Source organism: Schistocerca piceifrons, chromosome 2 (genome assembly GCF_021461385.2).
Source record: "Schistocerca piceifrons isolate TAMUIC-IGC-003096 chromosome 2, iqSchPice1.1, whole genome shotgun sequence".
NCBI lineage: Eukaryota > Metazoa > Arthropoda > Insecta > Orthoptera > Acrididae > Schistocerca > Schistocerca piceifrons.
This window is the reverse complement of record NC_060139.1, coordinates 122,513,441-122,657,619: the sequence shown is the minus strand read 5'-3', so window position 1 is coordinate 122,657,619 and position 144,179 is coordinate 122,513,441. Positions and strand designations below refer to the sequence as shown.

Here is a 144,179-nt window from a genome sequence, read left to right as displayed (position 1 = left end):
CATAGATTTTTTTAGGCACAACGACAATGTCCACTCCCCAGCAATTATTACTATGCTCTAAATACCGTCCGAAAGCTGCTGATCAATGAAATCCTCCACAATCGGCTGCAAATACCTAGGTATTCTGTGTGGTTTACGGTAAACAGGTGCTTCATTCCTTGTTGGTATCCTATGTTGAACAAAATGTTAAACTTTTTAGTTCCTATGGATCCTACCACTGAACATTCCACCTCTGCATACGTATTCGTAGCATTGAAATTAAATGGGAGCTCCCTTAGGTGGGTCTTGGGCCCCCTCTGCCGTTTAACGCTTGTCCACCTCTCCTGTCTCCACTTCTCCATCCTCCCTGTTGCCAGTTTCCACCCCTTCCTTTATTCCTCGGTGACTGGGTACATTGCCTCTGCGCATGTCCCATACGACCACACTTAAAACATTTCACACCTGCTGCAAACGCTGTTTGTCTCTCGCGTACCCCTGTTGCCACACCTGTTTCCTGACATTGAATTGCCAGCTGAATGGCAGAATACAAATCTTTCGGATTCCCTTCACGCACTTTTCGTGACATATGCGCCACATCAAAAATACACCAAGTGCCCTTTGCTCGGCCTCCTGCAACAGAACACTATTCGCTTCATCGCTCTGACCCAACTCGTAAGTATACTCATTAATTTCCTTTATCCTGTCCGCAAATTTCTCCATCGTCTCCCCCTGTCTCTTTCGCTTTGTACTTAACCTCTCTTTAAAGTAACGAGTGCTATTCTGTTTTTTGTACCTTTGTAAAAGCCCTTCCTTTAACTGCTTAAACTGTCCTGCTTTCCTTAAGGCCTCAGAACACCTTCATATGTTTTTACTTCACCCATTAATCTAATCTTGACTATATGTAACAGCTGCTCATCAAACCAACCACTCATCGCAGCTGAATTCTCCAAGACCTCCTCAAACGAACGGACATCTTCAGATCCCTTGCCAGAAAACAGAATAATCAAACTTGCGGCAGCTGGATCAATCTCCTACACCCTAGGCAACAACGACTGATCAGATGCGGTTTCCGGCTCACTTCTAGATGATAATTCATTTCTCAACTGCGTATTGTCTGCTGTCAATTGTGCTACTTTTTCCAACAAAATCGGTACCGCTTCTGGTTCCGACACACCTCGCGTCCCTGACTCTCCCATTGTGTTGCTTTCGTTCCCAGTTGGTCCTGAAACAAAACATTTAAGTACAAGAATAACCCGACTCCCTACACCTCAGTATCATCATACTCGGTAACATCATACTCGGTAACATCATACTCAAACCAATACAAAAGTAATTAAATTAAATAAATGCCACGAAAAAAAGTCTTACTGCCCCAAATAAACTAACACTTATTCTGACAAAAAAAAAAAAATAATAATAATATGCCTACGCAAAACATCTAAAATGTGGCTCCTGACAGGCCATACTCAAAACACAAACAAGAAAGAAAACGTCCAATACTCAAGAGAAAACTGGTCAAAACTCACCACATCTTGTGAATGTAATGCGGGCAGTGGGCTCGAACGTCGTACTGGAGAGACGACGTCCGCTATTCTGATACCTTAATGTAGTTGCTGGTGCCAGGAGGTGCCATATTAAGACTCGTCCAAGCTTTCCAAGTGATTTATTGTTTCCAATTACAGTGCCCCCGTTCCTCTTGGTCTGCATCACTGGGGACGCCAGTTTGCTTGTCTGGGAAACGGCTTGGCTCGGAATGGCTGCCTCAGAAACCCATGCACGCACTGTGTGTCGGCCTTTTACACCATCAGAGTTGCAGTGTCGTCAGGATGCCGCCAGTTGACTCCGTGGTCAGCGTCCCTGCTGACTCAGCGCTTCTTGGTGTGAGCTGCAGGTGGCCAGCTGCGTCCTTCTCGCCGGCATGGCTGAGATTGCAGTATTAACAAATGCCCGCAATCCGGAGTCCGAATCTGCAGCCCTCGCCTTGGAATGCCTCCAGCGTGTGTCGGAAGCCTGGACGACTGCCCACGGTAGTGGCCCGCCACTGTCTGGTTACGGTCCCCGAGTCGGCCTCAGAGGGTCGTACCAGCGACCCGCCGTGGACTGGAAAGCTGGCGCCCCATCTGCTGCTTCGTGTACCTGGTGGTGTGACACACCCCGCTGTCCAGGAGAGCTTCCACACTTGAATGAATCTCATTAGAAACCCACACCTATTTATATGCGGCTGTGCACCTCTGTTTTGCCATACGCACCGCTTTGCGTCCCGTACTCGTAACACACTAGGTTGGCCAGTGGGCCCCTTCTGCCTGTGATTTGTGACATACAAAATCACTACGTATACTCTTTCAGCAATTTGACGGCCCTGTGGCCTCTATTCTACTTCACAACTGTTGGTATGTGTAACTCACTGCAATCCGGCCCGCACCTGGCTGTAACTTGTGTTCAGAATATTCCACAAAACTAACTTTACTATCCTAAACGGTGGTGCTTCTACAAGGTAGTGAGGCAGTTTGGGGTTCTGTGTGCCTGGAAGACACTTTTCCTCAGGTGGGTCTATGGTGCTCTTAATGATATATCGCTACAGTTGATAGTTTTGAAAAATGTTTGACTCACAGTCCTTCCGATACGCTCCAACATTAGTGTAAACAAATCTGTATTCTGCATCAGCTACTGCCATCAGAACTATAGACGAATCTCCTTTATAGTTGATATGCATCGAGTTGAGAGGGTGGACGATCCCTATATGTTTCCCATCAACGGCACCCAAGCAATTCGGGAAATTAGCGATAGTTTCAAATTTCTGGGCAACTGTTCCCATTTCTTCTTATCTGTGGCAGGAATGCATTCCAGACGTGGTACCATCCAGATTGTACAACAAATGTCTTTGACGATATTGCTTACATTCGAAATCCCAAGGAGATAAGTGTAATGCAAATTTGAGAAAGTGCAACCACTTGCCAGATACCTAAAACCGAAGAACAAAATCACTAGATTAAAATTAATTAAAATATTGTGACGCAAGATGTTACAAAAAAAACACGTACGAGAGGTAGACATGTCTTGTGATTAATAAAATATTTTCTTACAGGCAAATATGTTCTGAAATGAGTCACAAGAAGTATCACCGAAGCTGGCTTAACTACTGTGCGCCTATAAGATCTAGTGAACAACCCTGAAGTTTATTACAAAAAGTAAATAAATATTAAGAACGTATCTTTCACTTTACAACGGGTAAACACTGTTTTGAAACTTCCTGGAAAATTAAAACTGTATTTTTGTACGAAGTTCGTGATCATTGGCACAGATGGTGACGCGCAGACCAGCGGAACAAACAGGTAATTCAGTGTGGCCGGTGACGACGAAGTTCATATAGTAAAAGGCTGACTAGAAGCGACGTCCAGCATAGAGCAGAGCCTGTCACGAAGTGTGATAGTGCTGTCTAGAAAGTAATCCAAATCTAGAAAGGTAAATAGGCAATGTCGAGCTCCGAATAATTGTACGGCGCATAGACAATGGCTTCATAGACTAAATGGGAGCGCGGGTGACAAGCGGGCGACCGTGGTGTTAGTCAGACGTATCGCGTCAGTGGCCACGCCCACTTCACATGCGTGATGTCTACCATGGGGCAGCGCATAAGCTCGCTGGCTCAACAGCACAAGGATCTCCGACCACACGTCTCAGGCAGAACGGGGTATCTGAAATACTGTCAGATATAATATAATCAATGACAGATTATCTCTAAAAGTAAATATATGTAAAATAATATCTAGTATAGAGCGAAAGAATCTGATAGTATTCCGCTACAAGATTAGCGGTGAACATTTAGAGCATTCACGTTGTATAAATATTTAGAAATAATACTAAGAAGCGGTATAAAACGGGACGATCACGTAAAATCAGTATTAGGGAAAACGAATGCAACACTCATATCTTGTTGGAAGGGTTCTGGGAAAACGCGGTGCATCTATAAAGGAAACTGCATGCATAACGCTATTTTGGTCAGTTTGGCGTCCGTATCAAGTAGTCATGACTGAAGAAACCGAGACACGTGGCTGGGATCGTGAGGGAGCGGTGTAAGCCATAGGAAAGTATCCCAGAAATTCTTGGGGAACATGAATAGCAATCCTTGGAAGAAAAACGATGTAGTTCTCATGAACCTCCGTCAGATGAATTTATAGTATCTGTATCCGAAGAATACTGTGAAACCATTATGCCGCTCTCATCTATATTTGCGGTGTCGATAATGAGAAGAAGATAAGAGAGATTAGAGCGCTCGTTGTTGTGGTTCTGGTCTTCAGTACGAAATATGGTTTGCATCAGCTGACCACGCTAGTCTATTCTGTGCAAGTCTCCAGTCTCCGCCTACAATATTTACCTCCCACACCTCCCTCCATTACTAAATAACGATTCCTTGTGCTTCAGGATGCGTCCTATAAACAGAAACGTTCTTTTAGCCAAGTTGTGCCATAAATTTCTCTTCTCGCCGATTCGATTCAGGACCTCCTCATTAGTTATCCAATCTATCCACCTAATCTTATAAACAGATGGGCTTGGTCACTGACACAATAAAGTTACAGTTACACGCTCTAGCGTAGTCAAAGAAGTCTTTGTCTACTTGCATTACGGTTGTTTTGAGCTCTACGTTGCCTGTCTACATAAGTCAATTTGGGCTAGTCTCTGATCGTCCGAGTTTCACTTACGCACAAGGTTACTCCCCAGACAAATAACTTCAGAAAAGATTTCCTAACATTTAAATTTATATATGATGTTGACAATATTATCTTCCTCAGAAACTTTTATTGCTGTTGTCCTGCATTTTTATTCTATATCTGCCGTCATCAGTAATTTTGCTGCCCCAATAGCGAAACTAAAACTAATTTTGTAATAATATCATTTCCTGAGCTAATTCCCTAGTCATCGATTTATTTAATTCGACTACATTCTGTTACCCTTGTTTTACTTTTGTTGATATTCATCTCATAGCCTATTTTCAAGGCATTATTCTTTTTACTGAATTTACTGCCTTAGACAGTCACTTTTCCCACGGTCAGTACTCTAATTGGATAGGACAGAGAACCAGCAGTTGCAGGATTCCATCCCTATAAAATGCAGTCGTCATAGTACCCATAGGGAACACATGCTGCGATGTACACTGCTGGCCACCGTAAATGCAACACCAAGAAAGACAGGAGGTAGCACAACAAAATTTATTTTGTAGATAACATGTTGACGAAGTATCAAATGATCACGTTTACAGACGTCTGTGACACGTGGTTCCTGCCAGAATCAGTAGCCAGAGTAGCCGCCATTGTTGGAGATCACCGCTGCCACACGTCTAGGCATTGAGTCAAAGAGACGTTGGATGTGTTCCTGGGGTACAGCAGCCCAAGCAACTTTCACACGTTGCCAAAGATTATCTGGTGTGGCAGCTGGGGATGTAATCTGGGTCACTCGTTGAGCAACCATGGACCACATGTTTTCTATCGGCGAAAGATCCGGAGAGCGAGCCGGCCACGGAATCAATTCAATCTGGTTATTGACGAAGAACCTTTGGACAATGCGTGCCACGTGTGGTCGCGCATTATCCTGTTGAAATATGACTGTGGCCGAGCCCTGAAGGTAAGGAAGGACAACTGGCTCCAGCACCTCGGATATGTAGCGCCGGCTATTTAAAGTACCGGCAATGCGTACTAGAGGTGTGCGAGAATAATATCCAATACCGCCCCATACCATAATACCCGGTGCAAGACCAGTGTGGCGGTGCATAATGCAGCTGTCCAGCATCCTCTCTCCACGGTGTCTCCACACTCGAATCCGACCATCGTGGTGCTGCAGACAGAAGCGTGCCTCGTCAGTAAAGACAACGTCATTCCATTCTGCCGTCCACATCCGTCTGTCATCACACCATTGGCGACGGAGACGTCTGTGGTTCTGCGCCAATGGTAGACGAAGCAATGGATGTCTTGCGGACAGACCACTCTGCTGTAAACGGCGTCGAAAGGTACGCGCAGACACTGGATGATGCGTTACAGACGCAATGTGCTGTGCTATGATTCGGGATGTCACTGAGCGATCCGTCACTGCCATGCACACAATTTGCCTATCAGCACGTGCAGTGGTGCACCGAGGTGAATGCGATCGACCACGTCGGTCCGTCGTACCCTCCTGCATCCAACGGTCACATATCCGCATTACAGTTGTTTGGTTTCGTCCAACACGACTAGCGATTTCTCTGTATGATAATCCACAATCTCGGTAACCCACTATCCTTCCTCTGTCGAACTAGGATACTTGATCAAAAGATGTTCGCTGTTGTCTACGAGGCATAACTGATCGTCTTGTGAAACAACCACAAGGTAAACACACGTGCCGAACGTACAGTCGTCGAAATCGCCAAGCCTTAAATGGCGCTATGAGGTGGTGCCACAGGCACGCGTGATGTGCGTCTGCGCTGAAATTCTAATCAGTTGCATATCTCATCGCTGCAAACCCATGGTGTAAATTTCACTTGATTCGGATGCTCCCTTCAGGGTGTTGCATTTACGGTGGCCAGCAGTGTATATGATCCAAATGCGATGTTTCAAAAAATGGTTCAAATGGCTCTGAGCGCTATGGGACTTAACATCTGAGGTCATCAGTCCCCTAGAACGTAAACCTAACTAACCTAAGGATATCACACACATCCATGCCCGAGGCAGGATTCGAACCTGCGACCGTAGCGGTCACGCGCTTCCAGACTGAAGCGCCTAGAACCGCTCGGTCACACAGGCCGGCTATACTTTCTTGCAGCGAAATATGCTTTTAGACTTTGCTCTCAAATGAGTTATTTTCTATTCATTTGGTATTGCAACATGCCCTCTGCAGTTACATCTGCACTGCACGCATCTCTCCTAAGAGGGGTGATGCACCAACTCTTAAAACAGATATTAGGACCGTTAATTGGTCTAGGTTACAATTTACTTTTATTTAAGTAATGATGAAAGCATTTTAAATGTTACGTTGAGCTATGAAAGTTGGTTCAGTACATCATATTTCACTAAAAGTGAAATTTATGGGTAAAATTTCACGCAAAGTGGAATATTTCCAGGATTGAAAATCAAAGACATAATATGCTGTGTACTCTCGAGCTTCGTTTGTAAGGTAGTGGCAACTTTGAAGCTGTACAGCACGAATGATACACAGCAGTATGAGTAGACTTACTGATAAAGAAATGACCGATATGAACCTACGAGAGACCGTATCCCTCCTTGGTGATTACATGTTACAGCTTTGTCACTGTAGTAGAGTTATTTTCGAAGAGACATAGGTAATTGGGGTAACAATCCCAATTAATCATAACGAGCCACGGAAGACCACAGGTCCCTAATACCAAAATAATCAGAAAATATCTCGGAACAACCAGCGAAATGTTTTTGCTACGATTCGGCTTCACCCTGTATAGTGCTGATTACATGTGGACGTGCGTCATCCAATGTGCGCCGCTCGCATAGCTATGCATGTCCAACAGCTATACCGCAATGCAAAAACTAGTGCTGTCGCCTGTTCTGTCTAATAAATTTGTCACATAGTTAATTCTGTAACCGTAATGTAACTTCGATGTAATTTCTGTCATTGTACATTTTATTACTTTATTAATGCTGTCATATAATTAAATGTCAAAGAATTAATTCAAACGAACTAATTCAATAAGATTACTATAATTATAATGTAGTAAGAACTCTGGCTTAGGGAAGTTTGGTATTGCATAGAGGCAAAGAATACGTTGAAATTAAGGAGCATAGTCGCTGGGCGCGTAAGCACGGAGTCGGGCAGAAGTCAATCGGTGCAGAGGAGCTGCTAGCGGTAAGTGATCGCGGTGTAAGAAATAAAATGCAAGATTTTAATATGTGGCCAGACATATTATGAAGTTGTAAATGGGCACAGTACATTGTCATTAAAAGGAATTAATATTCAAGAAGAGTACTGTTGGCCCAAACTTATATGGAGCGACGTTAAAGAAGAGCCTTTTGGCATACATTTTCGACGAATAATGCCTTGCATCGCACCAGTAGCAACTCATCAATCTAAGTTCGGCCAGTTCCATTTTTAAATTGTACAAGGCTTGTCAGAGTAGTACTTTTTCTTAACTGAGTAACATAGTGTATAGTGCAGCAACTGTTACAGTGTAAATGAACTTTACATCAATCATTTACCTAAAAGACACCTATCCTGTCACCATTATTGACTCCGAGAATGCCACCAGTGAAAGAATTTTAAAATATTAAAAATGATGAACTTATTTAAATTCGGTAAGTAAGAAAAAAAGGACAATTTACAAAACTGAAAACTATGCAGAACTGTCACTTAACAGCCAGGGAACTTCGCTGCTTGGCAGAACAACTAGTAAAAGAGTAAAAGCGTAATTTAAAAGAATATTGACAAAATATTACTTCCGAATAAAACATTTCATGTATTTTGTGTGCAATCCAAACTCTGCTCACATCTGCAAATTACCTAACAGTGTAATGTAGAATTACTTACGCTTAGTTCAGTGAAACATTATGAACTTTCCAAAAATAGCTTACTGTAATACAAATCAACTTTTATGGTCATCTGAATTTCTAAAATCAGTAACAGTTGACATTACAGCCAGTAAGGCAACAAATTAACTTTTATTTGCATGTGTTCAGCAGAAATTATCCTGCTGGTTTTGTAACTGAATTTAATTCATGGTACTAACTGTGTCTATTTTTCTTACATCTGAGCTCGAGTCAGTGGCTTCGGTTCAGTTCTCGCCTGATTACAGTTCAATGATAAGTTCGTAACTACAGTTTACAAATAATTAATAATTATACAGCAAGTTCTGCTCACAAAGTGAGCAGGCGACCGTTCTTAAGTAATTTACTATCTAAAATCATACTACACTACTGGCCATTAAAATTGCTACACCACGAAGATGACGTGCTACAGACGCGAAATTTAACCGACAGGAAGAAGATGCTGTGATATGCAAATGATTAGCTTTTCAGAGCATTCACACAAGGTTGGCGCCGGTGGCGACACCTACAACGTGCTGACATGAGGAAAGTTTCCAACCGATTTCTCATACACAAACAGCAGAGACTGTTAGCAGAATATGGAATCGGTGGGTTCAGGAGGGTAATACGGAACGCCGTGCTGGATCCCAACGGCCTCGTATCACCAGCAGTCGAAATGACAGGCATCTTATCCGCATGGCTGTAGCGGATCGTGCAGCCACGTCTCGATCCCTGAGCCGGCCGAAGTGGCCGTGCGGTTAAATGCGCTGCAGTCTGGAACCGCAAGACCGCTACGGTCGCAGGTTCGAATCCTGCCTCGGGCATGGATGTTTGTGATGTCCTTAGGTTAGTTAGGTTTAACTAGTTCTAAGTTCTAGGGGACTAATGACCTCAGCAGTTGAGTCCCATAGTGCTCAGAGCCATTTGAACCCTCGATCCCTGAGTTAACAGATGGGGACGTTTGCAGGACAACAACCATCTGCACCAACAGTTCGACGGCGTTTGCAGCAGCATGGACTATCAGTTCGGAGACCATGGCTGCGGTTACCCTTGACGCTGCTTCACACACAGGAGCGCCTGCGATGGTGTACTCAACGACGAACCTGGGTGCACGAATGGCAAAACGTCATTTTTTCGGATGAATCCAGGTGTTTACAGCATCATGATGGTCGCATCCGTGTTTGGCGACATCGCGGTGAACGCACATTGAAAGCGTGTATTCGTCATCGCCATACTGGCGTTTCACCCGGCGTGATGGTATGGGGTGCCATTGGTTACACGTGTCGGTCACCTCTTGTTCGCATAGACGGCACTTTGAACAGTGGACGTTGCATTTTAGATGTGTTACGACCCGTGGCTCTACCCTTCATTCGATCCCTGCGAAACCCTACATTTCAGCAGGATAATGCACGACCGCATATTGCAGGCGCTGTACGGGCCTTTCTGGATACAGAAAATGTTCGATTGCTGCCCTGGCCAGCACATTCTCCCGATCTCGCACCAACTGAAAACGTCTGGTCAATGGTGGCCGAGCAAGTGGCTCGTCACAATACGCCAGTCACTACTCTTGATGAACTGTGGTAACGTGTTGAAGCTGCATGTTCAGCTGTACCTGTACACGCCATCCAAGCTCTGTTTGACCAATGCCCAGGCGTATCAAGGCCGTTTTTACGGCCAGAGGTGGTTGTTCTGGGTACTGATTTCTCAGGATCTATGCACCCAAATTGCGTGAAAATGTAATCAAATGTCAGTTCTAGTAGCGTTATTTGAAAGAATATTGACAAAATATTACTTCCGAATAAAACATTTCATGTGTATTGTGTGCAATCCAAACTCTGCTCACATTTGCAAATTACCTAACAGTATAGTGTAAAATTACTTATGCATCGTTAAGTGAAACATTATGAAGTTTCCAGAAATAACTTACTATAATACAAAACAACTTTTATAGTCATCTGAATTTCGAAAATCAGCAACAGTTGACATTACAGCCAGTAACGCAAAAATTAACTTTTATTTGCATGTGTTGAGTAGAAATTATCCTGCTGGTTTTGTAATTTACTTTTATTCATGGTACTAACCGTGTCTATTTTTCTTACATCTGAGCTCGAGTCAGTGCCTTCGGTTCAGTTCTCACCTGATTACAGTTCAATGATAAGTTCGTAACTACAGTTTACAAACAGTTAATAATTATACAGCAAGTTCTGCTCAGAATGTGAGCTGGCGACCGTTTTTAAGTAATTTACTATCTAAAATCATAAAGATTCAGTTTATTTACTCCAAATTTTGCTAGCTGTTTCTTACTTTTACCTTTTTGGCCAAAATTTCTTTCGATCGTTACCGCGCAAAAGCAGTAGTGCGGTAACGATTTCGGTTATAATTGTGTTTGCGCTTACCCGCCTGTCATTATTCTTCGGAAAGATGCTTTTCCCAAAGAACAGGGAATATTGGATGCACGTGTCATTTATAAGTCCTAATTAGCCGAAAGTGTAGGTCTGTTAGAATTCAAAATGGCTCTGAGCACTATACGACTTAACTTCTGAGGTCATCAGTCGCCTAGAACTTGGAACTAATTAAACCTAACTAACCTAAGGACATCACACACATCCATGCCCGAGGCAGGATTCGAACCTGCGACCGTAGCTGTCCCGCGGTTCCGGACTGAGCGCCTAGAACCGCTAGACCACCGCGGCCGCCTAGGTCTGTTATACCCCGCCTCTATGCAGAATAAGAAAAGTGAAAATCAACGCTGGTGTCTGCGTTAGATGTGGGTCAGGGGTTTGGGGGTGGAGGGTGAGGCAGCTCAGCTTCCTCCGCTTTTACTGTTCCACGCTCGACTGCCTCCTTCGACCGCAGATGCCGCGCTCTGCTGGCGCTCCGGAAGTTCCGGCTGTCACGACCGGGCCGCCCCATTGTTCTTCTGCACCAGACCGGTACTCGAAAACAAATGAAAGGGAAGTCAGTGGTGTCCTCGAAAGCTCACCCCGGTGAAGTCTTTCTTTGTTTCATCCTTGAAATATCTTGCACGAGTTCTCAGCAGCTACTTCTTTGTCAGAGTCACATCATTGGATAAATGAAAAAGTTATCTAGTTTGTATGCCAACTAGCTCTGCAGATGATGAAGAAATTGATGAAATGTATGATGAGATAAAAGAAATTATTCAGGTAGTGAAGGGAGATGAAAATTTAATAGTCATGGGTGACTGGAATTCGACAGTAGGAAAAGGAAGAGAAGGAAACGTAGTAGGTGAATATGGATTGGGGGCAAGAAATCAAAGAGGAAGCAGCCTGGTAGAATTTTGCACGGAGCATAACTTAATCATAGCTAACACTTGGTTCAAGAATCATGAAAGAAGGTTGTATACATGGAAGAACCCTGGAGATACTAAAAGTTATCAGATAGATTATATAATGGTAAGACAGAGATTTAGGAACCAGATTTTAAATTGTAAGACATTTCCAGGGGCAGATGTGGACTCTGACCACAATCTATTGGTTATGAACTGTAGATTGAAACTGAAGAAGCTGCAAAAAGGTGGGAATTTAAGGAGATGGGACCTGGATAAACTGAAAGAACCAGAGGTTGTACAGAGTTTCAGGGAGAGCATAAGGGAACAATTGACTGGAATGGGGGAAAGAAATACAGTAGAAGAAGAATGAATAGCTTTGAGGAATGAAATAGTGGAGGCACCAGAGGATCAAGTAGGTAAAAAGACGAGGGCTAGTAGAAATCCTTGGGTAACAGAAGAGATACTGAATTTAACTGATGATAGGAGAAAATACAGAAATGCAGCAAGTGAAGCAGGCAAAAAGGAATGCAAACGTCTCAAAAATGAGATCGACAGGAAGTGCAAAATGGCTAAGCAGGAATGGCTAGAGAACAAATGTAAGGATGTAGAGGCTTATCTCATGAGGGGTAAGATAGATACTGCCTACAGGAAAATTAAAGAAAAGAGAACCATTTGCATGAATATCAAGAGCTCAGATAGAAACCCAGTTCTAAGCAAAGAAGGGAAAGCAGAAATGTGGAAGGAGTATATAGAGGGTCTATACAGGGGCGATGTTCATTAGGACAATATTATGGAAATAGAACAGAATGTAGATGAAGATGAAATGGGAGATATGATACTGCGTGAAGAGTCTGACAGAGCACTGAAAGACCTAAGTCGAAACAAGGCCCCGGGAGTAGACAACATTCCATTAGAACTGCTGACAGCTTTGGGAGAGCCAGCCCTGACAAAACTGTACCATCCGGTGAACAAGATGTATGAGACAGGCGAAATACCCTCAGATTTCAACAAGCATATAATAATTCCAACCCCAAAGAAAGCAGGTGTTGACAGATGTGAAATTTACCGAACTATCAGTTTAATAAGTCACAGCTGCAAAATACTAACACGAATTCTTTACAGACGAATGGAAAAACTGGTAGAAGCCGACCTAGGGGAAGATCAGTTTGGATTCCGTAGAAATGTTGGGACACGTGAGGCAATACTGACCCTACGACTTACCTTAGAAGAAAGATTAAGGAAAGGCACACCCACATTTCTAGCATTTGTAGACTTAGAGAAAGCTTTTGACAATGTTGACTGGAATACTCTTTTTCAAATTCTGAAGGTGGCAGGTGTAAAATACAGGGAGCAAAAGGGTATTTACAATTTGTACAGAAACCAGATGGCAGTTATAAGAGTCGAGGGACATGAAAGGGAAGCAGTGGTTGGGAAGGGAGTGAGACGGGGTTGTAGCCTCTCCCCGATGCTATTCAATCTGTGTATTGAGCAAGCAGTAAAGGAAACGAAAGAAATGTTCGGAGAAGGTATTAAAATCCATGGAGAAGAAATAAAAACTTTGAGGTTCGCCGATGACATTGTAATTCTGTCAGAGACAGCAAAGGACTTGGAAGAACAGTTGAACGCAATGGACAACAGTCTTGAAAGGAGGGTATAAGATGAACATCAACAAAAGCAAAACGAGGATAATGGAATGTAGTTGAATTAAGTCGCATGGTGCTGCGGGAATTAGATTAGGAAATGAGACACTTAAAGTAGTAAAGGACTTTTGCTATTTGGGGAGCAAAATAACTGATGATGGTCGAAGTAGAGAGGATATAAAATGTAGACTGGCAATGGCAAGGAAAGCGTTTCTGAAGAAGAGAAATTTGTTAACATCGAGTATAGATTTAAGTGTCAGGAAGTCATTTCTGAAAGTATTTGTATGGAGTATAGCAATGTATGGAAGTGAAACATGGACGATAAATAGTTTAGACAAGAAGAGAATAGAAGCTTTCGAAATGTGGTGCTAAAGAAGAATGCTGAAGATTAGATGGGTAGATCACATAACTAATGAGGAGGTACTGAATAGAATTGGGGAGAAGAGGAGTTTGTGTCACAACTTGACTAGAAGAAGGGATCGGTTGGTAGGTCATGTTCTGAGGCATCAAGGGATCACCAATTTAGTTTTGGAGGGCAGCATGGAGGGTAAAAATCGTAGAGGGAGACCAAGAGATGAATACACTAAACAGATTTAGAAGGATGTAGGCTGCAGTAGGTACTGGGAGATGAAGAGGCTTGCACAGGATAGAGTAGCATGGAGAGCTGCATCAAACCAGTCTCAGGACTGAAGATCACAACAACAACATGTAGTTTCCAGCATGATATTTTCACTCTGCAGCGGAGTGTGCGCTGATATGAATCTTCCTGGCAGATTAAAACTGTGTGCCGGACCGAGACTCGAAGTCGGGACCTTTGCCTTTCGCGAGCAAGTACTCTACCAATTGAGCTACCCAAGCACAACTCACGCCCCGTCCTCACAGCTTTACTTCTGCCTAGGCTGTGGCTGAGCCATGTCTCCGCAATATCCTTTCTTTCAGGAGTGCTATTTCTGCAAGGTTCGCAGGAGAGCTTCTGTAAAGTTTGGAAGGTAGGAGAAGAAGTACTGGCAGAAGTAAAGCCGGGAGGACGGGGCGTGAGTTGTGCTTGTGTAGGTCAGTTGGTAGAGCACTTGCCCGCGAAGGACAAAGCTTCCCGAGTTCGAGTCTCGGTCCGGCACACAGTTTTAATCTGCCAGGAAGTTTCAACATGTAGTTTGTAAAATCACTGATGCTATTAAGAGTTTTATGATTTTCATTTCAAGCTGTAATCATTCCAACTTTGGTGGTGAGAGAAATTGTGATCACCAGTATGTCTACATCTACATCCATACTCCGCCGGAAGTTCCGGCTGTCACGGCCGGGTCGTGTGTGGCGGAGGGTACCTTGAGTACCTTTATAGGTTTTCCCTTCTGTTCCAGTCTCGTATTGTTCGTGGAAAGAAAGATTGTCGGTATGCCTCTGTGTGGGCTCCACTCTCTCTGATTTTATCCTCATGGTCTCTTCGCGAGATACACTTAGGAGGGAGCAATATACTGCTTGACTCCTCGGTGAAGGTATGTTCTCGAAACTTCAACAAAAGCCCGTACCGAGCTACTGAACGTCTCTCTTGCAGAGTCTTCCACTGGAGTTTATCCATCATCTCCGTAACGCTTTCGCTATTACTAAATGATCCTGCAACGAAGGGCGCTGCTCTCCGTTGCATCTTCTCTATCTCTTCTATCAACCCTGTCTGGTACGGATCCTACATCGGTGAGCAGTATTCAAGCAGTGGGCAAAGAAGTGTACTGTAACCTACTTCCTTTGTTTTCGGACTGCATTTCCTTAGGATTCTTCCAATGAATCTCAGTCTGGCATCTGCTTTACCGACAATTAAGTTTATATGATCATTACATTTTAAATCACTCCTAATGCCTTCTCCGAGATAATTTATGGAATTAACTGCTTCCACTTGCTGGCCTGCTATATTGTAGCTAAATGATAAGGGATCTTTCTTTCTGTGTATTCGCAGCACATTGCACTTGTCTACATTGAGATTCAATTGCCATTCCCTGCACCATGCGTCAATTCGTTGCAGATCCTCCTGCATTTTAGTACAATTTTCCATTGTTACAATCTCTCGATATACTGCAGCATCATCCGCAAAAAGCGTCAGTGAACTTCCGATGTTATCCACAAGGTCATTTATATATATTGTGAATAGCAACGGTGCCACAACACCCCCCTGCGGCACACACAAATCACTCTCACTTCGGAAGACTTCTCTACATTGAGAATGACATGCTGCGTTCTGTTATCTAGGAACTATTCAATCCAATCACACAATTGGTCTGATAGTCCATATGCTCTTACTTTGTTCATTAAACGACTGTGGGGAACTGTATCAAACGCCTTGCGGAAGTCAAGAAACTCGGCATCTACCTGGGAACCCGTGTCTATGGCCCTCTGAGTCTCGTGGACGAATAGCGCGAGCTGGGTTTCACACGATCGTCTTTTTCGAAACCCATGCTGATTCCTACAGAGTAGATTTCTAGTCTCCAGAAAAGTCGTTATACTCGAACATAATACGCGTTCCAAAATTCGACAACGGGAGTACGATGAAATACTCTTCGTGAATATCAAGTGTATTTGGTACTGAGTGAGGGATGTCCCAGATGACTCAACGTATCAAAACATACTCACTAATAGGCTTTGTTACACAAATGTTTTCTTCCTAATAAGTGCGAGAAAAAGCAGAAATTGGTACTAACGTCTTGTCTATGACTTGGGACTTAATATATGTGGCCATCAGTCCCCTAGAACTTAGAACTACTTAAATCTAACTAACCTAAGGACATCACACACATCCATGCCCGAGGCAGGATTCGAACCTGAGACCGTAGCGGTCACGCGGTTCCAGACTGAAGCGCCTAGAACCGCTCGGCCACATGTTGATGGCTCTAGGCGCTACAGTCTGGAACCGCGCGACCGCTACGGTCGCAGGTTCGAGTCCTGCCTCGGGCATGGATGTGTGTGGTGTCCTTAGGTTAGTTAGGTTTAAGTAGTTCTAAGTTCTAGGAGACTGATGGCCTCAGCAGTTAAGTCCTATAGTGCTCAGAACCTTTTTTTTTGTTGACGGCTCTGTCATTTCAAACATACCACAAGCTCGATTCGGAAAGGGAACTGGGCATGGCGTTTGCAAAGGGAAAAGCCAGGATATACGATAACCTTACTCATTTTACGGAAACCACGGTAACTCTAAATCTGGGCAGTCAGATGGTGTCTTTAACCCTAGTCCTCCCAATACAAATGCAGCGACTTAACCATTGCGCTAAGTGACTTCGGGCACATGTCTCACTCGGACTGAGTTTGTAGTTTTCACACTGCTATTCTCATATCTCGGGTACATTGCTTTAATCGCGTGAATTCTCTCTCACCGTGCGCGTGCTTCACCACTCAACATAGAGGGAGTTATTTTGCATTTCTTGAGACAAATAATTGTTCGAGGACCTAATTTGCGCCCAGTAAATACGAGGGGGACTTCAAGAAGTAACTGTCACATTATTATGGCAGGCCAAATATCTTTTACTGAATACTATACTACAGTTCAAAGTGACACAAACACGTGGCACTATATTTCAGCAGTCGTCACGACTCTGTAAACAACGGTCAGAACGTTCTCCCAGTCGTTCAGTTCCTCGACGACAGAAATCTCATCCTTAGAACCGTTGTGCGGACGCCCTCATCGTAGGAATATCTGAGATCGTTTCGAATCAGTTCTTCGATTGCCCGGATATTTCGGTCTGTCGTCAATGTCGATGGCCTTCTATCCCACTCAGCATCCCCCCAAATCAGTGCGGCCGTGGTCAAATTGTTGGCACCAATTCACTACAGCTGGATGCGACACTGCATTCGGTCCACGTACTGCCAGAATTTCGCAGTGAATCCGCATGCAATTATACAATTTGCCCACAAGATTGTATTGTTCCGCCTACTCCAACTCTGAAGTACGTTTGCAGCTGGCGCGCTCTCATTCACACATTGCGATGCAACTGTTATCCGTACAGCAGCAAAACTGAGTCTGCGCTAACATGCGCTCTCTTCTGTCAATGCACCACTCTTAACTGGGCAGCCATCTTAGCGCTGAAGGCACTGTGCTACCTACCCTCTGCAGTCCCTTGTACCAACGCTACTCATACAGTAACAAGAATTTAGTTTCACTTAGTGTCAGGTATTAATTTATCTGTTTGCGTTCATCGAATAAGGGAGATGATAGAAACGCAAATAGGAATGTAGATGAAGTTTCTGATGAATCGCTTTGAAACACCTTGTATTATATTCTCAACACAAAGAAAGGAGGCACACTGCAGTTCCTTTGTCACCCGTAGAAGCATAGCTGGTAGACAATGTTCCTGAAAAGTTAGCAATTTTGAGTACAGTAGTCGCCGCCAACCTGAGTAAAATGTTTGAGGTCACAATTCCTGCATTTACACGCCTTTATACACTGTAGAGCCAAAGAAACTGGTACACCTGCCTAATATCGCGCAGGGCCCCCGCGAGCACGCAGAAGTGCCGCAACACGACGTGGCATGGGCTCGACTACTGTCTGAAGTAGTGTTAGAAGGAATTGACACCATGAATCCTGCAGGGCTGCCCGTAAATCCGTAAGAGTACGAGGGGGTGGAGATCTCTTCTGACCAGAACGTTGCAAGGCATCCCAGATATGCTCAATAATGTTAATGTCTGGGGAGTTTGGTGGGCAGGGGAAGTGTTTAAACTCAGAAGTGTGTTCCTGGAACCACTCTGTAGCAATTCTGGACGTGTGGGGTGTCACATTGTCCTGCTGGAATTGCCCAAGTTCGTCGGAATGCACAATGGACATGAATGAATGCTGGTGATCAGATAGGATGCTTACGTACGTGTCACCTGTCAGAGTCGTATCTAGACGTATGTCCAACTGCACACGCATACACCGTTACAGAGCCTTCACCAGCTGGAACAGTCCCTTGTTGACATGTAGGGTCCATGGATTCATGAGCTTGTCTCAATACCCGTACACGCCCATCCGCTGGACACAGTTTGAAACAAGACTCGATTTTTTTCCAAGTCATCAACAGTCCAATGACGGTGTGACGGGCCCAGGCGAGGCGTAAGGCTTTGTGTCGTGCAGTCATCAAAGATACACGAGTAGGCCTTCGGCTCCGAAAGCCCATTCGATGATGTTTCGTTGAATGGTCCGCACGCTGACATTTATTGATGGCCCAGCATTGAAATCTGCAGCAATTTGCGGAAGGGTTGCATTTCTGTCATGCTGAGCGATTCTCTTCAGTCGTCGTTGGCCCCGTTCTTGAAAGATCTTTTCCGGCGGCAGCATTGTCGGATATTTGAAGATTTACCGGATTCCTGATATTCACGGTAGACTTGTGAAATGGTCCTACGGGAAAATCCCCACTTCATAGCTACCTCGGAGATGCTGTGTCTCATCGCTCGTGTGTCCACTATAACACCATGCTCACTTAAATCTTGATAACCTGCCATTGTTGCAGCAGTAATCCATCTAACCACTGCCCCAGACGCTTGTTGTCTTGTCTAGGCATTGCCAACCGCAGCCCCGCATTCAGCTTGTTTACGTATCTCTGTATTTGAATACAGTGTAATTCAGCTTTTGTGGCTTAGCTGCTTTTTACAACTTTTAACATCTCCAGGTTGTACAAAGAAAGTGTTGTTATCCGATGGTTTCGAATGTGTTTGCTTTCATTCACATTTACTGTCCTGGAAAGCAACTGTTAAACAATTAATATTTTAGGTTTCAAGTTTCGTGGGGAGACGGTTGTAGTCAATTGGTTGGTGTAAATGTGTTATGAAGTGTGGTCTCGCAGAGGCGATAGAATTACCAACGTGTCCTGCCGGAGATCTGGTGCTGATATGTTTGTGCATACCTGTTCCCCAGTCTCCCGTATCTATTCCCTCATCACGTGCTCGTTCTCAATTTTTTCCAAAACACATTTAAATCGCCAGTTGTTCATTCACCAGACAACGAGCTCACATTGTGTATCACTGCGCTGTATGATTTATGTGGTGTCGCTGTAATTTATGCAGGATCTCTGTACTGCTGTTCAGGGTATTACGTTGTTTTACTCCCGGTCAGTGACCTATGAACTTTTTCAGCGCAGAGCCTTAAATCCATCGACAGACAAGTTAATTATGGCTTGTTTGTCCGGAAGCTCAGCGAAGTTAACTCTACGCTTCCTCTTATATGCTTGAAAAACTAACTGTATCGCATCCTTCAACAGTTCTGTAATAATATGATGCCTACATCAAAGGCAATTTTTTATGGCGGCTAATTTTGTTAGCAGACTGTGAGTGAAAAGAACAGAAAGGTGAATATCATATCCACTTGGGTTAATATCTGTGTGGACAGCCACCGATATTCGAAGTGAGATGAAAAATTTCGACCAGGAAATCGAAAAGTAGAGGTGGAAGGCTATCATTCTGTAAACAGTATGAAATAGTACTAACGAAAACATAGTTCAAAATTTCTAAGTGAAGAGCATGTTGCTGGAAGGCACCAGGAGACAGTGTTAAATACCAAAACGGTTACATTCTAATGAAACAGAGATACAGACACCAAACAAAATCTAGTCATTCGTGCGCTGGTTTTGACATTGATAGTGACTGCACAATAGTTGTAGCCAATTAGATTTAAAAGCAACGAAGTATAATTGGCACTGCTTGGTATGTGTAAAGACTAAAGAATGAAGATACAGCAGAGAAATTTGGAGTGGAGGTGGACAAACTATCTCAAAGAACTGTAACTCGAAAGAAATAAGAATTTGTATCACTGAAGGAGCACAGAGTGTAATAGGGAACAGAAAACTGAAGTCAAGAAAACCGGGGATGACTCTAAAAATACTGATCCCGTTATAGAACGTAATAAGTTGTGAATAATAGAATCTGAACGACACATAATAATCAATATAATGTAAGAAAATAAATGTATGGAACAAATAAGTAGGACCAAGAAGAAAACGTAGCAAAAGGAAACACAGACAAGATGTACCAGAAAATTAGATCACTACAGTTCAAATATAGAACTCGTAGAAACATGGTTAAAAATAAAAATAGGCCATATTCTGTTTGAACTCGAAAAAATATATGGAAAGAGTCAACTGAATAGCAGTATCTTGAAACACATGTCAGAGAAGATTCGGATTACGTAAGCATACTGGAAAAAGTGGATATGAAATTGTAAGACTACCAATTACCAGGTCAGAATTCTACAATGCTTCATACAACTTGAACAACCACAATGGAAACAGATAACGTCTCTGCTGAGTCTTTAAAGACCGCTAGAGATAAGTCGAAAGAGCAACTGTACAAATTTGTCTCTGTTATGAAGATGAAATACTACGAATGAAATTACTAAATGGTAATAGATTTACCATACCTAAGCAGTACCAATTATTCCTCAAATTATAGAACGTTGTCATTAGTAAGCCATGTTTCAAAAACTCTACTCGATATAGTTAAGGAAAGACTAAAAACTAAAACTAACCAACATTTAGGAGAAGGCAGATTGGGATTTAGAAAAGGAAAAAGAACCAGGAAAGCAACTGTGCCACTACAATTGAGCTTAGGAAGAAGAACTCAGATGAACAGAGAAATCTATGACGCACTCATTGAGCTAAAGAAGATTTCTAATAGAGTAGACTGGAAGATACTGAGACTGGAAGATAATTTTTGGAAAACTGAATAAAATTGGAAAAGACTGGAAAGATTAAAGATTGATTCTCACTCTATACATACACCAAAGTACAGAAATAGATGCCAATGGCACTAAGCAAAAAGCTAATACAAGAAGAGGTATCCGACAGGACTGTCCCCTTTCTGCTGACTTATTTATTTAAAGAGGGCTCTATAAAACAACGAAAAACAGCAGCAAATGAAAGAAAATTACTGGTAAACAAACACATTGTATTCGATTTGCTAATGATACAGTAGCCTTAGAAGATTCTGAAAACGACATGTACTGTATGTGCTGGTTTCAGATAAAGTACTTATGATATTCATTCACATGTAGTTTTGATGCAAATTGAGAATTTCTAAAGACATGCAAAATGAAGCTTTTTAATCGTTATAATAACGCCAGTACAGCCTTGTGAAGTTTGCAGTGTAGCCTCCTACAAAAAGGTGTTTAATTTTATAATCTTTAGTACGGCTATCTGAATATTTCGGTGATATCATAACGTTGAAGCTTACATCTTTGTTTCAAATATCGATTTCATGGAACTTCAGCAACGAGAGATAAATCGATAGTTGTCTGCTTTTGCGAATTTCATGGCTTCGAGAGGTTATCTCAGTTACCACTTTTAGCACACCTGTGGAAATCTTGAAGTGTAAAAGCAGCAGCAAATAGTCTCAGGGTTTGTCACTGGTGTTCAAGTTGTGGGGGAGCACACCTGCTTCTTAGGCAAAAATACAATCTCAAAAAAGACAATCACCGGTTTAAAAAAATCTGGCTACTTAGAACGACAAAATTTGGAAGGAAAAACATAATATATGAATCAAACGTGGACCCAGAAGACCCTCAGCCTGCACTTCACATAAAACTTGGCATTATGAAAGGATTTGTGGTGACTTTTTCAAGTACGGGGCAAGTAATTTGCCATGACTACCAGAAGCTGAGACGAAAGAAGTGTGTCTTTAACAGCCCTGACAATATGAAACTAATGAAAGACTAAACGTTTGAAAAAATGAATGAATGTCGATTTTTTGTAAAATATTTACTAGCCAGGATCTCATTTAGGAAAACAGACAGCAGCACAGACAGCAGCACAATATATATCATCAGTCTTCTGACTGGTTTGATGCAGCCTGCTGCGAATTCCTCTCCTGTGCCAACTTTTCATCTCAGAATAGCACTTGCATCATACATCCTCAGTTATATGCTGGATGTATGTCCCTGATGTCTTAACACGTGTCCTATCATCCTATCCCTTCTCCTTGTCATTAATTTCCATATATTGTTTTATCGCCGATTCTGCTGAGAACCATCTCATTCCTTACCTTATCACTTCTAATTTTCAAAATTCGTTTGTAGCAGCCCAGCTCAAATGCTTCTGTTCTCTTCTCTTCCGGTTTTCCCACAATACATGTTTCACTACCGTACAGTGCTCTGCTCCAAATGTACATTTTCAGAAATTTCTTTCTCAGATTAACGCCTTAGTTTGATACTAGAATACTTCTCTTGGCCAGGAACGCCCTTTTTTCCTTAATTTTGTCTACTTCATGGTGCCCAATTCTGATGTTAATTTTCTCGCTGTTTTCATGTTTGCTACTTCTCATTCTTTCATCTTCCTTCGATTAAACTACATTGTGCACTCATGAAACTGTTCCTTCCATTGAACAGATCCGGTAATTCTTCTTCACTTTCACTGAGGATAGAAAAGTCATCAGCGAATCTTATCTTCTGTATCCTTTCACTTTACATTTTAATACCACTCTGGAACCTTTCTTTCATTTCCGTCATTACTTCCTCGATGTGGAGATTGAACAGTAAGGGCTAAAGACTACATCCCAGTCTTACACCCTTTTTAACCCGAGAATTTCGTTCTAGGTCTTCCAGTCTTATTGTTCCCTCTTGGTTCTTGTACGTATTGTATATTACCCGTCTTTCTCTATAGCTTACCTTCTTTTCCGATTGCAAAGGGGCTATGGCTATAAGAGAGCTTCTACATTTAAACAACTCACCACCAAATCAGAAAACAACGATTTCCGCAATTCTTGTGTATTCAAATAAGTCCTCAGCTCACAAAAACTGGTAATTAACAAAGATTTTCAGATAATATGTTCATACATGAGGCTTCATTGCTTGACCAAAGCCATAAGTTCGTACTTAACTCGAGATAGTATAGCATAGAGTCTGTGTGATAACATTCATTTTTATTTAGTGCTCGACCCATGTCGAGGCCCCTTTCTTCTTTCGAGCCCACAGCACCTCCAAAGCACGGCTGCAAAGCGCAAGTGACCCCTCTCTGGCCAGTCCAAATTGCATATCCGTCATCACTTTCTGTTCTGTGCCGGCATTTTTCTTTCTCGCATCTGCACATAAATTCTAACGAACCCGAGCACAGTAGATGCTCTTCACGCTACTACTGATTAAAGTCACGTTTTTCACCTGCAAATCTTTCATCTATTTAGTAAAAGGAAAGTGAGACGTGTTGCTGTAGTTCATAATAAGATGTACCACTACAGAAACCAGAAAGAAAATTATTGACGGAGTCACCATACCTACAGAACAAAGTAGAGAACGAATAAAAAGTAAAAAGGTAGGAAGCTAAGGGAGTGGGCAGGGAGTGGGGTGGAAGGAAGGATGGAAGCCAGCCAGCAGAGAAAGAAGTATGAAGAAACATGGAAATGAGAAGAAGAAACTGACCTAACAAAACATATGAGCCTATAGCCTAGATAAGTAGTTAAAAAGCTTACATGGAAATCATTTTTGTGTTTAAGAATTTTTTATTCATATGGACACGAATGCAGCAAAAAGCTCCAATCTGCAAGTATTTCATCAGTTAAGCAGAATATATAATGCAAAATTATTTAAAGTGAGTTTACCTGCCGGCCGGTGTGGCCGTGCGGTTCTAGGCGCTTCAGTCTGGAACCGCGTGACCGCTACGGTCGCAGGTTCAAATCTTGCCTCGGGCATGGATGTGTGTGATGTCCTTAGGTTAGTTAGGTTTAAGTAGTTCTAAGTTCTAGGGGACTGATGACCACAGATGTTAAGTCCCATAGTGCTCAGAGCCCTTTGAACCATTTTTGAGTTTACCTAGTTTATATTTCATATCGAAAAATTTTTTTGCGATAATTATTTCTTTATGAGAACAAACTGTTAACCAGAATTATTTACGGAGCAGTCTTTGGTACATAAAAAGCCAAAATACAATCTTTTCAAGAGAATATATAGTATAAATTACCTGTATGTTAATGTCATCTTGTTGAATCTTTGGGAGACATAGGGTACGATTAAAATTGCACTTTAAAGAAATCGTTACATGTCCCCTCTTCTTTGGTTATGCTGATTAAAATTAGAATATTTTATAAGCACTCAGTTCAATTAATTTCACAGTCATTATAAATTTATGACTAGAAAGTTTGGTCAGCCTTCGTTGTTGTTTATGTTGGACACTAAGTATTACGATCTATTTCACAGATGTAAGTTGTTTACTTTCAACCATACACTAAATTGTACGAACCTGTTTGTTAGGTTAAAGCTTCACTTGTTAACATATGATGTACTGCACTGTGTTTATATTTAATGGCATTATCTTTGCCTGCTTGACCTATTTTCGTCTGTTAGTTTGTTATTAACTTTCAATGTAAATAGGCCTACTTGTGTTTATAACCTTAGACTAACTTGTGAAATTGCACAGTCTCTAACGTTTTGTATTTCCTCGTTCAGGATAATCTAGAAAATGGTCAGCGATCGAAACTAGTAGCACTGTGCAAAATAAAAGGCACCTAAAAGTTTTTCCTTGCCTAAGTCCACGTGTGGTAATTTCTACCAACCGGCTGTCTGGTGCCTTAATAGAAATCTCGTTCTGTGGATTTGTTTCGATTCTTCCAGCGAATTAAAAATTTTTTAGCTCAACAAATTGAAAAGTAGTCTGCTTACTTATATTACAGCTATTTGTTCACTGCCCTGTAAAACATAGCACCAGCCACAATGCAGCCCCACTGTGAATGCTGTCCTCGAATACAGGACGAGTTAGTTGTTATTCGTAAGTAGCTGGAAATCGCCCTCACTGCTTTTAAACGATTGGCAGCTGCTGCGAATCGGTGTTTTGAAGAAGTCCAGGGAGTCATGTATGATTACCTGAGGTTCTGAAGATACCTTAAGTACTTCCCTCTCCTGTGGATCCTGTCTCCTCTGCAGGAAGTACCGGAGCTGCCGTTTCTCGTACACTTCATTGCGATTGGCGTAGATCTAGGCAACCTGTATGAGGTAGACAGGGACCAGGGAGGACTCAAGGTGCTATACCGGTCCCCCTAAACAACAAGTTCGAGGTGTTAACTTCCTCTCAAACTTAAACAGAGCCATTGAAACTCACTTCACCTGTTGGAAAACCTGCTTTGTCCTGTGCGTACTACGCAACAGAGACTGCTACCCAGATACCTGACAGCGTGTGAGTTGCACACAAGGTATATATAGTCCTAGCAGTTAACTGCCGGAGTTTGAAGCGCTCCTAAAAGGCAGTGAAACTCTCATAATATGAGGTATAGAAATGATAGGAAACTGAAATTGACAGCAGTGAGATTTTTGGGAAAAATTTAAGCATTTTTCTGAACGATAGGCTAATGTGAGTTGGTGATTGTGTATTTGTCGTAGTAGACAAGAAACTCAAATCCACAGAGACGGAAATTGAAGCTGAATGCGAGACTACCTGGGAAAGACTCAGTATCAAGGGTGGGCATAAAACGGTAACTGGATCCTTCTGTCACTCACCACTTACCTCCTGATGAAACCGAAGACTGGAGAAAACCTCAATTCGGTTGCATGTAAATTCCTTAGTCATACTGTAATCATCGGTGGAGACTTTAATCATACAAAATTAGCTGGGAAGATTACAATATTGTTAGTGGTGGGCATCACAAGACATCCTGTGGAACGTTAATAAATGCCTTCCTTGAACACTAAGTGGAAGAGACTGTTCGGAACTTCACTCATGGTGGAAATATTTTAGATCAAATGTATGACCTCTTTGAGGACGTCCACACAGAAACTAATGTCACTGACAATGGGGCAGTCGCAGCAACAATGGTTACCACAGTACAAAGGACAACTAAAACGAGTAGAAAGTATATATGCTGAGTAAACTGGATATCACTGTGAGGAACTTGAAACTTTCAGTACAGGACAGCCTCAGGTATAAAAGAGTAGTTGATCATGTGCTGGATAGATATGAACCCAGAAGAATAGTTCATAATAGGTGGGAGACTCTGCGGTATACAGTTAAGGTAAAGAAACTTCTTAAAGAAACAGAAATTACTGCATAATAGGCGTCAAATAAAGAACAGGGCTATAGACAGAGAAATGCTGAATGAAATGTGTTTGGCTGTCATGAGAGCAATGAGTAAAGTTTCCAGTGACTACCAGAGCAGAATATTATCAAATGATCTTTCACAAAACCTAAAAATATTCTGGTTTATGTAAAAGCTGTTAGTGGCACCAAAGTTAGTGTCCAGTCCTTAGCGAGTGAAACAGGAATTAAAACTGAGGGTAGCAAAGCAAAAGCTGAAAAACGCTTAACTCTGTTTTCAAATGTTCCTTTACAAAGGAAAATCCAGTAGAATTGCACCAGTTTAATTCTCATACTACTAAAAAGATGACTGAAGGAAGTTTTAGCGTCAGTGGTCACGAGAAAAAGCTGAAATCGTTAAAATTAAACAAAGCTCCAGGTGCTGAAGGAATCCCATTCAGATTCTGTAATGATTCTGTAACTGTAATTTATCTTAGATTCTTAGAACAAAAAGCCGTGCCCAGTAGCTGGAAGAAAGCACAGATCACACCCGTTTAGAAGAAGCGTAGTACACCGCCCAGTTACATTAATGTGACCCATGTTAAAAGCCTGAATAACCACCTTTTGCAGCTGGACTGCTGCAAGACGTGCAGGAAGACTGTCTGACACGTTGCATTGTCATGCTGCTAGGTGCCATGTTGCCGAGAAAAAATAAAACTGCGTTTAGGTGTGGACATGGTCCCCAAGAATAGATGCATACTTGTGTTGATCCATTGTGACTTCCAGAACTACGAGACCACCCAGGGAATACCACGAAAACATTCCCCAAAGCATGATGCTTCCTCCTCTGGCCTGCACCCTCCCGACGACTGCTTCAGAGTTTTCCTTTCAGACGTTTCACGCAGAACATCCCAGCGGCAATCTATCCGCTGGAGTAAAAAACATGATTGATCTGGAAAGGCCACTTGTCGCCACGTAGTGGACGTCCGGTTGCGGCACTGGAATCCAGATTCCAGCCTTCGTCCACGACGAACAGCAGTCAGCATAGGTGCATGAACCAGACGCCTGCTGCGAGTCCACACACAGTAAAGTTCGCTGAGCAATCATTGAGGAGGCACTGTTGGCAACCCTGTATCGTCTGGACAGTATGTTGCTCAATAGTTGCACTCTATTGTCCATTACATGTCTCCTCGGCTGTTGTCCACCTTGTCATCTATAGTTCGTCCTTGTTATCTATGAACCGTTGTGCACCACAGTTTCCTCTACTTTAACCATGGCAGCACGCGAACAGTTTACAGACGTAGCCAAAAGTCAATGATACTGCCCTTTTGGACGTCAGATAAATTGCTCTGTTTCCGCGGTGCGACAATGACTGAATTGTTTTCCCTCCCTTCTCACCCCCCTTCCCCCTCTCCGCCCCTGTATCGTACACCCTCCACAGCTGGCGCTACTGTCTTCGGTCTGCAAGTTGACGCCGAGCACAGGCAACAGTCACATTAATGTAACTGGACTTTGTAGACGTGTTCTGCAATACTGCTGTCGAATATCTTTGATATTAATTCGTTGTAGGATATTAGTGTCATGAGCTCAGACATAACGACATATCTCCAACAAAATGACAACCTCGACCATGTAAACCCCAGCTCATACTTTTCGTACATGAGAGTCTGAAAGCTTTGGATCAACGATGTCAGATAAATGGAGTATTTCTTGATTTGCGAAAAGCATTAGTCTCAATACCACATCTAAGTTTATTATCAAAAATGGAATCATATGAGATATCAAGCGAAATTCGTTCCTGGATTGAGGATTTCTTGGCAGAGAGGACGCAGCGTGCTATCTTTAATGGACGGTCATCGTCAGATGTAGAAGTAACTTGGGTGTGCCACAGGGAAATGTGTTGGGACCCTTGCTGTTCATGTTATATATTAATGACCCTATAGCTAATATTAACAGTAACCCTAGACTTTTTGCAGATGATGCAGTTATCCACATTGAAGTAGTGTGTGAAAAAAGCTGCGTAAATCTTCAGTCAGATCTCGATAAGATTTCAAGTTGGTGTTAAGACTGGCAGCTCTTGCTCTGAGTGTTCATAAATGTAAAATTGTGTACTTTACGAAACGAAAAAACCGTAGTATCCGATGTCTATAATATCAATAAGTTACAGTTGGAATTGGTCAGCTCATGTAAATACCTGTGACTAACACTTTGTAGGGGTATGAAATGGAATCATCACACAGGCTCAGTCGTGGCTAAAGCAGGTGACAGACTACGATTTATTCGTAGAATACTGAGGAAATGCAATCAGCGTACAAAGGAGATTGCTTACAAATCACTCGCGACCCATTGTAGAACATTGCTCAAATGTGTAGCACCTATACCAAATAGGACTAACAGGGGATATTGGAAGCGTACAGCATGAATGGTCACGTGTTTGTTTGACCTCTGGGAGAGTGTCACAGGGATGCTCAAGGAACTGAAAATAGACGTAAACTATCCCCAGAAAGTCTGCTTACAAAGTTTCAGGAACCATCTTTAAATTATGACTTCAGAAATATGCCTCATATCGCTCCCATAGGGATAGTGAGGACAGGATTCTATTAATAACATCACGCACAAATGCATTTGAACAATCTTTCTTCCTGCACTCCATAAGTGCTTGGAACGTGAACAATCCCTAATAACGTGTACGATAAGATGCAACCTCCACTGTGCACTTCACAATCGTTTGCAGAATGTAGATGTAGATGCAGAAAGTTGTTATAACCTACACAGTACATAGGCAATCGACTATGAAGGTGCTTACTTGAAGAATTCATTAGAATTGGCCATTGACAATTCCATCCGACTCCTACTGAATTAAAACGTTGTAACACCACCCTTCTCGCTTTGAATGAGAGGTTTATTCGCAATGTTTGAGCTATCGCTGGTAAAGCCAGTGTTTTGTTGCGTGGTTTAGAAGCAGTCTCAGACATCTTCAGCTAACTCCGTAGTTGTAAAAATCTGTTGCATGTATTTAATTAAAGGAGATAAGCCACTTGTTCCTCATTTAAAAGTAGAAATTAATGAATATAGAATCAAATGGTTGGAGAAGGATCTTTGAGCGCAACAGAATTATGAAGGAATTCGTAAACATATGGTAGAGAGAGTGGGAAGAATCAGTTGCAAGTAGACGAACTTACCTGGGAAGAACATGTATATTTTGCTGAGGTCAGTGGTGTAATTATGTTTTCGAATGCTAAGTTTATCTCCATACTATATTTAATACCTCTTTTTAATTCTAGACTGTATACACTACCGCTCAGTAATGTCAGTACACCCAATAAATGACATCTAGTTCTCTGTAGATAAGATCTAATTCCGTGGGTACGGTTGAGGAAGCAAAGGAATAGTACAACAGTTGTACACATCATAATTTTTGTTTGTGATCATCAAGATACAATAGTATCCAACGAACAATGTTGTGTACATAAACGTTATGTACCTATCTGATATGTTCGTTTACCTATTTGCCGACGGACGCCGCATTTGCTGCACCTGTGTTGTTCCCTGTAGTGATGTGATGTCCGCAGCAAACGGGAAGAATTGCTACGATACATAACGTATGGTTCCTGCACGTCAGTTCCTTCGTGACATTGAAATGTGCACATTGATAGTATGGCTCCACGAGTGGAGAGATCCATAGAAAAACGTGCTGTAATTGTAGCACTTAGCCAAGCAGGTTTATCTATTCGCCAAATTGCGAAACAGTGTAGTGTGTCTTTAGGGGGAGTGCAAGACAACCTTCACCGTCAGAAGACAACGGGCAGCAATAAGGACATACCACTACCAGGACGACCTCGTAAAACAACTGAGTGATGATAAATACATCAGAATTACCAGTAAGAGAAATACATTCAAAACAGCGCCCGAAATTCGTGCATAATTGGTAGAAATGAACACCACAACAATGTCAGTTGCAACAGTAAAAAGGAGACTGAAGCCAGCCTGAAAGGATGTGTCACAGCAAGAAAACCTTTTCTAAGGACCATAAATAAACAGAAGAGACTTGAATGGGCTAGAAAACATCGTAATTGGACATCTGGAGAGTGGACGAACCGATGAATCGAAGTTCGAGATTTTTAGAACCAGAAGGAGAATATTTGTTCGTCGATTTGTAGGGGAAAGGGTAGCCCAGCAGTGTGTTCTACCTATAATCAAACACGGTGGAGGTTCTATTATAGTTTGGGGATGTTTTGCCAGAGATAGAGTTGGCGACACTGTGAAAATAGAAGGATGTATGAATCAGAAGCAGTTCTACCGCATACTTCAGTATCATGCAATACGAAGTGGATTTCGCTTAATATGGAAAGGGTTCACCTTACAACAGGATAATGACCCAAAACATCGGTCGGCATACTGTATGAACTACATTGCATCAAAGGAAAAACAGAAAGTACTGAATGATATGGCCGTCCCAAAGCCCCGACTGTAATACCATTGAAATGATCTGGGATGAAGTGGACAGACGTACCAGGGAAGTTAATATATCCAGCAAGGAACATCTCTGGAATATTGTTAAGGATGTGTGAAATCATATAGATTCACGATACCTACAAAAACTGATTGACCGCAGGCCTCGAGTTTGCGAGAAAGTCATTAAATCCAGAGGAGGACACTTGGATGAAAGTAAAATATAATGATTGTGATTGTATTATATATGTGGAAGTAAATATAATTATATTTTGTGTGAAATAACATTTGATTTGCGTTATAAATCTGAAATACTAGGGCGTATTGAAATTAATGAGCCGTAATGTATTGTTTTATGAAAAGTGGAGTACGCAGTCGTCTCCTCCCTTCTTCTTGCTCAGACCGTCATACGAAGAGGTCATGTATAAGAGTGTGTGCTTAATCTGATTCATTAATAATGTTTAAATCTTTTGTACATTTTTCAGCCTGTTCAATGCGTCGAAAGTGGCCCGTTTGGTGACACAATGATCGCGTATTGTTTACGCGATTCAACCTCTATATGTCGAGCCTGCAATCTATGGTTTTAACGATGTCCGATTATAATCAGTATTATCACCATGCAAATCTTCTCACTTTATTAGAACTCAACAGTAATGCAGTTTTTGTGTCACCAGGCTCCCCGTTTACCGACAACGACTTCAGTCATTGAACTACATGTCGGCATGTTTAAAAAAGTGCTTCATGCAGTAAAACCAGGCAAGCGCTAGACGAAAAATTTCATTTAAAGATTCAATACATCATATCTGAATTATGTTTCTATGTACATATTCATCATCCTCTTGCTGCCTTCAATTAATGCCGACTTCTTTCATCAACATTTTATTTCCATACCTTAACGATTGTAAATACAATACAGCTGAATCACAACAGGAAGCCAGCTTAAAACTGGCGGCCTGTTTCGAGGACTTTTATTTGATTAATATTCTATGTGTGAAACTTTACTGTAACTGCACAGTTACAGTTTCTCCTTGTCTGTTTCATGTACAATAGAAATGTCGAATAATATAGGAAAACTAAGCTGAAATTGAAGAACAGTTAATCTGAAAAGAAATGGTGCTAACAAGAAAGTATTAACTGAAAATTGTAAGGCAGATCACTAAAGTAAGATTTTAAAAATGATGTCTATGGGCTTCATTGCAACAATACATAAAAGGTAAGGACAATGTTACCTATTTTCCTTTGCCTATGCATATCATCTTAATTGTCTATCAATTTAGTCATTCACAGCCTGTTTCTTATCCAGAATTTTTTTAATTTTATGTTACCTGTAATAATCAGTAATTGTATTGTACAAGATGTTCGACTTCACATCATGAGCAAACAGAACAGCGCAGTGCTTCTTACTGTTTCAACAAATTAATGTCATCTTTCCACAAACTTCATATTCAGAATTATTTTTAATTGTGTCTTAACATCAGATTAAAATACTTTGGTGTACGTGTGTACATTCGGCAATTATAGTAAAAATAGGGAAGGTCACAAAATGGACTCGTAAACATGTAATGAGGTAGAATCGAACGCAGGGGCTAGCATATTCGCAATTGCACCTATTGCAAACACTGAAGATTTATCTCACGAAATTGAATCGCTTGCTGGGAGTAAGAAAATTAACCCAACAACCAGCACAACTCAAAATCCATTTCCTTCATTGTACTGTAGGTTAAAGGCTACAACAATAACACATATGGAATATTTATCATTAAAGCAAAATGAGGTATCATTAAAGCAAGATTAAATATCCTCTGAAATGTTATCCAAGTTAAATGAAATGTCAACTAAAAAAAATGGTATGTCCACAGAACTAATAAGCTTGACAACTGACATGACAATATTATCCTTACAACAAGGTGCAATGTCATCCAAACTGACAGATTTGTCGTCACAACATAATCCTTTAACGACTGAAATCACGGAACTAAATAATCTGTACGCATGTAAAAGAATCTATTTGTAAGCCGAACGAAGAGGTAAATTATTTTACCTCTATACTGGGGGTTAATATGAGGCTACAGTTTGATGTACAAAGATAAAGTTTTTCCCAGGATTTTTCACAGTTGTTTAGAAGGAAAGACACACAAATAAATGAAAAGTTACATTCAGAATTAAGGATTGTTATGCAGCAATCTGCCACTGAAATTTTACCTCAGAAAGACGCTTCAGAAGAAATAGTAAAGACAGAATTGAACCAAATTAAATCTGCTTTGAGTAAAGATTTACTGGAATTGTGAGATAGTGTAACATCTCGGATTAGTAGTACATGACAGGAGCTTCGTTATTAATCAGATAATATTTGACACAGCTTCCTCTATTGCTAGGATAAGTGGAGAAAATAATGGTCCCATACCATATGAAGAAATGTATAGAAATTATGTAGATGGTATAGGGGCGTCACATAACCATATATGCTATTAGGCGGGAGCAGCAACTCCTTTGTCAACCTAGATTAGATGACACTTTATTAAAACACCGACAGTTCCAGGTTTTTGCGCCTCACAAGGAAATTTTTCACCCTGTCGTGTGTATCAAATAGTTTAAAGCTGTGTTACCAAGACTGTGGACGGTTCAGCAAATGATACACTTTACAACTGATTTTATCCAGCGAGATTGAGCGACTGAGACTGCCAAAAACTATGAGACTTACGAACAATGTGAGAAGGCATTTTTATCGAAATACTGCTTCGGTTTTCTGAAAGAAAGACTCCACAAGGAGGTATTCAACCCAGGACAGTGTCACAGAAAGCAAAGAAGACAATATTTTGTGAAGTACTTGAACAAAACTCAGTACTGGAACGTTTTACGAATTGCTGTTGGACTCAAGAAACAAATTAGTCCACGTGACAGAAAAAAATCTACAGAACTTCATTTCTATACTAGATTCACTCAATCTAAGACATAAAGATTCAAAATTAATCAATAACAACAATAATAGTGGACTAACTGAGTGCTGTCCACCGTGTGCCAATCTTACAGTCATGCAAGGACAAGATTTTGTGATGCAGCCATTATCTCCTTCACTGCGTAACACTCAGCCTGCAGATGGCAGACCACCGAATTTTACTAGGAAAAGAAGAAATAATCACCCTGGTTACTATGGTAATTCGACAGGGCAGCAGCCGATTCATAATAATAACAATAATCGATGGAACCCTCAAATGGGAAACTGCAACCAGCCATGCATGAACAATACTTGTAAGCAAGAACGTAATTTACAAAACAGTACAGTCGATTCAAACTAACAAACCCAAAGTACAGGTTGCAGAAGAATCCCACCTGACTGCAGTGAGTTCAACAAACTAGATTCAGCCGCGTTATGCCCTTCAGTTATGATAGTGGTATGGAGTGGCGACAGAGAAAGTAATTCTATAAATCTGCTGCGATACAACAATGACATGGACATTAGACACGAACTCACCACTGATCATAGGAAATATGTGGTTCAATCTGCAGAACGTGCTGTTGTAGAAGAAATATGGACTACAATTGTACTGGAAACAGGTGCTATGGTGAATATTATGTCAGTCAAATTATTTAGCAAGATTTATGAGATCGCAAGGAGACCTATATTTTAAGATTATTGGAGCAGCCAATATCAGGTTATGACATCTCAAATTGCAGACACAGTTGAAGTACTAACAGGAAATGGAGCCTTAGTCTACCCATTCCTTATTGTAAGTGGGGAACTGTAGAGTTATTTTTGACAAGGAATTTCTAATGGGGAGAGGTGCAATGATCGGTTTCTCCTCAGGCAAATGCTTTATGAACGTCGATAGCAAAAATACTGTTGTTGACTTAGCAGAAACGAAGACTGAGCGTGGTAAATACTGCCAAGACTTAAAGGGTTATCAAAACTAAACCTGCACACACCAATAGTACACCTCCCCACTGCAGTTCAGTTGAAAATAATGAAAATTACGTAAAGAATAAGAGTATAAGAATCTTCGACCATTGACTCCTTGCAGCAGACAGAGCTAAAGGCGTTGCTTTTTAAGTATGTACATGTTTTGCAGAAAAAGCAGATGTTATCTCTGGGTGCCAATAACAAATGGAAGTTCACCCACATGAAATATACTGCCAGAATACATACTGAAACCTATGGACCAAACTGCAGAGGTCACAAATGAAATATAGCAAATACCAAAGAAGAAATTTATAGAACCTTCAGTGTCACTATGTTGCACACCTTTGCTTGCTGTCGCGAAGCCCAGTGGAAAATTTCGGCTGATATTAGATGCAAGGACTATCAGTAAAATCATTATTCCCTTTCGCACTAGGCCAGACGATTTAAATGAACAGTTGCAAAAGTTTCATGGCATTAAATACCTCACCAGCACCGATTCATATGGGTAGGTGGGCCTACCAAAAGAAACCAGAAAATATACTGCCTTAATATTTGGGGGAAGGAGCTATCAATTTTGTGTAAATGTAAGTTTAGATCTCTTCATTGCTGCTTTGGACACATTCTTAGGGCCAGTTTTATTACATAACTTAACTTCGTGTGTTGATGATATGTTGATAGTTACCCCTACATGGAAAGAGCGTATAGACTTATTAGAAAAGAAATTACAAAAAGTTTCCGAAGCAAGAGTTAACAGCAAGTCTTCAAGAACCCCAAATCAAACAAATTTTGATACTGAAATTTCAGCCAGAGAGTAAGCAAACAGCGAGAATTTTCTACGAATTTTATAGGTTATACATATATATGCTGCTAACCGGCAAACACATTAGATTGTGTATCTAGAACTATTTGACCAAATAGTAAATTATTTTCTAATAAACACCAGCTGAACTTGTATGCGACTTAAATTAACAGAATGAATGAATAGATCTTCTTCCTTGCCTTCCTAGAGAAGAGTATTCCTGGAAGGGTGAGGTGAGACAAAACCTAATCACTCCTACAGGGAAAGCCACTATGACAAGAAACTAAGCTGTGTACAAAGTTGTCACATAAGTGATTATATACTATTCGAGTGTCATCCAAAGTCTTCATTTTACACCATAAAAATCGCAAATAGCAGCTACTTTGCACAGGTCCGTACAAATTAACTAAGGATTTTTCATTAATGAAGTTATTTTCTGGCCTATACTATAACCCACAAAATAGGAGTTGTACCCACACCACGATCTTAAAAAAATCTACAGTGATGGTCTTATTTGTCGTTTGTTAATGTTTGTTATGAAATTAAATAAATAATTCCTCGTATCTTAGCAAGTAATATAACTTGTGATTCTTAGAGAAAGATCATATACTATTGTTGGACGTGAGGTCCGCCAGTTACTCAAAACACCGTTTTTCTCAGTACCCAAACATGTTTCGGCACCACTGTCCCATCATCAGTGGATTTTCGTTTTTATTTATTCTGCAATGTGAACATTTTTGTTAAATGATTATAAAATTAGGTACATTTTTAGTTCAAACGACAGATCGTTTCTTCTTGTAAATACCTTTACATTTGGTGTGCATGAATTTTCTGGATCACTTGTGTGTTAATTACTATAGGAATCTTGTCATCTGCAACCTAAAGATGTTGATTAAAAAAATTTTTTGCTGGGAATTAACCTATCTTCGAGAATATAATTCAGTTTTTCGAGATGTTTTCGCGCCTATATTCGTTTTCACTTACGTTTTCGCGTGGCAAGTACGTCCATTCTCCGCCACACCAAAACATAAGTAAAAATGAATATAGGCGCGAAAACATCGCGAAAAACTAAATTACATTCTCGAAGTTAGGTTAACTCCCAGCAAAAAAAATTTTCTCATCAACATCGTAAGGTTACAGATGACAAGATACCTGTAGTAATTAACACACAAGTGATCCAGAAATTTCATGCACACCAAATGTAAAGGTATTTACAAAAAGAAACGATCTGTCGTTTGAACAAAAAATGCACATAATTTTATAATCATTTAACAAAAATCTTCACATTGCAGAATAAATAAAAACCACAACCCACTTACGAGAGCACAGTGGTGCCGAAACATGTTTGGGTACTGAGAAAAACGGTGTTTTGCATAACTGTCGGACCTCACATCCAACAATTTTAACTGCAAACATGGACAATACGAGGAGGTGCAAATCAAAATGATGGATACATCATATTCTATGTTTACCCATGGAACACACATAGCATGGAAGATATTCGTGTAAGTAATGTTATTTATGCTTTGACCCCTGTGATAACAGGTAAATCCAGACAACTAGTGCCTAGGTTAAATAGCCTCTGCCACACAACATACATTTATTAGAGAGATTGAATATGTACGTATATACACAGGGTAATTTTTCCACTGTGTACAAACTCTAGGGATCGATCGATTAGACGATATGAAACAAAAAAGGTCTAATGAACTTATGTCCAGAAATGCATGCTAGAGACTATTTGTTCAATCATACTTTGTTACAGAGACTGCTGTCTAATACGGACAGCACAATGCAGCCACAGTTAACAGTATGCATGATTTCCGCCTAAAAGGTGGTACTGTTCCTTATTCATCATGCCCTAGCGCACTCTCCTGCCGTAGTAATTGGTAATGTTGAGCCCGATTCATTTCTCCTGCCGGCCGCTGTGGCCGAGCGGTTCTACGGAAAGCCAAATGGCAACAGGCGGCGGGCAGCAAGGTTTTATCGCGAGACCTATTCCGGCCGAAAACTACTACAGCATTCAGTATTTGAAACAATGTTTCGCCGTTTGTCTGAGAATGGTAGCTTCAGGAAGCAGAAAATCGTGAAGGACATACCCGAAATGTATGTGATTAACAGTGTGGCAGGGGATTCGTGTCAGTACCAGGCCGCTGGCCTGAAAGTACCGAGTAAGACAGACGACTGTGTGGAACATTCTCCATGGCAATTGTTGCGACCCTTATCAATTACTGCGCGTGCAGGTCGTACTAGTAACAGACTTTCCACATCAGGAAGAGTTTTGTCACTGGTTTCTTCACCAGGCAACCACGATTCTGGGATTTGTGTCATCCATCCTATTCACAGATGATGCTAGCTTTACGTGGAGTGGTATCTTCCAGTTTCATAACAGTCATCTGTGGGATAGTGTGCAGAACCCCCACAGTATGGTGATAGCGAATGATCAGCAATGGTGCAGCTGGAATGTGTGGGCTGGGCTAATTACGCGACCATATTTTGGGGCCTGCCTTCCTTCCACGTCGCCTAACAGGCCAGAGCTGTCAGCGTTTCTCGCGGCTGACTTTGCCCCACCTGCTGGAAGAAGTGCCATTGGTGATTGGACGAGTTATGTGGCTGCTACATGACGATGCTCCAGCCCACTTCACCGTTAACATCCGGACGCATCTCACTTGTGTCTTTCCTGGTAGATGGATCGTACGAGGAGGTCCAGCTGCATGGCCTGCTCGTTCACCGAATCTCTACCCATGTGATTTCTGGTTGCGAAGCCATCTCAAAAGTACTGTGTTTGCAGAGCCCATTCAAAATGTGGATACACCGGAACAGCGTATTCATGCTGTCTTTGACACGGTTCAGATACATCCTGGCCGATGTGAATGTGTGAGATAGAGCAGGCTATGGCATGTACACACATGTGTAGAGGCAAGTGGAAACCGTTTCCAGTATATGCTGTAACTGTGGCTGCATGGTACAGGCCGTATTAGACCGCAGTCTCTGTAACAACGTATTATTGAATAACTATTCTCTAGCATGGAAACCATGCATTTCCGGACATAAGTTCATTAGACCTTTTCTGTTCCATATCCTCTCACCGATCAATCCCTATAATCCGTACACAGTGGAAAAAATCATCCTGTATATACAGGGTGGAGAAAAATGTTCACGAAATTTTAACCCTGGATAGCTGATGCCAGTAGGAACCAAAATTATCAATGTCGTGTAGGTAGACAACGCACCATTTTTAAACTACTGAAACTTGGCGCCATGCGCTCCGATTGGCAAAGCATTCGCGGTCATGCGTTGTCCAGGGCATCCGGTAACAGAGCAATCCCGCGGCCAATTGGAGCGCGTAGCGCCAAGTTACCGTAGTTTCAAAATGATGCGTTGTCGACCTACACAACATTAGTAATTTTGGTTCTTACTGGCATCAGCTATCCAGGCTTAAAATTTCGTGACACAATTTTTCTCCACCCTGCGTATACAGGGTTAATTTTAGCACCAGCTGATGTCCCCCTCGAAAATAATCAGCTTTGGATTCTACACATTTTTTCGTGTGAAGCTTGTTTTTCTAGTTATTCTGGTTTGTCAACTTAAAATTTACACCCTGTATATCAGAGATAAAGAACAAGAAAATATTTTTGCATTAATATACTGTACGTATGTGAGATATGAAGGTTACATGTTTTGGTACTAAACAAGGTATATGTGCTGAAGCACAAGGTGAACAAGAAGTCTCAGTGTCTCTGGCAGTTTAGTAGAAATAATACTATCCTGTTTTAAATAACTGTGCCTGTGTTAAAAAGGGAAAATAGGACACATTTATATATATGAAGCACGTGTTTCACTATACAAGCAATCTAGTGCGGCTTGGTCTACAGCACTAAGTATATAGTTGTAAGAAATATCTACTTTTTTGCCACTTCTATACCAAACTAAATCGAAGTTTGGTGTATGTGAGAGATGCATTCGTTACTAATTATTTGTAAATGTGTAACTTCTTACTGCGATACGAATGTAAGCGTTTGATTATGAGTTAACACAACTGAAAACTATGTCAATAGTTTCATTACTTCGTGTAGATGGACTTTGAATGATTATATTTGATTTGGTGTTTCGTGAATTTGAACGTGGTTGTTCTGCTATGCTTTGAGCTAATTTTCTGTCTTCTTTTGTTTTGCCGAGTCTTTGTGTGTGGTTTGACTCAAAGCAAATATGCACTGGCTAAGTTTGTCCTACGAATGGATAGGCGATGTTATCGTGACCTCCACAAATAACGAAATGCAAAAGAATTGTGAGGTCTCACTAGTTCAAGGCAAAATATGTAATTCTGCGGAATAGTATGCTGATAGAATTATGGAACGAGTCCCATTGAAATGTGTGCAAATTTATCTTGCAAACATTTTATTTGCGTTCCTCTCATAAAGAATATTGACATATGTGTGGATGACATAGAAGCACGTGTCGCAGGTAATATCCGCTGCTAAACAATGATACAATGAACTCAGTTCCGAAAATGTTACTGTGTTAGTGGGGGTGCGATGAAAATTATGAGATGCTGATGAACAGATATGTTGCCAGTTAGTGTATTGAGAAAGACAACCGAAGCTAGATGACCAACGGGAACTACACGAAATGCACTGCACATCAGAATTAAAGGATCCCTTTTTCGAAACCGCGTAATTGCCAGTCATAGCGACGCTTAAGTTTAGAATTTGGCCCATAGCTGCGTACAATCTTCCTCTGGAATGCTGAAAAGCGTGGATCCCTGCAATGTCGCCCTCGGGCTTGGTAACGCTTCGAACAGCAAGCTCTCGACACATTTGGAAAACGTCCACAGCTCAGAAGTGCAAGTCACCTGTAAGGTGGGATAATGACGTCACATTGGCACCAAACTTCACCACAGGTCTGCCCAGAGCCACCGTGGACGTGTCACACGATGGGAGGTCGTCACGGCCCTCTCTGACCCACATTTCACCCCTTTTTTGGACACGTCTGCCATGGAGGTTAGAAATACGACGCATAGTGTTGGAATCAGGCGGTTTTCTTATGGGTGTTGTGAGGTAACGGGCGAGTTGTGACGCCGTGGAAATATTATATGTTCGGAGTTGGGGCGGCCGCAAAGGCCGCTCGTCACAGCCGGCGCCCGGCAGCAAACACGTGGTGGCAAACGTTAGCTGGACGAGAGGGGTAGACCCAGCGCATGGTCCAGCCGCGTGGCTGGGAATTCCGCTGTGACGAGGACGGTGCTTTGTGTCGATGAAAGAGACTTGTACGCCGAGAGTGCCAAAGATGGGGGACTTTGTGAAACCATCATGGCAGACATTTCACAGATTAGATTAGATTATATTAGTACTTGTTCCATAGATCATGAATACGACACTTCGTAGTGAAGTGGAACGTGTCAGGCTAATAAAAGGTGTCTATACAAGATATTACATTAGACAAAATATTACATGACACTCGATTTTTTTTTTTTTTTTTTTTTTTTTTTTGTGGAGGTTGGGAAATTTCCCACTTACTATATCCAAAAATTCATCTAATGAGTAGAAGGAGTTGCCATTAAGAAATTCTTTTAATTTCCTTTTAAATGCTATATGGCTATCTGTCGGCTATCTGGCGGATCATCCTTTCTCCTAGTGTTCTAGCCATCTACACAGCTATTACTTTTGAATTCGTTCGGATTGTTAACAACAAATTTCATAAGTGAATATGTATATTGTGAGGCTACACTGAAGATTTCTAGCTCTTTAAACAAGTGTCTGCAGGATGATCTTGGATGAGCTCCAGCAATTATTCTGATTACACGCTCTTGTGCAATGAACACTCTTTTACTCAATGATGAGTTACCCCAGAATATGATGCCATACGAAAGCTGAGAATGAAAATAGGCGTGGTAAGCTAATTAACTGAGATGTATATCGCCTAAATTTTCAATGACCCTAATAGCATAAGTAGGTGAACTCAAACGTTTCAGCAGATCCTCAGTGTGTTTTTTCCAGTTCAACCCCTCATCAATGCATACACCTAAAAATTTTGAATATTCTACCTTAGCTACCGATTTCTGATCGAAGTAAGTCTATATTTATTAATGGTGTCATTCCATTTACTGTGTGGAACTGTATATACTGTGTTTTGTCAAAGTTTAATGAGAGCCCATTTGCAGAGAACCACTTAATGATTTTCTGAAAAACATCGTTTACAATTTCACCAGTTAATTCTTGTCTGTCGGGTGTGATAGCAATACTTGTATCATCGGCAAAAAGTACCAGCTTTGTATCTTCGTGAATATAGAATGGCAAGTCATTAATATATATTAAGAACAGCACAGGACCCAAGACCGAACCTTGCGGCACCCCATTCTTGATTGTTCCCCAGTTTGAGAAATCACCAGTTTTTTGCATATTATGTGAACTGTTTATTTCAACTTTCTGCACTCTTCCAGTTCGGTATGATTTAAACCATTTGAGGACTGTTCCATTCATACCACAGTACTTGAGCTTATCTAGAAATTAATAGCAGCCAGATGAATCATGATACCTCGAAAAGAAACATGTACATTACTATTATTTGCACGACGATTCTGATGGTGTAATCAGATTTTCAATATCTTTGTTAGTTTAAAGTTTAGTTTCTGACGGTAAATTACACAAGTGACACCCAGCAACGAATTTCCAAAATATAAACGCCTCATCCGATTTTGTCGATCGCCTTGTCTTTAGAAAGCTATTAGCGTAAACCTAAATTGGTATGAATTACAGGCATGTAATTTGAATAGTTCATGAGTAATTGGAGGTCAAGGTGGCCGATTACTATCGATCGCGTCAGGCCATAAGTACTCCACAGTTACGCGAAAAAAACGGTAGCAGCATACTTATAAATATATTGATTCATCTATGTCTTTGTTAATATCCGATATGTGCTATTCAAGAAGAAACTGGTCAATTATTTACTGTGCTTTAGAAAGCACAGAGACATTAGGCTCCTGGCCTACCTTTTGCTTCTTTTCTTTTGATATATATGTCCAATAATGTGTATTAGAGCGTAATTATGGCCCAGCCGTAGGAATATTTATTTAATTTCAACTTATTTAAATGTAACTCCAGTATTTCGTATGTGTTCAAATATGTTTGTGAGTGTATGTTGGATTGAAGACATGGCGCGAGCGCTCTAGCCAATCACAGCGCTCGTGAACGGGGAGACTGAGAGGACAGGGAAGTTCCGGGGAGGACGGTACGGGGCAGGACACGGAAAGTGCTGGACGTGAAGGCGCGACGGTCAGTCGCGAGAGAGACTTGGATTGTGGAGCACTTCGCGCGTGGTCGCGCCAGGCAGAAAAACTTAGGAGTTCCAACTTGTGCACTTGTGACATTTCCGTGGCTTCTACAGTGAAGACGTAGTGTGCGTTTAGAAGTGAATATCTGGCGAGCTATGTTGTTGTTCATGACTAATTACGTGCAGTCGGAATCTATTGTTTCCCTGTTATTCAACTTATATGTTATTTAATTGCTGGACCATCGACAGCAATAAGTGTTTTGCAGAAATATACCGCATTCCCAGAAGGACTTCTACCATCGCACTCATCATGTTAAGTCGTTAAGATAATACTTGCAGATTTTATTTATTTGCAATGTTTCATTTATAAATTTATATGTTACCTTCATAATTCGCAATTCCCGAGTGATAGAAACCTTCGACTATTCGATTCATGTGTGTATTCTTATCGTATACTGTAGACTCAGTAGTATTTGGCCTGTAATGCGGCAACCATCCCAGCCCCTAGACAACATTGAGTCTGAGGGCGCGTAGTTATTGGGAAGCCCGCTGTGGCTTCGCCGCTCAGAATCGGCATGAAAAGGCCACAGGGGGTGCCATAAATTAGCTCAATCAAACCGCCCTTTTTCCTGGGGAGTTGACTCCCACACATTTCACAGTCGAAAACGACAGGCCACAGTGTGATGAAAATAGAAAGACCTTCTTGTCAACCTTTGACACTCTTGAAGCCCTCGGATGTTTGTGGGGCTGCATCGCCATTAAACATAATATGACCCTTTGGAATGACGTGCGACCACAATTTTTGCTCTCGTGCAGAAGTTGGAAACATTTTTTGAAAGAACAAAGCGACTTTTGACTGTATACGAGGTGCGACAATAAAGTAATGAGACTGATGTGAAAAAATTTTTTCTTACTGTTTTAGTCAAGTTTAGTGTTGTCTCCTTCAAAGTAGTTCCCTTCTGATTGCACAAACTTTTTCTAGCGCTTCTGCCATTGATGGTAACATTTATGGAACTCATCTTCTGTAATATCCTCCAAGACCCTCGTCACAGCTTTTTGGACATCTTGTGTTGTTTGAAAATGGTGTCCCTTGACCGCCGTTTTGACTCTTGGAAATAGAAAAAAGTCGCACGGAGCGCTATCTGGTGAATAAGGTGGCTGTGGTAGTATTAAAATTTGTTTTGAGGTTAAAAATTGCTGTACTGACATAGCAGTATGGGATGGCCCATTATTGAGATGCGGAATCCAATTATCAGCAATGTTGGTAGAGACACGAAGAACTCTTTTACGAAGTCTTTCTGAAATTTCTTTGTAGTAATATTGGTTAACTGTTTGTTCAGGAGGCACCCACTCTTTATGAACAATTCCCTTGGAATCATAGAAGCACACAAGCACGCATTTCACTTTTGACATGTGAGCTTTTTTTAGTCTGGGTGATCCATTTGAGCACCACTACGAACTTTGGCGTTTTGTCTCTGGATCGTACTGAAAATGCCAACTTTCATCACCAGTGATAAGACGGCTCAACGATTCTGGATTGATTTCCGTTTGCTCTAACAGATCGGCTGCCACATTTTTTCGTGATTCTCCCTGTTGTGGTGCGAGATTTTTGGGGACCATTTTTGCACAAATCTTTATCATACCAAAATCTACAGTTATTATTAGACAATCCGTTTCTCGATTGATGTTCAGTTCTTCTGCAATCATTTTCACGGATAATCTTCGATCAGATCGTACGAGTTCACATACCCTGGCCAAGTTGACATCCGTCCGTGAGGGTGGTGCTCGTCCGCTGTGGTCTTCATCTTCAACATTTTGTTCTGCCTTCGCTAAACATTTTATGCCAACGAAAAACTTGAGCTCTTGATATAACCTCCTCTTCAAAAGCCTTCTGAAGCTTACCCTAAGTTGTCGTCGTGTTTTCACCCAATTTAACACAAAAAGAAATGGCATACCGTTACGCATTATTATGCGGTTCCATTTCCGTGACGAGAGACACAAACAAGCGTTAACTTATTACAGCACAACTAATGACCGAGCAGTTGCATCGATGTGCCACTTGGACTAGAATCAGCTTATACGAGGTGCATTCAAGTTCTAAGGCCTCCGATTTTTTTTCTCCAGACTGGAAAGAGATAGAAACATGTGCATTGTTTTAAAATGAGGCTGCGTTCATTGTCAATACGTCCCAGAGATGGCAGCACCGTACGGCAGATGGAATTTTACCGCCAGCGTCGAGAATGAGAACTGTTTTAAATACTTAAAATGGCGACGTTTTCCTTACTTGTACAGGGTGCAATCATTCGTTTCCTGAATTTGCGTGGTGTGAAACCAATTGAAATTTATCGACAGTTGAAGGAGACATGTGGTGATGGAGTTATGGGTGTGTCGAAAGTGCATTCCTGGGTGCAACAGTTTAATGAAGGCAGAACATCGTGCGACAACAAACTGAAACAACCTCGGGCTCGCACAAGCCGGTCTGACGACATGATTGAGAAAGTGGAGAGAATTTTTTTGGGGGATCGCGAATGACTGTTGAACAGATCGCCTCCAGAGTTGGCATTTCTGTGGGTTCTGTGCACACAATCCTGCATGACGACCTGAAAATGCGAAAAGTGTCATCCAGGTGGGTGCCACGAATGCTGATGGACGACCACATGGCTGCCGTGTGGCATGTTGCCAAGCAATGTTGACGCGCAATGACAGCATGAATGGGAGTTTCTTTTCGTCGGTTGTGACAATGGATGAGACGTGGATGCCATTTTTCAACCCAGAAACAAAGCGCCAGTCAGCTCAATGGAAGCACACAGATTCATCGCCACCAAAAAAATTTCGGGTAACTGCCAGTGCTGAAAAAATGATGGTGTCCATGTTCTGGGACAGCGAGGGCGTAATCCTTACCCATTGCGTTCCAAAGGGCACTACGGTAACAGGTGCATCCTACGAAAATGTGTTGAAGAACAAATTCCTTCCTGCACTGCAACAAAAACGTCCGTGAAGGGCTGCGCGTGTGCTGTTTCACCAAGACAACGCACCCGCACATCGAGCTAACGTTACGCAACAGTTTCTTCATGATAACAACTTTGAAGTGTTTCCTCATGCTCCCTACTCACCTGACCTGGCTCCTAGTGACTTTTGGCTTTTACCAACAATGAAAGACACTCTCCGTGGCCGCACATTCACCAGCCGTGCTGCTATTGCCTCAGCGATTTTCCAGTGGTCAAAACAGACTCCTAAAGAAGCCTTCGCCGCTGCCATGGAATCATGGCGTCAGCGTTGTGAAACATGTGTACGTCTGCAGGGCGATTACGTCGAGAAGTAACGCCAGTTTCATCGATTTCGGGTGAGTAGTTAATTAGAAAAAGATCGGAGGCCTTAGAACTTGAATGCACCTCGTAGATCAAGGTCAAAGATATTGTGCCTACGCAAGCCTGCAGGACTGCCACATCTTGCAAAGAAAATCTGTCTCATTACTTTGTCGCTCCTCGTATTACCGTGTTTTTCCTCTGTACGCTTAGACTGGAACCAGAAGGGGCTGTTCAATACCATTCAACAAAATTTGAACGTGATCTGAAGCAGCAGAGGGTGGTTATGTTTTTTCATCTCTCCTATTTCGCGTCCTTCTGTGGTGTGATCACGCGGGGAGAGGGGGGGAGGGAAGGGAGAAGGGGGCGACACATTGATACATGGATGAATAAAACGGCATAAATCGTCATCCTAAAACCCTCTAGTTCGGGAAAATCCATAGTGCTCCCCAGCACCTTACAAATGTACCTGTACACACAGAACCCGAAACGAGAGTACCGGGCTCCTACATCTAGACCTACATTGATACTCTGCAAATCACATTTAAATGCCTGGCAGAGGGTTCATCGAAAAACCTTTACAATTCTCTATTATTCCAGTCTCGTATAGCTCGCGGACAGAATGAACACCTATATATCTTTCCGCACGAGCTCTGATTTCCCTTATTTTATCGTGGTGATCGTTCCTCCCTATGTAAGTCGGAGTCAACAAAATATTTTCGCATTCGGAGGAGAAAGTTGGTGATTGGAATTTCGTGAGAAGATTCCGTCGCAACGAAAAACGTCTCTCTTTTAATGATGTGCATCCCAAATCCTGTATCATTTCTGTGACACTCTCTCCCATATTTCGCGCTACACTCAGGGTCTTCCGCCTGATAGTAAGCCATCCGGAATCGGAGCGTGTCAAAGAAGTTGCCGGACTGCAAGTGCGTAGGCCTACGTCAAGTATTCTGCCGGTGTAGGTGCAGTTTTAAAATCCTCAGCGAAGGTGGGCACTGCCACCGAGTGTTCTACCGAGCTGCCGAACGGGCGGGGGTCCTAGAGGGACTGCTTGCCGTTTTATTCACGCATGCGTGTTTGTCACATTCCCCAATGATCACCCCACAGGAAGACACAAACAGGAGCGCCGAAAAAGCGTAAGCACCTGCAGCGGCTTCGGATCCCGTTCAAAGAACTTGCCCCCCTTCTAACAGACGTGTACCGCAAGTCTCTAGAGGAACGGAAGGTTTCAAATGATTGGAAAGGAGCACAGGTAGTCCCAGTCTTCAAGAAGGGTCGCCGAGCAGATGCGAAAAACTATAGACCTATATCTCTGACGTCGATCTATTGTAGAATTTTAGAACATGTTTTTTGATCGCATATCATGTCGTTTCTGGAAACCCAGAATCTACTCTGTAGGAATCAACATAGATTCCGGAAACAGCGATCATATGAGACCCAAATCGCTTTATTTGTTCATTAGACCCAGAAAATATTAAATACAGGCTCCCAGGTAGATGCCATTTTTCTTGACTTCCGGAAGGCGTTCGATACAGTTCCGCACTGTCGCCTGACAAACAAAGTAAGAGCCTACGGAATATCAGACCAGCTGTGTGGTTGGATTGAAGAGTTTTTAGCAAACAGAACACAGCATGTTGTTCTCATTGGTGTGCCACAGGGGAATGTTATGGGACCATTGCTTTTCAGAATATATATAAATGACCTAGTAGACAGTGTCGGAAATTGCATGCGGCTTTTCGCGGATGATGCTGTAGTATACAGAGAAGTTGCAGCATTAGAAAATTGTAGCGAAATGCAGGAAGATCTGCAGCGGATAGGCACTTGGTGGAGGGAGTGGCAACTGACCCTTAACATAGACAAATGTAATGTATTGCGAATACATAGAAAGAAGGATCCTTTATTGTATGATTATATGATAGCGGAACAAACACTGGTAGCAGTTACTTCTGTAAAATATCTGGGAGTATGCGTGCGGAACGATTTGAAGTGGAATGATCATATAAAATTAATTGTTGGTGAGGCGGGTACCAGGTTGACATTCATTGGGAGAGTCCTTAGAAAATGTAGTCCATCAACAAAGGAGGTGGCTTACAAAACACTCGTTCGACGTATACTTGATTATTGCTCATCAGTGTGGGATCCGTACCAGATCGGGTTGACGGAGGAGATAGAGAAGATCCAAAGAAGAGCGGCGCGTTCCGTCACAGGGTTATTTGGTAACCGTGATAGCGTTACGGAGATGTTTAGCAAACTCAAGTGGCAGACTCTGCAAGAGAGGCGCTCTGCATCGCGGTGTAGCTTGCTGTCCAGGTTTCGAGAGGGTGCGTTTCTGGATGAGGTATCGAATATATTGCTTCCCCCTACTTATACCTCCCGAGGAGATCACGAATGTAAAATTAGAGATATTCGAGCGCACACGGAGGCTTTCCGGGAGTCGTTCTTTCCGCGAATCATACGCGACTGGAACAGGAAAGGGAGGTAATGACAGTGGCACGTAAAGTGGCCTCCGCCACACACCGTTGGGTGGCTTGCGGAGTATAAATGTAGATGTAGATGGTTTTGAATGTTCCCCAGTGGTTCCAACCTACACATGGGAGCAAAAACTGCGACCGTACTGCGCTCCAAACGGGCGCGATCACATCCGATGGGGATGAAGTCGCATTATGTCTGTAGAGAAGCACTGATACGTCTGAGAGTGTCAGGAGTGTCAAAGTTTGAGAAGAACGTCTTCCCGTTGCTCATAGCACTGCGAACCGTCGTTTTCGACAGTGAAATGTGTGGGAATCAACGCCAGAGGAAAGAGGTGGTTTCGCTGATGTCCTAAAGGAGGCCCCTGAGGTCTTTACATGCCGGTTCTGAGCGGCAGTGTGTCTGGAATGTTTTCCTCGCCACTCATAAGAAAACCGCGTTATTACAAAGCTGGACATTGCGTTTCTGACCTCCATCACCGAGACGTCAAACGAAGGGGTGAAATGTGGGTAAGAGTGGTTGTGACGTCCTCCCCATAGAGTGACACTTCCACGGTGGTGAAGTTTCGTCCCAGTGTGATATCATTAACCCACCTTACACGTCACATGAACTTCTGAGCTATGACCTTTTTTTCGCATTTGTCGGCGCCTTGCTGTTTGAGCCCGAGGGTCACGTCACAGGCCTCCACGCTTTTGCACCTTTCAGCCAAATTTCAAACTTAACCCTTAAATGCATGATTTTTTTTATTTAAAGCTGTAAAAATTACCACGTTTAGTTTATAGTGCCTACATTACGAAAAAGATATTGAAAAATTTATTTAATTAAATTACCGAAGCATTATTGTTAACAATCGCTACAAACACAAAAACAGACCTAATTTCAAATCCATCGTAAAGACACTCGAATTAACTGGCTACACCATATATACTTACCTTTTCAAAATAAAAAAGAAATTTTCAAACCCAGATATCACTGCGCAAACACCAAAAAACGTCTCTACTTTCCGCCAAAACACACGCGCGGTGATTGTCGAACTGGCTCAGTTCATCCCGCCATTTACGATCGCTATGAAGAACTACTAGCAGCTTAGAGGCTGCGTAAGAGTGTATACACTTAACTACACTCATGCTCATAAATTAAGGATAATTGCAGAATGCGGTGCCACACATCGTGGTACTACACAAAACTAGCGCTAATACCATAGGGAACACACACGACACAGATCTGTAAGTCCACGGTATTGGTCATAAGTTAAGAAAACCGTCCCGAAACACATTTGCTACGAAACGCCACTGTTTCCTGCGCATGTACCCCGACACCAGGATGGGCTATGATCACCACGCACACGTACACAGGCCGCACAACGGGTTGGCATACTCTGGATCAGGTGGTCGAGCAGCTGCTGGGGTATAGCCTCCCACTCTTGCAACAGTGCCTGGCGGAGCTCCTGCAGCGTCGTAGAGGTTTGAAGACGTGCAACGATACGTCGACCGAGAGCATCCCAGACGTGCTCGATGGGGTTTAGGTCTGGATAACAGGCAGGCCACTCCATTCGCCTGATATCTTCTGTTGCAAGGTACTCATTCACGATGGCAGCTCGGTGGGGCCGTGCGTTAACATCCATCAGCAGGAAGGTGGTACCCACTGCACCCCTGAAAAGGCGGACATACTGGTGCAAAATGACATCCCGATACACCTGACCTGTTACAGTTCCTCTGTCAACGACATGCAGGGGTCTACGTGCACCAATCATAATCCCACCCCACACCATCAAACCACGACCTCCTTACAGGTCCCTTTCAAGGACATTAAGGGGTTGGTATCTGGTTCCTGGTTCACGCCAGATGAAAACCCGCTGAGAATCACTGTTCAGACTATTCCTGGACTCGTCCGTGAACGTAACCTGGGACCACTGTTCCAGTGACCACGTACAGTGTTCTTGACACCAGGCTATAGGGGCTCTCCTGTGACCAGGGGTCAGTAGTATGCACCTTGCAGGTCTCCTGGCGAATAAACCATGTCTGTTCAGTCGTCTGTAGACTGTGTGTCTGGAGACAACTGTTCCAGTGACTGCGGTAAGGTCCCGATCAAGGCTACCTGCAGTACTTCGTGGCTGTCTGTGGGCACGGATCGTGAGATATCGGTCTTCTTGTGGTGTTGTACACTGTGGACGTCCCGTCTGCTGGAATCGTTGCCATAATCTTGAGATCACACTTTGTGGCACCTTCTGTGTTTGACCAGCCTCTAGTCGCCCTTGTATTCTGCCCCTCATAACGTCATCAATACGTGTTCTTTTAGCCATTTTCAACACACAGTCGCCTTTAGCACGTCTGAAAACGTCTGCACACTTACTCGCTGCGCCGTACTCTGACGTGCACGAACACACCTCTGCGTATGTGGACTGCTGCTAGCGCTACGCGCGACGACCGCAGGTCAAATGCACTGAATGGTCATACCCCGAAGTGATTTGAACCTGCAAACCGCCCACCAGAGCGTTGTTTCACCATGTATCAGCATTACCCTTAATTTATGTGAATGAGTGTGCATAACGATTTGTTACAAAATGTTTCTCAGTATAGGATACATCGAAGAAATGAAGTCTGTAGCTGATCAGCTACACTATACATTAAAAGGTTAAGACGGGGTTTCGAAAACATGATCCCTCAGTTCAGCTGGGCAGTCTACTTTGCAGTTACTTTAGTTGTAACCAGCGAAGTGCGATTCACTTGTGGTACTGCATCCAGTGTGAAGACTTTCCTCGTGAGGAATAGGAAAGTCTTCTGTGCACCAACATTCACCAAGTAATTAGGACCGACGCGTATTGCGCACTGGATTCCAGCGGAGCGGGGCCGACGGTGCGGACTGCCTGCCACAAACCTAAGTGTCCTTGAGAAGCACTATGCCTGTTATCATTGCTGATATAAAATTGTGAAGTAAACAGAAACAAAGAAATGCCCGACAAAGACACTCTCTCAGTGCATGTTGTGGATATTTACTATGGAAGACTAAAGCGAAGGTTAGCGATTTCAAACTGCAGTATACCAGCCACTGAACTGTACTTTAAAAATGAAAAAATAAAAGTTCTCTTCCCCCCCCCCCCCCATCCAGCTAAACATGGCTCTATTTATGTGCGTAAGTCAAATTATTTTGTATCAGCAGCACATGTATGAAAAGTTATTTCTCTATTAACGAAGATTTTAATTCAGTTCAACATGCATGAGTTGTGAATTACTTAGTTCTAATGCCACTGTGCAACTGTTGCGTATAACCTGAGAACGACGGATTCTCTGCTGCTAGCCTGCGATGCAGCCAGAACCATACTGACGCATCCCACCTGCCTTTTCTGCCATCGACATTTCTGTTCAGATCCTGCCCATTAAAAGGGTCTCACAACAACCGAAAACGCCGCCTACACCTTGTCCTTGGGTCCATCACACCAGGCCATCGTCTGCAGAACCATCCGACCATCAACACAATACAGCGTCTCCTAAATTTTAACACTTACTGTTTTAAACAAGAGAACACTCTAATCGTCATTTTACTGCAACTACACTACGTATTTATGAGACTCACACTATAATCAATGTGAGAACAAGTGGACTCAAGAGTACGAATATTGTTTAAAAGTTTATAAATTTATGTTAACATCGCGCACAAAAAATTAATTCCAAGCATTTGAGCTGCCAAAGCAGAGAATATTGAAAACATGAAAGTATTGCTGTACAACTTATTCTAACATGTTATCTTGAAAAGAACTGTACCTAATAAGACTTAACATCTGTAATGTCTGTTATACCGGTTTCATTTTACGGTGATTATTAACATATTTCATTTTGTAAAACGTTAACGTCTGAAGGTCCCGTCGTAATTTTCACAGATTTCCTGTTGACTACTTTCAAATGTGTGAGGGTTGTGGGCCGGTGGGCAAATATTCACTTCAACAGTCCTGAGCAGAGAGATAATTCCACTCTAATCTAATATTTTACTGCGAACATTTAAACAATCCCTTACAATCCAGTCACTTACTTGAATGTCATGACAAGGAAATCAGTGCTCTAATAATAATTAAGTAAAAGTGTTTACAGGAGATCATCATTCACCTACAACAAAACAACTGTTTAACAAAGCCACTTCGTATTCAGCTAACTGTAATTGATTACAAACATCGTTTTCTGTGTCAAACACTGAGCCCATAAATGATATAATACTGAATGGTGTAATCAAAATCGGTGACAGACTTTGTCTCTGCCATTCAAGGAGGCAATGAAACGAACCACCATACTCGCTTTTCGCTGAGGTCAGCAATGTAATTACTTCTTCGAACGCAAGCCTTACTTCTGTGTTATAATTAATACCTCTTTTTAATTTTCCATTGTATATTTTTTTACCAAAGGAGAAGTATGCAGAATCGTTGTCTTCCTTCTTCTTGCTGAACCGCCATACGAAAAGGTCATTATAAGATTATCATGTAATTTAAAGAGAAATAATAATGACTTCAGCTCGACAATTTTTTGTTTGACAGTACTGTGTTTCATTCCATTCACTAATAATGTTTAAACCTTTTGCGTATTTTTCAGCCTGTTAAATATGTTTGAAGTGGTTGGTTTGGTAACGCAACGATCGCTCGCACTCAGCACGCTATTGTTTATTCATTTCAGCATTTATATGTAGATCCTGCAATCTACGTCTTCAACGATGTCTAATTATTATCTTTATTACCATGCAGATCATTTCATTGTGTTAATACTCAACAAGTACATGGTTTTGTGTCACCAAACTCCCCGCTTACAGACGGCTTCTGGCACTGAACTACCCATCGCCATAATAAAAGAAGGGTCCATGCAGTAAAATCAGGCAGGCAGTAGTGGAAACATTTCATTTAAAAAATGAATACATCACATCAGAATGATATGTCTGTGTACCCATTCATCATCCTGTTGCAGCCGTCATTTAATACCGAATTCCTTCGTCAACATCTTATTCTCATACTTCAAAGATTTTAAACACTATAGAGTCAATTTGCAAAATGAAGCCTGCATTAAATAAGGCATCCTTCCTGATGTTGGGGAAATACTGAAACTAATATTCCTTCAACCAGTGTGTTTCTTCATTCATAGACATACTAAAAGAAAACTAAAGCAATGGGTACTAGAATTTTAACGTTACGTCGACGTAGGTCGTTAGAGGTAGAACTATATTCACAATTTCTGTGTCCTCAAAATCTAAATATCGAGGTGTTGTAAACGGTATTAATACTTGTGGTGGAAACCCTTGGTTCCATAATCGACGGGGATAAAGGCCAAACAGTGTCGTTATCGGTAAACTATTTCAAATTAAATATCATTTTAACATAATTATATTTTTGTTGCTATGGTATGATACGATCTTCTAACAGTAAGTGATATACTTGCTGTAGTTATGAAATATTATTAAATAATAAATGCAAGTACGCCAATAGCTACCAAAGTCTTTAACATTTTCTTTGCTGCTATATCAAGACAAGTCGTAGTTTAAAGTTGTTACCAAAAATCTAGAAAAATTCTTAGCCGGTTTACAACAGACTTTTACACATTATCCCAATAAATGTTCGAGTGGACACAGGATAGACGTTTTAAATATATACAAAGCGGAAAGGGTTTTAGCAATAATCTAGGAAAGTTCTTGACCACTTTACTTCAGTTTTTTTCCACGATATTCTTATAAAGGTTCGTACAGACATGGGCTACATACTTTTTAAATATATACGGTGTATAAATATACATGTACAAAATCTATACTTCTAAATGAGGACATGTCGTAGTTTGATGTTGTTACCAAAAATCTCGAAAGTACTTGACTTATTTACTTCTAATTTTTACATGCTACTGTAAAAAACTTTCAGATGGACATAGGCTACACATTTTTAAAATATGTGTCGTATATAAGTATATATGTACCATATAACTGGATGAGCTTGTTACCAAAAATCTCGTAAAGCTCTTCGCCGCTTTACTTCAGAACGTCCAAACATATATACGCTACATAAATATTTAACGTATGTGATGTATAGAAACACACACATATTAAACACTGATATGCACAGTATTTATGTCCCACAATAATATTTATTTTATATTTTGTTGTTAGTCGTATTTTGGCTTTTTGTATGTTTTAGTGATTTTGACTAATATCGTAACTTGTCATGGGAAACCAACGATGCTGATACATCTGTGATGCTTTAAGTTTATGATTTTAAGTGTAGAATGCTTTTCGTGATTTAGTAACAAGAACATAGTAGCTTACTTTGGAACTTTGTGGCCTACCTGCAGTTCGTGTATCTTCTTTGTGTACTTACACTGAGAGCACATCCTTTGTTTACAAACATTGCCAGCGATGTTATAAATATTTAGTGTAGACATTTAGAGATATTTGGATTTCCAGGAGTAATGCACTTGAGCCAACCACCAGGACTGTCACCTGATGATGAAACAAAGCCTCCGAAACGCTTCATAAATAAAAAACTAAAAATTTAATCACAGCTACCTTTTGGTTTTATTTGTGTCTGAAACAGACAATAAATACATACACACACACGCACACACACACGCGCACACACGTGTGTGTGTTTTTCGCTAGATAATCGACGTCTTTCCTTAAGTGGCTACTAATTCAAATTTTTCAACATTTTTGTAACGTTGCCCTGTGGTTCAGTTCTCGCAATAAAATAGTTAAGACTAGTTAACTAATACACCTTTTGCAGCAGTGTCATTTGCGCATATGTGAAATTTCTAAGTTTCTGTTTCGCTCTCAGTGTGTCCGATCTTCTACATGTCCCAAAACTCCTTCACGATCACATTCATTTCTATTGTGGCTTCCATGAACTCTCGGACTTCCTAATTAACTTCTCTTTGTTTCCAGATTTTTTTTTTATTTCCTTGCTCAATATTTACTGAGTCTTCGAACTGTGTATTCCTGTTACATAGTATTGCTCTGATCATCCACCACCAATAATGCTTTGATACTCTGCTTTCTGTCCTTTACTCAACTGGTCACTCAATACACGCACATTTCCATTATCTGCAAAATATGTAGCAGTGCTGGCTGCTTGTCGCGGTCTTCACTCGGAAGAGTGGTTTGGTAAAGCTCTCAACGCTAATTTATCCTGTGCAAGCCTCTCCATCTCTCTATAGCCATAACAACCTACATCGTCTTGAGGCTGCTTACTGCAGCTAAACTTTGGTCTCTGTCTACAATTTTGCCCCCCCCCCTCCCCCCGCACATTACCAAATTAACTATTCACTGATGCCTCAAGACCTGTCCTATCAAGCTCTCTCTTCTTTTAGTCAATTTGTGACATAATGTTCTCCTTTACCCAAATCGGTTCATACTTCTTCATTAATAATCCGATCTCCCATTCTAATCTTTAGTATTCTTCTATAGCACCACATTTTAAAATCTTATATTCTTTTTCTGTCTGGTCCATTTATCGCCCACATTTCACTTACATCTAAAACTACACTTTACACAAACACCTTGAGAAAAGGTTTCTTAACTCTTTAAATTTATATTCAATGTTAACAAATTTCTCGGTTTTCAGAAAAGCTATTCTTGATTTGCCAATCTGCATTTCATATTATCTTTATTTCTACAATCACAGTTATTTTTCTGTACAAATAGTTTAACTCGTCTACTGCTTTCCTAATCTAACTCCCTCACCATGGTGTGATTTCTTTCGACTATACACCCTTACCCTTGGTTTATTGCTGTTGATATTGACCTTATAAACTCTTTTCCTTTCCTCCTAACTAACCTTCCAAGACTTTTGCTGTCTGCCGACTGACAGTCGATTTCGGAAGTTTCAAAACTGGTCCACGAAATTATTTAACACTGAGATATTTCAGACAGCGAGGGTCAGAGTGTAGATATTTTCATTAGCCGTTTCCTGTTTCCGCTTATGGAGCTTCTAGAAGGTGTTACTTTTTTGCTGGACCTTTGCGAATTTCTCTGCAGCGGATGTCGAAAATTACTGGTCATCAAGGGAAATCATAAACACGTAAGCCTGTCTTGTAGGTTCCAGCCACAAACTATTAGGAGGATTAGTGGAAGACTGGCAAGTCACCTTCTGTCGGGTGAACGCCTCCTTCTGCCGGATAAGATATAAGACAAAGGTAAGACAAAAAAAACAACGCACCCCGAAAGAATTATCCGAAGTGCACGGAAATCGGTACAAACAAATAATTACAATTTCAGAAAAATATATGATTTATTCAAGTAAAAGATCTTCACAGCTTGAACACCTCAGTAGTGCATTGGCTCACCTCTGGTCCTTATGAAAGCAACTGGTCACTGATTGGTAGAGGTGTCAGATGTCCTCCTGCCAAATATCTGTCCAATTGGCTCATGAGCTCGTCAAATTCCCGAGCAAGTTGTAGGGGTCCTGCCTGCATATTCGAAACCTCCTCAAGCCGGCAACCCCGCTGGCCTGGGTAGGTTTTGGTTAGCACGAAGACAAGCAGTAGAAACTCTCGCCATGTGCAGGCGCCTGCATTATCTTGCTGAAATGTAAGTGCAAGATTTCTTTCGATGAAAGGCAACAAAATAAGGCGCAGAATGTCGGCGTTGTACCTCTGTGCTTTAAGGCTGCAGCGGATGACAACCAACTGCTACGAAATGAAATGGCACCCCAAACCTTCACTGCTGGTTGTTGGACCATATGGCGAGCGACAGTCGGGTTGGTATCCCACCGCTGTCCACTCTGTCTCCATATATGCCTTCGTCCTCGAATTTCATTGACTGGAGTAGAATTCTCTTCAGTGACGAGCCCCACTTCGAAGTGAGCCCCGATGATCAGTGGAGACGTGGCTGTAGACGCCCTGGGCAGTGGTTGGATACCACCCTCACTGTCCCCTGACCATACATCCTGGCAACCAGGAGTGGTGGTCTGGGGTGTCATTTCATTTCACTGCAGGGACCCCCTTGGTAGACATCCGTGGCGCCCTTACACCACAGCGGCACGTCGAGAATATCCCACGTCCCGTTTTGTTTCTGTTCGTCGGAAGCCATCAGGGTTTACATTTCAGCAAGATAATGCCGCCCCCACACGCGGCGAGAGTTTCTACTGCTTGTCTTCGTGCTTTCGAAACCTTATGTTGGCCAGCAAGGTTGCCGGATCTCTCCCCAGTTGAGAACATTTGGAGCATTGTGATCAGAGTCCTTCAACCAGCTCGGGATTTTGACGATCTAACTCTCCAATTAGATAGAATTTCACATGATGTCGCTCAGAAGAACATAAAAACAACTTGTCAGCCAATGGAAAGCCAAATAATTGCTTGCGTAAGGACTAGAGATCGACCACGCACGGGTTCCCGGGTTCGATTCCCGGCGGGGTCAGGGATTTTCTCTGCCTCGTGATGACTGGGTGTTGTGTGCTGTCCTTAGGTTAGTTGGGTTTAAGTAGTTCTAAGTTCTAGGGGACTGATGACCATAGCTGTTAAGTCCCATAGTGCTCAGAGCCATTTGAACCATTTGAACTAGAGGTCGACCAACACATTATTAACTTGCTCAATTTGTAAAGCTCTTCAACAAATCATTCAAATTTCCCGAAATTGTAACCATTTCTTTGTCTGTACATGTACATCACACCTGTCGATTTCCGTTCCCTTCGGATAATCCTTCATGGTGCGTCATTTTTTTTATTTTCCATGTTTTGTTTATTTTTTAGTGTACAGTTCTGGTGTACACGTGTGCCATATGAACACAGTTACATGGCCTGGGAATGATATGTTACAGTGTGCCGATGAGCATCAGGGGGGAGAAATAGTAGGTACTAAAACAATCGAGAAACATGGTACATTGTTTATGCCAAATATTTCGTAGCGTACTGACTCTGAAGATGGAATCACTGACATCACAGAGATATTAAATGTGAGCCAGTTTCAGAGGAAGCCTGTGCATTACGGAAAGAAGCAAAGTGGGAGAAACCTGTGATCAATAGCGTTGCTTAAATAACAGACACCAGTGACTGCTGGCCCACAAGTACATTCACTGCCCAGTTTCCTACTGCGCTGTATCTATAATGTACCAAACTACTGCCTCTGTTCTGGTTATGGTTTCTGCATGCTCTTTGATCGATTGTTTCTCCAGCTGTTAACCTTATACAATGTGGGTCACGAGCTGCCTTCGGTTTCCTCAACTCCAATATTTAGCAGAGGAAACAACAGTCCCGTCGAGCGTAATCTCATTTTGCATACAGGCGATGAAACAAAATGGGGAGTTTAGAGCTTAACGCGCCGACGACATCTAGTGCATAAGATACGGAACAACAGCTCTGTTTGATCGGCTATGGCTACTAACTCCTAAAGGCAGACATCCTTGTTACCTATTTCAGAGCATTTCTGTTGCTGTACAGGTAAATAAGTCTGTGGCACAGCCATCCAATTATAGGCGACAGGGCCCAATTTCGATGGCCATGCTGACGAGCAGAAGCCACATATAACACGAATGAGTGAGTACTGACGATAAGGGCTCTCTAGACAGCCCCGTCAGTGTTTTGAGGAAAAGTGTGAGAATGTTTTATCTATACATATTATAAAAATGGATGTGCGTATATATATGTGTATGTGTGTTCCACATCTCTTCCTAAACCAGTGGAGCGATTTCAACCAAACTTGGTACACATATACCTTACTGTCAGGTAAAAATCGCTGTGGGGGTAACCACCAACATATTAATGGGATTGTGATGTGGTTGAAAAAGAAGCGTTGCTCACGGCGCATGAATTCTCAGGCGTTATTCACCCTGTAGTTGAGAGTGATGTCACTTGAGGACTTGCAACGAACTCTACACATATTTTCAAATCTTTACGAATTTTTTCTCGCTGACAAGCCCTGCAAAATGATGGAAAGAGAAAAGTTTATCGCTTACTACTTTTTCGCTGTTTATGAATTGAAAGTATCGCATGAGAAATGACGATATAGTTTATTGTTTCATTACTACTAACTGTATTCGTGACACATTTTGCAGACAATATACACATGTAGCACTGAACGTAACAGTAAAATTATATCATTGTGTGATATATGGCTCAGGAGATCTGACTCATTAACAATGAGATGAGTGAAAATCTGTCGCATCATGAATGACATTTAAATTCATAACTTCTTTGATACTAACTCTATTCACAGCATATTTCTCACACAACATCGACAAATGTTTATGAATCTGCGTATAATATTATAAGACTTTACGACACATACTTGAGGTGATATGACGTCATAAAGAGTGATACGCATGAAAAATATCCGCATTGTGCATGACGTTAAATCAATTACTTCGTAGCTACTAACTCCTCTTGCAACACGTTTTGCACCACACAGTGTCCACAAATACCGCTGAACGTAGGCCATCTGCAAAATTATATCACTGTGCAACATATAGTTCAACGGGCAACACGTCATAAACAATAAACACAAGGCTAGACTCTGCGTCCTATGGGCGCGGTCGCACAGCTACGAATAAAATTAAAAAAATAACAAACGAACAGTATGGATTTAAGGGGGGGAAAGGTAAAAGAGATGGAAATGGACTGCTGAGAATATTATAGGTTAGAGATATGTTGAAAGAAGAAGAGAAGTTTATACTGTTGTCATTGACTTGGAGAAAGCCCTAGACAGAATACAGTGGAATCAATTAATCGATGTTCTAAGGAAGAATGTTGTCGATTGGAGGTATAGAAGGCTGATTAAAAACATATATCTACAACAGAAAATACGAGTACAGATTGGGAATGATGTGACAGAGGAAAGTACAATAGGAAGCGGAGTGAGGCAAAGCTGCTGTCTCTACCCAGTACTGTTTAACATATATTTGGAGCGTATTACTGAAAAAGTGTGAAACGAAATAGAGAAGCGCGGATTGGAGTTAGGAAGATACAATGTATTCGATTTGTGGATGATTTGGTGTTATTGGCAGAGAGGGAAACAACTATGATTGGAATGTTAAAGCAATTAGATAAGACCTGTGAGGAATTCGAAATGAGAATTAATAAGAAAAAGACAAATTGTATGGTAATATCTGCAAGAAAAGTAGGAAAAACTATAAAGTTAAGACAGGAAGATACAGAACAAGTTAGTGCTTTCAGATATCTGGGAAGCATTATTACGGACGACGTGAGGTGTAATAAGGAGCTGAAGACACGTGTAGTAATTTCCAGTGAGTTATTTGAGATGTAATAAGGAGTTGAAGACACGTGTAGTAATTTCCAGGGTTCAAAAATGGTTCAGATGGCTCTGAGCACTATGGGACAACTTCTGAGGTCATCAGTCCCCTCGAACTTAGAACTACTTAAACCTAACTAACCTAAGGACACCACACACATCCATGCACGAGGCAGGATTCAAACCTACGACCGTAGCGGTCACGCGGTTCCAGACTGTAGCGCCTAGAGCCGCTCGGCCACTCTCCGATGGGCCAATTTCGAAGGAGTTATTTAATGAGAGGAGGAGATGTCTATGTAGGTGCATAGACAGGGACCTCAGGAAGAGACTGGCGAAGTGCTTCATAAGAAGAGTGCCGTTATATGAAGCTGAGACATGTACACTTAGTAAAGAGGAAGAGAGAAGAATAGAAGAAGCATTTGAGATGCGGATTTGAAAGCTGATGGAAGGGATAAAATGGGGAGACAAAGTGGGAAATACGGAAGAGCGGGGGAAGAGAGAGAAATTTTAAAGGTAGTCAGGAAGAGGAAAAACAATTGGCTTGGACACTGGATGGGAAGAGCTTGTTTACTGATAGATGCTATGGAAGGAAAGGCGAATGGAAGAAGAAGAAGAAGAAGAAGAGGACGCATAAGACACCAGATGGTAGACAGTGTAAGGATTGGAAACAATTATGATAAAACGAAGGGGATAGCAAAAGACAGCACTATGCGGAGAGTTACGTACATGTGAAGACCTGCCCTAGGGCAAAACAATGATGATGATGATGATGGTGGTGGTGGTGGTGGTGATGATGGAGTTATAAATCGTGGCACAGCTTATGATACTCTGATGAGCGTTCGTGGCCTTGTCAGACACTTGGTGAGAGGTATGTGTCTTGAGTGTTTGATACGCCTCTCCAGCCTCCTCCCCAGAGCTTCCATGCCGACTCGCGTATTCCCACTCGCGGCCGCGGTTATAATGCCAGCACACGACACACCAGACAAAACAACGACGTATTGATCAGCATATCTAATCGGAAACGTTTATTAACGGACACAGATTAACCATCTGTACTTCTACACGTGTAAAGTAAGGGTCGCCAGCCTCCCTTTTATCCACGAGAAATCTACATCTAAATGTCTACCATGCAGTTCACAATTAAGTGCCTGGCAGAAGGTTCATCGAACCACCTTCAAACTATTTCTCTACCGAAACTTCCTGGGAGATTAAAAGCTAGTGCCTAGACGGGGACTCGAACTCGAGACCTTTGCCTTTCGCGGGCAAGTGCTCTACCATCTGAGCTATCCAAGCACGACTCACGACCCGTCGTCAAAGCTCAATTCTTCCAGTACCTCGTCTCCTACCTTCCAAAAAACACAGAAGCTCTTCTGCGAACCTTGGAGAACTAGCCCTCCTGGAAGAAAGGATTCTCTACCGTTCCACTCTCGAACAGAGTGCGAGAAAAACGAACACTTAAATCTTGCTGTGCGAGCTCTCATTTTTATTATTTTATTATGATAATCATGTCTTCCTATGTAGATGGACACCAAGATATTTTCACACTCTGAAGAGAAAGCTGGTGATTGAAATTTCATGAGAAGATCCCGCCGCAAGGAAAAATTCCTTTGTTTTAATGATTGCCACCCCAATTCGTGTATCTTATCCGTGGCGCTCTCTCCCCTATTTCGCGATAATAAAGAATGATCTGCAGTTCTTTGGACTTTCGATGTTCTCCATAAATCCTATCTGATGCGTATTCCACACTGCAGAGTACTGCTCCAGAAGAGGACGTACAAAAGTAGTGTGGGCAGTGTCTTCAGTAGAGTACTTTCATTTTCTCTGTGTTGTGCCAATAAATAGTAGTATTTCGTTTGCTTTACCCACAAAATCCTATGTGATCGTTCGAACTTAAATTAGTCGTAATTCTAAAACTGCGACGTCTAACTTGCAAAACCACCAGCTTCAGCAGTACTCCACTACTCCACCTCCTCGCATGGGAACGCACTTACAAACTCTTTTCTGAGCGCAGTACAGCTGGGTATCATTCACTTCCAGTTTGGTATTCTCAACACTCCTGGAACATCACCTCCACCCCACAGAGCCAACTCCCTTCCTACAAACCCGAGAGCTGTCCATCAATACCCAATGTCGCGAGGTCCCAGCTGCTCCACAAAATTGTTACATCATCTTGTAATATCCTTGCCTTTCGGTTGATCAAACCTAGGAACATAATGCAGACATTTTCATTAGCCATTTCTTGCTCACACTGACAGCATTCTACGGTTAAGTGGAGCTTCCTTCTGTATGTTTCCAAAATTTATTTCCAAAAAATGTTGGAAACCATTTATGTTCATGGGAGTCATCAGCCCTTTAGCTAGCGTAGCAAAGCTGAGCAACAACCCATGCTGAACGTTTAGGCAAAGACCAGTCCATAATATCTGGGCTGCACAAAACCCCCTTACCCAGATCCCATAAACCGGCTGTGGAGCCCACAACAGCCACAGGTTTAGCCCAAGAGTGCGGTCAGGAACGATGTGTTATGTATTGTGTCTACAGCGAAGTTCAGCGTACATGTTTCTTTTCTTTTTTATTTCTTCACCTTCACCTTTTCTGCACCAATGTGAAATATTCGTGTCAATGAAGTAATAACCTTTCCATTGTGATTTCGAGAAAATCAAATAGATTTGCAGAACTGACCTGTTGAAAACCCACCAGCAGCTCATGGAACAGTTTGTACATGCCCTAAAGTGCCTGTTACGAATCTTATCAAAACGATCAGATACAGGCAAATAACAAACCCTCATGCCTCACGAAGTATTGGAACAAATTACACCTTTAGACTTTAAGAACAGTTGGTCCAGTTACACGATTGGCGTCTTAGAAGGAACAGAAAGTCTAACCAGTGTATAGAGACGTTTGCTAACGAGATTTATCTTAGTTAGAGAGTTTATCTTCGTCTGGTCATCTGTTCATTCTACTACAGCCTGTTTATACAAGCAATGTTAAATCCTACCAATAAAAAAAGAACTCCCTTCCAGCATTATTTTATAACAGAACATATGTTTACAGCCTTCACACAGTATAATAAGCGCTGGTAAAAAAAGGTCTAAAGTATGATTAATATACATGACACCTTGGCCTAGACAGCGGACAGAAGTTTAACACCAGCTAAATTTAACGATTCAGGACATTTTCTTTTACTGATACGACGACAAACATCTTCCGCGCGTTAGGGACGAAGAAGGTTTGCTCAGTTGTTTCCGTCACAGGAAGTACCAGCCTCCAGCGAATCCTGCGTGCAGAACTTCTATACTCCATCCTAGTCATCGAGGCCTGGAGGCATCGTATCGTCCACCATTGATCTTCGCCCTGCGCTGTTGACAATCCGCTGCAACGGCGCCAGATCATCTGGGAACAAGATCACGAGAAAACACGTCAGTGGTGGACAAATAGCACTAGGGCGCAGACGAGATTTTTCTGCATAGCATACTCAAAGGAGCATCCTCGAAATGGAAGCATACACCCAGTGGTTACCGGGTTTACACACCTTCCGCTAACGATTGTAGTACATATTTACAATTAAATATCACCAATTTGACCTCATTTTTAAGCTAAAAAAGCACACTTACAAAACGTAAGTCCCTGAAATCGACCCCGGGCAAAAATTTGGGCTATAATTCTGACAGTACCTAGTTATGACTTTCTGTAAATATAGCTTCTATATTTTCGTACGCATTGCTTGTTTGTTAATCGCTCTCCCCAATGCAGCCGACCAATGTCCAAGCGTTAGGAACTACACAGTAGAGTGAAAGTCAGAGCTCTCCTATTCGCGGAACGATGTAGACGACGACGGAAGAGGAGGGTGGAGGTGGACACATCTGGCAAACGTGTTTTGATATTTTGTTCGAAAATACATATTATTCCACACAAAAAATAGTACGTAATATGAGTACGAAATACATCAATATCAAGCATATATTAGTTCCTATTGTATAACAATTTTCTCGTATTGATATTCTGCACACATACACACACACACACACACACACACACACACACACACACACACACACACACACACACACGCACACACACACACACACACACACACACCTCAAAATCAAAATGAATAAACCTGAACAATTGAAGATTATAAAATGAAGTTAATGATTTTTGTTTTACAATTTAATTATGCAAATCACGTTCAATAAAGCGCATGTTTTGTAAATATACTTAACTTCAGCAACGCCAGCTTTAAACTCCAAAGAAAATAAAGGCACACTGGCAATGTTTATCGATATAAATGCCACAGCATGCGTACCAAATATGTTCCAAAACCTCGAGTTCTGTTGGTGATAAAAAGATAAGGTCCAGTGTTTAGGGTAGCCCTTGGGCTTAGGGGCCATTTGTATGCCCAATGTAAGGATGGTCTTAGTGTCACCACCCTACAGTACAGGGCCAAAATACGAATATTACGTACTTCCTCTTGATTAGAGAAATCTAGCAAAGTCATTGGTTATTTTTGCATTTGATGTGGTCTACTATGGACGTGACTGGACTTCCAGAAGAACAATTAGTTCATAGGTGGTTCCTCGGAAAATTCCATCATAAAGATCTTTTTACTGAATTTTAGCCCTCACCTTGGTATCAAAACTCAGCCGAGGGTTCCAAGACGGTTATGCACAGCAAATGTCTGAAACCTTTACGATATATTCCTAAAATCCCGATTTCGAACAACCTTGAAAATTTTCGTGATACCTTTATGTGTTTGCAAGATATAGAGGTTCAAAGTAACCCTACTTCCGGTATGAAGTGAAATCTAAGAAATAACTAACCACAGGAAATTGCTCAAATTTTTACGGTACATTATCTAGGAATTTATCTAATTTATGTAGAAGCGCCATTGCCCCGTTTTCAATAATTTTTACCTGTTGTCGATAAACATTCGAAAAACCAAAACCCAGCCGCTGATTCCGCGACAGCTGTGCATAATAAATGGCTATAATTTTTACGATGTATTTTTAAGATCCCGATCTCGAACAATCTTGAAATTTTTCTGCATATCTTCATCTGTTTCCGAGATGCAGAGGGTGAAAGTTATAATACTTTTACATTTAAAATATGGACGTGATATCTAGTATGAGGCGAAAAAGTAGTTTATAAAGCGATGTAGTACGGGGAAATATGCTGTAAAGTGTATCGGTTATCATATGGGACCCCATGTTGTAACACTGAAGAACGCGGTGCAAAATTTTTGTACGCGTAAAAAACGATCTGAGGTGTAAAATTAGTTTCACACATGTAAACTACTTGCGGACCTCGGGGAAGATCAGTTTGGATTCCGTAGAAATGTTGGAACACGTGAGGCAATACTAACCTTACGACTTATCTTAGAAGAAAGATTAAGAAAAGGCAAACCTACGTTTCTAGCATTTGTAGACTTAGAAAAAGCTTTTGACAACGTTAACTGGAATACTCTCTTTCAAATTCTGAAGGTGACAGGGGTAAAATACAGGGAGCGAAAGGCTATTTACAATTTGCACAGAAACCAGATGGCAGTTATAAGAGTCGAGGGACATGAAAGGGAAGCAGTGGTTGGGAAAGGAGTGAGACAGGGTTGTAGCCTCTCCCCGATGTTATTCAATCTGTATATTGAGCAAGCAGTAAAGGAAACAAAAGAAAAATTCGGAGTAGGTATTAAAATTCATGGAGAAGAAGTAAAAACTTTGAGGTTCCCCGATGACATTGTAATTCTGTCAGAGACAGCAAAGGACTTGGAAGAGCAGTTGAACGGAATGGACAGTGTCTTGAAAGGAGGATATAAGATGAACATCAACAAAAGCAAAACGAGGATAATGGAATGTAGTCAAATTAAATCGGGTGATGCTGAGGGGATTAGATTAGGAAATGAGACACTTAAAGTAGTGAAGGAGTTTTGCTATTTAGGGAGTAAAATAACTGATGATGGTCGAAGTAGAGAGGATATAAAATGTAGACTGACAATGGCAAGGAAAACGTTTCTGAAGAAGAGAAATTTGTTAACATCCAGTATAGATTTAAGTGTCAGGAAGTCGTTTCTGAAAGTATTTGTATGGAAGTGAAACATGGACGATAACCAGTTTGGACAAGAAGAGAATAGAAGCTTTCGAAATGTGGTGCTACAGAAGAATGCTGAAGATAAGGTGGGTAGATCACGTAACCAATGAGGAGGTATTGAATAGGATTGGGGAGAAGAGGAGTTTGTGGCACAACTTGACTAGAAGAAGGGATCGGTTGGTAAGACATGTTTTGAGGCATCAAGGGAGCACAAATTTAGCATTGGAGGGCAGCGTGGAGGGTAAAAATCGCAGAGGGAGACCAAGAGATGAATACACTAAGCAGATTCAGAAGGATGTAGGTTGCAGTAGGTACTGGGAGATGAAGAAGCTTGCACAGGATAGAGTAGCATGGAGAGCTGCATCAAACCAGTCTCAGGACTGAAGACCACAACAACAAACAACAAATTTCTTTTGACATGAGTTTGTAAGTAGGCTGTTTAGGTTTTTATGTTGGTAACACCACGTAGCACTCTGAATGAAAATCACTGACTGTGCTGTGTGCAGTCTGTGGCTGGTTTGCATTGTTGGAATATTTGCTATTGTAGTGTTGGGCAGTTGGATGTGAACAGCGCGTAGCGTTGCGCAGTTGCAGTTGAGCCACCAGCAGTGGTAGATGTGGGAACAGAGATGGCAGAATTTTGAGAGCGGACGATCTGGACGTGTGTACATCAGAAAGAGTAAATTTGTAATTCTGTATATCATGAACTGATATGTATATGATGACTTTTGAATATTATTAAGGTAAATACATTGTTTTTTGTCTATTGAAATCTTTCATTTGCTAACTATGCCTATCAGTAGTTAGTCCCTTCAGTAGTTAGAATCTTTTATTTAGCTGACAGTATTGGTATTCCCTATATTGCAGTAGTTCGAGTAACGAAGATTTTTGTGAGGTAAGTGATTCAAGAAAGGAATAGGTTATTGTTAGTCAGGGCCATTCTTTTGTAGGGATTATTGAAAGACAGACTGCGTTGCGCTAAAAATATTGTGTGTCAGTTTAGTGTTGATCAGAGTAAGTAAAGAGAGAAATGCCTGAGTACGTTCAGTTTGCTCATCTGTTTGAAAATCGAATAACGTAAGAGGTTTACCAGCACAGTCTTTCATAATTTTTTAAGGGGAGGTTTCAAGTTACATGCCCTGCTGTGGCATGGAAAAGAAGGGAACCAGTGGAAAAATGTTCCTATCAGAGCACAAAAAATTTTGACTATGTTCCTGTTTATATAAAAGACTCTGACTGAAAAGTGGGGTACCAGCTGCCTCGTTGTACCTTCCTCACTGCCTTTAAAAATTTTCCCAAATATTTTGGCATGCGAACATATTCACGCTTTTCTATGCTGACAGAGAAGATGAGAGTGGCGGTGGCAAAACCACGGAATAGTACTAAAGACTGGAAGATAGTGGACAGTGGTTGCGTTAAGAGCGACGGAGACGATGGCAGTGTGAGAGAAAGAGGGGGACACAGTGCCAGTGGAACAGAGTTGACGGTGAGAGAATAGTGCTAGGAAAAGAGTGAAGGAGACAGTGTCAGGTAGTGAGAGAGGAGAATAAAGAGAAAGAGAAAGTGATTATAGTTGAGAGGCCGTGATAATGAGAGACAGAGTGTATCACAATGACAACGAAAAAGAGAGAGATGCTGAGAGAGAAGAGGCAACAGCAGTAGGAAGGAAGGAATGAGATATTAGCAGTAACAGAGGACAAGAGGGAGACATTGACAATGAGAGGAGACTGCAGTAGTAGGGCAAAACAAAGGGGGCTGTGTAAGAGAGGAGACAATGATAGAGAGACACAAGAGGAAATGACAATGAACTGGGCTGAGCGAGTGAGTGAGAAAGAACAACTAGGAGTGGATGGGTATGAGCGACTTACAGCAATGGACTTCTGGGTGTGAGGGGGCCGCAGTTAGGGGAGCTTCTAGAGGTCTGAGGTTAGATGCATGTTAAAAAGAGTGCGAATATGTTCGCATGGCAATTTTTTTGGAAAAATGTATAAAGGCGCTAAGGACGGTAGAATGAGGCAGCTGGTACCCCACTTTTTAGTCAGAGTCTTTTAAATAAACGCCGGCCGGAGTGGCCGTGCGGTTCTAGGCCCTACAGTCTGGAACCGAGCGACCGCTACGGTCACGGGTTCGAATCCTGCCTCGGGCATGGATGTGTGTGATGTCTTTAGGTTAGTTAGGTTTAATTAGTTCTAAGTTCTAGGCGACTGATGACCTCAGAAGTTAAATCGCATAGTGCTCAGAGCCATTTTAAATAAACAAGAACATATCTGTATTTTTTGTGCTCCGATAGGAGCGTTTTTCCGTCGGTAATTATATAGTCCCACACTACTTGTTTAATGAAGCACTAATTTGTTTGTTATTTGCGCTGCATTTGCGGATCTCGAAATAAAAAGTTCATGGAAAAGTAGTCTCTGGCATCATCTACAGGCTAGAAACTGTGCACTTTCTTACAGTGTACAAAGAGTGCTACCAATGTCAAGACAGTATTTCACAAACTCCTTACTCAGTCCTGTGTACATTACTTCGCACTCGACCATTAGGCGGCTGCAGTGGGGCGGAGCAATTACAAACAAGCAGCGCACGTGTAAGTTGGAAAGCTGCACTTTCAGGAGGCCGTAACGTCGTGTTATCATAATTATGGCCCAAATTTTCATAATGGTTCAAATGGCTCTGAGAACTATGGGACTTAACTGTTGAGACCATCAGTCCCCTAGAACTTAAAACTACTTAAACCGAACTAACCTAAGGACATCAGACACATCCATGCCCGGGGCAGGATTCGAACCAGCGACCATAGCGGTCGCGCGGTTCCAGACTGAAGCGCCTAGAACCGCTCGGCCACATCGGCCGGCCCAAATTTTCGAGTGGGCTGTTATCTTGCACATGTGTTATTGTCTCCTTAAAATATGAGGTCAAGTTAGTAACGTTTCCTTGTTAGACGAATCGAATGCTGATCTACAACGATGCGCTTCTGAAGCGTTTTCGAGAAATCGAACTTCAGAGTTTCGCCATTATGTTGAATGCCTTATGAAAGTGCCAGCGGTCGAGCAACAGCGTTATGGCAGCCAACTAAGGCGGCACATTAGAGGTCTGCCCGTGTTGCCTTTGCGTCACTTCATTTCATTTTTCCCCAGTCTTCCACCAAATATTTGTATTATCACAACGAACCATGTTTCGTCAGAAATCAATAATAACTGTAATGACAATCGTATATGAATGAATGGTCTCACGGTGATATTTACTGATAAGATTCTTTCGAGCTTCCAGCCACGTGAAGTGATCTGAAGTCTACGAACTTTCGGCCTAGTACTCCTGAGCCATGGTCAAGTTGTGATTGTCTTTTGGCTGCTGCTGCAGTCATTATACACTATGTGATCAAAAGTATCCGAACACCCCCAAAAACATACTTTTTCATATTAGGTGCATTGTGCTGCCACCTACTGCCAAGTACTCCATATCAGCGACCTCAGTAGCCATAAGACATCGTGAGAGAGCAGAATGGGGCGCTCCGCGGAACTCAGGGTCTTCGAACGTGTCAGGTCACTTGTGTCATACGTCTGTACGCGAGATTTCCACGCTCCTAAACATCCGTAGGTCCACTGTTTCTGATGTGATAGTGAAGTGGAAACGTGAAGGGTACAGCACAAAAGCGTACAGACAGACCTCGTCCGTTGACTGACAGAGACCGCCGACAGTCAAAGAGGGTCGTCATGTGGAGTAGGCAGACATCTATCCAGACCATCTCACAGGAATTCCAAACTGCATTAGGATCCACTGCAAGTACTATGACAGTTAGGTGGGAGGTGAGAAAACTTGGATTTTATGGTCGAGCGATTGCTCATAAGCCACACGGCGCCTCGGTTGGTGTAAGGAGCGTAAACATTGAACGATAGAACAGTGGAAAAACGTTGTGTGGAGTGACAAATCACGGTATACAATGTGGTGATTCGATTGTGGGCGACGCCGGCCGGAGTGGCCCTGCGGTCCTAGGCTCTACAGTCTGGAACCGAGCGACCGCTACGGTCGCAGGTTCGAATCCTGCCTCGGGCATGGATGTGTGTGATGTCCTTAGGTTAGTTAGGTTTAATTAGTTCTAAGTTCTAGGCGACTGATGACCTCAGAAGTTAAGTCGCATAGTGCTCAGAGCCATTTGAACCATTTGATGGAGGGTGTGGGTATGGCGAATGGCCGGTGAACGTCATCTACCAGCGTGTGCAGTGCCAACAGTAAAATTCTGAGGCGGTGGTGTTATGGTGTGAGTGGGAAAACCGATCCAATTAATAGTGCTCTGCTTGACACAGTCGTATCGGTTAAACAAGTGGGCGTAACGTTGCAGAGCGGTATGAAACGAGACGACGATGTGAGGACGGTAGTAGGAAAATCGAACGGTCCACTTCGGTTAATTGCGAGAATTTTAGTGTGGTTCATTTATAAAGGAGGCAGCATATGGAACACTAGCGCGACCCGTCCTTGAATACTGCTCGAGTTCGTGTGATCCCCATCACTTCGGATTAAAGAAAGGCTTCGAAACAATTCAAAGGCATACTGCTAGTACCAGTAGGTTAGATCAGCACGCAAGCTGCTAGTACCAGTAGGTTAGAGTAGGTTAGCTCAGCACGCAAGCTGCTAGTACCAGTAGGTTAGATCAGCACGCAAGCTGCTAGTACCAGTAGGTTAGATCAGCATGCAAACTGCTAGTACCAGTAGATTAGCTCAGCACGCAAGCTGCTAGTACCAGTAGGTTAGATCAGCACGCAAGCTGCTAGTACCAGTAGGTTAGATCGGCATACAAGCTGCTAGTACGAGTAGGTTAGATCAGCACGCAAGCTGCTAGTACCAGTAGGTTAGATCAGCACGCAAGCTGCTAGTACCAGTAGGTTATATCAGCACGCAAGCTGCTAGTACCAGTAGGTTAGATCAGCACGCAAGCTGCTAGTACCAGTAGGTTAGATCAGCACGCAAGCTGCTAGTACCAGTAGGTTAGATCAGCACGCAAGCTGCTAGTACCAGTAGGTTATATCAGCACGCAAGCTGCTAGTACCAGTAGGTTAGATCAGCACGCAAGCTGCTAGTACCAGTAGGTTAGATCAGCACGCAAGCTGCTAGTACCAGTAGGTTAGATCAGCACGCAAGCTGCTAGTACCAGTAGGTTGGATCAGCACGCAAGCTGCTAGTACCAGTAGGTTAGCTCAGCACGCAAGCTGCTAGTACCAGTAGGTTAGATCAGCACGCAAGCTGCTAGTACCAGTAGGTTAGATCAGCACGCAAGCTGCTAGTACCAGTAGGTTAGCTCAGCACGCAAGCTGCTAGTACCAGTAGGTTAGCTCAGCACGCAAGCTGCTAGTACCAGTAGGTTAGATCAGCATACAAGCTGCTAGTACCAGTAGGTTAGATCAGCACGCAAGCTGCTAGTACCAGTAGGTTAGATCAGCACGCAAGCTGCTAGTACCAGTAGGTTAGCTCAGCACGCAAGCTGCTAGTACCAGTAGGTTAGATCAGCACGCAAGCTGCTAGTACCAGTAGGCTAGATCAGCACGCAAGCTGCTATTACCAGTAGGTTAGCTCAGCACGCAAGGTGCTAGTACCAGTAGGTTAGATCAGCACGCAAGCTGCTAGTACCAGTAGGTTAGCTCAGCACGCAAGCTGCTAGTACCAGTAGGTTAGATCAGCACGCAAGCTGCTAGTACCAGTAGGTTAGATCAGCACGCAAGCTGCTAGTACCAGTAGGTTAGATCAGCACTCAAGCTGCTAGTACCAGTACATTAGCTCAGCATGCAAGCTGCTAGTACCAGTAGGTTAGCTCAGCACCCAAGCTGCTAGTACCAGTAGGTTAGATCAGCACGCAAGCTGCTAGTACCAGTAGGTTAGATCAGCACGCAAGCTGCTAGTACCAGTAGGTTAGATCAGCACGCAAGCTGCTAGTACCAGTAGGTTAGATCAGCACGCAAGCTGCTAGTATCAGTAGGTTAGCTCAGCATGCAAGCTGCTAGTACTAGTAGGTTAGATCAGCACGCAAGCTGCTAGTACCAGTAGGTTAGATCAGCACGCAAGCTGCTAGTACCAGTAGGTTAGAGTAGGTTAGCTCAGCACGCAAGCTGCTAGTACCAGCAGGTTAGATCAGCACGCAAGCTGCTAGTACCAGTAGGTTAGATCAGCATGCAAACTGCTAGTACCAGTAGGATAGCTCAGCACGCAAGCTGCTAGTACCAGTAGGTTAGATCAGCACGCAAGCTGCTAGTACCAGTAGGTTAGATCGGCATACAAGCTGCTAGTACGAGTAGGTTAGATCAGCACGCAATCTGCTAGTACCAGTAGGTTAGATCAGCACGCAAGCTGCTAGTACCAGAAGGTTAGATCAGCACGGAAGCTGCTAGTACCAGTAGGTTAGATCAGCACGCAAGCTGCTAGTACCAGTAGGTTAGCTCAGCACGCAAGCTGCTAGTACCAGTAGGTTAGATCAGCACGCAAGCTGCTAGTACCAGTAGGTTAGATCAGCACGCAAGCTGCTAGTACCAGTAGGTTAGATCAGCACGCAAGCTGCTAGTACCAGTAGGTTAGCTCAGCACGCAAGCTGCTAGTACCAGTAGGTTAGCATACAAGCTGCTAGTACCAGTAGGCTAGATCAGCACGCAAGCTGCTAGTACCAGTAGGTTAGCTCAGCACGCAAGGTGCTAGTACCAGTAGGTTAGATCAGCACGCAAGCTGCTAGTACCAGTAGGTTAACTCAGCACGCAAGCTGCTAGTACCAGTAGGTTAGATCAGCACGCAAGCTGCTAGTACCAGTAGGTTAGATCAGCACGCAAGCTGCTAGTACCAGTAGGTTAGATCAGCACGCAAGCTGCTAGTACCAGTACATTAGCTCAGCATGCAAGCTGCTAGTACCAGTAGGTTAGCTCAGCACGCAAGCTGCTAGTACCAGTAGGTTAGCTAAGCACGCAAGCTGCTAGTACCAGTAGGTTAGATCAGCACGTAAGCTGCTAGTACCAGTACGTTAGCTCAGCACGCAAGCTGCTAGTACCAGTAGGTTAGCTCAGCACGCAAGCTGCTAGTACCAGTAGGTTAGATCAGCACGCTAGCTGCTAATACCAGTAGGTTAGATCAGCACGCAAGCTGCTAGTACCAGTAGGTTAGATCAGCACGCAAGCTGCTAGTACCAGTAGGTTAGCTCAGCACGCAAGCTGCTAGTACCAGTAGGTTAGATCAGCACGCAAGCTGCTAGTACCAGTAGGCTAGATCAGCACGCAAGCTGCTATTACCAGTAGGTTAGCTCAGCACGCAAGGTGCTAGTACCAGTAGGTTAGATCAGCACGCAAGCTGCTAGTACCAGTAGGTTAGCTCAGCACGCAAGCTGCTAGTACCAGTAGGTTAGATCAGCACGCAAGCTGCTAGTACCAGTAGGTTAGCTCAGCACGCAAGCTGCTAGTACCAGTAGGTTAGCTCAGCACGCAAGCTGCTAGTACCAGTACGTTAGCTCAGCACGCAAGCTGCTAGTACCAGTAGGTTAGCTCAGCACGCAAGCTGCTAGTACCAGTAGGTTAGCTCAGCACGCAAGCTGCTAGTACCAGTAGGTTATATCAGCACGCAAGCTGCTAGTACCAGTAGGTTAGCTCAGCACGCAAGCTGCTAGTACCAGTAGGTTAGCTCAGCACGCAAGCTGCTAGTACCAGTATGTTCTCTACAAACGCTCTTTTCAATGTCACAGAAAATATATATAGCTCCATCAATACACACGAAGTTCGTGTCACAATCCAGCAGCTATAAACGTTAAAAGTCACGTGTTAATGGAAAATTCGCCTCACTGTCGGCTATAGCTTACCGATAATCGCAACTATACATATTTAGGGGGAGGGCGCTGTCGTCGGTACCTCACCCTCTATGTAATTCAGGCATATAATAATTTCCTTGATGCCCTAAAAAATTATGTAATATAAATGTATTTAAAACTAAGATTTTCTGATGTTCTTCTGACGGTTGAATACGTACCATAGCTTCTCGCAATAATAAAATACTTATACTTCACTGCGATAGAAGATTTTGATTGCGTACTGCCCTTCTGCAAGAACAGCATGAGCGGCATGTATCCCTCAAGCAACCAAGTAAGTCACGATGTAAACATAACAATTGCAAATGGTTCAAACGGCTTTGAGCACTATGGGACTTAACTGCTGTGGTCATCAGTCCCCTAGAACTTAGAACTACTTAAACCTAACTAACCTAAGGACAGCACAAACACCCATTCCCGATGCAGGATTCGAACCTGCGACTGCAGCGATAACAATTGCAGAAAAGGGGAAGTTAAGTACATACAACACGGGTAAGATGACAGACCAAGAGATTGTTGAAACTTTCAAAGGAAACATGAGCCAACTAGTGAGTGACACAGGGAAGAAATACACAACAGTAAATGATTGCGTAGCTATGAGAAATATAATGCTGGCAGAAGAGGGCCAAATAGGCAAAATAGACAATGTTCAGCAGAAATCTTTGGGTAGCACTCGACCCAGTGAATTTAATTAACTACAAGAGAAAAGAAAATGAAACAGGCCAAAGGGAATATAGGTGTGTAAAAAATAAGATTGGCCAGGAGTGAAAAATGAAAAATTAAAGGAATCTCCGCAGAAAAGAGAAGCAAAGTTGCATGAATATCAAATGCTCAGATTTCAAGCCGGTAATATTCAAAGAAGACAAGGCCGAAAGGCAATATAAAGAAGTGTAGCCAAACGCAAAACGCGCAGTAAATTCTGGGCTGCCTCGCTCTGGAAAGAAGTCCAAATGAATCCATATCAGTCGATGAAAAGGAAAGGCGGCTGAAATGAAAATACATGATTCGCAAAAGGTGGACTGTATTTGAACATTACATTGCGAGAAACTGTTACAGATGCGTGCGCGCTGCTTGGTGGTCACGGCCCGTCTCCCTTGTCCCGGCCAGTTACGGCAGTGCAGTGTGTGGACGGGCGGGCAGGAAAAAATTCTTACATGAAGTGAGTGTACAGTCGTTGCTACGCTCTTGTGGCATGCTGCAGCAATACAGAACAAGAAGAGCTATACAAAACAAAGAAACCTGAAGACAGTTCTATGGAAATGGAGGAGAAAGTAAATGAAGATGTGATGGATGTTATACTGTGAGAGTACTTCGACAGATCAGTGAGCCGCGCGGGATTAGCCGAGCGGTCTCAGGGCGCTGCAGTCATGGACTGTGCGGCTGGTCCCGGCGGAGGTTCGAGTCCTCCCTCGGGCATGGGTGTGTGTGTTTGTCCTTAGGATAATTTAGGTTAAGTAGTGTGCAAGCTTAGGGACTGATGACCTTAGCAGTTAAGTCCCATAAGATTTAGAGAAAAAAACGATCAGTGAAAGACCTAAGTCGAAACAAGGCACCTGGAGTAAACGACAGTCCCTCACCATCACCATCATTAAAATCCTAGGTGAGCCAAACGTCAGGAATGTGTGAAAGACAACTGAGAGAGGCGAAATACTTCCAGACTTCGAGAAGAATGCAGTGGTTCAAGTCCCAGAGAGGACAGGTACTGAATATTTCCAAACCAACAGTTTCATAAGTCATGATTACAAAATACTAACATGAACCATATGTAGAAGAATGAAAGAAAGGTTGAAGCTCACGTCGGAAAAGCCGACCGGAGTGGCCGAGCGGTTCTAGGCGCTACAGTCTGGAGCCGCGCGACCGCTACGGTCGCAGGTTCGAATCCTGCCTCGGGCATGGATGTTTGTGATGTCCTTAGGTTAGTTAGGTTTAAGTAGTTCTGAGTTCTAGGGGACTGATGACCATAGCAGTTAAGTCCCATAGGGCTCAGAACCACAAGCAGTACAGACAAAAAGAATAGAAGCTTTTGAAATGCCTTGCTGCAGAAGAATGGTGAAGATGAGATGGACGGTTTGGATAATTAATGAAAAAGTACTAAATTCTACACCTACATGATTACTCTGCAATTCACATTTAAGTGCTTGGCAGAGGGTTCATCGAACCACAATCATACTATCTACCATTCCACTCCCGAACAGCGCGCGGGAAAACGAACACCTAAACCTTTCTGTTCGAGCTCTGATTTCTCTTATTTTATTTTGATGACCATTCCTACGTATGTAGGTTGGGCTCAACAAAATATTTTCGAATTCGGAAGAGAAAGTTGGTGACTGAAATTTCGTAAATAGATCTCGCCGCGACGAAAAACGTCTTTGTATGACTTCCATCCCAACTCGCGTATCATATCTGTCACACTCTCTCCCCTATTACGTGATAATACAAAAAGAGCTGCCCTTTTTTGCACCCTTTCGATGTCCTCCGTCAATCCCACCTAGTAAGGATCCCACACCGCGCAGCAATATTCTAACAGAGGACGAACGAGTGTAGTGTAAGCTGTCTCTTTAGTGCACTTTTTGCATCTTCTAAGTGTCCTGCCAATGAAACGCAACCTTTGGCTCGCCTTCACCACAATGTTACCTATGTGGTCTTTCCAACTCAAGTTGTTCGTAATTTTAACACCCAGGTACTTAGTTGAATTGACAGCCTTGAGAACCGTACTATTTATCGAGTAATCGAATTCCAACGGATTTCTTTTGGAACTCAGATGGATCACCTCACACGTTTCGTTATTTAGCGTCAACTGCCACCTGCCACACCATACAGCAATCTTTTCTAAATCGCGTTGCAACTGATACTGGTCTTCGGATGACCTTACTAGACGGTAAATTACAGCATCATCTGCGAACAACCTAAGAGAACTGCTCAGATTGTCACCCAGGTCATTTATATAGATGAGGAACAGCAGAGGTCCCAGGACGCTTCCCTGGGGAACACCTGATATCACTTCAGTTTTACTCGATGATTTGTCGTCTATTACTACGAACTGCGACCTTCCTGACAGGAAATCACGAATCCAGTCGCACAACTGAGACGATACCCCATAGGCCCGCAGCTTGATTAGAAGTCGCTTGTGGGGAACGGTGCCAAAAGCTTTCCGGAAATCTAGAAATACGGAATCAACTTGAGATCCCTGTCGATAGCGGCCAATTCTTCGTGCGAATACACACAAGAACGATGTTTTCTGAAACCATGCTGATTACGTATCAATAGATCGTTCCCTTCGAGGTGATTCATAATGTTTGAATACATTATATGCTCCAAAACCCTACTGCAAACCGACGTCAGTGATATAGGTCTGTAGTTCGATGGATTACTCCTACTACCCTTCTTAAACACTGGTGCGACCTGTGCAATTTTCCAATCTGTAGGTACAGATCTGTCGGTGAGAGAGCGGTTGTATATGACTGCTAAGTAGGGAGCTATTGTATCAGCGTAATCTGAAAGGAACCTAATCGGTATACAATCTGGACCTGAAGACTTGCCCGTATCAAGCGATTTGAGTGGCTTCGCAACCCCTAAGGTATCTACTTCTAAGAAACTCATGCCAGCAGCTGTTCGTGTTTCAAATTCTGGAATATTCCATTCGTCTTCCCTGGTGAAGGAATTTCGGAAAACTGCGTTCAATAACTCCGTTTTAGCGGCACAATAGTCGGTAACAGTACCATCGGCACTGCGCAGCGAAGGTATTGACTGCGTCTTGCCGCTTGTGTTCTTTACATATGACCAGAATTTCTTCGGATTTTCTACCAAACTTCGAGACAATGTTTCATTGTGGAACCTATTAAAGGCATCTCGCATTGAAGTCTGCGCCAAATTTCGCGTGTCTGTAAATTTTAGCCAATCTTCGGGATTTCGCGTTCTTCTGAACTTCGCATGCTTTTTCCGTTGCCTCTGCAACAGCGTTCGGACCTGTTTTGTGTACCATGGGGGATCAGTTCCATCTCTTACGAATTTATGAGGTATGAATCTCTCAATTGCTGTTGCTACTATATCTTTGAATTTGAGCCACATCTCGTCTACATTTGCATAGTCAGTTCAGAAGGAATGGAGATTGTCTCTTAGGAAGGCTTCTAGTGACACTTTATCCGCTTTTTTTAAATAAAATTATTTTGCGTTTGTTTCTGGTGGATTTGGAAGAAACGGTATTGAGTCTAGCTACAACGATCTTGTGATCACTAACCCTTGTATCAGTCATGATGCTCTCAATTAGCTCTGGATTGTTTGTGGCTAAGAGGTCAAGTGTGTTTTCGCAACCATTTACAATTCGCGTGGGTTCGTGGACTAACTGCTCGAAATAATTTTCGGAGAAAGCATTTAGGACAATCTCGGAAGATGTTTTCTGCCTACCACCGGTTTTGAACAAGTATTTTTGCCAACATATCGAGGGAATACAAACGTCTCAAAAATGAGATCGACAGGAAGTGCAAAATGGCTAAGCAGGGATGGCTAGAGGACAAATGTAAGGATGTAGAGGCCTATCTCACTAGGGGTAAGATAGATACCGCCTACAGGAAAATTAAAGAGACCTTTGGAGATAAGAGAACAACTTGTATGAATATCAAGAGCTCAGATGGAAACCCAGTTCTAAGCAAAGAAGGGAAAGCAGAAAGGTGGAAGGAGTATATAGAGGGTCTATACAAGGGCGATGTACTTGAGGACAATATTATGGAAATGGAAGAGGATGTAGATGTAGATGTAGATGTAGATGTAGATGTAGATGTAGATGTAGATGTAGATGAAGATGAAATGGGAGATATGATACTGCGTAAAGAGTTTGACAGAGAACTGAAAGACCTGAGTGGAAACAAGGCCCCCGGAGTAGACAATATTCCATTGGAACTACTGACGGCCGTGGGAGAGCCAGTCATGACAAAACTCTACCATCTGGTGAGCAAGATGTATGAAACAGGCGAAATACCCTCAGACTTTAAGAAGAATATAATAATTCCAATCCCAAAGAAAGCAGGTGTTGACAGATGTGAAAATAACCGAACTATCAGCTTAATAAGTCACAGCTGCAAAATACTAACACGAATTCTTTACAGACGAATGGAAAAAGTAGTAGAAGCCAACCTCGGGGAAGATCAGTTTGGATTCCGTAGAAACACTGGAACACGTGAGGCAATACTGACCTTACGACTTATCTTAGAAGAAAGATTAAGGAAAGGCAAACCTACGTTTCTAGCATTTGTAGACTTAGAGAAAGCTTTTGACAATGTTGACTGGAATACTCTCTTTCAAATTCTAAAGGTGGCAGGGGTAAAATACAGGGAGCGAAAGGCTATTTACAATTTGTACAGAAACCAGATGGCAGTTATAAGAGTCGAGGGACATGAAAGGGAAGCAGTGGTCGGGAAGGGAGTAAGACAGGGTTGTAGCCTCTCCCCGATGTTGTTCAATCTGTATATTGAGCAAGCAGTAAAGGAAACAAAAGAAAAATTAGGAGTAGGTATTAAAATTCATGGAGAAGAAATAAAAACTTTGAGCTTCGCCGATGACATTGTAATTCTGTCAGAGACAGCAAAGGACTTGGAAGAGCAGTTGAATGGAATGGACAGTGTCTTGAAAGGAGGATATAAGATGAACATCAACAAAAGCAAAACAAGGATAATGGAATGTAGTCTAATTAAGTCGGGTGATGCTGAGGGAATTAGATTAGGAAATGAGGCACTTAATGTAGTAAAGGAGTTTTGCTATTTGGGGAGCAAAATAACTGATGATGGTCGAAGTAGAGAGGATATAAAATGTAGGCTGGCAATGGCAAGGAAAGCGTTTCTGAAGAAGAGAAATTTGTTAACATCCGGTATTGATTTAAGTGTCAGGAAGTCATTTCTGAAAGTATTCGTATGGAGTGTAGCCATGTATGGAAGTGAAACATGGACGATAAATAGTTTGGACAAGAAGAGAATAGAAGCTTTCGAAATGTGGTGCTACAGAAGAATGCTGAAGATTAGATGGGTAGATCACATAACTAATGAGGAAGTATTGAATAGGATTGGGGAGAAGAGAAGTTTGTGGCACAAATTGACCAGAAGAAGGGATCGGTTGGTAGGACATGTTCTGAGGCATCAAGGGATCACCAAGTTAGTATTGGAGGGCAGCGTGGAGGGTAAAAATCGCAGAGGGAGACCAAGAGATGAATACACTAAGCAGATTCAGAAGGATGTAGGTTGCAGTAGGTACTGGGAGATGAAAAAGCTTGCACAGGATAGAGTAGCATGGAGAGCTGCATCAAACCAGTCTCAGGACTGAAGACCACAACAACATCGAGGGAAGGTTGAAGTCCCCACCAACTATAACGGTATGAGTGGGGTATTCGTTTGTTACGAGACTCAAATTTTCTCTGAACTGTTGAGCAACTATATCATCGGAGTCTGGGGGTCGGTAGAAGGAGCCAATTATTAACTTAGTTCGGCTGTTAAGTATAACCTCCACCCATACCAATTCGCACGGAGTATCTACTTCGACTTCACTACAAGATAAACCACTACCGACAGACACAAACACTCAACCACCAATTCTGCCTAATCTATCTTTCCTGAACATCGTCTGAGGCTTCGTAAAAATTTCTGCAGAACTTATGTCAGGCTTTAGCCAGCTTTCTGTACCTATAACGATTTCAGCTTCTGTGCTTTCTATTAGCGCTTGAAGCTCAGGGACTTTCCCAGCACAACTACAACAATTTACAACTACAATTCCGACTGTTCCTTGATCCAAGCACGTCTTGTGCTTTCTGGGGAGAAAAGAAATTCATAGCACTACTTGACTATGATAAGCGATCAGTTGATAGGGTGCATCCTAAGTCATCAAGGAGTAGTCAGTTTGGTAGTGGAAGGAAGGATGAGGAGTAAAAATTGAGGGCACAGACCAAAGATTGACTACAGTATGCAGGATCAGGTGGATTTAATGATAGTGACTACGCAGTGATGAAGAGGCTTTCAAGGGATGGTTTAGCGTGGAGAGCTTCATCAAATAAGTGTTTCAACTGCACACCACAACAGTAACATAACAAGTTTGTTTGCGTGGCCATCCAACTTTTTGCTAAGTTGAGCTTTTTAAAAAGGCACCGTACTAACGCAAACAAAAAGTAACAGAGCGAATTAAAATTCCTAAACGCCAGTTTAGTTGCGACGATGGTGACTTTAGGTTGCATAAGTGTAACTGTTTCTTTCAGTGCTAAGAGGACACTGCCGGAGTGTACGAGTACAAACATAAATACAAACAAGGCGCTCTCACGCCCAGCCCTCCAGTCAGTATTGTGCTAGTGAATGCTCCTAGCAGTCAAGAGAATGGCATGCAATAGCTAATGATCAACATCTATGGCTAATAACACGGGAGATACTGTCCTTACATTAGCACAAGCGTGACAGTGCAGCAGAGTGTGCAGCCAGTTCCCACAACAAAGCCGAAATGTCGGATCAGAAGATTCTACAACGATGACGCGTCATGAATAACCAAGCACTTTGACATCATGAAACACTTTATCAGCTTCATCTTCGCTAACAGCTGATTTTTGCAGATAAGAACCACTTGCGTGTCTGCAGTTTATGGCACAAAAATCATAATATCCAACTTTGTCTTTAAGACCAAAAAAAAAAAAAAAAAAAGGACAACGAAGGAATTATCCGAATGGGACGGAAATCGGCAGATGTGAAGTGCATGTACAGACAAGCCAATGACTACAATTTCAGAACAATTGGATGATTTATTCAAAAGAATGAGTTTCACAAACTGAGCAACTTAATAACGCATTTGTCCACATCTGATTCTTATGCAAGAGGTTATTCGGCTTGGCATTGCAAGACAGAGCTGTTGGATGTTCTCCTAAGCGATATCGTGCCAGATTCTGTCCAATTGGAGTATTAAAGGGTGTTTATAAATGAATATCGAGGTTTTAACGCATTATAATATTTATTATATTAAACTTACAGTTATAAATGATATGTCAAATGCCGGCCGCTGTGGCCGAGCGATTCTAGGCGCTTCAGAACGGAACCGCTCTGCTGCTACGGTCGCAGGTTCGAATACTGCCTCGGGCATGGATGTGTATGTTGTCCTTAGGTTAGTTAGGTTTAAGTAGTCCTAAGTGTAGGGGACTGATGAACTCAGATGTTAAGCCCCATAGTGCTTAGATCCATTAGAACCATTAGAATTAGATATGTCAAATGAAAGAGCAACTCAAACAGTTTTACCAAGAACCTTACATAGTTTCAATGTGAGCACCATTTGTCATACGGCACACATCAAGTCTATAGCCGAGTCCTTCCCAAAAGTTGATAAGTGTGTCTTCAGTGATTGTAGCAACAACTGCTTCAATCCGGTTTCTTAATTCAGGGAAGTCTGCTGGTAGCGGAGGCACGTACACACGATCCTTGATGAAGCCCCAAACGAAAAAATCGCATGGCGTTAGGTCGGGTGAACGTGGAGGCGATGCAAAGCAAGCTCTGTCACTGGGCTCCTTGAGGCCTATCCAGCGCTTGGGTACAGTGAAGTACAACCAATCACGTATTCCGCTATGCCAGTGAGGTGGCGCACCATCTTCCTGGAAAATGAAGTTCACTGGCTCATCTTCTTCCAACTGAGTTGATGTTCAAGAAACTCATTGAGCCTGTCCATCCCATGTGGCCAGATCACGAAGGTATCATCCACATACCTAAAGAAGCATGTGGGTTTAAATGTGGCTGTCTCCAATGCCCTCTCCTCAATACTCTCCATAAACATGTTGGCAACCACAGGGGACAGTGGGCTGCCCATAGCTACACCTTCAGTTTGTTCATAATATTGGTTTCTGTACAGAAAACACGTGGATATCAGTGTATGACTGAACAGGTCCAACAGAGCACCGTCAAATTTCTCTGCAATCAGTTCTAGTGAGTCCTTCAGTGGGACCCTGGTGAACAGCGATACCACACAATACCACACAATAGGTCTCCTGTCTCCATATGTGGGGAAATGTATTCACCATATCCGCAACTCAGAAGATTTCCTACAACGCCTCAAGCAACTGCACATCACAGACTCGGACATCATGGTTAGTTTTGATGTGGTATCGCTGTTCACCAGGGTCCCACTGAAAGACTCACTAGAACTGATTGCAGAGAAATTTGACGGTGCTCAGTTGGACCTGTTCAGTCATACAATGACATCCACGTATTTCCTGTACAGAAACCAATATTACGAGCAACCTGAAGGTGTAGCTATGGGCAGCCCACTGTCCCCTGTGGTTGCCAACATGTTTATGGAGAGTTTTAAGGAGAGGGCATTGGAGACAGCCACATTTAAATCCACATGCGTCTTTAGGTATGTGGATGGCACCTTCGTGATCTGGCCACATGGAATGGACAGGCCCAATGAGTTTCTTGAACATCTTAACACATGCTGCCGGCCGGAGTGGCCGACCGTTTCTAGGCGCTACAGTCTGGCACTGCGCGACCACTACGGTCGCAGGTTCGAATCCAGCCACGGGCATGGATGTGTGTGATGTCCTTAGGTTAGTTAGGTTTAAGTAGTTCTACGTTCTAAGGGACTGATGAGCACAGCTGTTAAGTCCCATAGTGCTCAGAGCCAAGAATGGATACATGGACAGACAAATTGAGAGGGCGCTCCAACCAGCCACTATACCACAGGTTCCTGAAGAATACCAAGATGAAGCAAAGAACGTGGCATATCTGCCCTATGCTGGCTCTATTTCTGCCACAATCAGTAGGATCCTCCGTAAACACAATATCAAGTGTGTTCTCTGTCCATCCAACAAGATCGGGGGACTGCTGGGGAGTGTCAAAGACGACCTGGGGTTACGAAAACCGGGGATTTACAATATACCTTGTCAATGTGGCATGTCCTACATTGGCCAGACGACAAGAACTGTGGAGATCAGGTGCAAAGAACATCAGAGTCACACTAGATTAAGACAGGTGACTAAGTCAGCCATTGCTGAACACTGTCTAGAACTAGATCATGCCATGAAGTATGAGGATACCAAGATTCTAGCACAAACACCCAGATTTTGGGACAGAGTTATAAGAGAATCGATAGAAATTAAAATGGCTGACGATCTTATGAACCGTGACACAGGGTACCAGCTAAGCAGTGGCTGGGATCCGGCTCTGGAATTGTTAAAGGAGCAACGGGGCCAGCTGCAACACTACACAAACAGAAGAACCAGAGACATGGAGATGGAAAACGAGTCCCTGACGGACTGCCAGGCGCACCAGACCGAAGATGGAACACCCAGAAGTGGGACTGGTGGGCGCAGACCGCAGAGGGAACATCCAGAGCCACAGCGGACGAAAAACGGAACGGCAACGCTCCTACAGGTCGTGGTGAGCGGGCGCGGACCGCAGGGGGAACGCTTGGTACCCCAGACCGTAGATGAAACCCCCAGGAGCGGGTTTGGTGGGCGCGGACCGCAGAGGGAACACCTAGAACCGCAGCGGACGGAAAACGGAGCAGCAACGCTCCAGCAGGTCGCAGGGAATGGGCACGGACCACAGAGGAAGCGCCTGCAGCCATTGGTGGAGGGCGAAGGCCATAGGCATAAATACTGGACCAGATCCACTCGAGGAGCAGTCTCAGTTCGCACCTGCTGAAGGCCACGAGCTACGTGACCGAAATATCGTGCAAGTACGACGCTGATATCCGGCAGAACACCCGACAACCCAAGATGTCAGTATAGATCTTACGATAACACTAAAAGAGCCACACCAGCTGCAGGTTTTAGCGTGAGACTTTTTCGCGTCTCTGGTACGTTGCAAACGTTAAAAACATTGCACCACCACGAAAAGTATAGCGTTTCTCATTGGATAGACAGAATTTTTGTAGGCGGAGCTTAAGGTTAACATTGATACCCTGACTGGTCAGATGAAAGCACAGCCAGATAATTTTTTTTACCAACTTCGGTAAATTGTAGTAAGGAAAAGTTAGTAGAGAGTTGCTTCCGAGGCAGCGAGCTGTATGGAGCTGCGCCGCCTGCCGCCCCCTGATGCTGCCTAACCAACGACAAGATAATGAATGCACGCGATGCCGCGTAACAGCGCATAAAGCTTCACTCATAACTGCAGAAGTATCATCTGTTACACCCCCTTTTTACGTAATACTAGTGTCGATCGTCAATTAAATCTCATGGTGTTCACATTTGCTACTTGAAGTAAAAATCTGAAACGCGATGATTTTTCTGTTATATAATTATTGAGAAGCCACATAAGTCACTGTAAGTTATGACAAGTTAGATAAGTAATTAAAGATAATTGAGGGTCACTGTAGACAATTTTGATAGTTTTCTCTTTTGAGAAACTTAATTTAAACCTAGATTATAGATGTGATATGGCATAGGTGATCCTTCAATCCATTGTAGAACCTGGAAACCCATTCAGGGAATATTCGTTTACATTTTTGTTGAACGCAGTTGGTTTTTATCATCCTGTATTAAAATATTTCCTTTTATCAATAGTGCAATTTAAAAACAATGTTTTGTGAGTAGAATAAAACTTCCAATGGTAAACTTAACTGCTTTTCCGACGTTATTTTACTAGCTAACTAAACATAGGAAAGCCTTGAACCCCTTCCACTAAATTTAGTTAGTATTAAGATTCTTTTACAGGGAGTGCAGTGGAGCTGACGCTGAAATCATTAAGTATCTGATTATATCATCGCTAGTCTCACTGAACTCTTCTTAACTCTACATGTCGTGTGTGGTCTGGCGTCTCCTTGCCAGCAACAGGTCCCAGGTTCAAACTAGTCAATTCCCTAAAAAACACGCTCAGAGCGTCGTTGTGCGAAAGTGGTAGGGAGACACGACTTAGAACAAACTGACACCACGCACAATGTTAAACATTGTTGGAACTATATTTATTAAATGACGTGAATATTTGTAAAACACATGATGAAAACTAAGTATATAATCCTTTTCTTCTACTTGTGGTCGCTATGTAGTTACAGTCAGCGGCTTACGACCCGTGGTACAAGCAAGTCTATACATCCCCGATCTATGGTAAGTGGTTGAAGAACTGTGACAACACGAGTAAGCGACAAAGTGTTGCACGTTCGTGCTTCATCATAGAACATGGGCGTCGCAGCTTTGCCCAATCTGTAAACCAGGATAGGGGGCAACCTGTGACAGATCTGGCGACAGAGTCCAATGCTGGTGCAAGCACAAGAGTTTCAGGGCACATAAGTCAGTGCAAATTGTTGCACATGAGGCATCGCAGCATACGACCCCTACATGTTCTCGTAGTGATCGAACGTCATCCTTATTTACGATTATTGTGTGCACGAGATCGTTGATACTGGACTGTGGATCAATGTACGAGGGTCACTCCAAAAGAAATGCACACTATTTTTGTAAAAATACATTTTTCATTCTGCATGTGTGAAAGTCTTGCAGTGTATAGATACATCCTTTCCGCTTGTTTTCAAACTTAGTTCAACCTGTTCCCATGAGTGGCACCGTCACAGCATGTCTTCAAGATGTCTGCTACAATTGACGTTCGTCAGAAGCAACGTGCTGTCATAGAATTCCTGTGCTGTGAAAACGAGACAGCGGGAAACATACACAAGAGGTTGTAAAAGGTGTATGGAGATGCTGCTGCCGTTCGCAGTACAGTTAGTAGGTGGGCAAGCAGGTTACGTGATGAAAGCGGGCACGGCAATATTGAGGATTGTCCTCGCAGCGGCACGCCTCATAATGCACACACTCCAGACAATGTGCAGAGAGTTAACAAATTGGTGACTGCTGACAGACGCATCACAGTGAACGAATTGTCACGCTACGCTGGGATAGGGGTAAGAAGTGTTTGCAGAATACTGAAAGTGTTGGCGTTAAAAAAGGTTTGTGCCAGGTGGGTTCCCAGGATGTTGACAGTGGCTCACAAAGAAACAAGAAAAACGGTACGCAGCGAACTTTTAGAACAGTACGAGAATAGTGGAGATGAATTTCTTGGAAGAATTGTGGCAGGTGATGAAACATGGCTCCATCATTTTTCACCAGAGACGAAGAGGCTATCAATGGAATGGCATCATGCAAATTCACCCACGAAAAAAAAATTCAAAACCACACCTTCTGTTGGAAAAGTTATGGCTACGGTGTTTTTGATTCCGAAGGACTCTTGCTTGTGGACATCATACCGAGTGGAACCACCACAAATTCTAATGAATATGTGACGACACTGAAGAAACTTCAAGCTCGACTGAGACGTGTTCGACCACATCGGCAAAAGCAGGATGTTTTGCTGTTGCACGGCAATGCACGGCCACATGTCAGTCAAATAACCATGGAAGCGATCACAAAACTCGGATTGACAACACTGAAACATCCGCCTTACAGTCCTGACCTGGCTCCATGTGACTACCATCTCTTTGGGAAACTGAAAGACTCTCTTCGTGGAACAAGGTTTGAAGATGATGACTCCCTTGTGCACACTGCCAAACAGTGGCTCCAACAGATTGGTCCAGGATTTTACCGTCGCTGGTTCCAAGATTCCGTAAGGCAATTGAGAGGCATGGAAATTGTGTGGAGAAATGAAAATACTGTTCCTAAAGGATGTATCTACACACTGTAAAACTTTCAAACATATAGAATAGAAGATTGATTTAAAAAAAATAGTGTGCATTTCTTTTGGAGTGACCCTCGTACATATGTCGCCTTGTCGGATGAGTCACATTCCGAGTTGCAAAGGTCGATCGTCATGTCCGAATGAGCTGTCATGGAGACGAACGGCTGCTCGAAACATGCAAAGCGCTGCAGACACAGGCTGGTGGGTATGGTGTTGTGCTATGGGAGACGTTTATCTGGGCTTCCATGGGACCTGCGGTGCTAATCGAATGCGACATGATAGCTATGGACTACGTGAACGCTAGTGCGAGCGTCCTGCATCCCTTCTCGCTTGACGTCTTCCAAGGTAGAAATGGCATCTTGCAACGGGATAATTGTCTTTGTGTCACAAGGCAGGAATCGTGCTACAGTAGCTTGAGAAGCGTGATGCTGAACTCATCTTGAAGTCTTGGCCACCAAATTTGCCTGATCTGAAGCAGGTGGAACATGAGTGGGATCCAACGTGTTGCCACAAACTACCGGCCCCTGATTAATGGGAACTGCGTGATTCCTGCATAGACATCTTCTGCCATATACCTTCGGAAATCTACTAGGCACCTGCCAAAAGGCGACCGAATACGCTGTTAAGTAGACGGTCATAACGGTTTGGTTCATCATTGTATGTTGCAGCCCAAACGACTAAACTTTTATATTACACTTAGTGTCTCGTTTCCCACTCTGATTCGCTTGACATCGCCCGATTTCATTCATTCCGTTATCCCACTTTACAGGCACATTAATAAACGAAACGCAATTGAAGGTCGGCCTAGGTAGAGGGAAACATCGTTTCGCTTCGTGACTAAATTCGGAGTTATTTTTGAGTAAATGCGGTGTTGTTTTTTGCAAATTCGGTGTTTTGTGCCAAATTAAATGCTGTTTTCTGCCAAATTCGGTGTTATTCTTTAGACAGATTCAATATTTCGTATCAAATTCCTTATTTCTTGCCACAATCTGGTTTGTTTTCGCCAAATTGTGTTGTTGTTTCCCCCAAAAAATGTTCAAATGTGTGTGAAATCTTATGGGAGTTAACTGCTAAAGTCATCAGTCCCTAAGCTTACACACTACTTAACCTAAATTATCCTAAGGACAAACACACACACCCATGCCCGAGGGAGGAACTCGAACCTCCGCCAGGACCAGCCGCACAGTCCATGACTGCAGCGCCCTAGACTGCTCGGCTAATTCCGCGCGGCGTTGTTTCCCCAAGTTGGTGTTGTACCAAATTCTGGGTTTTCTTGCCGAATTCAGCGTTGCTTTTTTAATTCGGTGTTTGCTTCTTTTCTCACAAATTTGGTGTTTATTTGGTGTGGTTAGTTTGTTTTTTTCAAAATCCGGTGTTGTCTTTTTTAGCAAATTTGATGTTTTTGCCAAATCTATGTTGCTTTTACCAAATTCGACGTTGTTTTTATGGCGCATTTGGTGACTTTTTAGGGAAACTCGGTGCTACTGTTTCTTTACCGAATCTGGAGCCACTTTTTAACCAAAAAATAAATTAGAAATTTCACAACACGTGGTAAAATTCGCCGATTTCACATTGTTGTTGTTGTTGTGGTCTTCAGTCCTGAGACTGGTTTGATGCAGCTCTCCATGCTACTCAATCCTGTGCAAACTGCTTCATCTTCCAGTACGTGCTGCAGCCTACATCCTTCTGAATCTGTTTAGTGTATTCATCTCTTGGTCTCCCTCTACGATTTTTACCCTCCACGCTGCCCTCCAATACTAAATTGGTGATCCCTTGATGCCTCAGAACATGTCCTACCAACCGATCCCATCTTCTAGTCAAGTTGTGCCACAAACTCCTCTTCTCCCTAATTCTATTCAATACCTCCTCATTAGTTTTCCTCAAAAACCGCTGGTTTCGCGTTATTTTTCGCTAAATTTTCGTGCGACTTAAGACAGCACATAAAGTACCGTATTTAAAACGAACAAACTGTGTCTTGCACGAGATAGAAGCTGTCTCCAGTTTTTAAAGTAAACAAGTTAGTCGAGTGGGTATAACGTACCTAACAGGTCGCTGTCGTCGTCGTCGTCGTCGTCGTCGTCTTCGTCCTCGTCGTCGAAGACGAGCCGCCTCCGAGCGCCTCTTCCTCCTCCCCGCTCGGACGAGTACCACTGCTCCATCGGCTGCTCCGGCGTCACCTGTTCGGGCGTCCTGTACTTGTTCAGCAGCGGGGACTCCTGCAGGTCCAGTGGCGGGGAGTCGTCCAGGAGGCTGACGGGCCGAGTGTCGAAGGACGGGGGCGGCCGGTCGAAGACGGGCAGCGCCGGCGGCGGCAGCTCGCCGGGCGGCGACTCGTCGAACACGTCCACCTGGGCCTCCTCCAGCGGACTCATCTGCGGGCCCGGCCGCAGCCGCGTCTTGTACCTGCGCCTCCTCTGCTTCAGCATGTCTCTTTCTGCGGCCAGCTGAAAACCGTTCGTTGCACTGTAGCAGTCGCGTCTAGTGCGACATCCGACGTGTGAAACACGACTCGCGCCTTCCCCCTTTCACATTCTGAAAGCTGCTATAAATAAGCAGTTGCTAAATGAAACGCGTCTGCCCCCCCCCCCCCCAAATTCTATAAGTCCCTCCAGATCCTTGAGCGTCATGCACTCCGCCTCGCCTTCTGTGTACGCCTCCCGTCCCCCAAGCGGATCCTCTATGACCTCATTCCTTTCGCCCATCTGCTCCTATACCTCGAACATATCCGTATACTCTACACCTCCCGCCGCCTTGATCCCCCTCACCCATTGGTTGCTCCTCTCCTCTCCCATCCCCGCCCCCTGCCACGTCTTCACCGTTGTGTCCCCCCTACCCTCCATCTCCACACCCTTCATCTCCTTTCCCAAGGTGGCTTCCATCATCTCCCCCTCCCGGATGATGCCCTCTCTCCCTCCATTTATCCCTCCTATCAACTCTGATCCAAACTCCCCCTCCTTTCCTCTGTCCTTTTACCGGACTCCTTCTCACCCCCTTCCATCCTCTTTTTTCCCCACCTACCCTCTCTCTGCCCCCCTTCTCTCCCCCGAGTCCTTTTGCATTTCCCTCCTCTGCCTTTTCCCATTCCCTCTCGCGTCTGCGCTGCCCCTCCCCCCCCCCCTCTAATGTGTCCTATCCCTCCTTTGGTTCCCCCCCCTTTCGGTTTTTCCTCTCCTCCCTCCTAGTTTTCCCTCTCATCTGTCCAGGTCCCCCCCCCCCCCCCACCATCTGCCCTTGGCTAGGGAGTGTCATCTTTGTGCCGACATTTGCGTGCAGTGTTTACAGTGAGTGTTCAGTGTTGTGTGTCTTTTCAAAAGCGTTGCGAACGGACATCATACTGTCGCTGGGTGTGATTTTTTATCTCTTATGAACAGAAACCAGACTGTCGCCATGTTTATAATTGTGTATCTCCTATGTTACTTGTCTGATTCCTGTGTATTTTATTAGCATTGCCAACCCTTTGCTTTGTGTTTTAACTTTCCACAATTTCCCGCCGTTTTACAATTAAAGTCACCGTTTTATCACCTGCTTTTATTGTTTCTTCTCTTCTTCTTACGTTTTAAAAAATCTGTAGGCTGTAGAGCAACGTACTAAGCTGCTGCCAGCCCGCCCCTTCGGGGGGAATCGAAATTCAATAAAGGAAAAAAAAAATGAAACGCGTTTGTGAGTTAGAAGGCTGTAATTATGTCGCCTGTCGATACTGTGACATCTGTATTCTGCAACTTCTTTGACTTGAGATGCATGTAAATATTTCTCTCATTCTATAACTTCACGTAATCAGAAATATTTTGTAAATTTCTTTTCTAAAAGTATTTTATTTTACCTTTTATATGTACGAGATTGTAATACATGGAACTGGTTCATCCTTAGGGAATGTAGTGTCTGTTACAGAAAAGCCAGAGGGAAGTACCTGTGCAACAGAAAAGGTTTACGAGGAAACGTAAAAGGTATGTCCACTACTAGCCATTAAAATTACTACACCACGAAGATGACCTGCTACAGCCGCGAAATGTAACCGACAGGAAGAAGATGCTCTGATATCGCATCCGTGTTTGGCGACGTCGCGGTGAACGCACATTGGAAGCGTGTATTAGTCATCGCCATACTGGCGTATCACCTGGCGTGATGGTATGGCGTGCCATTGGTTACACGTCTCAGTCACCTCTTGTTTGTATTGACGGCATTTTGAACAGTGGACGTTACAGTTCAGATGTGTTACGACCCGTGGCTCTACCCATCATTCGATCCCTGCGAAACCCTACATTTCAGCAGGGTAATGCACGACCGCATGTTGCTGGTCCTGTACGGGCCTTTCTGGATACAGAAAATGTTCGACTGCTGCCCTGGCCAGCACGTTCTCCAGATCTCTCACCAACTGAAAACGTCTGGTCAATGGTTGCCCAGGAACTGGCTCGTCACAATACGCCAGTCACTACTCTTGATGACCTGTGGTATCGTGTTGAAGCTGCATGGGCAGCTGTACCTGTACACGCCATCCCCCAAGCTCTGTTTGACACAACACTCAGGCGTATCAAGGCCGTTATTACGGCCAGAGGTGTTTGTTCTGGGTACTGATTTCTCAGGATCTATGCACCCAAATCGCGTGAAAATGTAATCACATGTCAGTTCTAGTATAATATATCTGTCCAATGAATACCCGATTATCATCTGCATTTCTTCTTGGTATAGTAATTTTAATGGCCAGTAGTGTCTATGGTATCATAGATCGATGCCACCCTCACTGGCGTCTCACAGTTGGCAACGAAAACGCCGTTATCGGTCGACGCGGGGACCCGGCGGATCCAGTGATGTGCGCCCGCTGAGCCACACCTCCACCAGCCATGACTACGAGCGCCCTCAGCCACTCTTCGACGCTTTTCAGTCTGAGTCAGCGTTCGAAAGTTTGCTCATGCATTAGTAGCTCGGGTCTCACACTGAACGATACTCTTTAGTGCTCTTTGTAATACCTGGATATCATTGCTGTTTATTCTTTTGTACAGTTTCTGCACAACGCTTGTGGAACGCTTTCTTTTTTTTATTCATCAGTCTTCTGACTGTTGATGCGGCCCGCCACGAATTCCTCTACTATGCCAACCACTTCGTCTCATAGTAGCATTTGCAACCTGCGTCCTCAATTATTTCCCGGATGTATTCCAATCTCTGTCTTCCTCTACAATTTTTGCCCTCTACTGCTCCCTCTAGCACCGTGCAAGTCATTCCCTGATGTCTTAACAGATATCCTGTCATCCTGACCCTTCGGTTTGTCAGTGTTTTCCTCATATTATTTCCTCTCCCAGTTTCCTTAGAACCTATAAGTTAAGGAAAACTTCTGTTTACTGCATTTATATGTTCACTAATCATTTCTACTCCTGTCCATCTTCCCTAGGACGACAAATGCTGCACCACTTTGTAGTTTATCTTATCCTTACATTAGAAGGAAGCTCAGCGTTGACCGTAATTTTGATGGTTTATTGACAGCAAAATCGATTTTCAATCGCATAGTGATCATCTTCAGTGCTCTAGTGTACAAATTAAATTCATGGGCACTAGTGTCAAGTTATTACCAGTAACCAAAGCTATGAAACGATCACAATAACTTGACACTAGTGCCTATGAATTTAATTTGTACACTAGAGCACTGAAGATGATCACTATGCGATTGAAAATCGATTTTGCTGTCAATAAACCATCAAAATTACGGCCAACGCTGATCTTCCTTCTAATTTCACGTATATGGTCGTTGTGCGCACAACGCTCTATGGAGTCGCCAATCAATAATTATCTCTCCCTACCATTGAGTACGAAGTTGTACACAACAGGGTAAGTGTCAAGTAATGCAAGACCCCCTTGTGGGGGGAAGTGTCGTGTAGTATCAGCTGGCTTAAAGTAATGGCCACTGCTCTGATTTCACTTTCCGCCTCCAAAAGCAGAAGCGTACAGTAAGCAGAAGCAAGCTTCTGTGTCCATGTGTACTGGAGTCGGATTATCTTCTCCCTCTCTTCAGTACTTTTTCTGCCCTGCGTGCTTAATGGTTTTCCTGTAGCTTTTAGCGCATGAAGATGTTTTCACGCCTGTGGTACCCGCTTATAAGCTACATAATTCGTTCGTCATGTTTCTCCTGTGATATCTGTAAGTTTCATGTATAGTATGACTGTCGGTGTTCTAAGACAAATTGATTGTGTAATTGTGGATAATTTAGATATGCTTCAGCTTCAAAGGAATATGGGATTTTTTTAACTAATCTGTTGTAACCTACATCCTGGATGATGGTTAATAACCGAAACCGGTAGATGACTAATGCGACAATAAACAAGTGATGATTAAAATGCATTTTATAAAGTACTTCATGGCTTTTGAACCTCACCTTATGGAAACATTATAAAAAAGTGATTTTTGTTTAGATTTGTGGATTCCGAGTTCCTGCCCATTGTGTGAGCTCCTGACATAGGTGCATCTCTGACCGATTACATGTTTCACATGTTGTTGTGTTTCGGAAATATACAAGGTGGCAGAGTTAAGTGGTATATATATATATATATATATATATGTGTGTGTGTGTGTGTGTGTGTGTGTGTGTGTGTGTGTGTGTGTGTGTGTGTGTGTTTTTGAATGTATTGCCCTCAGGAATACTGTATGTATTTTTTTGATCAACATTACTGTCTACAAGTTAGGTGAGGGCAATACATTCATAAACAGCGAAGTAAAGAATATGATGATAATTCCATAAATTTTAACATGACTTAACTAGCTTGAAATGTAATCCCCAACTGCATCACAGTGCACATTAACAGAAAGAGTAAATCTGCATAGATTGCCAAGCTTAAGTGTGAAATAATACGGTTAAAAACTGCAATCAGAGCCTTCCACAAGTAAAAAGACATTCTAACGTGGCAAATATACAAATTGAATCCAAAGTCGGTAATCAGATTCATCCTATTCATTTCTTGGATTTACATAACTTTAATACAAAAGCCATAGAAAGAAAATTCAGTCACCTAGCTCAGAAATAACACATTATCGTAACGACAATCCTAACACATCAAAATGAATTCTATAGTAAAAAAAGTAGTAAATTCTACCAGCATTTTATCTCATGAAGCTGAACATGGGTTACTGGATAAAGGTGTGAAATACAACAGTGTACCTAAACTCAATGAAAGCACCAAAGAATTAACTGCCAGCATGAAAATTTCATGTGCCACATCCAAACTAAACCCAAGCGAACAAAATACCGTATTCAAAAGCCAAAAACATTATTGCAAGAAACCCATGATCATCACACAATCCTGGGAAAACTGATTAAAACATACACACTAACAATAATAAGCAACTTACAGATAATAAAACTCTTGTTGTAAAGGCAGGTAAAAATAAGACTGCAGCAGTCCTGTATGAGGATGATTATGTCAGAGTAACCTTGCAATTCTTTCATCAAAATAAAACAAAGTACCTGAATACTAACACTATATCTGAATAATATCAAACTTAGTTTAGGGAATTAAGTATTCCGAGTACCTTTTTCAGATGCTGGTGCCTGAAATAGTTAAACACGAACTACTTACTACCTAAACTAAGATCTCAGTCAAAAATTGGCTCAGTATTGCTCATTGTTAACTCAAGGAACTGTCTCGTGTATTACTTGTCTAAGAAGCTTAAAGATATCCTCGGCAACTTTTACACCTTTGAAAACAACTTTTCCATCAGTAACCCCCAAAGAACTTATTAATGGCACCACTGATATGCGTATGCCATGCGACGCCAGATTTGCAGGCAGGGACACTGTGAACCTGTGCACAAATGAAACTGCTCATGATGCCACTGAAACAGTAATATGTAGTTTATTGAAAAACAACGAACTTTACGAGGAAAAAATACTGGACCTCATAGCGATTTTAGAATGAATTGTGGCTCATAACTACTCACTGAACAAGCAAATCTATATGCAGCCAACGTTTAACTGTGGGGAGCAGCCTTCCAGGCCATTTACCTTATAGTTACGTTAATCATTTGAAAAATAAATTTTTCAGTGCCAATACTCATATAAAACATAAACAGATTTATTACAGAAGGTTTGTTGATGACACTTATTTAGTGATGCAGTAGATGAAATTGTATCATTTACAGATGTCTTCAGTTACATTCTCTGCAAATTCGAATTCACCACTGACAGACAGGGTTATCAGTTTTACTAGTATTAGGATAATAATGTGGAATGAAAAACATGTTTTTTAAAATTCCTTGGAAACCCACAACAGCGTATTTAATTACAAATAATTCTTCATCTTATCAGTGTTAAACTGTATACATAAAACTCCCCTTAGCATACATGCCAAGGAGAATGAACTCAATATCACCTAAAGTGTCGCTAAAATAATGGATACAATCCACAAATCATTAAAATCTCCTTCATAATCAAACTACAGTTATAAAGTTACCCACAGTAATTCATGACCACCACCAGGAAAAAAAAATTCCCGTGCATTCCCTTCCTAGGCATGAGCTCATATTACTTGCAAATCTTTTCTGAAGGACAGGAGTTCGAATAAGATTGCAAAGCAAGAAAACTGTGTGCTATAACAAAGTACACAGGATCTAAATCACCAGATGCCTTGGAAAATTCATAATTATTTGTGACAATAGTCCCAGCTTTTATCTTGCCAAGACCAGCAAAAGCTTTAACATGACAAATCGTGAGCACACATGCATTAAGACTGAAATATGTAAGTAAATCTGCACCGTCAATGGCATGGATCAACGTGGACGCACTGTTTCTAACATTAAAAGCAACTTATAAATATTAAATATCACTAAAAAAAGGTAAGCAAATGGACCTCCTCGAATAATAAGAAAAGTACATTCACATCCTCAGTTCACCCTGTACGTTACAAATGAAGACGTGAAGCTAGCTGACAAATAATTTCAACACAATTTCCTGGACCTGTTCACACAATTTACATAACATTGACCCAACAATAATTAGAAATATGAACAAAACTGTTCTCACTGCAACAAAAAACACTCGCCGTACATAACATTCTTAAACCTACTACAGAATAAAATGAGCAAAGACCAAAATTAACATACTACATAGACGCTCACAGTAGCCTAATAAAAAATATTTTTAGTTTTAACATTTCTTAGAACATACTATAAGTATAACTTGGATTTACTTATGTTTGAAATAACCTGTTTACAGTATTAGTATAATGTTAATTAATTCTAAACTCAGATATTGAGCAAATGTGTTGCCTTCCTCTCCCCCTTCGCCTTTTTAATTTTATATTTTATGTAACACACTACCCAGTAAGGGAGTTGCTGCTGTACACACAAAAAAAAAAACAGAAAGGACAAACGAAGAAGAAGTCTAATGTGAAGTCTACAGTATCGTCAATAGTCTCTGAACAAAATCTGAATAGCAAACCAAGAGAATAACCTAGAACAAGAATGTCGTTCTGTGCAAATAGGATGTCGGCGAGTGGAAAGCTTCAGGTACTTAAACACAAGCCAGGAAACGTGAGCTCACCTTTCCTCTTTGCCTCTGCCGACAGAGGGCCGAGCCGGCCGAAGTGGCCGTGCGGTTAAAGGCGCTGCAGTCTGGAACCGCAAGACCGCTACGGTCGCAGATTCGAATCCTGCCTCGGGCATGGATGTGTGTGTTGTTCTTAGGTTAGTTAGGTTTACCTAGTTCTAAGTTCTAGGGGACTAATGACCTCAGCAGTTGAGTCCCATAGTGCTCAGAGCCATTTGAACCATTTGAACACAGGGCCTTGGCATCTCACGTGCTGTCCAAACCAAATCTTGTGTTGCCGTGAAACCATACGACTCTGAACGGCCAACACTGTTGCGTTCATCTTGATATTGGTGTCCAAATCCGGCGATGATACTAAATCCTTCCCCCCTTTGATAGGCACATAGGTTCGAAAATTACCAGATCTGTGCTTTACCCACGGAGGCAAGGGGGAGCAATGTGCGGGTAGCCCTGCCAGTGCCTCCGACTGCAGCTGAATCTACGTAGTTTCCATCCCCATGGCATCTTGTTCATTCGCTGCCTGGTCCACTACGAGTCTGTGGCTGCTGCTGAAGCATTGCGACTGTTGGCGAGGGCAGTGTTGGGGGAAATGACTCAACCGCAATGGGATGGGTTGCCAGTGCTTTATCAGATTCAGTCATCAGTTTCTGCCACTACTAACAATGATGACGTGGGCACAAATTGTAAGGGTACCGTGTCCGTGTCCAATGTCCGAACCTAGGAGCGACGGCAGATGCCTGGAGCTCCCGAAATCATGGTCGCCACGAGTGGTGGGGCTGGAAGTCCCCTGCATGATTCAAGGAGTGGGGATGGCTCCTGCATATGTCATGGCTGCCGCTGATTTCGGTGACGTAGCAGATGCTGCTGCCTGGCAGCGACATCAAACATTTGACACCTTTTGTGGCCAAGAAAGATACCTGGTGTCCAGCCTGGCTTCAGCCTATTAGCAACAGCGTGTGTAACAAGGACTCAGGGTCCACGGGACTGGATACAGCAGACCCAGCTGGGCTTTGTCCATTGACAGAGTGGAGCGTTGGGGTTGATTGGATCATCATCACCATCATCATCATCATTTAAGACTGATTATGCCTTTCAGCGTTCAGTCTGGAGGATAGCCCCCTTATAAAATTCCTCCATGATCCCCTATTCAGTGCTAACATTGGTGCCTCTTCTGATTTTGAACCCATTACTTCAAAATCATTCTTAACCGAATCCAGGTACCTTCTCCTTGGTCTGCCCCGACTCCTCCTACCCTCTACTGCTGAACCCATGAGTCTCTTGGGTAACCTTGCTTCTCCCATGCGTGTAACATGATCCCACCATCTAAGCCTGATCGCCCTGACTGCTACATCTATAGAGTTCATTCCCAGTTTTTCTTTGATTTCCTCATTGTGGACACCCTCCTGCCATAGTTCCCATCTACTAGTACCTGCAATCATCCTAGCTACTTTCATATCCGTAACCTCAACCTTGTTGATAAGGTAACCTGAATCCACCCAGCTTTCGCTCCCATACAACAAAGTTGGTCGAAAGATTGAACGGTGCACAGATAACTTAGTCTTGGTACTGACTTCCTTCTTGCAGAAGAGAGCAGATCGTAGCTGAGCGCTCACTGCATTAGCTTTGCTACACCTCGCTTCCAGCTCTTTCACTGACTGGATGAAATAGTTAATTTTGTTTTCAGCTCGTAAAAACGAGGAGTCGGCCGGTAGTCCTCGCAATGTTAAGGTGGCAAGTCATGGACATTCTGGGGCGGTGTGCTTATTTCAACGAAATTTTTATTTCGGAAGTCCGGAGTTTTGCTGCTTCGCAGTCTACGGGGTTACTTTTACGGTACTCCTACAAGGCGTTCGAAAGTGCTTCCCCAAGGATGTGCGTGGAACTGCGCTATGATACTTTCCTGCTTTTCTTGGTTAGTATTACAGTTGTAGTGAGCGTCGACTTATTCAACAGTAAGAGGCCTCAGTGCCGAGTCTGGAATCATAATGTAAAGGTTTGGGTAAGCCTGATGGACTTGATTAAGTTTAATTTAAGCAAATAAATTCCACCTGTTTACGTATAAGTTTGAGAGTAGTGTTTTTTGTGCTTTTTTCGCTATTAACTTTGTACTGTATTCCTGCTTTGTTGTTGTGTAGATTATCGGCAGAGGTTGCTCGAAACAGCCGGTGTATCAGCTGTTAGTAATGCCATTATTCAGTAGAGGGGTCGGATTTCGGGATCTTTTTGAAAGCAGGTACGAGGGGCGTTCAGCAAGTAACGCAACACATTTCATTTCCCAAAGTAGGTTAGTTTTATTCGGGATTCCAGTACACCATATTATTTCCCACTCTTTTGGTTACAAAACCTTATTCTTCAACATAATCTCCGTTCAATGCGACGGCTTTACGCCACCTCACTGGGAGAACCATCGTGCCCGCGTGGTACATCTACATCTACATCTACATCTACATGGATAGTCTGCAAATCACATTTTAATGCCTGGCAGAGGGTTCATCGAACCACCTTCACATTTCTCTATTATTCCAATCTCGTATAGCGCTCGGAAAGAATGAACACCTATATCTTTCCGTACGAGCTCTGATTTCCCTTATTTTATCCTGGTGATCGTTCCTCCCTATGTAAGCCGGTGTCAACAAAATATTTTCGCATTCGGAGGAGAAAGTTGGTGGTTGGAATTTCGTGAGAAGATTCCGTCGCAACGAAAAACGCCTTTCTTTTAATGATGTCCATCCCAAATCCTGTATCATTTCCGTGACACTCTCTCCCATATTTCGCGATAATACAAAACGTGCTGCCTTTCTTTGAACTTTTTCGATGTACTCAGTCAGTCCTATCTGGTAAGGATCCCACACCGTGCAGCAGTATTCTAAAAGAGGACGGACAAGCGTAGTGTAGGCAGTCTCCTTAGTAGGTCTGTTACATTTTCTGAGTGTTCTGCCAATGAAACGCAGTCTTTGGTTAGCCTTCCCCATAACATTTTCTATGTGTTCCTTCCAATTTAAATTGTTTGTAATTGTAGCACCTAGGTATTTAGTTGAATTTACGGCTTTTAGATTACACTGATTTATTGTGTAACCGAAGTCTAAACGCGTTCCTTTTAGCACTCATGTGGATGACCTCACACTTTTCATTATTTGAGGTCAACTGCCACTTTTCGCACCATTCCGATATTTCTTCTAAATCGTTTTGCAGTTTCTTTTGATCTCCTGATGAATTCATTAGTCGATAAACGACAGCATCATCTGCAAACAACCGAAGATGGCTGCTCAGATTGTCTCCCAAATCGTTTATATACATAAGGAACAGCAAAGGGCCTATAACACTACCTTGGGGAACGCCAGAAATCACTTCTGTTTTACTCGATGACTTTCCGTCAATTACAACGAACTGTAACCTCTCTGACAGGAAATCACAGATCCAGTCACATAACTGAGACGATATTCCATAAGCACGCCATTTCACCACGAGCCGCTTCTGTGTTACAATGTCAAAAGCCTTCCGGAAATCCAGAAATACGGAATCGATCTGAAATCCCTTGTCAATAGCACTCAGCACTTCATGTGAATAAAGAGGTAGTTGTGTTTCACAAGAACGATGTTTTCTAAACCCATGTTGACTCTGTGTCAATAGACCGTTTTCTTCGAGGTAATTCACTACGTTAGAACACAATATATGAACTAAAATCCTGCTGCATCTCGACATTAACGATATGGGCCTGGTACAACTCTACTGGTGGCGGAGAAGCCAATGTCTTGCTTCATCAATAACCTGCTCGTCATCCACACATTGCTTCCCGCGGAGTTCATCCTTCAGTGGGACAAACAGATGGAAGTCGGAAGGTGCGAGATCCGGATTGTAGACTGGATGAGGAAGAACAGTCCAATGAAATTTAGTGAGATTCTATGTGGTGTGCAGACTTGCGCGTCGCTTTGCGTTGTCAAGGACAAGTTCGTTTGCATTTTTGAGGCGACGAACACGCTGAAGTCGTTTCTTCAATTTCCTGAGGGTATCACAATACACTTCAGAGTTGATCTTTGCACCATGAGAGACGGCATCAAACAAAATAACCCAGTGAGAGACGATTGTATAAATCGCTGACTGCAGATGAATTTTGACTTTAGTTCAGAAACTGTATAACACTTAATTTGGATCCACCAAAGGTGGTTCAGTGTTGATCTAAGATAGTAAGAAACATGATTTCCAACACTGAAGAAATCGGCTATGGTCACGATTATCTCGCTTCAAACGCAGACATTAATCGCACTTCGTGCATACACAGTATTTACTATCGAAAGTGTCGTGTTATAAAGATAGAGGAAAGGAAACAGAAAAAAAAACAATTTCCGAACTTCTCCGCATACAAAAAACATTTTTTGCAGGAAATCATATCGAGCCCATATAATGATACAACAAAACGCAATAAAAGTGACAAGGGTTCTACAACGAACAGAGAACTGATTTTTTTTAATACGTTCTTAATGAATTTCTGTTGATTCAGGAATTTCTTCGTAGAAAGATTTTCATCCTGAAGTTATGTGCAATGCTTTTACACATTTTAATGCTCTCTGATTAAGCTTAGCGACTGGGATTGCTTGTACATTTAATGAAAACCATCCTAAATATCTCTGCACTTTTGCCTCCATGATATACACTACTGGCCATTAAAATTACTACACCAAGAAGAAATACAAGTAATAAACGCGTATTCATTGGACAAATATATTATACTTGAACTGACATTTGATTACATTTTCACGCAATTTGGGTCTATAGATACTGAGAAATCAGTACCCAGAACAACCACCTCTGGCCGTAATAACTGCCCTGATACGCCTGGGCATTGAGTCAAACAGAGCTTGGATGACGTGTACAGGTACAGCTGCCCATGCAGCTTCAACACGATGCCACAGTTCATCACGAGTAGTGACTGGCGTATTGCGACGAGCCGGTTGCTCGGCCACAATTGACCACACATTTTCAATTGGTGAGAGATCTGGAGAATGTGCTGGCCAGGGCAGCAGTCGAACGTTTTTTGTATCCAGAAAGGCCCGTACAGGACCTGCAACATGCGGTCGTGCATTATCCTGCTGAAATGTGGGGTTTCGCAGGGATCGAATGAAGGGTAGAGTCACGGGTCGTAACACATCTGAAATGTAATGTCCACTGTTCAAAGTGCTGTCAATGCGAACAAGAGGTGACCGAGACGTGTAACCAATGCCACCCCATACCATCACGCCGGGTGATACGCCGGTATACCGATGACGAATACACACTTCCAGTGTACGTTCTCCTCGATGTCGCCAAACACGGATGCGACCATCATGATGCAGAACCTGGATTCATCCGAAAAAATGACGTTTTGCCATTCGTGCACCCAGGTTCGTTGTTGAGTACACCATCGCAGACGCTCCTGTCTGTGATGCAGCGTCAAGGGTAACCGCAGCCATGGTCTCCGAGCTGACAGTCCATGCTGCTGCAAACGTCGTCGAACTGTTCGTGCAGATGGTTGTTGTCTTGCAAACGTCCCCATCTCCTGACTCAGGGATCGAGACGTGGCTGCACGATCCGTTATAGCCATGCGGATAAGATGCCTGTCATCTCGAATGCTAGTGATACGAGGCCGTTGGGATCCAGCACGGCGTTCCGTATTACCCTCCTGAACCCACCGATTCCATATTTTGCTAACAGTCATTGGATCTCGACCAACGCGAGCAGCAGTGTCGCGATACGATAAATCGCAATTACGATAGGCTGCAATCCGACCTTTATCAAAGTCGGAAACGTGATGGTACGCATTTCTCCTCCTTACACGAGGCATCACAACAATGTTTCACCAGGCAACGCTGGTCAACTGCTGTTTTGCGTATGAGGAATCGGTTGGAAACTCCTCTCATATCAGCACGTTGTAGGTGTCGCCATCGGCGCCAACCTAGTGTGAATGCTCTGAAAAGCTAATCATTTGCATATCACAGCATCTTCTTCCTGTCGGTTAAATTTCGCGTCTGTAGCACGTCATCGTCGTGGTGTAGCAATTTTAATGGCCAGTAGTGTATGATGGGGATATGGGTACAGTCCACAGGACCTCAATTCCAGGAAAGCGTGATATTTGATAAAAACCACGCTGCGTTTTCGTCATGTTATTTTCTTCCGTAGGTATTTTCATGAATTCTTTCTTCATTCAGGCAATCCATATCTATACGTTGAGGACAACTCTGCAAGCCGTTGCTACATCTGTTCGAACAAATCACCAATCATCATCTGAAAGCTTCCTGTAGCACAAAATCTTAATGCTAGACGTAGCATGCACATTGGAGTTAGTGGCTGGTTTCTTTTTGTGGTTTCAGCAGATTCGTACTCCCTCAATCTTAGTTCTAACGGCTGCGCAATTATTTCTTTTTTAATCTTAAATGATTTATGACTTAATTTCAAGGATGAGTTCGCCCTTTGTCGTCCTCAGCAGGCACATGGGAATGCTCAGATATCTGCAAAGTAAAAGAAAGGGAACAATATTCGTGTAAGTTTCTTCCACACAGAATGCTGTCCAGAACGCTCGGAAAACGGAAAGGGTTATGTGATTTCAGAACGTAGCGTTGTTATAGCTATTTTTATGGTCAATAAAGCAGAGAAAGTAGTATCAAATGGAAAAAATTCTTAAAATTGGCATCGACTTGAACCGGAGTTCCTTGATACGAGCAATCAAACCGCAAGCTCTGGGCTACCAAAACAGTTGCTCAAGTGATGCCTGATAAATGACAACTTGCTGAAACAACTTTCGTGTACTTGCTTATTTCTCCTTTATTCATCAGTGCTCATGCAGCTGCCATAGCAGTACAGCCACGTGTTCGACAGTTCAAAAATTAATATGCATTGTATAGTTACTGCAAGTAGACCCCGAGAGAGTACATTTACAAGAGACATTCAGTCATTATTAATTGTCAATATCAACACACGTAATCGTTCACGGCAAATATTTCGAATTTTCCTTTCTTACTCTGTTTCTGAGTGTCTATAAGATGCCTCAAAATAAATCACATTTATTGCCAGACGTCTCCATGAATTGTTACGATAAAATTATTATCTGCACTCATTACGCACATACCTGGCAAGTCATGTAACCTAACCTCATAAATTGAAATAAGTTTTTCGAGCTTCAGCGGTATGGGAGTGACGTACTTACGTATTTATGTGTTAATAATATCGTATTTGCTCAAAACAAAAGTATTGTTTGTGATGTCCCTCGATTATAAATTGTCCGGCCGGTGTGGCCGTGGGGTTCTAGGCGCTTCGGTCTGGAACCGCGCGTCCGTTACGGTCGCAGGTTCGAATCCTGCCTCGGGTGTGGATGTGTGTGATGTCCTTAGGTTAGTTAGGTTTAAGTAGTTCTAAGTTCTAGGAGACTCAGATGTTAAGTCCCATAGTGCTCAGAGCCATTTGAACTTTTTTGTAATTTCTAGTGACGCCACCGCAGTTGCGAGCACGAATTCGTTGGTTGGGGGAGGGACGATGGGGTGGAGGAGGGGGAGCGGTTGGTGCAGTGCGGGGTGGGGGAGGGTTGTCGGAGTGCATATTAAGGTCATCATTTCCTTGTTCAAGGGGTACTCCATCTGACATCAGCTTGAAATTTGATCGAATAGTTGTGTAAGTATGGTAAAATCAACGCCCTCAAAGCGATATTGATGCCACAAATAAGCAGACGTTTCGAGAAAGGAAAAACGATTTGGTTGGTGCATAAGTTCGTGGCGTTTTTGTTTCGTATGTTGATACTCCGGTCGCTGTGGGTTTCTTTATCGATTGTCATTTTTTATTTCTATTCCACTGTTGCAGTTTAAGTTTAAATATTATCACATTGTCATTTGGAGGTAGTGGGTGGAGCTGTCGATGCTAGAAAATGGCGTGCGAAGTGGATAAATGGGAACATTTCCATCATATCGCCTGTTTGAGTTGAGCAGAGGGAAGACAGCAGCGGTGGCAGCCAGAAACATTTGCGAAGTGTATGGGGATAGTGCTATTGGACAGAACCAGGGAAGAAAATGGATTTCTCATTTTGAGGAGGATCGTTTTGACGTTACTGACTCTTCATGTTCAGGAAGACCTACGGTGTTTGAGGAAGATCATTTAAACGCATTACTCCACAATGATCCACGTCAGTGTACTCGAGAACTGGAAAATTTGATGAACTGTGATGATTCCACCATAGTGCGACACTTGTAAGCATGCTGTAAGCCAAAATCACAGAAATCAGGTGGTGCCCATATGTGCATCTCTGCTTGCTCGTTACCAACTTGCTCGTGAACAACACCGAGCATTCCGATCCTGTACAGTTTCCGGTGACGAGAAATGGTGTCCTTATGCTGGCACAAAGAACAGAAAGGAATGGATGAGCCCAAACAAAGCACCAGCGCCCCGTACAAACACCTTCACGCATCCGCGAAAGATAATGTTATGCATCTGATGCAACGGCGACGGTGTACTGTGCAGCGAATTGCTTCCCTCTGGTTAAGCACCACTCCTGGCATTTATTGTCAACAACTGAGACCTCTTGCAGACGCAGTTCAAGAACAACGATCAGGGAGACTGCGTGAAGTGATGTTACTCCATCATAATGCTCGGCCGCCTTCTACTAGTCTGACAAAAACGCTGTACTGGAGTTGGGAAGACATTCCGCACCCACCTTATTTCCCTTATCTTGCGCCCTCAGATTTTCACCTTTTCCGCTCTCTACCGAACAATCTCCAAGGAACTTCCTTTCTGGATGAAAATGCGCTCCAAACATTGCTCGACGAGTTCTTCGCCTCAAAACCACGCGATTTCTACAGTCGCGAAATAGAAAAGCTACCCCAGCTTTGGCAGACTGTTGTAAGGAGTGAAGGAGAATATGTTATTGACGAGTGAAGTCGCTGTGATGTGTATCTGTTGTGTTTATTAAAGTTAGAATCATTAAGGTCTGGCTTTCATTGCAGTTCAGAGGAACTTCTAAAAATGTAAAATGTGTTGCGGCAGGAAAAAGGGTTAACACCATCTAAAACTAAGTAAAAAACAGGGTGGAAGAGGGATGACCAGCGCTGCTGGCGGAGCATGTACAGTGGGTCAGCTCCCATGTCCTCAATTGGTGGAAATCAGCAGAAGTCACAAGCCTTCGGCCATCAGTCATTTGTTTATGGTTATAACCGTGTTAGTTAACTGACAGTAGCGTGTGAGATAGCCACTGTCGTCTGCCTGTATTACTATGTTGTACTGTACTCTGTTTCGTTCTGTTTCCTTTCCGTGTGATAGGTGAACATAATTGTTGCTGTCGGTCGTCCTCTTACTGCTGCCATCTCCCGAGTGTGCCTTGCAGCTGTGAAAACTCTGTCAGGCTCAGCTACATCGCCCGATCTCTCCCCAATCGGTAATGTCAGGTGTTATAAAGCCCGCATCAGGACTCCACTTCTACCCACCAATCTGCGGGAACTGCACGCTCATGTGCAAGCGACATGGGAAGGAGTATCAAAGGAGTGCATCTGAGACCTGTAAAAGTCTACACCACGACGTCTGAAAGCTCATATTTACGATCACGGAGAGCTGATGTCATATTAACATTTTCTGGATGTGTAGCGCAATAAATGTTGGTCCTTTATACTCGAACGTGTAATCATTTTGTATGGATAGTACCATCTACTTGACTGCCAACAATGCAACTTGTCCTTGTAGGCGTGGCTCGTTTTATGACAAACCTAAAATGGGATGGTTGCATGCGGGTCTGAACCGTCGTCCTCCATAATGCGTGTACAGTGTGCTAACTACTGACAATAATGGTTGAGATATTCGGGGCATTCGATAATTTCTGGCGGCCCGCAATGTTTCAGAGGTTAAGACATCTGGAGGTACCGCAATCACTGTACAACAGTTTCCTTGACTACTGTGAAGACCGAATAGGCGAATGGTAGATGCACAGTCAGAAAGTAATTAAAGGAATTACCAGAGGCTGTCCTGGAACATAACAATCGACCCCTCCTACAACTTCTGGATGGGGATGACAGGTCAGACGGAATTGTCGCCTACGCAGATGACCTATCAGTTGTAGTCACTGCAAACAACAGGGCCCAGTTAGAAGAGAAAGCCAGAGGAATACTACAAACAATTACACAATGGTGTCACAACAATAAACTCAATAAACTCATGATAGCCGAAAACAAAACAACATACACATTACTGAAAGGCTCACTCCAAAGGAATCCTTCTGTTAAACTTGGGGACACAAACATCAAACGAGCGCACGTTACCCGTTATCTGGAGTACACATAGATGAAAAATTGGATTTCCATGAACACATAAAGCTAACAACAGACAAAGCAGAAAAAATAGTACACGAACTGATGAGGCTAAATTCAAAACAGTACACACTACCTCTACCAGTCATACGGACATACCACTGTGCGCTCTTCGAATCAGTACTCAACTTCGCAGCCAGCACGTGGGCACACAGACTGAACCTGGTCACCAACAAAGCATCCGTCAGACGAGGGCAAAGAAATGTCCTGCTTACGCTATCTGGAGCCTTCGGCACCACTTCAATGGATGCACTGTGTGTGGTGCTCGGGATATGCCCCATATATATCACGATCAAATACAGAGCTGCAAGGTACTGGTTAAAGATGGGGAGACTAGATAAGGTACACACAATAGCTGGTGTACCAATACAGACGACACGTCACCCTAAAAGTTGGGGTTTGGATACATGGCAAGTGAGTGGGATGTAAGTCATAAGGGACGTGGACTGCATGGCTTCCTCCCTGACATCAGAGGGCGGCATGGTACATTTCTTAACTGGACACGGACCTTATCGCATGCACTTAAATCCCGTGAGTCTGAGGCAGACACCTGCATGCACATGTGGGGAAGAAGGTTCCCCAGAACACATTGTCTTTTTCTGAGGGCAATACATGAACAATAGACATACACAACACTTACACTACACAGAAAAAGACATACATATATACACAGCAATAAGAGGGGAAGAACCACGGGCACAGTTAAACGTGTTGACAAACAGTATATAAAAATACACACGAAGAGTACCTGCAGACACGACATAACACACATTGTAAGAGGTCCATGATTGAGGAATTTCTCGCTAGCGCACTCGAGCAGATGTAATTTCGATGGATTGCTCACGCGCCGCCTGCGATATGTAAGCTATAAGAGAATCTCAGACCAAAGAGCAGTGTTGACTGCAGTAGGAACTGTGTGTTAGTTGTAGTCGTAGTAGCTTTCAGTCGTGTGTGTGGAGTTGGATGGACTGGTCGAGGGAGCGATGGCGGTGCCTGAGCTTGTAGTATAAGGTAGAAGCAGCCTCGGGCATATGTAGTATTGTTAAATCAAGTCCCATGTAAAAGTTTAAAAAAAATCTCTTAATAATAATCTTTCTCATAAAAAGGTAACTTTTGACAATCATTCATTTCAATTTAAAGAATTCACTAATTTCTGCAATCCTTGGTCATCTCGATTATTGAAAAGAAAAATCAGTTGTTTCTTTTTTACGTGACAAGTCTATCGGCCAGCATTGCACTCGGCTGTGCCAGAATAATTTCTTATAGGAGCAGATATATATGCGTTATCCGGCGACCTTATTGAGGAAAGAATTTTCAATTTATTCAGAATGATCTTTCAGGGCCATGACGCAGCGCTGCTGACGTCCAAAATTCACCAGTTTAAATTCACAGTCATTATTGAAAGGTTATAAGTGAGTGACAATTTTTTATTGAGAGATTAGTCACATTTTATTATTGGTAGGTTACGAGATTTTACTGTTGGTAGGTTTTGGAGTGTATCTGTTGGAAGGTTACACTGAATGTGAATTATATAAGTAATTACATTTTACTGTTGGGAGGTTTCGGAATTTTTCTGTTGGGAGGTTACACTGAATGTGAATATTATTCATATTATTTTATTGTGGGGAGGTTACACTTGTCGACAACCGGCCAGGATCGTATTTATTTGTGAATTTCTGAGTAGTAGGCAGTTATATATCTGCTCTTATTTACCTAACGCTAAATGTAGCTTGCATCTGGCGCAACGCATTTACTAATTTGTCACTCCTTCTTTCACAGATCATCGGCAATTTATTGCTCTTTGCTGTAACTGTATTTGTTCCATTTTTGCTTTGTCCTTGTTTGATTTTGTGCTTAACTTTGATTTGTAAAAATGCCACGAAAAACTGCTAACAGTACATCGCGATGTGCAATGAGTGAAAAAGCCGACTTGAATAATTTGGCCGATAATACTAGCGACACTCAGTGTAATAGTGATAATCCTCTAATTACAGATAATCAGTGCGTACCGACCACTAGTAATGATTTTAATCCTAGTGATGAGCAAACAAATTCAATTATGTCCACACTATATTTAACGACAATTGATGCGGCACGTTCCGTTACAATGAACGCTGCCCAGTTTGACACACCTGACTTGCAAAATTTACGCAGTGAACAGATAAATGTTTTTAACGAAGGTGAACAATGTACTCAAAGTACGTCAGATTTATTTGATTCCGCTGTAGTGACCAACAGCGTACATCCATTGGCAAACCTTTTCAAGAATCAGGGAATGACCAAATGGTTACACAAAACGTGACAAATGCAGATACACCATCACACAGCACAGAAAATAGAGTCGCTAATTTAGGCTTGGGTCAAGTTATGGCGTTATTGCTACAAGTTAATGAATCGAACAAACAACTTAATGAAAAACTAGACAACAATTCCAAACAGTCGAATGAAAAACAAGACAACAATTTCAAACAGCTTAGTGAACAGATTAAAGCCGTTGCCGTGATACTAAAGAACAATTACGTGAGGAAATTAAGGCTTGTGCTAGGAACAGTAGTGAAGAAATTAGATCTGTTGCACAAGAATTAAGTGAATTAAGTAATACGCAAGCAGCCACAACAAAATTACTTACAGATGAAATTAGTGCAGTTGCTAAACAATGTTCAGAAAACGCAACACAGTTACGCGACGAGTTTAAATTAATGTCAGCAGAACTTCCACGCACACTAGATGCGAAAGTAGACACGAAATTTGACCAACAGAACAGACAAATTGACGAACGTTTTAATCACCACCTACAAAACAGTGAAATGCGTTATCGTAAATTTATACAGGAACAGAATAAAGTAAAGAAACAAGTCATGGAAACAATTACTGCGCAGAGACAAGAAGATAAGCGAAAGTTGTTTACGAAAGCAAAAGCATAGGTAGAAAACAACATTGCTACAGTATCAGACGAAATCAAACAGTTGAACACCGAACTGCATGATGAAATCTCCGATCTTAAAACAAAAACAGACACACACACATTAGACTTTCAGACAATGACCAACAGACTTGAAAAGTTGGAACTAATACAGGATCCCGATGCCATCAAAGCAGACGTTAAGAAATTGAAAAAAACCACACGTAAAATACAAAAACAAATTAATGCTTGTGACACTAAAAATGACGATCACGTAAAAGCACTGACTGAAAAATTTGATGAATTGGCCAGTCGTATTGACGTTATCGAAAATAACAATGACATCAAATCAGACGATACTTCACCAGTTTCGTTTAATCAAACACCCAAATTCCAAAATTTACAGCAGACAATCAGTGAGATAGGTTCGTCCAACAATACATTGCGTAGAAAATTGTCATCTTTACAGCAAGAAGTGACATAAATGAAAAAATTTTCAGCCTCTAACACGTCACTGCATATGCCACATTCTGAACATTTGTCACACTTACACAGCCAGTATAGCTTAGGTATTTACAGAGAGTATGTGACTTAGATTCCGAACAGTCACAGACAAACAGATTATCATACAATCCTGAACCTGCTCAGACATTCAGAGACGATAGTTTTGATTACAAGCACTTTCTATCCGTTAGGAAATTTAAGGTATTTAAAAATGACAGAACACAGATCCACCCTTTGGATTGGATACAACAATTCAGCTTTGCTCTTCCACCAACCTGGCCCGTAAAACACAAACTTGAATTTATTTGCGGTTTTTTGGAAGGCGAACCGGCAACTCGTATGAGACCGATCGCGAGACAATGCTACTCGGTAGAAGAATTTCAGAATGCTTTTCTGTCAGCGTATTGGTCGAAGACGACACAGCGTGGAATCAAGGATCAATTAATTAGCTTACCGAATTATGAGAACTCAAATTTTCCCACTGTCACGCAATTTTTTGAACACATGGTACAACAAAACCAATACTTAAGTGAGCCATACAGTGAATCAGCAATTATACAATTATGTATTTCTAAATTGCCACGATCGTTAGGAGTACCACTTTTAACAGGACAGCAGAAAGAAAATATTTCGGCATTTAGAGATCTGTTGCAGCTTTTGGAAGTTCAGCAATCAGACTATTCCTTCATAAACAAAAATTTTTCACGTCATAACCAAGGGCAACCAACATATAGTAATTACGATCAGCCACGCTATTTCAATCGCAAAGGTAATAGACGCTCCAGGAACGACAACCACCAGAACTTTAATAACAGACAAAATTTTAATTATCTGTATCGTCAAAATTATCAGCAACAGGAAACACATTTTGGTAACAATAGAGGTTTTTCCCCACAACAGCAACAAAACCAACCGGTTAGCATACCTGACCAACAATGTAATGTGCAAGGTCAACCAAGCTTTAATGTTTCGCCGCCTACACGTACAGCGTCGGCTCCACCAAATAGTAACGCACCGCAACAAGGAAATCAGTACGTACAGAAAACACATCATTTCAACTCCTATCGCAACGCGCCGTATAGAAATGACCATCATGACAAACGTAAAAGTAATGAGCACAATTTTCAGCGTGCATTTAATAACAGTAGGTCTTACCAGCAGCAGAATCATCCGCAACAACAGATTATCATGAATGACCCAGACAGTAGGTATCATCCCGAACCTAATGCGTCAGGACGAAATAGCAGAACAGTACAAATAGTTGAAATGCCACAGCATCCTCCCGCAAATAACGGCAAGTCAGAAAGAATTTGACTAGATAGAGCACAGGTTGCATCTTCCAACAACGTAAGCACTACTTTTGACACGCAGAATGTTGTTCACGAAAATGTTATTACTTTTGACGACATCCGAGGCACTCTTTTGCATGAAAAACCTGTTATTCAAAAAACAATTTCCCACCCTATCATTGAAGTAAAGATTGGATCATCCACATTTTCAGCAGTAATCGATTCTGGATCATCTATGTCAGTTATAAATGAAGAAACCTTCAACGAATGTAAGAAAGAGAATATTTATCCTACGTTACCATTAGGCAAAACTAAAGTAAAAGGAGCAGTATCTAGTAAAGGAGTAGATGTAAAATTACAGACACACTTATCATTTTGTATTGCAGGTCGTACGTTCCACTCAAATTTTTGGATTGCTCCCTTATTGACAACAGACATTATTTTAGGTACGAATTTTCTAGTACAACATGACGCAATTATTGATTTTCAAAATTCCTATTTACTGTTAAAGGATGAAAATGTACAACTGGCATTAGAATTTCAGCACGCTTTATCTGCAGATGAACAGGCGATTAACCGAACACAGGTATTTTCTACATCGCGTAACACGGACTCTCATTCCACATTATTCACAGATACGTACGTACACAACTATAATACATCAGACGAAGCCGACTATGACGTTATGCAAATGATTTCTGATAAAGTTAAACAGAGCAGTGCAAATACAGACAATGAACGTACGCAACTACGCAAGATTGTTTTACAGCAAGCTCCAGTTTTTGACAACATCCCTGGTACTATGTCTGGTTTTATGTATGAATTTCAAGTTAAGCAGCATGACACATTTAAAGCCAAACATTATCCTGTTCCGTATATCTACAGAGAACAAGTTAAGAAAGAATTACAAGCTATGCTAGACCAAGGAATTATTGAACCTGCAGTTAGTCCGTACATAAACCCACTCCACATTGTTAAGAAAAAGGATGGCTCACTTCGCCTCGTACTTGATTCGCGTCATGTCAACGACATTATTATTAATGAAACAGATCGCCCACAGACACTAGAAGAACTTCTACAGAAATTTCATGGTACTGCTGTTTATTCCACATTAGATTTGAAATCGGGATTTCGGCAAATTCAGCTCCACCCGAACTGCAGAAAGTACACAGAATTTCTCTGTTTTGGTGATTGTTATCAATTTTGCAAATTACCGTTCGGTTTAACAATTTCTTCAGCAGCATTTATTCGCGGTTTAAATACTATACTTCCGACAGAACATAAAGACAGAATCACAACGTATGTAGACGACATCCTTATCGCAGTAGCTAACTGGTCTGAACACAATCTGATTCTTGAACAACTGTTGCAAACTGTTCGTGCACAAGGACTTACAGTTAATCTTAGCAAATCATACTTTGGCAAAACTTCCATAAAATTTGTTGGACATGTAATTTCAGCAGAAGGCATTGCGCCTGACCCGGAAAAACTTCAAGCTTTACGTGACATTACCGTTCCTACGACGAGGAAACAACTACGCAGCTTTTTGGGTTTAGTTAACTTTTTCCGTAAATTTATTCATTACTCTGCTTTAGACACCCCTAGATTATGCCAGTTGACGGGTAATAACGCTATTTGGTCGTGGGATAGCCAAACACAGTCTGAATTTGTCAATCTAAAACAAGCTTTGTTGAGCGCACCACTTTTATTACACCCTGATCCTACCAGAAATTTTTCCATTGCCACCGACAGTTCTAACATAGCTTTAGGCGTACACATTTTTCAGGAAATTGAAAAAGACGGTAATACAGTAATTAAAAACATCGCCTTTGCAAGTCGCATTCTGTCACCTGCTGAACGCAATTATTCTGCCACAGAACTTGAAACATTACGTGTTGTATGGGCACTTACGAGATTTATGCATTTTCTTTATGGAAGACATACGACCGTTTACACATATCATAGAGCTATACAGTTTTCACTTTCCGCAAAATTTACACACGACAGGTTAAGCAGATGGAAACTTTATTTACAGGAATTCAATTTTACAATTGTTCACATTCCCGGTACACAAAATGTTATAGCAGACGCACTATCCCGTTCTCTCAGCAACAATCAGCAAGACATTGCAACCAACTTCTGCCAAGCAAATTCTAGTGTCATGTATATTCAACAAGTCGCATTTGAGAATTTCATTTCATCGTCATTACGAGATATAGCACAAGAGCAGAGCAAAGACAACGTGTGGAAAGAAATTAAACGCCTTTGGCAAGATAAGAATAATGTTACCATTAGAAACCATTATACTGTACGCAATAATATTCTGTTTCGCCGCTCTCACCCTGACAGCAACAACTGGTTACTATGCATTCCTGACGAGCTTGTTAACAAATTAATTTGGTATACTCATTTAAGTTACGCACATTATGGAGCCAGAAAATGTTTTCTTATACTGAGACAGAACCGTTATTTTGCGAACATGGAGAAACGTATCCGACGAGTTTTAGCGTCATGTAAAATCTGCCAGAAAGCTAAATCAGACACGACTTCACATATTCCTCCGTTACATCCCATTGTGCCCGTTAAATTGAGACACATGGCCGCTGTAAACATTTTTGGTCCGATTGCCAGACCTAATACAGGTTTTGTTACATCTTTGTCGCTGTTGAACTTACTTCGAAATTTGTTACCTCCACTCCGTTACGCAAAGCTACTGCTAAATCTGTTTCGAATGCATTTGTAAAACATTTTCTATTTCATGTAGGGCATGTATTGAAAGTAATTTCCGACAATGGACCACAATTTCGATCTGCGATATGGACCCGTATCTTACGAGCTAGAAACATTTCTCCGATCTATATATTCAAGTATCACGCTTCTTCGAACCCTTGTGAACGACTGATGAAAGAAATTGGTAAACTATGTAGAATATACTGCCATAAAAAACATATTGATTGGGACGCACACATACTCTCATTCCAGGATGTAATTAACTCCATACCAAATGAATCTACTATGCTATCTCCTACTGTTATATTAAAAAATGTTGAACCACCTAACAGAATTAAAGAATTAGTATCTTTTCCTACATCTCGTCGACTACGCCACCATGAAATAATTGACATTGCACTCAACAACATCAAAAGTGCCGCAGATGGCCGGAGAAGACAGCAAAAACAGGTTTTGTACACGCCGTGACTTTCACGTAGGACAGAAGATATTAGTACGCGCACACTATTTATCCAACAGAGGAAAAAGTAGATGCAGTAAATTTGAGCTTCTATACGCAAATCCATATAGAATTCGCAGTATTCCTCACCCCAATGTAGTACATGTCGAAACTTTGAGAACCAGCAAATGCAATCACCATGTCTCCAATATTAAACCTTTTATTGAATGAGCATACTTTATGATTTGTTACGCTACAATGTCATTTCCTGATATTTATATGACTACTTATGCAATTATATTTATGTGACTACTTACTGATAATGATCGTATTTTTTTTTATTTTTTTTTTCGTGGCAAGTGCCCGGCAAGGTAAGGTTAGCAGGTCGCTTTTCTTGTCGTTAGACATCATACCGTGCACATTTTCCATTTTCTTTGTGTATGTGTGATTGTTTTCCTATCGAAAGTAGAAATTTTCTTTGTATGCACTATGAAATCTTTAAGATGTAACAAACACCAGTTGGTTTTAACATTTTTGCTTTATGATAGTGGTTTACTATGAAATGGGAATTTCACCTTCGGAATGAGCGAAAGAAAATGCAATAACTTGTCATGAAGAGTAAATGGATCAGAATTAACAAGCATTAACAAGAATATACTATACACATCGTATGATAGCAGTCTTAAGTAATTATTTTTCTTTCAGAGTATGAGGCGATTGAGCAAGCTGTCAGATAGATCTACACATGTTAGTTTTAGTGATGAAATATGCTAGAAGTCAGAAACTCTATACTAGATGAAGTAATGAATGATAATGAATAGTTGTATGAAGTAAATGGTAATATGAATATGGATAATGAAGCGTCTGTTTTTTGCAGATGATAATAAATGATGATGAATATTTATATGAAGAATATGGTAATATGAATAATGAAGTTTTTCTTTGCAGATGATGATAATGATGAAGTTTATATATTTTCTATTAATTAAGAGATACTGTGTAGTTATTTAAGTATTTGTTGCAGTTCTTTTTGACAGTATGTCTTATGTCGCACAGTATAATGACTGACTTTTTTGGGAAAGACAGCTAGAGTACACACATATTAAGTACACGTTTCATTACCTGTTAATTCGAAGCTTACTGCTTTTCAGCATAATATACATTTTTTCTTTCAGCTCAATAATCCACTTTGTATATTTTCCAGGAGAAGCTTTTCATGATACTAATATGCTATAAGCACTTAATTATTAAATCTGTTCTAGTACTTGCGCTTGTTTTACCCAGTTGTGTCTATCATTTATGAATGTGATCACATATACTGTCTTTGTTTCATAACCTTGCTACAGCTGACTCATGATGAATGACGTTATTAGTCCTTATTTCCAGCAATAAGTCAAAAGCAAATATTAATTGCTAGGGCTAGCAATTAATTATCGATCCCAACGCAATGCATTGCTAGCAAAAAAAAATTATTACCAGCCCCAACTATTACCGGTATACAACTAAATAATGCTACCAGTTTAAGATATATTTCTAGTCCTAAATATAATGCAAATTTCTCTGATGTATTGAATCCATTATATCTATGTTTATTGGACTACAGACCTTGAGTAATAGTTACAATATCTTACATTTTAAATATATCTTTTGTCACTTACATGGTATCTTATATAAACACTAGCAGCTTGATGCTACATGCAATAACTCTTGTTTTGAATGATGACTTCTGAATAATGTGTAAAAATGCTTTGTAACTGGCCAATGAGTGCCAATAATTACTGTAATGAGAAGGCTTATGATGCCAATAATTGCTGTAATTAGATGACTTATGAATAATGTTCTGTAATAGTTACTGTAATGAGATGAGTTATGAATGATGTTTTGTAATACTCTATAAATGCTATACCAATAATTACTGTAATTAGATGACTTATGCATAAATACTATGCCAATAATTATCTCATTTTGAATGATGACTTCTGAATAATGCATAAAAATGCTTTGTAACTGGCCAATGAGTGCCAATAATTACTGTAATGAGATGACTTATGATGCCAATGATTACTGGAATAAGATGACTTCTGCATAAATGCCATGCCCATAATTACTGTATTGAAATGACTCATGAATAATGTTCTGTAATGCTCCATACATAGTATATAAATGCTTAGTAACTAGCCAATGAGTGCCAATAATTACTCAAATTGGTTGATACACTAGTGCAATTCTGAATGATGACTAGCATAAGACTTAATGTGTCCTTCACCTTCTGACCTAATTACCAGCAATTACTGTAATATCCGTTTGTCCTCATGATCATGGAGCACTATATTTGGTTTTTGCACTAATTCTACGGTGATGTAAGAGAATGGATTCTACAAGAATGTGGTGTTGACATATGAAGCTGTCCACCACCTTGAACGATGGAGATGTTATTATGGTCCTACTGTTTGGTGTACCTAATGTACTACCAAAGTGACAACACACAATATTAGTGCAATATTTCAGTGTCTTGGCTACGCTGATAAATACTTCAGGGAAGAGAACTTCAGATTGTCTCACTTGGTGTTGTGCTTCTGTAGAAAGATATGGACTTGCAGGGCAGCTACATGCAACCTACTGTGCTACAATCATGATGCTATCCTTCCCACTCCTTTCCTAGTTCTCGTAAAAATGATAGACTTTTACAGTGCGTGTTCACTTCATTTCATTTGTTAATATGATCAGTTGTCCTAAATATGCTAAAGATTTTTATAGTGCGTGTGCACTTTATTTCCTTTATTAATGTATCCAGTTCTTGTAAAATGCTAAAGACTTTTACAGTGTGTGTGGACTTTATTTCATTTGTTAATGTATTCAGTTCTTGTAAAAAAGTGCTGAAGACTTATACAGTGCTTGTGCACTTCATTTCATTTGTTAATGTGATCAGTTCATGTAAAAATGCTAAAGACTTACACAGTGCATGTGCACTTTATGTCATTTGTTAATATATTTTGTACTCATTGCACAATCATTTTGTCATTTCTTAATATGTTCTGTACTCAGTGCGTGTGCACTCTATTTCATTTCTTAATATATTCTGTACTCCGTGTGTGTGCCCTCTATTTCATCTCTTAATATATTCTGTACTCAGTGCGTGTGCACTCTATTTCATTTCTTAATATGTTCTGCACTTATCAATAATGTATATACTCTGTGACTGTAGACTTAGTAAACTAAATAGATTATAGAAAAATTTGTTGCTTATGGCAAGTCCAATTGACTCACAATCACTGCCAAATTTTTGCCCCCCAGTGGAGGGTTATGTAAGAGGTCCATGATTGAGGAAATTCTCACTATCGCTCTCGAGCAGATGTAATTTCGATGGATTGCTCACGCACTGCCTGCGATATGTAAGCTATAAGAGAATCTCAGACCAAAGAGCAGTGTTAACTGCAGTAGGAACTGTGTGTTAGTTGTAGTCGTAGTAGCTTTCAGTCGTGTGTGTGGAGTTGGCTGGACTGGTCGAGGGAGCGATGGCGGTGCCTGAGCATTGTAGTATAAGGTAAAAGCAGCCTCGCGCATATGTAGTATTGTTAAATCAAGTCCCATGTAAACGTTTAAAAAAATCTCTTAATAATAATCTTTCTCATAAAAAGGTAACTTTTGACAATCATTCATTTCAATTTAAAGAATTCACTAATTTCTCCAATCCTTGGTCATCTCGATTATTGAAAAGAAAAATCAGTTGTTTCTTTTTTAGATGACAAATCTATAGGCCAGCATTGCACTCGACTGTGCCAGAATAATTTCTTATAGGAGCAGATATATATGCGTTATCCGGCGACCTTATTGAGGAAAGAATTTTCAATTTATTCAGAATGATCTTTCAGGGCCATGACGCAGCGCTGCTGACGTCCAAAATTCACCAGTTTAAATTCACAGTCATTATTGAAAGGTTATAAGTGAGTGACAATTTTTTATTGAGAGATTAGTCACATTTTATTATTGGTAGGTTACGAGATTTTACTGTTGGTAGGTTTTGGAGTGTATCTGTTGGAAGGTTACGCTGAATGTGAATTATATAAGTAATTACATTTTACTGTTGGGAGGTTTCGGAATTTTTCTGTTGGGAGGTTACACTGAATGTGAATATTATTCATATTATTTTATTGTGGGGAGGTTACAACATGCCTATGTGGAACGTAACAACAAGCTCCAGAGGTTGGGCAGCGAAAACAGTCACAATGAGGAATAACAGGAGGAGGAAGACGAGATGTGACAGTAAATAAGCATAAGGAGCTGGTGATCTAGCAGAGAAATCATGCAATGCAGAATGAGGATGGGCACGTAAAGTTAATACATAGGACTAGTAATAAACAGGATTAGTAATACTCTTTCTCTACTAATAACAATTTGTGTGTGTGTGTGTGTGTGTGTGTGTGTGTGATTCTATATGTGTGTGACTGGCTGTCAACAGCTGAAAGAAACCATACTGAGGTATTCACCGTCAGTCACAAGCGACAAAGGTACTAACAAGTCTCTCCCCTATCCTATCATCTTTTTATACACTTCTTAGTATATACTGGGTGATCAAAAAGTCAGTATAAATTTGAAAACTGAACAAATCACGGAATAATGTAGATAGAGACGTACAAATTGACACACATGTTTGGAATGACATAGGGTTTTATTAGAACCAAAAAAATACAAACGTTCAAAAAATGTCCAACAGATGGCGCTTCATCTGATCAGAATAGCAATAATTAGCGTAACAAAGTGAGACAAAGCAAAGATGATGTTCTTTACAGGAAATGCTCAATATGTCCACCATCATTCCTCAACAATAGCTGCAGTCGAGGAATAATGTCGTGAACGTAAAGCATGTCCAGAGTTATGGTGAGGCATTGGCGTCAGATGTTGTCTTTCATCATCCCTAGAGATGTCGGTCGATCACCATTCACTTGTGAGTTCAGGTAACCCCAAAGCCAATAATCGCACGGACTGAGGTCTGGGGACCTGGGAGACCAAGCATGACGAAAGTAGCAGCTGAGCACACGATCATCACCAAACGACATGTGCAAGAATCTTTCACGCATCTAGCAATAGACTGCTACGGTCGCAGGTTCGAATCCTGCCTCGGGCATGGATGTGTGTGATGTCCTTAGGTTAGTTAGGTTTAAGTAGTTCTAAGTTCTAGGGGACTGATGACCACAGATGTTAAGTCCCTTAGTGCTCAGAGCCATTTTGAACCGTCTAGCAATATGGGGTGTTTTTTTTTTTTTTTGTTCTAATAAAATCCCATTTCATTCCAAGCATGTGTGTCAATTTTTACCACTCTATCTACATTATCACGTGGTTTATTAGGTTTTCAAATTTATACTGACTTTTTGACCACCCACTATATATATATATATATATATATATATATATATATATATATATATGTGTGTGTGTGTGTGTGTGTGTATGTGTGTGTGTGTGTGTGTGTGTGTGTGTGTGTAGGGTGTTACAAAAAGGTACGGCCAAACTTTCAGGAAACATTCCTCACACACAAAGAAAGAAAATATGTTACGTGGTCATGTGTCCGGAAACGCTTACTTTCCGCGTTAGAGCTCATTTTATTACTTCTCTTCAAATCACATTAATCATAGAATGGAAACACACAGCAACAGAATGTGCCAGCGTGACTTCAAACACTTTGTTACAGGAAATGTTGAAAATGTCCTCCGTTAGCGAGGATACATGCATCCACCCTCCGTCGCATGGAATCCCTGATGCGCTGATGTAGCCCTGGAGAATGGCGTATTGTATCACAGCCGTCCACAATACGAGCACGAAGAGTCTCTACATTTGGTACAGGGGTTGCGTAGACAAGAGCTTATAAATGAAAGTCAAGAGGGTTGAGGTCAGGAGAGCGTGGAGGCCATGGAATTGGTCCGCCTTTAGCAATCAATCGGTCACCGAATCTGTTGTTGAGAAGCGTATGAACACTTCAAGTGAAATGTGCACGAGCTCCATCGTGCATGAACCACATGTTGTGTCGTACCTGTAAAGGCACATGTTCTAGCAGCACAGGTAGAGTATCCCGTGTGAAATTATGATAACGTGCTCCATTGAGCGTAGGTGGAAGAACATGGGGCATAATCAAGACATCACCAACAATGCCCGCCCAAACATTCACAGAAAATCTGTGCTGATGACGTGATTGCACAATTGCGTGCGGATTCTCGTGAGCCCACACATGTTGATTGTGAAAATTTGCAATTTGATGACGTTGGAATGAAGCCTCACCTGTAAAGAGAACATTTGCACTGAAATGAGGATTGACACATTGTTGGATGAACCATTCGCAGAAGTGTACCCATGGAGGCCAATCAGCTGCTGATAGTGCCTGCACACGCTGTACGTGGTACGGAAACAACTGGTTCTCCCGTAGCACTCTCCATACAGTGACGTGTTCAACGTTACCTTGTACAGCAGCAACTTCTCTGACGCTGACATTAGGGTTATCGTCAACTGCACGAAGAATTGCCTCGTCCATAGCAGGTGTCCTCGTCGTTCTAGGTCTTCCCCAGACGCGAGTCATACGATGGAATGTTCCGTGCTCCCTAAGACGTGGATCAATTGCTTCGAACGTCTTCCTGTCGCGACACCTTCGTTCTGGAAATCTGTCTCGATACAAATGTACCGCGCCACGGCTATTGCCCCTTGCTAATACATACATCAAATGGGCATCTGCCAACTCCGCATTTGTAAACATTGCACTGACTGCAAAACCACGTTCGTGATGAATACTAATCTGTTGATGCTACGTACTGATGGTTGGTTGGTTGGTTGGGGGAAGGAGACCAGACAGCAAAGTCATCGGTCTCATCGGATTAGGGAAGGACGGGGAAGGAAGTCGGCCGTGCCCTTTGAAAGGAACCATCCCGGCATTTGCCTGGAGCGATTTAGGGAAATCACGGAAAACCTAAATCAGGATGGCCGGACGCGGGATTGAACCGTCGTCCTCCCGAATGCGAGTCCAGTGTCAAACCACTGCGCGGCCGGCCGGTGTGGCCGTGCGGTTAAAGGCGCTTCAGTCTGGAACCGCGTGACCGCTACGGTCGCAGGTTCGAATCCTGCCTCGGGCATGGATGTGTGTGATGTCCTTAGGTTAGTTAGGTTTAATTAGTTCTAAGTTCTAGGCGACTGATGACCTCAGAAGTTAAGTCGCATAGTGCTCAGAGCCATTTGAACCATTTTTTCTAACCACTGCGCCACCTCTCTCGGTCGTACTGATGTGCTTGATGCTAGTACTGTAGAGCAATGAGTCGCTGTCAACACAAGCACCGAAGTCAACATTACCTTCCTTCAATTGGGCCAACTGGCGGTTAATCGAGGAAGTACAGTACATACTGACGAAGCTAAAATGAGCTCTAACATGAAAATTAAGCGTTTCTGGACACATGTCCACGTAACATCTTTTCTTTATTTGTGTGTGAGGAATGTTTCCTGAAAGTTTGGCCGTACCTTTTTGTAACAGCCTGTATATATCAACTGTAAATTATTGCTATTTCGAAAAGCATTATTCTTTCTAAATGTTCTAGATATGTAAAAGAAACAAAAAAAAACTGCAAATAAATGAAAAACGAAAATTGTAAGATGTGCGACCTATTTTAAAAACATCAGGTAACAGGTCTATAATTTGGGAATAAATAAATAACCACTGTGTTATCTCGCTCGGTCTCAGAGAAAATGAACCAGTTCAACTGTCTGTACGTCGTCCACCGACGTTATCCGAGTACAGACGAAAGGAACATTTCAATACGTCGTACATTCCTCACTGTAGAAGTTTTTGTAAGTGTTAGCGAAGAGGCGAGACTCACCCTGGCTTCGGCAGCGGCGTACGGCTGGTAGGCCTCAAGCCTGCTGCGCCGCCACGCGTCTGCGATGCCGACGGCGGCGTGCCACTGCGCCTCGTTCGTGATCTCCGCCCTGGCCCTCGCCAGCAGGTTGTCCATCTGCGCCCGGAGCATCATGTCACGCTCCTCCATCAGCATCTCCTCGACGGCCTCCAGCGTCATGTTGTACTCCTCGCGCTTCTCCTGGAACTCGCGGATCTGCATCTCCCGCTGGACCTCCATCATCCTCTTGCGGTATTCGGCGGCCGCCTCGACCCTCTCGACCTGCTCCAGCCATCGCTGCTCCGTCGCCGCGCGCCTCCGCTCGCCCACGCGCCGCAGCTGCTCGTCCGGCGTGTCCGGGTGGGCCGCGAGCGAGGCCGCCCACTGGGCGCGCAGCGCCGCGCGCGCAGCCGCCTCCACGTCCGACTCCCCGGACATCAGCAGCCCGCGCAGATCCTCCGGCTCCCCCTCGAGCATCTCGAACGCCGGGCACGGCGCCGGAGCGCACGGCGCCGGGGGACACGGAGGCGGGCGGCACGGGGGCGGAGACGGGGACCGCGCCCGTGCGCACGGCGGAGGCGGAGACGGGGAGCGCGCGCACGGCGGAGGCGGAGACGGCGACCTCTGCACGCGTTTCGCGTTAACAGGCAGGCCAGTTGCATTCCGACAGTGAAAAATAGTTATTTAAGGCTTTGTTTGTGTGCAACTTGGGAAAAAATTATTATTATTAAATGTGTGTGAAATCTTACGGGACTGTCGTGTACATAGTTCGCATAGTCAGCGCGTACACAACTTTCCCAGTAGAGCGCGCCCCACTAAGCACAACAGCGCAGGTGCAGCGCTCGTCCGTCTCCGCACTACGAGATGGCGCTGCCACAGAGACGGACCAAATTCTGCTTCCGCCGATCCGCGTATTAATATGTAACACAGCCAATGGGATTGCTGCTAATGTAGAACCTTTTCTCCTCACGGATCACACTCTCGCAGTGATACATGATCGCTCAAGGTATTATAACGAGTGTACAGACCTCTGATTAGTCAGTCTGCATTTGTTTGTACCAGTCTATAGTCAAGTTTCAGTCTGCGCCTAATAAGATTACCGTATTCTTGTACATAGCGATGAAGATAAATGTATAGACAGTCTTGTCAAGATCAGAGATATATGTGAGAATAAGATTAACGTACCAATACCAAAGGAACTTCAGATTGTCAATTGTAAATAGCATCCAGAACCAAGTTAAGTAATTTTCATGCTTATTATTTTAATAAATGGGTATGAAAATTATTCAAGTTCTGTTTAAAGTTGGTCACCATCAATCTGCTACTCTAAGCGTGCAAGTAGCATTTCTATCATCTGACCTAACAGCAGAAGAAAAACACGCCACGATAAGACCACGAGACGTATCGCTGACACTCGCCTACTTCGTTAGAGCGACAAGTCAAATAATCTGATGGTGTGTGTACTGAAGGTCTTACAGTACACACACCACAGGGACTTAACTGCTAAGGTCAACAGCCCCTAAGCTTATACACTACTTAACGTAAATTATCCTAAGGACAAACACACATGCCCATGCCCGAGGGAGGACTCGAACCTCCGTCGGGACCAGCCGCACGGTCCGTGACTGCAGCACCCTAGACCGCTCGGCTAACTCCACGCAGCCGGAACTTGGACTTGTACGGGGTCCGTAGGCCCTTACTATAAGTTTGCACTCGGCACAGGTCGATAGGGCAAACAATCGATAGTGTCGTGTTGCGAGAGCGAGTGTAGAGTTGAGTCAGTTCCCAGGTTGCGGGCCGAGCGGTGTGGAGGCCTGTTGCTGCAATGCAAGGCTTTACCGACAAAGGGAGTGGCCATCGCCGCGGTTTAACCCCTTTGTGTTAGAATAATACGGGAAAGTGAAGAAGTACAATTACGAGAGTAATCAGTGATATTTCTGTGCCGATATTTGTGGTTCCGCGTCTACCGCGCCGGCATCATTTGGATTGCAATGTTGGATTGCAGAGATTGAATTTGCGTGTGACGATAATGAGTAGCGAGGAAGCCTGTGCTGAGATTAGCCGTTATTAAATATGTATGACGAAGGCAGTGGCTGTCTCCTTCTCTTTGTGTTTTTGAGACGAATATAGGTCCTTGATTAGTGAAGCTGTGTTGGCATTTCTTCTTGTCACCAGACATTTCATTATTACAGCATTTGAGAAGGACAAAATGGAATGTAACAACTCCGTAGCAGTCAAATCCGATTGCCAGCCCCATTAGATACATGGTCACATTAATTAATATCTGTTTGGGCTGCTATCAGATCCCAATCGAGCGGGATACATAAATCGGACTTGTTACACCCTTGACTTACTGTGAAAGGACAAGTGCAATTTTCGGACGAATCGTAAAGAACAATAGGTAATTTTATCTTGCTTAACGCGAGAAAATATTTTTCAATGTTGGATCGCGACAGAGCATAAACTTTAAAATCGCGACAAGAATCAGTGCATTTTTGAACAATACGAAGTAATAGCATCTTACGATTGTGACTAAACTGTTTTTTCTTGCCATATTAGATAAGAATAATAGTGTCGATAAACTGTGTTATAATGTGCAAATGCGTAAATCCGCGTGAAAAACTGTGAAAAGTGAACACTAAAGAAAGACACGTGTGAACATTACTATAGCAAAACGAACTAAGAATTCGTCACAAAAGATATAAAGAAGTGTTTAGTGGTAATATTGTGACCGAAATTGCTTTTTGAATAGTGAAAATCGGACAGCTTCAAGTGGACCCATACACTGTTATGCGGACGACAATTTATTGTGGCGACGCAATTATTGAGTGACGTCACGCAGACCCGTGTAGCAGCTGCGCCAAAGAGCTTCGATCCGCGAGGTGATTTCACACGTCATCCCGACTACCTGTGCAAGGAGTGGGTCAAGCATAGACGCACTACACCGACGGTCTTCAGCGCGACTTCGAGACACCGAGCGCCAACCCAGCATCTAGCAGCCAAACTACAAACTATGCCCACCTTCAGTGTCACGTAGCGGCCGACGGAGAACTACGACGACAAGCCACAGATCTTCACGCGGCTCCGGCGGCAGTACAGCGCCACGCCCACTTCAAACGTCAAAACATCGCGACTCGTGGTAACGTCAGTTGGTGAGTGAAGACGACTGGTTGACATAACATTAAATTGCAGTGTGCAGTCTTCGCGGTAAATAAACGTTTGTAAACTGAGTTTCGCGTTAGGAAAAGTGCCCAATTACAGTAATTTCCGAAAAGTTTGTGAAACATACTCTGAAATATAGCATACTTATTGATGCATGTTGCGCAGTCTAAATGGTGATTATACAGATATGCTCATTGTTTTTGGGGATTTTACATTAATAGATTTTATGAGTGGTGTGATTTATCTTATTTAAAACATTTTACATAAACTATGTATGTGAATATTGATATTTGAAATTATTAGGTTTTGAGAGTCGTTATGTTCAGTATTCACACGTTTTGTGTCAATTTTGGGATTAACTGAAGATACTGCAGGTACTGTTCGATTAGTTTCATGGTAATTAGGAGTGTTTTGGGTTACTACAGGTTATTTTATATTACTTGCCTGTGCATTAAAAATAAACCAAACTTGTCTACTGAAGATAAGCAGGTTTGTGAGGCAGTAGTTGAAAGGAAAGGGATAGGACAGGAAGACAGAGATGATTCGGGAATCAGTGATTATGGAGTGTCATTAGATAGCCCAATAGCACATTCAACTAGTAATCCCGAGACACCGGGACAAACGACGAGAAATAAGGCAGTTTCAGAGCATGCAGATAAGTGGTTGATGTTGGTAGACTTGATAAAGGAGACCAAGGCATCATTAGAGAAGGGTTTACAAGAATTTAGAGAAGAGGAAGAAATATTCTACAAATCATTAAAGGAAAATTTACAAGAAACTATAGCACAAGAGATCAAAACATCGCGAATGAAGATGGAATGTATTCTGAAGAAGGAAATGCAGGAGTTACCAGAACGACTGAAGATGAACATCGCTGAGGGAGAGAGGAAACTACAGAAGAGCGGAGACCAAGTCAAGGGAGACGTGGAGAAGATAGAAGGAAAGTTAACAAAAAAGGTAGAAGACGATGTTGAAGAAACTAAAGCCGAAGTGGAAACAAATTGCGATCGTGGAATCGCCGAGGTGACACAGATGCAGAAACAATGCAATGATGCGGTTAAGGGGATAGGAGATAGGCAAAACCAATTGGCTGTCAATCTGAGAAATGCTATAGCCGTGCAACGAGAAGAGGATAACCAGAGGGTTGCAATGGAAGGTGAGGCCTTCACTTGGGGAGTCAGGAAGAAGGAAGGGACTACTAGTTATGATCAGTTTGAAGAGGAATTCTTGAAGAAATACTGGTCCAAAAGTCATCAATGTGCAGCAATTGATGACCTACTCCACCACAAGTCACTTAGTACATGGAGAGGAACGTTGAGAGAGTTTGCCGAACATTTGTGGGAATTGAACGAGACCTTGGAACAACCCCTGAGTGATGACGTAATGATATCAGCGATAAAAAGAAGAATGAGCCGGAGAATGCAAGAAACTGTATCCGGGAGCCTAATTAAAGATAGGGAGGCCTTGATGGAAATACTGGAACAATTGGAATCTGTTCGATCACAGGAACACAATCAAGCTAATGATCAAAACCGAGGGGAAAGTAATGACCCAAGGAATCATTTTGGTAATTCGTCTAATTATAGAGGAAGAGGTGGTGGCCATAGGTACAGGAACCATGGTGGTGAACGGCAATGGAGAAATGATTGGAGAAGGAGTGAAGAACCAAGAGATCATGAGAGAGGATGGGATAGGCGATGAATGACACAGTGCATATAGAAGAGGTGGAGAGACCGGAAAACTGAATGACACTCCAGATGAGGTCCAGTCAGGAGTGAGAGCTACAAGGACCAGAGTAAACCTACTAAGACACGACAATGGTGGAGATCTGAGAGAAGATCTACTGGAGGAAAGAAGTAGGATTCCCAAAGAACCCATGCTACCCATGATAGGGATCAAGCTATATGGACTGAATATCGAGGCATTAGTCGATACAGGAAGTGAAGCATGTGCAGTATCCAAAAGGTTATATGAACAGATACTAAAAGCAAATATTAGCTTGCCTAGTTTCCCGGTGAGTGGAGTAAGAATTGTGAATGCGTTAGGTGCAAGGAGTAAACCTATTAAAGAACAAGTGTTGATTACCTTCGAGATAGAGGGAGAAGAATACGAAGCAACATTTTTGGTGGTGGCTGGATTGAACACATCAATTATTTTAGGGATAGATTGGTTGAATGAAGTTGATGCAGTAGTGAGTTTTGATGAAGGTACTATCAAGGTCAAAGGAAGAAAGGGAGAAGAGAAGAGATTAAAGTTTGCTGAGGGGTGTGCAATCGAAGAATAGGAGGAATTCAGAAGGATAAATTTGTGTCATGAAGAGGAACCCACCATGGGATACGGGGAAGAGGAACTAGAAGAAGAAGTGTTGATATACCTTGAGGGATTAGCACAAGAGAATGGACGTAAAGAGGATAAGATCAGAAAAAAGTTGGAGGATATGACACACCTAGATGGGGAGATTAAGAGGAAATTAGCCACAGTGTTATACAGGCATCATAAGGTATTTTCTCAACGACCAGGTGTCATGAAAGGGGTGGAGTGTAAGCTAAAGATAAAGAACCATAAACCGTTCAATATAAAACAGTATTCCATTCCCCAGGCGAAACGAAGAGCAGTAGATGAAGAGATACAGAGGATGATGGACCTTGGTGTTATAGAAAAGGCCAACAGTCAATATAACAACCCCCTATTTGTTGTTGATAAGAAGGATGGAAAGGTGAGGATAGTTCTGGATGCACGAACAGTGAACAAAATCATCGAGCCGGAGCGGGACAAACCTGAGACTATAGAAGAACTGATTCAAAAATTCCGAGGAGCAAAGGTGCTTAGTAGTATCGACTTAACTGCTGGTTACTGGCAAATACCATTGGCCACAGAGTCCCGCCAGTATAGAGCATTTACTTATGGAAGGTGCTATCAATTTAGAGTGTTGCCATTTGGGCTTAATGTGTCAGTGTCTGAATTCATAAGAGCGATGGATAAGATACTAGGCGAGGAGTTACTTAAAAAGGTCACCGTCTATGTGGATGACCTCTTGATAGCAAGCGAATCATGGGAAGAACATTTGAATAGATTGGATGCAATCTTGGCAGCTTTTGAAACCGCAGGGGTAACTGTAAACCTGGACAAGTCGGAATTTGGCAAATCAAAGATAAAATTCCTGGGCCATATAATATCCGAGGAGGGTATCTATCCTGATCCTAGTAAAATGGAGGCTATTAAAAATTTTCCGTCCCCCCATAGTAAGAAACAGTTGCGAGCATTTTTTGGGGTTTGTGAGTTTTATAGAAAATTTGTCAAAGGATCTGTACTTAATGCCCTGAGTATGAGGGAATTGACCAAGGCGAAGATGCTGTGGCATTGGAGTGCAGAGTGCCAAACCGAGTTTGAGAATATCAAGGAAGCACTATATAGTGCAGACATATTGTACCACCTGGATTTTTCCAAGGATTTTTATTTAGGAGCAGACAGCTCTGACTATGGACTAGGAATACATTTGTACCAAATGGAGAGGAGCGGAAATGGTGAGTGTGTAAGAACAATAGCGTTCGGTAGCAGAAGTTTAAATGCTTGGGAAAGGAAATATTCGATTACTGAAAGGGAGGCATTGGCAATTGTGTGGGGGTTTAAGCGTATCCGGTATTATTTGGCCGGGAGGGATGTGAAAGTAGTGACTGACCATAAGGCCCTTACATTTCTGACCACAAGCAAGTTGAGGCATAGCAGACTAACGTGATGGGCCCTGGCATTACAGGACTATGACTTTGAGATAATTTATGAACCAGGAGCAACACATGTAATACCTGATGCTTTGTCAAGATTACCAGCTGACTCGAGAGGAATGTTGGTGGACAGGCCAGAAGGAGAAGGAGTTAGAATTAACCTGATGAGGGGAGTACAGTATGAAGAATGCATAAGGAAGTTCCTAAACAATGTGCATAGGGAACAGAACGAGGACGAGAAATTAAAGACAATTAAAAACAAATACAGGTGTGCAGGAGAGGAAAGAATTCGCACATTTTATTATATTCATAATGGGATACTTTATAAAAGAAACAAGGAGAGTGAGGAGAACTGGAAACTCGGTGTGCCTGAGCATGTGGTAGAAAAATTAATTTGGTATACGCACTATAGTAATGCGCATTATGGACCGAAGAAGTGTCTGGAAAAGTTGAAGTTAGATTGTGCGTTCAACAACATGGGAAGGTGTATACGTAAGATACTGAGTGCATGTGACACCAGTCAAAAATCTAAAACGACTACAGTACAGCACAAAGGATATATGCATCCAATTGTACCAACAGCAATTAAGGACATAGTTGCAGTGGATCTCTTTGGGCTACTTCCTGCCTCACGAGGGAATTACACACAAATCTTAGTAGTGGAAGAACTGGTTTCCAAATACATAAAATTTTACCCATTGAAGAAAGCCACTAGTAGAGCCATCATTAACCATTTGAAAAAGACTATTTTCAAAAGGTGTGTATTCCTAAGCGAATTTTGAGTGATAATGGGTCACAATTTAGGTCAAAGGAGTGGAAAGAGATGCTAAATGAGCACAGAATAGAGCAAATTGCCATTTCTAGGTATAGGCCAGCTTCTAACCCAGCAGAACGAACAATGAAGGAATTGAGCCGTTTATGCCGAACATACTGTCATAGGAAGCATGGTTCATGGAAAGAATATCTGGAAGAATTTGAGAGGGTCAGGAATCACCTCCCACATGATTCTACAGGGTTTGCACCATGTGATGTATTGCTCAATCAAGAACCCGACAGTATTTTTCGTGAGTTGCTAGTCTACCCGCCAGGAAGTTCATTGACCTGGGAAAGGAAATTGGAGCTAGTGGAATTAAGTATGAAGGAGAAGGCTCGGGAAAGACAGGAAAGACACGACAAGCTAGTGAAACCGATAACTTACCGAGTGGGAGACTTGGTACTAGTAAAGGTTCATGCAAAATAAAAAAAAATAAACTCTGAAATACATAAATTCAACCACGTTTATAAGGGACCATACAGGATTATAAAAATTGGTCATCCTAACACTGTGGAGTTGGAATATGCACGAACAAAGAGAGTGCATGGTAAGGAACATGTGGAAAACATAGAAAGGTACTACTCACACGAGAACAGGGATAACCCAGATGAGAAAGGGGAACTCAATTAGGGCGAATGTCTGAAATGAGAGTGTTCAAGCTCCTTGATGTAGTTGGGTAGGTTATGTTTAGAGCATTTAGTTGTTAAACGGACATTTGAAAAAGGGGAATGTTTATTTGCATTGTATTTTTTGATGTATTGTAACTAGAACTTCATATTTCATATCGACGATTACCTGAGAATGGGTGTAAAAACCTGTAACAACTAATCTGTAGTATAATAGTTCATATGTCATATGTTCACGTAATAATTTTTGATTGTATGTTGAGTGTTACATTTAATATGGACTATAGAGGATTATTGCTGCTTGATAAAAAAAAAATATTGTAAATTGGACAATGCCATGTTTATGAGATGTAATAACCTTTTGTAGAAATTATTGTGGAGGCAGCCCACTACCGGAGTCGAGGGATTTTTTGGTGAATTGTAATTTCATTAATTATTTACACTGTGTGTTTTGTTCAAATGTAGCAATGTTTAATTCCCTTGCCGATTCTTTTACGCCTGTGACTCCAAAGAAGTTTTCGAGGGCAGGGATGTAAGGGGTCCGTAGGCCCTTACTATAAGTTTGCACTCGGCACAGGTCGATAGGGCAAACAATCGATAGTGTCGTGTTGCGAGAGCGAGCGTAGAGTTGAGTCAGTTCCCAGGTTGCGGGCCGAGCGGTGTGGAGGCCTGTTGCTGCAATGCAAGGCTTTACCGACAAAGGGAGTGGCCATCGCCGCGGTTTAACCCCTTTGTGTTAGAATAATACGGGAAAGTGAAGAAGTACGATTACGAGAGTAATCAGTGATATTTCTGTGCCGATATTTGTGGTTTCGCGTCTACCGCGCCGGCATCATTTGGATTGCAGTGATTGAATTTGCGTGTGACGATAATGAATAGCGAGGAAGCCTGTGCTGAGATTAGCCGTTATTAAATATGTATGATGAAGGCAGTGGCTGTCTCCTTCTCTTTGTGTTTTTGAGACGAATATAGGTCCTTGATTAGTGAAGCTGTGTTGGCGTTTCTTCTTGTCACCGGACGTTTCATTATTACAGCATTTGAGAAGGACAAAATGGAATGTAACAACTCCGTAGCAGTCAAATCCGATTGCCAGCCCCATTAGGTACACGGTCACATTAATTAATATCTGTTTGGGCTGCTATCAGATCCCGATCGAGCGGGATACATAAATCGGACTTGTTACAGACTCTCTACAGCAATTGTTGCCGATCTTTCTGAGACCACAAGCTTTGGGTGCAGTCAGGTATTAGATACCAAACCTTCTCCCACCACACCATTGTCAATGGAAATGAGTGTATGGCATCGTTGGCCAGGACGCCACATCTAGGGAAGTTCGGCCGCCAAGTGCAAGTATTATTTCAGTCGACGCCACATTAGGCGACTTGCGCGCCGGTGATGAGGATGAAATGATGATGAGGACAACACGATGTCCAGTCCATGAGCAAGGATTATCTCTGACCTGGCCAGGCATCGAACCCAGGCCATCTGTACAGGATGTGAGCACATTACCACCCACCTAAGCAGGCGGACACCATTGTCAATATTAACCCCTAACTAAACTTTACAATGAAAAAATTTCTAAAATAACGAAAGATCAAAGATGTCTTGTTTTTGTAGATGTTCTATTAAACCATGAACTAATGAACCATTGAGATAATTAGTACTGTTTCCTTCAAACAGCCTCCCTTTGGAAAATGACGCAATTCTCAGTAAACTGCATATGCTACCTACAACTCCCTCCCAGAAAAGACTAACTCTCATATCACAAATCGATATCACGCCACGGGCATCAAAGTTGGCAATGGAATTACAAGTTTCCTTCAGACACCAATAGAGGTCGTGGAGGATCTGGCAAACCAGATGGTGTTTGCCCACTCCCCAACGGCTCCGTGCTGTGAGCGTCCCTTGCCATCGCAATACAGCATAGCTGATGGCAGCCTCACAGCTCACTCGTAATCGGAATCACTTCTATGTGTGATGCTAGGTGGACACTGCCTACTTGTGGCTCCGACCCCATCATTTTTACTTAGTTCAGAGGGTGTCAACCTTGTTGTTATTTGATGAGCTGGTCTCTATCTCTTGCTGCATTACTTGTAATGGATCTTCGACTGTGTGCTAGCGTATTTACGACCGCTGCCAAGGACCGGAGGGCGTCTGTCGCAGTCCATCACACCGAGTAAGTTCCAGTGTCATCAGTCACAGCCCGGCGGAAATCGCAGTAGCAGTTAGCTCCACCACACACAGAGACAGGCACCACATAGCAACCATAAATGTGCACATAGCGGACTCTGTGCTACACCAGCAATGAGGCTAATGCAGACTATATAGAAGGGCTTGTACAACAACAAATATTTTGAGTTAAGTTAACTTTCCATTGTTATGAATAAAGAACAATTTAATCCATGCATGCAGTTTGTGTTACAGAAAGTGCATACTGGCCACCAAACAACATCCTCTCCTTGCTTCTCATTGTACAGCACTACAGAGACAACGAGGCGACATAAAAGAATGCTTCGAGAAACAGAAGTTAAATAACTTTCTATTTACTATGTTAACTTGTTTGCTAATCATTTTTGCTCCTGTCCAGTTTTCCTCTGATGACAGCACACCACTCTGTTGCCTATATCTCCTTACCATTTCGTACCAAGTCGTACACAACATTAATTACCCACACTGAGGGTAGACACTTGTTGCAAAGCATGCTTCCTCTGTACCACTCCTCTCCATAGCGATACATGCCTCATCCAGATCCTGTAGCCCCATTTAAAATCACCCAAAATTCAAAATCAAAGATGTAACTACCCATAGCGCTTTGTAAATTGGGTTGAGGCTCATTTCATTTAAAACCAACCAAAATAAAGAATACCACAGATATCTGCGAAAATTTGGTGTAAGAAAGTTCATAAATAGAAAGCAATAAAGTAATTTTTTCAGATTTTTTTAGATCAAAACTGCAGTCAGGGGGCCATTTTGAAATGTCTAGCATTTTCTCCATCTGGCGTCAGTATCAAAGGTAGGTTGAAAGTTTTTAACTACTGTAACACCCTTATTCATAAATCAATTTTATTCAATTTGGTGTCATTAGAAAGATAAAACGACCAACTATATCACTAAACTATAAAAATGCTGCAACTGTGCATATAAATATGGGTAGATCTGTAATTAAAGCCGTTTTTCAAAATTTTTAACAAACTTCATGAATTTTTTTCTCCAAATCACAAGCTTCAGCATGTTAAATTTTGTCTCAAAAAATTCCTATTGTCATACATTTCAACATTAAAAAAATCAGAAGGGTGTTTGTTCTGTTTCATCGTTTAAAACAGAAAGAACATAAATAATAATATACACATTTCATTTTGTCACTCTTACCTAGTGGTCCCAAATGATGATTAGTTCTGATAAAACACATTCATAAAATTCTAAAAAGCATTCTTTCTTTCGAACAAATTTTCAATGGGCAATATTATGTCGAATTCAAAAATAGATAAACGACCAGTACTTGTGCTTGCAGTAGGAGCAGGCAAAGTCATTAAAATGTTTTCTTAAGGTATCCACAGCAAACACCAGTGTGAAGTGGCCATGAATAACTTGAGGAAGGGCCACTTGGACTCATGAACTTGAGTTTTACATCTCTGTGTTCTTCACTTATCTCTAGAAACTTTCCAATCCACCATTGGTTATTGTAGATAGCTGTGACAAACGTTTCTCCTATATTTGTGTTAGAGACAGTGTTTTGAATTCCAAGAGGAACTTGAATGAATTTAGTAAATGATGAAACACGCCTTATCAGCGACTTGTTTTCATTCAGTGGTTTCAAAAAATGGTTCACTCTTGTCCTGGGAATGGTAGAACCAGTCTCATATCGTTTTTGTAACATGTTTGTGAAATTTGTTATCTCCTCTGTTGTAACATAAAAGGTTTCTGTTCCTGGAACATGAGTTTTGGCAAATGTAAACAGATATTTTGGACTTAAAATGTGACTGTCATATGGACGCTGTAAACTTGCTCTTGTTGCTAAACGTTTAATAGTACCACCAGCTCCATCACATGCATTTTTGCCATGACTAGTGGCAAAAAAAATCCATTCTGCAGTTACTCCATGATCTTGCTTGTGATGGCACAAATTAAAAAAGTTCTTAAAGTTTTTATATTGTGCAGAACTGCCATCACTGAAGTACATAACATGCTGGATGTGTGGTAATTGTTCCAATACATAAGTGAGAGCAGTTTTCTGGAAAACATAGAATGTGTTTATATCATGCTGCAAACAGTCACTTATACAACACAATGGCATTGAATTAATGCAATCATCTGTTTTAAAGTACACCACAAGAGAATGAATGGTGACTTGAATGTTCTGCCAGTGAAATCCTTGTGCAGTATCCTGAAGCAAACAGGAATAGTTCTTTGCAAAATCCACTGTGATGATGCATGTAGTATCAGAGAGGGTTTCTTTACTTGATTTGAAGTAGTGACTCTGAGATTTTGATACATAATGATGTTGTGTTAAGTTTTGAAGTTTTTGCATGAGATACTCAACAAATTCATCAGTCTTCTTCATTAATGTCTACAGTGTAGGTCGATTAGTTTGCGTCTGTTGTTTGAATACAACATTTGCACAATCTTGTAAGAACTCCAGCTCCATTAAAAAATTGGGCAGTTCATACTCATCAGGACACCAAGAACAGTGGTGCAGCATGCACTCCTCATTTACCAGATTGCAAACAAGTTTCTGTAGAAGTTCAGTGTACGGTTCTTTCACATGTGCAGCATGCATTAACAATTCTATGTTTTGGTGATACATGCATATACATATGTTATGCATTCCACGACTGTTTACAGTAACACATCCTTTTGGCTTAAGTTCACAAAATTTAGTAAAACCAATTTTATCTTCAGGGTATGTTTCTCTGTAAACTAAGTATACATCTTTCAGATTATGTAAAATTAGTCTTTTTGTCTTATACACTCTTTTGCCATTTTTAAAGGGGCAGACAGACAGTCTTTTTTATTAGCACAAATGCGACTTATATCATCTCCACAGTAAAAATTCTGGAAGCGTTTTTCCACATCCTTACCTATTCTGTTTCCCACTTTATAACTCCCTTTTGACAAAATACCATCTTCTTTTAGCAATAACCTCGATTCCTTTACCATGTATGCGGTAGTGTTAAAAAACACTTGGATTTTTTCTTTACTCCATGAAGCAGATGCTAAGGTAAGTATTTTTAGTTTATCTTTAACAGAACTTCTGCTGAATTTCTCTTTAAGTTTTTGCATTAAAATATTATAGTCTGTACAATCAGCACTGCCAGTTTCACTGGAACATGTAGCACTTCTGATGCTGTTTGCTGGAATTTTAAAGCTAACCGACATTACTTGGATCGAATGTATTTTGGACGCCTGTCTTGTGCTCTCTTGGTAACCTTAAATGCTGAAATTTCAATTAATTCAAAACTTTCATTAAGTTTTTGAAGAGCTGTAGATGGATCTGGTATATATTCTTGATCTTGATCATCAGCTTCACATTCATCCATCACTGGAAGGGTATCCCCCATAGGAGATAAAATATCCTTACAGTATGTTATGCACAGCTTAGTACCTGGGATAAGTCAAAGGGTTTTATATTTCCTTGCCATGGTTAAAGAAATAGGTTTCAAAGATTTCTTAGCAGTCTTTTTACCATGCTTCTTAAAAGGGTCACAGCAAATTCTTTGTCTGTCTTCAAATGTTCCCAAATAGAGCGTTTTGTGACAAGAACAAACACTCTCAATATTTTCGCAGGTGCTTCTTAGCTTCAGTAATTCAGTAGCAGCTTGATTCAGCCTTGACATATCTATTAAATCAAGCTTTTCGCTGCTACTACTTTTCTTCTGACAAACAACTGTAGATGCAAAACCTAAAGAACATTTGTTTTCCATTGTGATTTTTAATCAACTGTGTATGTTGCAGAAAAGAACTGGATGGCTTGGAACTTTTCATTGTTCTCTATTTAGTCAAGGATGTACTATGAAGAATTGTAAGTGGGAAATGAGAAGTAGTTAATGACCACTTTATTATGTAATCTCTAATAGTCACATTATGGAACAATTTATATTACAGTTGGACCCCTCAATATGGTAACCCTCGATATGTACAACCCCTCAATATTATATTCTAAAATCCCTCAACTTGATAGTGTGATGTATTTTATAACAGTCAATCAGATGCTGCTATAGGAGCATAGTAAGATTCATAATACATAAAACCTCTTATTGTGGGATTGAATTATATTTATTATAATTTGTGTTATTTATTTTATTTGAATTATCGTATATAAGTAATAAATTAAACACAAATAAAAAAATATTTTTTGTTTCAATTCTGTGAAAATATGTAAAACACTTGTAACATTAAAAATGTAATACTGATAATGTCTTAATGGCTGTTAAAATGAAATGCCTAAAAATTAACTTTCAATTGTCAATAAAAAAATCGATGACAAAAATAATTAATAATTATTTATTTATTACTTGGTTATAAATTGTTAAAATTGAGTGCATTAATGATTGGTTTTGAAGGTCATATATATTTCAAGTATATAAATTATGTTTGATAAATAAATTAATATACAAATCTCGAATTTTAATTTTTAATTAATAATTGATGATATCATATAGTGAATAAATAATAATTTAAAGAGTAATAACTAATTACAAAAATTCCTTCAAAATGGAGTTATAAATATGACTAAATTTTAATTTAATTTTTTTAAATGAATTATCACTGATCATAATATTATTTTCCGTGAAACAAAATTATTTATTGTTAATAAAGAATAATAATATTTATATGAATATATCATTATTTCTAATAACTGATATAAAAAACTCGTAAAAAACAATGTTAAATAAAATATGTGACCTTTTTTCAGGCACTATAATCTGATAAATAACATTCACTAAAACATCTTATAACAAGCCACTATCAAACAAAGCATATATTGCAACTACCTTTTGTAGGTTATAATGTGATTAAGTGGTCTAGCATCACTTCATAAAAATTATACAACATCAAAGGACACTGTAATATGTTGAAAAAAAGCAACCCATTGCGCTTATGGAAGTTAAATTAAGTCTCCCTGGTTATACATTACTGTGCAACTATACATGGATTGGACGAATTGTTTCTCTTTTTAATTTCAATTGTTCCATTTCACTCTCTCATATTGAGGGGCTCTAATTCCCAAACATTATCATATTGAGAAAATTTAGAAAGGGAAATGGATAGGTTAAAGTTCGATATAGTGAGAAGTTTGGTGGCAGGAGGAACAAGACTTTTGGTCAGGTGAATACAGGGTTATAAATACAAAATCAAATAGGGGTAATGCAGGAGTAGGTTTAATAATAAATAAAAAATCAGGAGTGTGAGTAAGCTACTACAAACAACATAGTGAACGCATTATTGTGGCTAAGATAGATACAAAGCCCATGTCTACTACAGTAGTACAAGTTAATATGCTTACTAGCTCTGCAGATGACGAAAAAATTAAAGAAATGTATGATGATATAAAAGAAATTATTCAGATAGTGAAGGGAGAAGAAAATTTAATAGTCGTGGGTGACTGGAATTCGACAGTAGGAAAAGGAAGAGAAGGAAACATAGTAGGTGAATATGGATTGGGGGGAAGAAATGAAAGAGGAAGCCGCCTTATAGAATTTTGCACAGAGCATAACTTAATCATAGCTAACACTTGGTTCAAGAATCATAAAAGAAGGTTCTATACATGGAAGAAGCCTGGAGATACTGACAGGTTTCAGATAGATTATATAATGGTAAGACACAGATTTAGAAACCAGGTTATAAATTGTAAGACATTTCCAGGGGCAGATGTGGACTCTGACCACAATCTATTGGTTATGAACTGTAGATTGAAACTGAAGACACTGCAAAAAGGTGGGAATTAAAGTAGGTGGGACCAGGATAAACTGAAAGAACCAGAGGTTGTAGAGAGTTTCAGGGAGAGCATAAGGGAACAATAGACAGGAATGGGGGAAAGAAATACAGTAGAAGAAGAATGGGTAGCTTTGAGGGATGAAGTAGTGAAGGCAGCAGAGGATCAAGTAGGTAAAAAGACGAGGGCTAGTAGAAATCCTTGGGTGACAGAAGAAATATTGAATTTAACTGATGAAAGGAGAAAATATAAAAATGCAGTAAATGAAGCAGGCAAAAAGGAATACAAACTTCTCAAAAATGAGATCGGCAGGAAGTGCATAATGGCTAAGCAGGGATGGCTAAAGGACAAATGTAAGGATATAGAGGCTTATCTCACTATGGATAAGATAGATGCTGCTTACAGGAAAATTTAAGAGACCTTTGGAGAAAAGAGAGCCACTTGTATGAATATCAAAAGCTCAGATGGAAACCCAGTTCTAAGCAAAAAAGGGAAAGCAGAAAGGTGGAAGGAGTATATAGAGGGTATATACAAGGGCGATGTACTTGAGGACAATATTATGGAAATGGAAGAGGATGTAGATGAAGATGAAATGGGAGATAAGATACTGCGTGAAGAGTTTGACAGAGCACTGAAAGACCTGAGTCGAAACAAAGCCGTGGGAGTAGACAACATTCTATTGGAACTACTGTCGGCCTTTGGAGAGCCAGTTCTGACAAAACTCTACCATCTGGTGAGCAAGATGTATGGGGCAGGCGAAATACCCTCAGACTTCAAAAAGAATATAATAATTCCAATCCTAAAGAAAGCAGGTGTTGACAGATGTGAAAATTACTGAACTATCAGTTTAATAAGTCACAGCTGCAAAATACTAACGCGAATTCTTTACAGACGAATGGAAAAACTGGTAGAAGCCGACCTCGTCGAAGATCAGTTTGGATTCCTTAGAAATATGATGTGAAAAGTACCGAACTATCAGTTTAATAAGTCACGGCTGTAAAATACTAACGCGAATATTTTCAGATGAATGGAAAAATTGGTAGAAGACGACCTCGGGGAAGATCAGTTTGGATCCCTTAGAAATATTGGAACACTTGAGGCAATACTGACCCTACGACTTATCTTAAAAGCTAGATTAAGAAAAGGCAAACCTGTGTTTCTAGCATTTGTAGACTTGGAGAGAGCTTTTGACAATGTTGACTGGAATACTCTCTTTCAAATTCTGATGGTGGTGGGGGTCAAGTACAGGGAGCGAAAAGCTATTTACAATTTGTACAGAAACCAGATGGCAGTTATAAGAGTCGAGGGACATGAAAGGGAAGCAGTGGTTGGGAAGGGGGTTGAAACATTGTTGTAGCCTCTCCCCGATGTTATTCAATCTGTATATTGAGCAAGCAATTAAGGAAACAAAAGAAAAATTCGGAGTAGGTATTAAAATCCATGGAGAAGAAATAAAAACTTTAAGGTTCGCCAATGACACTGCAATTCTGTCAGAGACAGCAAAAGACTTGGAAGAGCAGTTGACTGGAATGGCCAGTGTCTTGAAAGGAGGATATAAGATGAACATCAACAAAAGCAAAACGAGGATAATGGAATGTTGTCGAGTTAACTTGGGTGATGCTGAGGAAATTAGATTAGGAATGAGACACTTATAGTAGTAAAAGAGTTTTGATATTTGAGGAGCAAAATAACCGATGATGGTCGAAGTAGAGAGGATATAAAATTTAGACTGGCAATGGCAAGGAAAGCATTTCTGAAGAAGAGAAAATTGTTAACATCGAGTATAGATTTAAGTAGCAGGAAGTCGTTTCTGGAAGTATTTGTATGGAGTGTAACCATGTACGGAAGTGCAACATGGATGATAAATAGTTTGGACAAGAAGAGAATAGAAGCTTTCGAAATGTGCTGCTACAGAAGACTGCTGAAGGTTAGATGGGTAGATCACATAACTAATGAGGAGGTACTGAATAGAATTGGGGAGAAGAGGAGTTTGTGGCACAACTTGACTAGAAGAAGGGATCCGTTGGTAGGACATGTTCTGAGGCATCAAGGGATCGCCAATTTAGTATTGGAGGGCAGTGTGGAGGGTAAAAATCATAGATTGAGACCAAGAGATGAATACACTAAGCAGATTCAGAAGGATGTAGGCTACATTATGTAATGGGAGATGAAGCAGCTTGCGCAGGATAGAATATCATGGAGAGCTGCATCAAACCAGTCTCAGGACTGAAGACACAACAACAATGTCATACTGAGAGGTTCGACTGTACTTTCAAATAACTTACCAGACAGAATGGTTGCTTATGTAAGGAGCGCAAATTCAAGACAAAAGAGTCCTTCAGATATATAAGGTGCACAGACACACAAAAACGTAACACACACAGCCTGTGTTGCATGTGAGTGTTGCTTCTATATTGAATTTTTCATTGCTGTTTCATGTATTGTTTATTAGCTATTTGAAGGAATGAATTATTAGAGCAATATTGAAAGAGTATAAGATCTAATAATAAAGGACCAACACCCTTGTGATTTTTTTGTGTTGAAAAGTATTGCAGTAGGACTTATTTGTAACAAAAATTCCGGTGTGAAACTTGTGACTCTGCTGAAAAAAAATCCTAGAATTTGCGAAAGAAATAGATGAGAAATTACATTAATTACCAATTTTCAAACATTAGTTGCTTAGACACTGAAATTTAATAATTTTTATGTTATATATCTATTCTTTTACTTTCCAATGAATAAAACTGATTCATAAATAAAAAAGTTATAGTGGTTACAAACTTACAAGGCAATTCATTTCTCAATGCTAAGTGATAGAAGGGGCCCACATTTCAAAATGGTCTCTTAATTGCAATTTTGGTCAAAAATTCCAGAAAAAATATTTTAACTCTAGCTCATAATGTACATTCTTACGCCAAATTTTTAGAAGAATCTATGACATAAGGGCAATGTCCACTAGGTGATTTCACATGAAATTACTCTTGATCGTTTAAGTCATTACTTCTGAAATGGGTGAAATTGGAAGAATTGAGGCTGCCAACAGCTTTTTGTCCGTCCACTACCACTAATAACTATGACAATATCTACAGCAGTATAATATTCATTATACATAGTGTTTAGAAATTCTCATTACAAACTTCTAGGAGCTGTAGAAGGGAATGAGTACATAATACAATATTTTAAATAGAAACCCATATCCGGAAACGTCATCCAACGATGTATACGGCGTCAAAGTCATATGCGCCGACACCTGTAAATGTATGTATATGCAAGGTGATTTCGTGATGATGTTACAAACTTTCAAGGATGGTGGAGATGGATAAATGTATGAATGTGAGGTAAGGGTCCCTGGTTCAGAAATGAACAAGTCGAAAAGTTAAAAGCGAAAATTGTTCTGATACCTCGGACAGTGGAATACAGATTTCCACGCAATCACGAATGCTACCCAACACATACTAAGTATTAGTTCGCTATTCGGCCTTCTAGAGACAATATGGTTAAGTCAGCTACATTCCTACCCTCCCAAGAGACCTTACCATTCGGATAGCTCCTACTGTTAATGGGAAACGTGAATGATTACCGCCACACGACACCGGCGCTGCAGGCCAAGCACCCCTAGACAGAATTATCCTAGGAAGTCGGTCACATATATATTTGATCGCTATACTTACAATTAAATGTTATCATGCGGTCTCAATTGAATGACATTCGACAACGACCGAAGTATATGAATTTCACCCTGCTGACGGCTGTGGCTCTGGAAATAGAAATATCGGTACCATTCTTATGACTTGAGATACTCCTCTCTTTGCTGTCACAGTACTCCACGTCAAATCCATACCTTCCTTACGACTGGACATAGTCATTTCCTTTGCATGTGTGTGAAAACAAACACATACTTCATAAGCCTGATGCTCAAGGCGATCCTTCCACTCACCCCCTATTACTAAGTATACTACTTCGTCAATAACCAATTGCTGGTGATACAAAATAATACTGACCTAAAATCAACGATGAGTGGACATGTTCATAAGTTTTTCTTGCGAGTGCTACCACTGTGTCTTATAAAGAGAGGCGTAATCGTCTTACAAACCGCTATATGTTAAAA

At 41.9% G+C, this 144,179-nt stretch overlaps 1 protein-coding gene across 1 annotated transcript; it reads right to left on the bottom strand.

Moving 5' to 3' along the window:
• Positions 1 to 63,878: 63,878 nt before the first annotated feature.
• LOC124778006 lies at positions 63,879 to 124,071 on the bottom strand. The gene is made up of 3 exons (XM_047253580.1): positions 123,797 to 124,071; positions 90,288 to 90,690; positions 63,879 to 64,129 (listed from the first exon to the last, which is right to left on the bottom strand). Exons 1-3 carry the CDS (start codon positions 124,055 to 124,057, stop codon positions 64,041 to 64,043), a joined length of 753 nt encoding a protein of 250 aa, XP_047109536.1. The 5' UTR covers positions 124,058 to 124,071; the 3' UTR covers positions 63,879 to 64,040.
• Positions 124,072 to 144,179: the final 20,108 nt, after the last annotated feature.

Bases quoted from the DNA above. Each gene is read 5' to 3' on its own strand.
- LOC124778006 (XM_047253580.1), bottom strand. From the start codon at position 124,057: ATGATGGAGGTCCAGCGGGAGATGCAGATCCGCGAGTTCCAGGAGAAG. The intron at 90,691-123,796 runs GTGAGTCTCGCC...AACGGTTTTCAG, and splicing joins ACGCCGCTGCCGAAGCCAGG to CTGGCCGCAGAAAGAGACAT. The intron at 64,130-90,287 runs GTACGTTATACC...TCTTGTTCCCAG, and splicing joins CGACGACAGCGACCTGTTAG to ATGATCTGGCGCCGTTGCAG.